Genomic DNA, 144,179 nt, shown 5'->3' with positions numbered 1-144,179 from the left:
CTCCTCCATTAAACCATACCGGAAACCAACAACATCCACTGAGGACCTAATTAAGCAAGCTAAGGGCTCTATGGCTAAAGCAAATAGGAGCGGCGACAAGGGACACCCCTGCCGTGTGCCCCTACACAACTCAAACGGTTCAGAGAGCCGTCCATTGACCCTAAGACATTCCTTGGGGGCCCGATAAAGCATCTTAACATATGATAGGAATCTAGGGCCAAAACCCATACGCTCCATAATCCGCCACAAATAATCCCACTCAACGCTGTCAAAAGCCTTTGCAGCGTCGAGGGAAAAAATGGACCTGGCTCCTGCACCCTCCTGCGCCATCTGTAAATTAAGAAACACCTTACGGATGTTGTCCACCGTGGACTTCCCTGCCATAAATCCAGTTTGGTCCCCGTGAACTAGCGACAGAATAACATAATCCAATCTATTTGCGAGCGCCCGAGCCAGCAGTTTGACATCCGAACACAGCAGTGAGATTGGCCTGTAAGACCCAGCGAGTAGCGGATCCTTCCCAGGTTTCGGTAGGAGCACCACCGTAGCTTCCATCATGGAGCCCTGGAGAGAGCACTCCATCTCCGCTGACTGGAGCACCCGCAACAGTTGTGGCAATAAAATACCTTGAAATTTTTTATAATCCTCACTAGGGAGGCCATCAGGGCCCGGGGATTTTTCATTAGCAGAGTCTTTCAGCGCTGCCTCCAATTCTGCCAGAGTGAAAGGCGAGTCAAGACAGAGACTGGAGCGAAACACCCATCAAATAATCATCTAGTTCAGAGGAGGTAGACACAGTCTTTGAGGAGTAAGTATCTTTATAAAATTCCAGCATCACCCTTAGAATCCCTCCATGATCAGTCACCTCCCGTCCCGCAGAATCTAGCAGACATCCAACATAAGCCACCCCCTGCTGGGCCCTAGCTATGGAAGCAAGTAACTTGCCCGTGCCCTCCCTAACGAAGAAGCGCTTATGTTCAACAGCCTCCTTGAGAAAATGCTTATATACTGATTGAGCTTGAACCCATTCGCTTTGCAAGGGATCAGTAGGAGTCTGAACATACGTACTTTCCGCCAAAACCACTGCTTGCCTCAACCGCTCTCCCTTATCTCTGGTCATGGTCTTATGAATTTTAATGTCCCTAATAAAGAGACCACGAAGGAACGCTTTAAGGGAGTCCCACACCACAGAGGCCGAAGCCGATCCAGCATTTATAGAGATAAAGTCTCTCAGTTCAGCAGTCACTATTTCTGAAGTAGATAGTAATTGTAGCCAGAACGGGTTAACCTCCACGGCAAGCGACCCCCCCCCCCCGGACCAATCCACCACCTGAATCTTTAGAAGGATCGGAGAGTGGTCTGACAAACCCCTAGCCATGTACTCCACCTCACGTACCATACTTGCCATATCTGAGTCCCCGATAGCCAGATCAATTCTAGAGAGTGTCCTGTAAGAAGCAGAAAAACAAGAGTACTGTCTCCCAGATGGATTGCGATGGTGCCACAGATCTACCAAGCCCACCTCCCCCATGATCCGTGCCAGGCCCGTGGGCCTGGACGGTGGAGAAGCCTGCACCCCCCAGAATTTATCTAAAGAAGCATCCAGAAATTGATTGAAATCCCCACACATCAGTACCGGAGAAGCCGGGAGCCCAGAGATAATGGACAATATTTGTTGTATAATAGACCCATGGTACGGGGGGGGGGGACATAGACACCCACTATAATTAACATTCGGCGAGACATCTCACATAGTAAACAAACAAAGCGGCCTTCTGGGTCAATTGATGTAGACAATGCTTTAAAGTGGATCGCTCTATGAATTAGAATACTCACTCCTCTAGCATGAGAAGAGAATTTAGAGTGAAACGAGTGACCCACCCACGCCCACACAGAGGTGGTCTCGTCAGTTAAATGAGTCTCCATAAGACAGAGTATTGCAGGTTGTAGATGTCTTGCTGCATATCTTTTAGAGGAATCACCAAGGCCCCGCACATTCCAACTCAATACATTAAAACTTGCCATACCAAGCAATGATCCAGAGGAAACAGTCGCAATCTAGTGGGCATCCATAAACAGTGGAACACGTAGCCAGACATGTTGAGGATGGCCTAGGAAAAGAAGCACAAACAGAGTACAATCTGGTTGACAACTCGCATACCAAACAAGAAACAAAACACCAACTCTCACGCCACAATCGCCACGTCATACGGCACTCAGGGGCACTGAAGCACACATGCCAGAGAATGCTTAGGAGGACATGCATAAAGAGAAATGAAAAAGTAGAATACATTGCATGTGAGAGCAGCAGACACCCAAACAACTCAGAGAGAAAGACGTACACTATAGCGAGAGCACTCCCGCAATTGGCATCGTATAAACCTATCCCACCTCAGGAACATACAAAATAATGAAAAACATATCAGTTATGACATATAAACCCACACAGCATGAAAATGAACAAATCCAACAAACCCTTGATAACGCCCCAACCCCCCCCCCCCCCCCCCCCCCCCTATGGAACAGCATAGTCAGGACCAATACTCAATTCAATCAGCAACTGAGCAAATAAACAAAATATTAGGAAGTAACAAGAGCAAAAAGTCCAGCATAGGAACTAAACCAGCTCAGTCCGGGGCCGGACGGGGAGAGCCCTGCTGAACTCTCTGACAAATCTGGGACCATCTAGCAGCAGAGTCTGCCCAATCAAAAAAGTGAGTAGTCCCCATAGCAACCACTCGGAGACGTGCAGGATATAGCATTGAGGAGGGAACATCCAGAATCTGCAGTCTCCGCTCAACTCCCATGAAGGTGGACCTACGCTTTTGAACCTCTGCAGAGTAGTCAGGGAAAAAAGACAGAGTCTGTCCATCCATAGTGAGAGGCTGGTGTTCCCGTGCTAGGCGCAGGATAATGTCCCTATCTCTGTAATGCAACAATTTCACCAACATAGGTCTTGGTGGACCCCCCTGGAGGTAGGGGCCTAGTAGGGACCCTGTGGGCCCTCTCCACTGCAAATAAGGAAGTGAGATTGGATGCTCCAAACAGTTCCTTAAGCCAGTTCTCTACAAACTCAGTAGAGTTCCGTCCCTCCACTTTTTCAGGCATTCCTATAATTCGCACATTGTTCCGGCGGAGCCTGTTTTCCAGGTCATCCGGCTTAGATGAAGAGAAACAATGGTCTGTCCATGACTTGCAGAGTCTCTAACCAAGGGGAAAACCGCATCCTCAACATCACTAATGCGGCCTTCCGCAGATTAAATACGATTAACTTTTTGTAGGTCATGCCGGATTAGAGAAACATCCGTTTGCACAGTCCCAACCTGAGTAGTCAAGTGGGAAAGAGTTAAGCTGCACCTTTGTATTTCAGCAAGCACAACCACCAGGGTGGGCTCAGCAGAGGGTCCAGGTGGCAGAGGATCAGCAGCTCCAGCTAGCTCAGGTGGAGTAGGAGGGAACAAAACTTGAGATACAGCAGCGGACGAGTGCAACACAGTCCCAGATACAGCAGCGGACGAATGCAACACAGTCCCAAATTCCGCAAGGGGATCAGGAGGAGGAAGCACAGCAGCCATTGGCAGTGGCGCCAGTCTATGGTCAGGAGAATCTGGGGAAGCGGGTCTCAGGGCAAACCTCTCCAGTCTTGCCGCCATCTCTTGTTGTATATTAGACCTAGTGCGCTGTGTAGAGGTGGGTCCAGCCCCAGACTGTGAAGGGCGCTCACCCTCCTTATTACCGTTTCTGCGGCCCATAGAACTGTGAAGATGATAAGTCCAAAGTAGCAGGTGTTAAAAGCCAGATGCACAATAGTGAACTCCTGTGCAGATGCAGTTGGAAGACAGAGATAGTACACAATCCAGTAGGGGTAAACAGCCAGATGCACAATCAAGACCCCCTGTGCAGATGCAGATGGAGGGCCGAGATATTCCACAGTCCAGTAGGGGTTAACAGCCAAATGCACAATAATGATCCTCTGTGTAGGTACAGTTGGAGGGCAGAAATATTACACAGTCCAGCAGGGGTTAACGGCCAGATACACAAAAATGAGTCCCTGTACAGGTACAGTTGGAGGGCAGAAATATTACACAGTCCAGCAGGGGTTAACGGCCAGATACACAAAAATGAGTCCCTGTACAGGTACAGTTAGAGGGCAGAAATATCCCAAAGTCCAGCAGGGGTTAACAGCCAGATGCATAATAATGATCCCCTGTGCAAATACAGTTGGAGGGCATAGACAGTTCACAGTCCAGCAGGGGTTAACAGCCAGATGCACAATCCCCTGTGTAGATACAAGCACCAGTGCAGAAGTGATAGAAATGCAAGGATACGACACAGTCCAGCACAGGGGTACAGGTGAGGAACTCAGAGGCATACAGTGTTAAATTATAGCAGAGGGGGTTGTAGACAGGGAAATGCACCCACTACTTGCCAGCTTACAGGAGACAGGGAGGTACCATCCAGAAGAAGACCACCATCTTATCCACCGCCCTCCACGTGGGCTGAAGCGCCCGGTCCTCTCCACGTGCACCACGCTCAACCCTGAGGGGAGCGCAGCATTTCAGGCCGGCACTCACAGTCCTCCCCACCACTCCGGTATGCGTTCCGGGAGGACACAGCAGAAGGAGGCGGTTGCCACAAGGCAGGCGTCACAAACAGCGGCCGCACAGTTAGTCACTCACAGGCCGGCAGCACCCGGAACCGGACCATCCAGCGGAATCCTCAGCGGGCCTCGGAGCAGGAGAAGAGCCGCACACCCCACCAGGTGACCCGCGGGGAAGCCGGAAGCAGGTAAGTCCAGTAGACAGCGCAGGCCAGGGGAGAGGCCTGCAGGGTCAGCCGCCGTGGGTCCAGGGAGGCCCGAAGACAGCTGCAGCTCAATAGATGGCCCCCTCAAATTGCACCAGCAGGTACAGAGGGCACAGTGCAGGCTCTCAGGTAGCACTAAAGTACAGGATGGCAAGGATATTTATAGGATTATTGCACGATAGCGGGAGCTCGCCAGGCACGTCCTCTCAGTCAGCCATCCAAGCCACGCCAACTTCAGGACTTTTAGACGGCACGATCAACTTTGAGGGATTGTTGATGGTCCCAGCTATGACATGCTCAGCTGCTGAGCGCACTGCGTAGCTCGGGAGTGGAGGGTGCAGGCGGCTTACCACACCTCCATGATACATGCCGGCGGGACTCCCGCCGGCAGGTATTATGGACATCCCTACAGCTCTACTGTGTACACATACAGCTCAGCTACATGTACATTACACATATACAGCTCTACTGTGTACACATACAGCTCAGCTACATGTACATTACACATATACAGCTCTACTGTGTACACATACAGCTCAGCTACATGTACATTACACATATACAGCTCTACTGTGTACACATACAGCTCAGCTACATGTACATTACAAATATACAGCTCTACTGTGTACACATACAGCTCAGCTACATGCACATTACACATATACAACTCTACTGTGTACACATACAGCTCAGCTACATGTACATTACACATATACAGCTCTACTGTGTACACATACAGCTCAGATACATGTACATTACACATATTCAGCTCTACTGTGTACACATACAGCTCAGCTACATGTACATTACAAATATACAGCTCTACTGTGTACACATACAGCTCAGCTACATGTACATTACACATATACAGCTCTACTGTGTACACATACAGCTCATCTACATGCACATTACACATATACAACTCTACTGTGTACACATACAGCTCAGCTACATGTACATTACACATATACAGCTCTACTGTGTACACATACAGCTCAGCTACATGTACATTACACATATACAGCTCTACTGTGTACACATACAGCTCAGCTACATGCACATTACACATATACAGCTCTACTGTGTACACATACAGCTCAGCTACATGTACATTACAAATATACAGCTCTACTGTGTACACATACAGCTCAGCTACATGCACATTACACATATACAACTCTACTGTGTACACATACAGCTCAGCTACATGTACATTACACATACAGCTCTACTGTGTACACATACAGCTCAGATACATGTACATTACACATATTCAGCTCTACTGTGTACACATACAGCTCAGCTACATGTACATTACAAATATACAGCTCTACTGTGTACACATACAGCTCAGCTACATGTACATTACACATATACAGCTCTACTGTGTACACATACAGCTCAGCTACATGCACATTACACATATACAACTCTACTGTGTACACATACAGCTCAGCTACATGTACATTACACATATACAGCTCTACTGTGTACACATACAGCTCAGCTACATGTACATTACACATATACAGCTCTACTGTGTACACATACAGCTCAGCTACATGCACATTACACATATACAGCTCTACTGTGTACACATACAGATCAGCTACATGTACATTACACATATACAGCTCTACTGTGTACCCATACAGCTCAGCTACATGTACATTACACATATACAGCTCTGTGCACACATACAGCTCAGCTACATGCACATTACACATATACAGCTCTACTGTGTACACATACAGCTCAGCTACATGTACATTACAAATATACAGCTCTACTGTGTACACATACAGCTCAGCTACATGTACATTACACATATACAGCTCTACTGTCTACACATACAGCTCAGCTACATGTACATTACACATATACAGCTCTACTGTGTACACATACAGCTCAGCTACATGCACATTACACATATACAACTCTACTGTGTACACATACAGCTCAGCTACATGTACATTACACATACACAGCTCTACTGTGTACACATACAGCTCAGCTACATGTACATTACACATATACAGCTCTACTGTGTACACATACAGCTCAGCTACATGTACATTACACATATACAGCTCTACTGTGTACACATACAGCTCAGCTACATGTACATTACACATATACAGCTCTACTGTGTACACATACAGCTCAGCTAAATGCAGATTACATATATACAGCTCTAATGTGTACACATACAGCTCAGCTACATGTACATTACACATATACAGCTCTACTGTGTACACATACAGCTCAGCTACATGCACATTACACATATACAGCTCTACTGTGTACACATACAGCTCAGCTGCATGTACATTACACATATACAGCTCTACTGTGCACACATACAGCTCAGCTACATGCACATTACACATATACAGCTCTACTGTGTACACATACAGCTCAGCTACATGTACATTACACATATACAGCTCTACTGTGTACACATACAGCTCGGCTACATGTACATTACACATATACAGCTCTACTGTGTACACATACAGCTCGGCTACATGTACATGACACATATACAGCTCTACTGTGTACACATACAGTTTGGCTACATGCACATTACACATATACAGCTCTACTGTGTGCACATACAGCTCAGCTACATGTACATTACACATATACAGCTCTACTGTGTACACATACAGCTCGACTACATGTACATTACACATATACAGCTCTACTGTGTACACATACAGCTCAGCTACATGTACATTACACACATACAGCTCTACTGTGTACACATACAGCTCAGCTACATGTACATTACGCATATACAGCTCTACTGTGTACACATACAGCTCAGCTACATGTACATTACACATATACAGCTCTACTGTGTACACATACAGCTCAGCTACATGTACATTACACATATACAGCTCTACTGTGTACACATACAGCTCAGCTACATGTACATTACACATATACAGCTCTACTGTGTACACATACAGCTCAGCTAAATGCAGATTACATATATACAGCTCTAATGTGTACACATACAGCTCAGCTACATGTACATTACACATATACAGCTCTACTGTGTACACATACAGCTCAGCTACATGCACATTACACATATACAGCTCTACTGTGTACACATACAGCTCAGCTGCATGTACATTACACATATACAGCTCTACTGTGCACACATACAGCTCAGCTACATGCACATTACACATATACAACTCTACTGTGTACACATACAGCTCAGCTACATGTACATTACACATACACAGCTCTACTGTGTACACATACAGCTCAGCTACATGTACATTACACATATACAGCTCTACTGTGTACACATACAGCTCAGCTACATGTACATTACACATATACAGCTCTACTGTGTACACATACAGCTCAGCTACATGTACATTACACATATACAGCTCTACTGTGTACACATACAGCTCAGCTAAATGCAGATTACATATATACAGCTCTAATGTGTACACATACAGCTCAGCTACATGTACATTACACATATACAGCTCTACTGTGTACACATACAGCTCAGCTACATGCACATTACACATATACAGCTCTACTGTGTACACATACAGCTCAGCTGCATGTACATTACACATATACAGCTCTACTGTGCACACATACAGCTCAGCTACATGCACATTACACATATACAGCTCTACTGTGTACACATACAGCTCAGCTACATGTACATTACACATATACAGCTCTACTGTGTACACATACAGCTCGGCTACATGTACATTACACATATACAGCTCTACTGTGTACACATACAGCTCGGCTACATGTACATGACACATATACAGCTCTACTGTGTACACATACAGTTTGGCTACATGCACATTACACATATACAGCTCTACTGTGTGCACATACAGCTCAGCTACATGTACATTACACATATACAGCTCTACTGTGTACACATACAGCTCGACTACATGTACATTACACATATACAGCTCTACTGTGTACACATACAGCTCAGCTACATGTACATTACACACATACAGCTCTACTGTGTACACATACAGCTCAGCTACATGTACATTACGCATATACAGCTCTACTGTGTACACATACAGCTCAGCTACATGTACATTACACATATACAGCTCTACTGTGTACACATACAGCTCAGCTACATGTACATTACACATATACAGCTCTACTGTGTACACATACAGCTCAGCTACATGTACATTACACATATACAGCTCTACTGTGTACACATACAGCTCAGCTAAATGCAGATTACATATATACAGCTCTAATGTGTACACATACAGCTCAGCTACATGTACATTACACATATACAGCTCTACTGTGTACACATACAGCTCAGCTACATGCACATTACACATATACAGCTCTACTGTGTACACATACAGCTCAGCTGCATGTACATTACACATATACAGCTCTACTGTGCACACATACAGCTCAGCTACATGCACATTACACATATACAGCTCTACTGTGTACACATACAGCTCAGCTACATGTACATTACACATATACAGCTCTACTGTGTACACATACAGCTCGGCTACATGTACATTACACATATACAGCTCTACTGTGTACACATACAGCTCGGCTACATGTACATGACACATATACAGCTCTACTGTGTACACATACAGTTTGGCTACATGCACATTACACATATACAGCTCTACTGTGTGCACATACAGCTCAGCTACATGTACATTACACATATACAGCTCTACTGTGTACACATACAGCTCGACTACATGTACATTACACATATACAGCTCTACTGTGTACACATACAGCTCAGCTACATGTACATTACACACATACAGCTCTACTGTGTACACATACAGCTCAGCTACATGTACATTACGCATATACAGCTCTACTGTGTACACATACAGCTCAGCTACATGTACATTACACATATGTTGAAGTTGATTATAATGATTCTGATTATTGATTAATATATCAATACTTATATGCTATTGCTAATGCTGCAGAAAGACATTGTTACCCTTAACCTATATATCAGCTTATGCTAAGTAACAAAGATTGAGCCTGTTTCAACGGCCGGACCAGCAAAGCAAGAAGGAAAACCCCTTTTATGTGGCACCAACCAACCTTTTATGTGGCACCGTATGAAATGCTGTTACGCCTAGCGCTCCGGGTCCCCGCTCCTCCCCGGAGCGCTTACGGCGTCTCTCTCTCCGCAGCGCCCCGTTCGGTCCCGCTGACCGGGAGCGCTGCACTGTCATGGCCGTCGGGGATGCGATTCGCACAGCGGGACGCGCCCGCTCGCGAATCGCATCCCAGGTCACTTACCCGTCCCGGTCCCCTGCTGTCATGTGCTGGCGCGCGCGGCTCCGCTCTCTAGGGCGCGCGCGCGCCTGCTCCCTGAGACTTAAAGGGCCAGTGCACCAATGATTGGTGCCTGGCCCAATTAGCTTAATTGGCTTCCACCTGCTCCCAGACTATATCTGTTCTCTGTCCCTGCACTTCCCTGCCGGATCTTGTTGCCTTAGAGCCTAGTGAAAGCGTTACTGTGTTTATCCATACCGTGTACTTGACCTCCTGCTATTGCCTTATTGACTACGATCCTTGCTGCCTGCCCCGACCTTCTGCTACGTCCGACCTTGCTTCTGTCTACTCCCTTGTACCGCGCCTATCTTCAGCAGTCAGAGAGGTTGAGCCGTTGCTAGTGGATACGACCTGGTCACTACCGCCGCAGCAAGACCATCCCGCTTTGCGGCGGGCTCTGGTGAACACCAGTAGTGACTTAGAACCGGTCCACTAGCACGGTCCACGCCAATCCCTCTCTGGCACAGAGGATCCACCTCCTACCAGCCGGGATCGTGACAAATGCTTTGGAAAAATCCAGATATACGACATCCAGCGATTCCCCCTGGTCCAGTCTGGAGCTCACCTCCTCAGAAAAGCTGATCAGTTGACAAGATACTCCAAAATAGCATCTCTAGAAAACCCTCAAACTATTTACATACAATGGAGGTTAAACTAACAGGTCTATAATTCCCGGGGTCACCTTTTGATCCCTTTTTAAATTTTTGGTACCACATTTGCCATGCGCCAGTCCTGAGGAACTGTCCCTGTCACTATAGAGTCCCCGAATATTAAAAATAGGGGTCTGTATTACATTACTTAATTCCTTTAGAACACGGGGGTAAATGCCATCTGGACCTGGCGTTTGTCTATTTAGATTTTTTGTAGGTGGCACTGTACTTCTTCCTGGTTAGACAGGTGACCTGTACTGGGGAGTTTACCTTAGCTCCCTGTATTTTACATTTCATTTTTCTCTATGAATTCAGTGGAGAAAAATTTGTTTAATATATTTGCTTTTTCCTGATCCCCGTTTATAATTTCTTCCTCATCATTTTTTAAAGGGCTCCCACTTTCATTTTTTACTTTTTTGCTATTTATATAGTTATAGAACATTTTGGGGTTAGTTTTACTCTCTTTGGCAATGAGTCTTTCTGTCACTATTTTTGCGGCTTTTATCAGTTTTTACATATTTTAAATTTTTCTCTATAGCTTTTTAATGCTTATTCACTGTTGTATGACTAAGTTTCTTGCTGGTAGTTTGTTTGTCAGGCTGAAGTGGTGTAAGAGGGATCGGAGTAGGCCGGTTGCTTTTGAAGTTCCTAAGTGGTATGCGTGGGTTGTGAGGTTTTTGAAGAAATGTGAGTTAATAGAAGAGGAGGTGAGTGTGTTGAAGAATAAACATCTAGAGACTTGGTCCTTTATGTAAAGAATTGACAGGTATGAATTTTTTGTCTTTTGAAATGATGATGTTTAGGATTTGTGTAAGTGGTCAGAATGAAAGAGTGTTGTGGTTATTGTTGACGTGTATTAAAGTCTTGTAGGATGTGCAGAATGTATATGTGTTTTTGAGGAAAGGAGTGTTAAAGGGGTACTCCGGTGAAAACCTTTTTTCTTTTAAATCAACTGGTGGCAGAAAGTTAAAACATATTTGTAAATTACTTCTATTAAAAAAATATTAATCCTTCCTGTACTTATTAGCTGTTGAATACTACAGAGGAAATTCTTTTCTTTTTGGAATGCTCTCTGATGACATCACGAGCACAGTTCTCTCTGCTGACATTATTATAATAATAATAACGCTTTATTTATTGTTGTCCTTAGTGGGATTTGAACCTAAGTCTCCAGCGCTGCAAGGCAGCAGTGCTAACCACTGAGCCACCATGCTGCCCTTAGCATACATCTGCTATGCACGGTTGCTAAAATGGACAGAGATGTCAGCAGAGAGCACTGTGCTCGTGATGTCATCAGTGTTCCAAAAAGAAAGGAATTTCCTCTGTAGCATTCAGCAGCTAATAAGTACTGGAAGGATTAAGATTTTTTAATAGAAGTAATTTACAAATATGTTTAACTTTCTAGCACCAGTTGATTTAAAAGAAAAAAGGTTTTCACCGGAGTACCCCTTTAATAATAGTGTGAGGGTGGTGTTAGGGAAACTGTATTTGTGTTTTTTGTGGGATTCTAGGAAGGGTGGGATTGATGCGGAGGGTATTTGGAAAACAAAAAAATGGATTCACCTTGTTGATTTATCTTGTCCTTTTTGATTGATAATACTTTTCCGATGAGAGGGTTGTGTGTTACAGAAAGTTTCTAATGCCAGTTTTGAAAGTATTATTTGGAGTACTTTCTTCCTTTATCTGAGGGGAAAAAAAAAAATCTGTTCTTATCAGTTTCATGCCAGTCTGGAGCTGGTCTGGTTGGGTGCTGCATGGTAGGGGGCAGGTGTTCCGGGGCTGCCCCAATGTGACCTGTTTCCTCTGATGTGACCATGAGGTTGAGAGGAACTAGAGCCGAGATACTTTAGTGCCTCGGGGAGTGGTGACCCCGAGGTGCCGAAAACAGACTGGGAGTATTGGCTCACTGAGTGGAAGCACAGGCACCATGAACTCTTCACCTTGTGGAGGTTCTCTTCACCACTGGAGGTTCTCCAGGCCCTGCGGGCTCAGCTTGCCACCACTAGGGCAGTAGTGTTGGGTGGTGACTTCAACTGCACCATTGAGGTGGACGGGCGCAGTTCTGGCACATCCGCCAACCTTGATGTGATGTCCAAGCTGCTGATTGAGATGGTGACAGAGGCATCCTTGCAGGACGTTGTAGGTTCCATCGGGAACGGCTCCGTAAACTATACATGGAGCTGCCCCGATGGCTCGCTCTGTTCTCGGATAGACTTCATCTTCACTTTGAGAGCAGTTAGAAAGGTGTCGTACTCTATGGTCCCCTGCTTCTTCTCTGACCACAGGGCCATTCGTTTTCGGGGAACTCTGGGCCATGGATTTCCACCTGGCCCAGGCTCCTGGAAGTTGAATTGTGCCCTGTTGGCGCAGAGGGAGGTTATGGAGGAACTTAGGGATACGTACTTTGTATGGCGTAATGATAATTTTTCTGTGTTACACACTGCGCTCCGGCCGCAAGCACCACCCAGGAGCGCGGTGTCCCCGTGTCCCCGACCGCCCGCGGGACGCGGCCGCATGCAAATTCCGGCCCATCACTCACCGCTCCTGCAGCTTCCTCTCTCTCTAAGCCCCGTCGCTTAGGGCACTCACATGCCGGAGCTTTGAAATTTAAAGGGCCAGTAAGCCCATAATTAGTAAACGCACCTGACAGCACATTATAAGTTGTTTCCCCTCCCACACCCCCTGCCAGATCTTCAGTGCTTATTGCTTAAGAGAAAGCGTTCCCATTGCCTATTTTGCCTACCCATGTTTCCTGACATTCCTGCTACGTTTTTGACTCTGAACCTTTGCTGCCTGCCTAGACCTTTTGCTACGTTGACTACGACTCTGCCTCATCCTCCGATACCTCATTTTGGTGGTCGAGTCATATTGGGGGTAGCGACCTGAGTGTCGCCTGCCGCAGCAAATCCATCCTGCTTTTCGGCGGGCTCTGGTGAAGACCAGTGGCACCTTAGACTCCGCTCCACGATACGGTCCGCGTCATCAGCCACACAGGTAGAGGATCCACATCCAGTTTCGTGACAGCCCGCATTAAGGTGCGTGACAGTCTGTTTAACCCCTTAAGGACAGAGGGAATATCCATACGCCTCCGTTTCAAAGTCCTTAAGGACTGAGGGCATATGGATACGCCTGTGGGAATTTCGGTCCCTGCCGCTAGCCGGTTGGAGACCGGACTGGGATGCCTGCTGAAATCATTTAGCAGGCATCACCGTGCAAATGCCTGGGGGGGTCCTGACCCCCCCCCCCCCATGTCGGCGATCGGCGCAAATCACCGATCAATTAAGATCGGCCATTTGCGTCAATTCCGGGCTGATCGGGTGTCTGATGACCCGATCGCCCAGAAAATAGGGATGATTGGAGCTGGCAGTGGTGCCACCCCTCCAATCCCCTGCCATTAGTCAGTAATGACTACTGACCAATGGCAGTTGAAGACAGGGGGTTACCATGGAAATCCCCCACTCTTCCCGCCCCTGGATGTCGGGCAGAGCGGAGGGAGAAGATGGCGACCGGTACCTGGGGACTTGCGGCGGGGACGGACGATCATCAGTGGCATCAGCGGAGATCAGCAGGGGAAGGTAGGGAGGCGACGGCGCGAGCAGCAATGAAGGTAGCAGTAAAGCGATCTTTACTGCTGCCTTCTAGGGGTTGCCAAATTGCAACTCCCAGCATGCCCTGACAGCCAAAGGCTGTCTGGGCATGCTGGGAGTTGTAGTTTTGCAACATCTGTAGGGCCACAGTTTGGAGACCACTATACAGTGGTGCCCAAACGGTAGCCCTCCAGATGTTGCAAAACTACAACTCCAAGCATGCCCAGACTGCCCAAGCATAATGGGAGTTGTAGTTCTGTAACATCTGTCCCTTCAGATGTTGCAGTACTACAACTCTCAGCATACCTGGAAGTCTCAGCATGCTGGGAGTTGTAGTTTTGCAACATCTGGAAGAGCACAGTTTGCAGACCATTATACACTGGTCTCTAAGCTATAGACCTCCAGATGTTGCAAAACTACAACTCCCAGCATGCAGAGACTGTCCAGGCATGCTGGGAGTTGTAGTACTGCAACATCTGAAGGGACAGATGTTACAGAACTACAACTCCCAGCATGCCTGGGAAGTCTGGGCATGCTTGGAGTTGTAGTTTTGCAACATCTGGAGCGCTACCATTAGGGCACCACTGTAAAGTGGTCTCCAAACTGTGCTCTTCCAGATGTTGCAGTCTGGGCATGCTGGGAGCTGTAGTTTTGAACAACTGGAGGGAAACCAGTGTGCCTCCAGCTGTTGCAAAACTACAACTCCCAGCATGCATTGACAGACCATGCATGCTGGGATTTGTAGTTTTGCAACAGCTGGAGGAACACTGGTTGGGAAACACTGAGTTAGGAAACAGACAATGTTTCCGAACCTAACTCAGTGTTTTGCAACCAGTGTGCCTCCAGCTGTTGCATAACCACAACCCTCAGCATGCACGGACAGCCAAGGGGCAGCATGCTGGGAGCTGTAGTTTTTCAACAGCTGGAGGTTTGCCCCCTCCCCCATGTTAATGTACAGGGCACATTCACACGGGCAGGAGTTTACAGTTAGTCTCTCGCTGCAAGTTAGAGATGCAGGAAATTTTCCACTGCAGCTCAAATTCCCAGCGGGAAACTCGCTGCAATCCCCCGGCAGTCTGAATGTACCCTAAAAACACTACACTACACTATACTTACACAAAATAAAGGGTAAAACACTACATATACACATACCTCTACACAGTTACCCCCCCCCCCCCAATAAAAATGAGAAACCTCTGGTACGGCATGGTTTAGAAAATGCAGCCTCCAGCTGTTGCAAAACAACAACTCCCAGCATTGCCGGACAGCCATTGACTGTCCAGGCATGCTGGGAGTTTTGCAACAGCTGGAGGCTGTTATGAGGTATTTACGTACTCGAGAGAAATTGGGCTACAAATTTTGGGGGGCTTTTTCTCCTTTTACCACTTTTAAAAATGAAAAAAATGGGACTATAAGAACATGTGAGTGTAAAAAAAGCAGATTTAGATTTTTCTCCTCCACTTTGCTGCAATTCTTGAGAAACACCTAAAGGGTTAACACACTTTTTTAATGTCATTTTGAAAACTTTGAGGGGTGCAGTTTCCATAATGGGGTCATTTATGGGGTATTTCTCACAGAAAGGCCCCTTAAATCCAGTTCAAATTTAAAGGGGTATTTCAGGCAAAAACTTTTTTTTATATATATATCAACTGGCTCCGGAAAGTTAAACAGATTTGTAAATTACTTCTATTAAAAAATCTTAATCCTTCCAATAGTTATTAGCTTCTGAAGTTTTCTTTCTAACTGCTCAATGTTGATGTCACGTCCCGGGAGCTGTGCATGATGGGAGAATATCCCTTGCATGATGGGAGAATATCCCTATAGGAACTGCACAGCTCCCGGGACGTGAGTCATCAGAAAGCAGATAGACAGAAAACAGCAACTCAACTTCAGAAGCTAATAACTATTGGAAGGATTAAGATTTTTTAATAGAAGTAATTTACAAATCTGTTTAACTTTCCGGAGCCAGTTGATGTATAAAAAAAAGTTTTGGCTTGGAATTCCCCTTTAACTGGTTTTTGAAAAATTCAGATTTTGAAATTTTCATGAAAATTTTGAAAATTGCTGCTATACTTTGAAGCCCTCTGAAGTCTTCAAAAAGTAAAAATAGGTAAATGTTATGATGCCAACATAAAGTAGACATATTGTATTTGTGAATCAATGTAAAATTTATTTGGAATATCAATTTTCCTTACAAGCAGAGAGTTTCAAAGTTAGAAAAATGCTACATTTTCAAAAGTTTCATGAAATTTTGTGATTTTTCACCAAGAAAGGATGCAAGTAACGAAAAAAATCTACCGCTATGTTAAAGAAGAATATGTCACGAAAAAACTGTCTCTGAATCAGAATAATCGGTAAAAGCATCCCAGAGTTATTAATGCATGAAGTGACAGTGGTCAGAATTGCAAAAAAGGGCTCAGTCCTTAAGGGTTTAAGTGCTTCAGCGATTGGTGGGAATATGTTAAAGTTGAGTTTCATAGTTTTTTTCAGGCAAAGTGCAGACAACAGGCTTGTGAGAAGAAGTGGGACTTCAGGAGGCTGCAGTGTGAGTTGCGGTCACTGCAAGGCCTGCTCCAGTGCGGCTGGGACGTCAGGGAGGAGCTGGAGGAGAGCAAAAAGAGCTTGAAAAAGCACTTTGAGGAGGAATTCAAGCGTGGAGAACCTGGAAAAGGGTGAGAAGTGTAACTCTTTCTTTTTCAGGAAGCTCCATGCCGGCCACACGCCCCTGACTGAACTGCGAGATGAGACCGGACACATGAGGAGTGGCTAAGAGGAGGTGATGGGGGTTGTCTCAGACTTCTACAGCAACCTCTACGCCCCAAAGTCATCCGACCCCAAAGCCACTGAGAGGTTCCTGTCAGGTATCACTAATATTGTTGATCCCACAGGTGCCGCGGCTGTGGACGATCCCTTGATGGTGGGGGAGCTGCTCTCTGCCACTAAATCCTTTAAGCCCGGCAGGACTCCAGGCAGTGATGGTCTCCCGGCCAAGCTCTATGTTGCACTGGGGAACCTGATCTGTCCGGACCTTTTGGAGGTGTACGAGGAGATGATGGTGGGGGGAAGAATGCCTCAGTCGTTGAGGGAAGGGATGATCACGATCTTGTATAAGCGGAAGGGGGAGAGATGTGACTTGAAAAATTGGCGTCCCATCTCTCTCCTGAACGTGGACTACAAGATCCTCACCAAGGTGCTAGCCAATAGGCTGAAATCTGTCATCGGGCATATTGTCCATCCGGACCAGACCTGTGGCATTCCTGGTCGCAGGATCACCGACAGCCTTGCCCTTGTGAGAGACACGGTCTATTACATCCAGGACCGTCGAGCCCGCACCTCCCTGGTTAGTTTGGATTAGGAGGCGTTTGACTGTGTCTCCCACGCTTTAATGGGCGGGGCTTTGCGCAGGCTAGGTCTGGGGAAGATGTTTTGTTCTTTTGTTAACGTCATGTACTTTGATATTTGCAGCACGGTGTTGGTGAACGGCTGAAAGACTGATCCCTTTCCGGGGTCAGACAAGGCTGCCCTCTTTCACCTCTTCTTTTTGTTTGTGTTATAGAGCTCCTCTCTGAGTCTATCCGGCAGAATGGAGAGATCAGAGGGATCACTGCACCAGGACCAGATCGCTATGAGGTCAAGTGCTACATGGACAACGTGACAGTCTTCTGCGCTGACCAGCGTTCGGTGACTGCACTGCTCCAAACCTGCGAGAACTTTGGCAGAGCTTCCAGGGCAAAAGTCAACTGTGGGAAGTCGGAAACTATACTCTTTGGAGAGTGGCACCTGGCTTCTTCCGCCCCCTTCCCCTTTACTGTCAAACCAGACTTCATACAAATATTGGGAGTCTGGTTCGGGAAGGAAGGAGCGGCCCTTAAGTCTTGGCAAGACCGACTGGCAAAGATGAACTCTAAAATCAGACTGTGGGGATCCAGAAAGCTCTCTTTGGAGGGCAAAACACTTGTCCTGTGGAGGGGAGTTTTTTCTGTGCTTCAATACACAGCACAGGCCTGGCCTCCCCATACCACCATTTGCAAGGTCATTACCTGGACCGTGTTTCGCTTCATCTGGGGCAAAATGGACAGGGTCAAGCGGACTGTGATGTATAAGTAGCTCTGCAAGGGTGGGAAAGGAATCCCTGACATCCCCACTCTGCTGAGGGCCTCCTTTGCATGTGTCATTGTGCAGCAAACTCTAGTTGAAAAGACTGGCTCAGCGGGCAGGTCCATGTCTCGCTTGTTCCTCATGCCCCTCTGGAGACAGCTCGGCTGGGACAAGTGGGACAGCTCCATCCCTTAGAACTGGAACACTCCCTGGTTCTATGGGGATGTTGTCCGGTTTGTGAGGGAGCACCAGCTGGAGGGACTGAAACCTGACCTGTGGGAGCCAAAGACGATCTACAAGCTCATCCGAGCTAAGAATTTGTTGGAGATTGTTCCGGGGCTCCCGCAGGCACGGCAGGGACAGTTTTGACTAATGTGGCTTCAAAGTGGCTTACCAATGGACATAAGTACTTGTCATGGATGGCCATTAAGGGAGGACTATCTCTTAGGTCGTTCATGCATGCCCATGACCTGTGCAAATCCCGGTACTGCCCCCGGCACCCCTATGTGGAGGAAACATCTTTGCACGTGTTTTGGCAGTGCCCCTTTGCACAGGATCTGTTGGATGCCCTGGAACACGAACTCAGAGACTCTGTACCCAGGAACTGCCTATCATACCATTCGGTGCTTTACGGTCTGTTCCCTGGGAACCATGAAGTGGAGGCCATCCAGGAGACCTGGCGCCTTATGAACTGTTTTAAGGACGCTGCGTGGCTTGTCAGGAACCGCCTCGTGATCAACAGGGAGAACATGTCCGTCCGGGACTGCAGCAGGTTAATCCGGAGCCTGCTGAAAGATTATTTCATATTGGACAGCCAGGGCGTCGATGAAGAAGAGGAGTGAAGACCCCTCTCCTTCCCCCATGTCCCTCTGAAGATATAGCCCAGTAGTTTGGCCCTGTGATCCACCCTCTCCCTACCCCCCATAACATAGTCACCCATTCCCCCATGCCCTCAGCCCTGCCCCATAGCCTACGCCCCTATCCTGATCACAGATTGTATTGTTTGGTTTTCGATTTTTTGTGTTTTTCTCTTACAGGATTGAGCGGAGTGTTAGAGTAGCATGCTGTGTGATGTATAGCTTAGGGAACCTTTGCTGTGTATTGTACTGTCATGCTTTGTGTGATTGTAATTCATTGTATGGCTTGTAATGACTGAACAAACAATAAATACTTTATTAACATAATAAAAATTCAACTATAATACATGTAAATACTATAGTACATGTATATTCTATAATACATGTATATGCTATAATACTATAATACATGTATATACTATAATACTATAATACATGTATATTCTATAATACTTTAATGCATGTATAATACTATAATACATGTATATACTATAATACTATAATACATGTATATACTATAATACATGTACATACTATAATACTATAATACATGTATATTCTATAATACTTTAATGCATGTATATACTATAATACATGTATATACTATAATACTATAATACATGTATATGCTATCATTCTATAATACATGTATATTCTATAATACTTTAATGCATGTATATACTATAATACATGTATATACTATAATACTATAATACATGTATATACTATAATACTATAATACATGTATATTCTATAATACTTTAATGCATGTATATACTATAATACATGTATATACTATAATACTATAATACATGTATATGCTATCATTCTATAATACATGTATATGCTATAATACTATAATGCATGTATATGCTATAATACTATAATACATGTATATACTATAATACTTTAATACATGTATATGCTATAATACTATAATACATGTATATTCTATAATACTTTAATACATGTATATACTATAATACTATAATACATGTATATGCTATAATACTATAATACATGTATATTCTATAATACTTTAATACATGTATATACTATAATACATGTATATACTATAATACATGTATATACTATAATACTATAATACATGTATATCCTATAATACTATAATACATGTATATGCTATCATTCTATAATACATGTATATGCTATAATACTATAATGCATGTATATGCTAGAATACTATAATACATGTATATACTATAATACATGTATATACTATTATACTATAATACATGTATATACTATAATACTATAATACATGTATATACTATAATACATGTATATGCTATAATACTATAATACATGTATATACTATAATACTATAATACATGTATATACTATAATACTATAATACATGTATATACTATAATACATGTATATACTATTATACTATAATACATGTATATACTATAATACTATAATACATGTATACACTATAATACTATAATACATGTATATACTATAATACATGTATATACTATAATACTATAATACATGTATATACTATAATACATGTATATGCTTGCCCCTTGTCAGTACAGAGCAGGGTGTTCTGGCTTAGCTGAGGAAGAGAGACCTGTGACTAGCTAAAGGGGTCAAGTATTTTCCTCAGGAAGAGGAACACCGCTTCCGGTGTAGAACGGAGATTCAAAAAGGCCATTAGCACTCAACAGGCTTTCTGGGTAAGGAGTATGCAAAGTAACTCATCGCACCACCTTTATAGCATATACATTTATTATAGAATTAGAGTGTATACATGTATTATAGTGTTATAGTATATACATGTATTATAGTATTATATTATATACATAAATCCCAATCAGCTTCTGAGACTTTGTAACTGGAGCCAGAGCTGATCTTAGGGCACGCTACCTGAGAAGGTGGTGTGATAAGTTACTTTGCATATTCCTTACCTATAATACATGTATATACTAAAATACTATAATACATATGTACACTGTATATAAGAAGTATAAGAAGCGGAGCGGAGCCAGACTTCTTCAGTCTTGCGGAAGTTCCTGATGAGAGCAAGACATGTTCCAGGAGTTAGTGGACTGTCTCCAGAAGATCTCCATCGGGGCCGAGTAGGCCTGCTATCAAGTCCTGCTGCCCGAGGACAATGGAGACTGGCCTGCAACCCCGGCGGAAAGTATGCCAAAGCCTTCAAGAGAGCCGTCACCGGTACCACCTACACAGAGGAGTCAGAAGTGAGTACCCCGGCCGAGGCCGCGTTTTCTACCCCTCCATCTACCCCAGTCTAGAGCCAGTGCCCCTGGTCCAGCAACCCCCAGCAACGTCCCCGGTCACCATAGCTACCCAAGTGGCTATTTGGCGATGAGCCGGCACGTATTCAGTTCATGAGGGACCATCTCCTACCCCTACCAGGGAAGTCCCATCCTTCTGTCCTACTTGCCTAAGCCGAGAAGTCTAAACGGAAGGCCGAAGTGGTTGCCATTATGGAAGAGTTAAGGGAGCAGAAGAGAAGGGAGTATGGCCCTAAAGTCATGCCTTATGAAGTCCGTCAAGTCCGGCAGCAGGACACTAAGAGTCTTGAAGCCTTGTACATAAGAAGGCTAGCACAACCCCGAGAGGGAGGAGAACGGCGGAGGGCCACAATCATCAAGTTCGACAGAGTGAGGGGGTATGGCACACTAATGGACTGTCACCATGGTGGTACTATTCTGGTCAACAGGAGAGCGGTGAAGAGAGATTACCTCCCTCCACCTTTACACTCCCTAGAGAGCGGGGACTTTGGAGAGTATACCCCGGTACAGAGCCTGCGAGGGGAATGGGCAGCAGCTGTCACTAGGCCCAAGAATCCAACACAAATTTCTTTTGCCTACTTCCCCTCTGAAGATTGGGATTCAGATCCATTTGGTCTCCTGCCACCAAGCGACAAGGGGAAAGTTGTCCAAGAAGAATGATATCCTGAGTCATCTGTCATGGACCCCAAGTGTCTGTGTCGAGGGTCGTCGACAGATGTGCCCAGGCCCACTTCTGTGGTCGAGGAGGTTTGACCTAACCAACGGGCACCAACCAAAGTGCCTCGGCCTACTCCTGAGGAGGAGGTTTGGCCGGCCCAACAGGCACCTACACTTTACCCCCCAGTGGTGCAAGATGCTGCTGTACAAGTGGTGGTCACAGTAAGCCCGACCATTAGAGATGAGCGAATTTACAGTAAATTCGATTCGTCACGAACTTCTCGGCTCGGCAGTTGATGGCTTACCCTGCATAAATGAGTTCAGCTTTCAGGTGCTCCCGTGGGCTGGAAAACGTGGATACAGTCCTAGGAGACTCTTTCCTAGGACTGTATCCACCTTTTCCAGCCCACCGGAGAACCTGAAAGCTGAACTAATTTATGCAGGATAAGTCAACAACTGCCGAGCCGAGAAGTTTGTGACGAATCAAATTTACTGTAAATTCGCTCATCTCTACCAACCATCAGTGATTCCAGTTAGTCCCATGTGTCGTGAGATACTCATGTCAGCCTCATGGAGGGGGCACAGCCTCATGGTCCTAGGTACATGTCCCAGCCTAGAAAGCAAGGTGACAGTCGAGGTTGGGATGGAAAAGCCACAGTGTTTGATGATTGCAAGATGTTTACTACTATTGAGTCATGAGACTAACTGTGTTTCATGCAAAAGCATTGTTGTTGTTTATAGGTTCCTGCAACGTTCAAGTAGTAGTGCCTGACGAATTTGTCAAAAAGTTTACTTGTAACCAAATGCGTAAGTGTTCCTGCCCAGCTTTTAGCCGTGACCATTTACTGAGGACTCAAAATGTACCTGAACTGTAGAGCGGTACAATGAAAATCTGTATATATCATCAGAGTAATATATTTTTGCCCATAATTTTCGCACGAGTAAATACTTATGTTGGTGTGCTGTAATAAAATGTGCATGATGTGTTTGTACAGAAATGGCTACAGAGATTACGCTGTAGTACCATGTATAAAAGTTATGTCACCTATAGTCCAGTATAGTCAGTATACTTATTACTAATTTAAAACATCAAAACCCAGAAAAATTTAGTCATTTACTCAAAATAGCAAAAAGTTATATATTTTATTGGTACAGCATAAAACACAAAAAAAGAGATTTCCACAAAAATGGGGGAAAGAAAGAAGAAAAAGTATTGCACTAGACCCCGGTACAAAACCTCATAGACATAAACCCTAATATTGTTAATGTGCAAAATACATGCTACAACAGTAATCAAAGTGCTTCCAGTTAGCAGCTTCCTTTTTATCAACATATTGGTACAATAATACATACTTAGATTATCGTAAACAGCGGGTACCAGGGAGTAGTGCAACACCACCCCAACGTGGCCTTTCGGGACCAACCTTTGTCGAGGGGTAGGTGTCCACCAGACTAGACAGAGTATTTATGTCCATATCCACCAATGATCTTGCCCGTATCTTAATTAAAAACTTGTCCTCACCTGCAGATGCCCGGCTTCCATTTGCGGTTATTCCGGGTCAATCGGGTCTCTGGTGACCCGGTGACCTGGAAAAAAAGAGTGAATGGGGCTGTCCGAGACAGCCCCATTCACCCTTACCCAGCAGGAGTGAGGTGGCACCAGTGCTACCTCACGATCATGTGATTGATCATTCGGAATGACCGATCAATCACAACCCTGCTGGGCGGTGATCGGGACGGCGATGATGGCGGCAGACGGGGCCGGCGGGGGTCTCCTACCTTGCCCTAGTCTGAGGTTTGCCCCCCCCCCCCCCCCTTCATGTGAATGTACAGGATAAAACGGAGCCTCCAGCTGTTGAAAGACAACAACTCACAGTATTGCCGGACAGCCACTGACTGTCAAGGCATGCTGGGAGTTTTGCAACAGCTGGAGACACCCTGTTTGGGAAACACTGCCATAGGGTATTTTTGTGGCGGATTCAAATCCCCAATTTAGGCCTCAAATGCGCATGGCGCTCTCTCGCTTTGGAGCCCTGTCGTATTTCAAGGAAACAGTTTAAGGCCACATATGGGGTATCTCCGTACTCGGGAGAAATTGCGTTACGAATTTTGGGGGGCTTTTTGTCCTTTTACCCCTTATGAAAAGGTAAAGTTGGGGTCTACACCAGCCTGTTAGTGTGAAACAAAAATTTTTTTTACACTAACATGCTGGTGTTGCCCCATACTTTTAATTTTCACAGGCGGTAAAAGGAAAAAAAGACCCCATATGTGGGCGTAAAGTGCTCTGAGGGTGCACAACAAGGCTCAGGAGTGAGAGCGCACTATGTACAGTTGAGGTCTAAATTGGTGATTTGCACAGGGCTGGCTGATTTTACAGCAGTTCTGACATAAACGCAAAATAAATACCCAGATGTGACCCCATTTTGGAAACTACACCCCTCAGGGAATGTAACAAGGGGTATAGTGAGTCTTAACACCCCACAGGTGTTTGACAAATTTTCATCAAAGTTGGATGTGAAAATTTAGGAAAAAAAATGCTGCTGTTACCCTACATTTTTCATTTTCACAAGGCAGGAGTGTAGTTCGGCCGCAGAGCACTTTACATCCACATATTGGGTATTTCCATACTCAGAAGAAATGGGGTTACAAATTTTGGGAGGCTTTTTCTCCAATTACCCCTTGTGAAAATGAAGAATTTGAGGGTAACAAATTGAAAAAAACAAAGTGAAAAAAATCTAATTTTTCATTTTCACGTCCAACTTTTGTGGAAATTTGTCAAGCACCTTGTTACATTCCTTGAGGGGTGTAGTTTCCAAAATAGTAGGCCAAATGTGACTCCATTTCTTCTGAGCATTGTAGTGCGCCCGCAGTGCACTTGACGTCCACACATGGGGTATTTCCATACTCAGAAGAGATGGGGTTACAAATTTTGGGGGGCAGTTTCTCCTATAACCCCTTGTAAAAATGTAACATTTTGGGGAAAACCAGCATTTTAGTGAAAAAAAAAATTCATTTACACATCAGACTAACGAAAAGTCGTCAAACACCTGTGGGGTGTTAAGGGTCAGCAGACCCCTTTTTACGTTCCTTGAGGGGTGTAGTTTCCAAAATAGCATGCCATGTGTTTTTTTTTTTTTTTTTTGCTGTTCTGGCACCATAGGGACTTCCTAACTGTGACATGCCCCCCAAAAGCCATTTCAGAAAAAGGCACCCCGAATCGGAGGATCCGTAGGGACATCCAGCAACAACCATGGAACCCAAACTCTCTCAAATTTTTTCAGACATTTCCTACTGACATAGAGAGCGTGATATAAAGGGACATATTTATTAACTAGAGCTATCCACCGAGCCAGAGGGGGTGTGGACACAACCTTCCAGGCCATCACTACAACTTTGCATGCACAAAACCAGAGGAATCGGACCAAAATACGCCTATAAGAGCCCCTCTCCAACCCATTGACAACCCCCAGTAGACACACCTCTGGCGTTAAAACAAAGGGGAATTCTAAGTGATCCGAGAAGAAACACATCACCTCCCTCCAGAAGGGCGCAACACAGGAGCAATTCCAAACTGCATGTAGAAAGGTTACTCTTTCTCTCCCACACCTAAAACAGACCTCCGACCCAGAGACCCCCATCCGATGCAGTCTAACAGGGGTATAGTACAAACGAAGGTTAAACCTGGATTGAATAAGCATATTCCGGGCAAAACCTCTGTACGGGACAAGGACATTAGAGACGATGTAGCCCAATTAACCCGCAGACCCGAGACTTACCCAAATCTCTCCAACAGGCAGAACAGAGCGCCCAGTACGTCCCCAGTGTCAGCTAAGTATACTAAGGTGTCATCTGCATATAGAGATATCTTCTCAGTCTGGGAACCCCTAGTGACCCCCCCTAATCACGGCAGAGGAGTGAACTACTGCCGCCAGGGGCTCTACAGCTAAAGCAAACATAAAGGGGGATAGGGGGCACCCCTGCCTAGTGCCCCTACCCAAGGGGAACGACTCGGAGATCTCCAAATTAGTACGTACCCGGGCCCTGGGGGAATCATACAGCAGTCAAACCCATTTCTGAAAAACAGGTCCGAAGCAAAGGCAACCATATACAAATTAAGGAGGATAGAAACATAAAATGTGTCGGCAGATAAGAACCATTTGGCCCATCTAGTCTGCCCAATAATCTGAATACTATGAATAGTCCCTGGCCCTATCTTATATGAAGGATAGCCTTATACCTATCCCTATCTTATATGAAGGATAGCCTTATGCTTATCCCATGCATGTTTAAACTCCTTCACTGTATTTGCAGCGACCACTTCTGCAGGAAGGCTATTCCATGCATCCACTACTCTCTCAGTAAAGTAATACTTCCTGATATTACTTTTAAACCTTTGCCCCTCTAATTTAAAACTATGTCCTCTTGTGGTAGTTTTTCTTCTTTAAACCCCTTAAGGACCAAGGACGTACCGGTACGTCCTTGGTCCTGCTCTCCTGATATAACGCGGGGTTACACAGTAACCCCACGTCATATTACGGCGGGCCCGGCGTCACAGTGAAGCCGGGACCCGCCTTTAATAGCACGCAGCGCCGCGCGCTATTAACCCTTTAGCCGCTTGCTCAGAGCTGAGCCGCGCGGCTAAAACGAAACCGAAAGTGGCCGGCTAGCTCAGTCGGGCTGTTCGGGATAGCCGCAGCTAATCGCGGCATCCCGAACAGCTGACAGGACAGCGGGAGGGCCCCTACCTGCCTCCTCGCTGTCCGATCGCTGAATGACTGCTCAGTGCCTGAGATCCAGGCATGAGCAGTCATGCGGCAGAATCGTTGATCACTGGTTTCTTATGAGAAACCAGTGATCAATGATGAAGATCAGTGTGTGCAGTGTTATAGGTCCCTATGGGATAACAATGATCAGTATAAGAGATCAGTGTGTGCAGTGTTATAGGTCCCTATGGGATAACAATGATCAGTATAAGAGATCAGTGTGTGCAGTGTTATAGGTCCCTATGGGAGCTATAACACTGCAAAAAAAAGTGAAAAAAAAAAAAGTGAATAAAGATCATTTAACTCCTCCCCTATTAAAAGTTTGAATCACCCCCCTTTTCCAATAAAAAAAAAAACACAGTGTAAATAAAAATAAAAATATATGGTATCACCGCATGCGGAAATGTCCGAATTATAAAAATATATCATTAATTAAACCGCTCGGTCAATGGCGTGCGCGCAAAAAAATTCCAAAGTCCAAAATAGTGCATTTTTGGTCACTTTTTATATCATTTAAAAATGAATAAAAAGCGATCAATAAGTCCTATCAATGCAAAAATGGTACCGTTAAAAACTACAGATCACCGCGCAAAAAATGAGCCCTCATACCGCCCCATACACGGAAAAATAAAAAAGTTATAGGGGTCAGAATATGACAATTTTAAACGTATTAATTTTCCTGCATGTAGTTATGATTTTTTCCAGAAGTCCGACAAAATCAAACCTATATAAGTAGGGGATCATTTTAATCGTATGGACCTACAGAATAAATATCAGGTGTCATTTTTACCAAATAGCCCCCAAAAGTTACAAAACGGCGTTTTTTTTTTCAATTTTGTCGCACAATGATTTTTTTTTCCGTTTCACCGTACATTTTTGGGCTAAATTACTGACGTCATTACAAAGTAGAATTGGTGGCGCAAAAAATAAGCCATCATATGGATTTTTAGGTGCAAAATTGAAAGAGTTATGATTTTTTAAAGGCAAGGAGCAAAAAACGAAAATGCAAAAACGGAAAAAACCCCGGTCCTTAAGGGGTTAAATATGCTCTCCTCCTTTACCACTTTGATTCCCTTTATGTATTTAAAAGTCTCTATCATATCCCCTCTGTCTCTTCTTTCTTCTAAGCTATACATGTTAAGGTCCTTTAACCTTTCCTGGTAAGTTTTATCCTGCAATCCATGTACTAGTTTAGTATCTTCTTTGAACTCTCTCTAGAGTATCTATATCCTTCTGGAGATACGGCCTCCAGTACTGTGCAGAATACTCCAATTGAGGTCTCACCAGTGTTCTGTACAGCGGCATGAGCACTTCTCTCTTTCTACTGCTTATACCTCTCCCTATACATCCAAGCATTCTGCTAGCGTTTCCTGCTGCTCTATTACATTGTCTTCCTACCTTTAAGTCTTCTGAAATAAATACTCCTAAATCCCTCTCCTCAGATACTGAGGTCAGGACTGTGTCAAATATTCTATATTCTGCCCGAGGATTTTTATGCCCCAGGTGCATTATCTTGCACTTATCCACATTATGCGGGGAGTGTCTCTTAACAAAATCCAGGCATAGCGCTCTCTTAAACTTGGAATTGAGACCACGGACATTCCAGCTTAATACCTTAAAGGACCCCATCATGAAACAAAGGAGGAAAGTTAACAGGGCCTACTCCATTGCACCAGTATCTCACACTTACAGGAGCTCCCATGCACACCACAGATAAACGGACAAGACAGACAAGACGGACAGATAACCAGGACAGAACAACACCAAACAGCAGAAACAGATAGGATCAGTAAAACATCCCCCAAAACATCCCTGTCTCACACTAACAAAGCCAGAAGTGAAGACCTATACCCCAAACTAGAAATTCGTATCAGGTGAGTGCAGGAGCTACTTACAACCACAAACCACCGCCTCCCAACCCCCAAGTAAACTAAAAGTCTATTCCCCCTAACCCACAAACCCGGGAATCCCTAAGGAACTCGAACCTCGGACAACTAACACTACCGCCTATCTACTAGCTAACAAAGAGAGCAGGCAGTCCATCAGGAGAATCAGTCCGGCAGGTGAGCCACCCGGGGGCGGCCTCCGCCCACCGCAATGCATCCACAGGTGAGGTGAAGAATTTGTGTGCCTTGAAAATGAATATGTTCCAGCTCTGTACGGTAATATACTGTGCATGCTTGCTGTGATCCTGCTAACTAACTAAGAATGGAGCAGGCAGTCCAGCAGGGATATCAATCTGGCAGCTGAGCCGCGTTAGGGGCAGCCTCCGCCCACTGCATCGCTTCGGCAGGTGAAGTGAAGAATTTGGTGGTGCGTCCATCCACCACCCGCAGACAAGCTGGGTACAGCATGGCATAGCTATATCCCTTGGAGCGAAGTTTGTCTCTAACATCCGTAAACTGAGTGCGCTGTCTCCTCAACTCCACGGAGAAGTCAGGGTAAAATGAAACTTGGCTGTCACCAAAGAGCACCTCGCCTTTAATCCTCACTGCCCTTTGGATAGCATCTCTGTCTTTAAAGTGAAGAATCTTCGCCAGGAACGGTCTTGGAGGCCCCCCAGGAACAGGAGGTCTGGCAGGAACCCGATGTGCCCGCTCCACCGAGAAGAAAGGAGAGAAGGTATCTGCAGGCAAAAGCTCCTTCAGCCAGGATTCCAGGAACACCACAGGATCAGCACCCTCAGCTTTTTCAGGAAGGGCCACCAGCCTAACGTTATTGCGCCGTAGGCAATTTTCAAAGTCGTCAGCTCGGTCCTACATGCCCCGAATCTGTCTCTGGAGATCCGCAATTTGCTGAGGGATAGGGCGAAGAGTGTCCTCCACCGTAGAAACTCTGTTCTCCACCTCGGTGGTGCGTTCTCTCAGCTTTTGGGTCTCGTGCCGTAGAATAACAAATTCCTGTCTAAGCTCATCCACCTTAGAAATCATAGAGGTATGACAGGAGGTTATAGTAGACAGTATTTCCGTAAAGCGAAGGTCCATGAGAGCCCCGTCATATGGCAGCTGATCAGGAGAAGGAAGAGGTGACGGATCAGCAGGACGGTCCACCAAGAGCACAGAAGGGGTAGTCGAGGCGCTGCCCGCCAGATCCCCAGACCTGGAAAACTGACTCAGCGTTTTGGCAGCATTGGCCGACACCTTAGTAGAAAGAGGCGTCTGGGCTACAGAGTCCCTCTGAGAGTGGCCCCCAGCCTCAGAAAGTCCATCATCTGAAGAAACATCATCCTCCAAGGAAGGGCGAGCCATGCCAACCCCTGACTTATTATGTTTGGATTTGTTCCTCGGGCCTCCCATGATAGCACACAGACCCGATTCCGGAGGAAGATGAGCAAAGCAAGGCACCAGAAGACAGAATCACCACCACTCGGAGCTCGCAGAGCAAGTGCCTCCTATCAATATAGCAGAAAGTCCCGCAGTAAAAAGGGCCTCAATGGAGGACGGACACCAGAGTCTATCAGGGCACCACACCAGCACAGCTGATCTCAAAGATTTCAGCACTCCCAGCAAAGGCAATAGCAGGATAGTCCAGCACACATAGGGTTAAAGAAACTGGAGCAAGGAGATCCCAGGAAGCCCTGTCAGTGCAGGGAAATCCACAAGTTCAAGGACTAGGAAGACAGTGCAGGGACAGGTGTACTCACAGCTCCTGGACTGCAGATAGAGAGCATCCCCTTAATTCCCAGCAGGCAGCTCCGCACGAGTCCTCCACTCTGCAGCCTGAGTGGGGTTGCCGTGGAGACCGAGCCGAGACAGGGCCCCACCCACGAAGGTCAGCAATGACGGGCCGCAAGAACAGCAATCCCGGAGCCTTCAGGGTGCGTAGGAGACACAGTTCCCCTCGGGGCACTTCCGATCACAGCGCAGCTCCACCGGACACCGTCAGAGGCCAGCTGTCGCCCGAGTACCTCCACCAGCCTCCCGCTCACCACCGCCAGCCCGGAATGAGGCCGCAAACTTCTCCGGCACTGGAATTGAGCCGCAGATGACACCGCCCCGGCACCAGGGGGTCCCGAAGTCTTCAGGCACCCTGCGGTAGGGAACACCATGGGTCAGGGGGGAATATAACAGGGTAATATAACCAGGGAAGTGGGAGCTCGGCAGAGAAACGTCCACTCAGCTCCCCATGCAGGCCACACCCCCATATGTTACTATCCTAAAATACAAGAGCATGTACGGACATTCACCATGCCACATGACCCATTATTACCTTGTTTTGTAATCCAGACCTGAGAAGCACAGTGTGCATAAATGCCCCAGGAACTGTCACTAGGCCTCAGTGGTGACTTTAATTAAGAGGGGGAGTTTGTGGTGGCCCAGTACGAGAGGTTTTACCCCGTACCTTCATTGCCCTGTCAGCCAGCATCCTTCAGTGTCCCCAGGGCCCCCTGCATTAGTTTCCCCATTGTAAATATGTTGTACTGTATAAAATGTGTTATCACTTTAACCCCTTAAGGACGCAAGGTTTTTCTGTTTTTGCATTTTCATTTTTTCCTCATCACCTTCTAAAAATCATAACGCTTTCAATTTTGCAAATAAAATTCCATATCATGGCTTATTTTTTGCGCCACCAATTCTACTTTGAAGTGACATTAGTCATTTTACCAAAACATCCACAGCGAAACGGAAAAAAAATTCATTGTGTGACAAAATTGAAGAAAAACATTAATTTTGTAACTCTTGGGGGCTTCCGTTTCTACGCAGTGCATTTTTCGGTAAAAATTATACCTTATCTTTATTCTGTAGGTCCATATGGTTAAAATGATACCCTACTTATATAGGTATGATTTTGTCGTACTTCTGAAAAAAATCATAACTACATGCAGGAAAATGTACCGTATTTATCGGGGTATACCACGCACCGGCCTATAACACGCACCCTCATTTTACCAAGGATATTTGGGTAAAAAAAGTTTTTTACCCAAATATCCATGGTAAAATGAGGGTGCGTGTGTGCGCGTGTATACCCCGATATACCCCCTGGAAAGGCAGGGGGAGAGAGGCCGTCGCTGCCCGCTTCTCTCCCCTGCCTTTCCTGGGGTCTAGAGCGCTGCTGCCGGCCCTTTTCTCCCCCTGGCTATCGGCGCCGCTGCCCGTTCTGTCCCCCTGACTATCGGTGCCGGCGCCGATAGCCAGGGGGAGAGAAGCGGCGCCGACAGCCAGGGGTAGAGAAGGGGCAGCGGCACCCATTGCCGGCGCCGCTGCCCCGTTGCCTCCCCCCATCCCCGGTGGCATAATTACCTGGGTCGGGTCCGCGCTGCTGCAGGCCTCCGGCGCGCGTCCCCTGCGTCGTTGCTATGCACGGCGCGGCGCACTGATGTCATGCGCAGCGCCGTGCAGCGCATAGCAATGACGCCGGGGACGCACGCCGGAGGCCTGCAGCAGCGTGGACCCGACCCAGGTAATTATGCCACCGGGGATGGGGGGAGGCAACGGGGCAGCGGCGCCGGCAATGGGTGCCGCTGCCCTTTCTCTCCCCCTGGCTGTCGGCGCCGCTTCTCTCCCCCTGGCTATCGGCGCCGGCAATGGGGCGCCGGCACCGATAGTCAGGGGGACAGAACTGGCAGCGGCGCCGATAGCTAGGGGGAGAGAAGGGCCGGCAGCAGCGCTCTAGACCCCAGGAAAGGCAGGGGGAGAGAAGCGGGCAGCGACGGCCTCTCTCCCTCTGCCTTTCCTGGGGGTGTATCGGCGTATAACACGCACATAGACTTTAGGCTAAAAATTTTAGCCTAAAAAGTGCGTGTTATACGCCGATAAATACAGTATATGTTAAAAATTCTCATCTTCTAACCCTTATAACTTTTTTACTTTTCCACGTACGGGCCGGTATGAAGGCTCATTTTTTGCACCGTATTTTGAAGTATTTATCGGTACCATTTTTGTATTGATCAGGCTTTTTGATCGCTTTTTATAAATTTTTTCATGATATAAAAAGTGACCAAAAATACGCTATGTTGGACTTTGGAATTTTTTTGCGCATACGACATTGACCGTGCGGTTTAATTAATGATATATTTTTGTAGTTTGGACATTTAAGCACACGGCGATACCACATATATTTATTTTTATTTACACACAGTTTTTTTTTATGGGAAAAGGGGGTGATTCAAACTTTTATTGACGAAGGGGTTAAATGGTCTTTATTAACTTTTTTTTTTTTTACCCTGATCCCTGCAAAGCCATAGCTTTGCATGGATCAGTGTTCTAGGGCCTCGATTGCTCAAGCCTGTAGCTCAGGCTTGGAGCAATCAAACGATGATCGGACGTGATGGAGCAAGGTAATGGGACCTCCGCTCGCGTCCTAGCTGATCGGGACATCGCGATTTTATCCCGAAAGTCCCGATCAGCCCGACTGAACTGCCGGAAAGCTTTTACTTTCATTTTAGACGGGGCGATCAACTTTGATCGCAGCGTCTAAAGGGCTAATAGCGCGCGGCACAATGATCGCTATTAGCCCAGGGTCCTGGCTATGCTTAGCTGTGGGAACGACCAGGTGTGATGCGGGGTCACGTTGTGACCCAGTACAGGTACGCCCTACGTCCTTAAGGAGTTAAGAGTTATACCATGTGATATGTCATGTGATTGTTACCCAGGAGGTACCAGTAATTAGCTCATCCCAGAAGTGACCTATGGGCTCCCTGCTAGTCTCCCCCATACAAGCCTGGGTGGTGCTAGCTTCTCTCTCTTGGTGTCCAGAGTATTGGAGGCCTCAAGTCAAGCCCTGCAGCCACAGTCAAGTGCAGGTAAAATAAACCTGCAGCATTGTCCGTCATCAGTCAAGTCAACTCAGTATCTGTCAAATTGTCAAGCAACGTGGCCTGCACCAAATTGTCTAGTCCTACTACAAGTCCCAACAAGCCCTTAAGGTGTCTGAGTCACTGGTCACCTCCTTGGGCCCTGGCTGAACTGTATAGATTTTAACAACTGTCTATCCTCAGTAAAGCTACCGTTGTCCGTAACTTGTTGTCGGAGTCTTTATTGGCCCCGTGCCTAGCCCAGGATCCAGTGATATACCTTCAGGTGGTTATAGGCTAAACCATGCCTTGGTGTCACGAATACAAGGGGTTAATGCCATCTGCCCCTAGGGTAACAAAATCTGCCCTGCACCACACACCCCGCCACCACACTATAATACATGTAGATACTATAATACATGTATATACTATAATACATGTATATACTATAATACTATAATACATGTATATACTATAATACATGTATATACTATAATACTATAATACATGTATATGATATAATACTATAATACATGTATATACTATAATACATGTATATACTATAATACTATAATACATGTATATACTATAATACTATAATACATGTATATACTATAATACTATAATACATGTATATACTATAATACTATAATACATGTATATACTATAATACTATAATACATGTATACACTATAATACTATAATACATGTATATACTATAATACTATAATACATGTATATACTATAATACTATAATACATGTATATACTATAATACTATAATACATGTATATACTATAATACTATAATACATGTATATACTATAATACTATAATACATGTATATACTATAATACTATAATACATGTATATGCTATAATACTATAATACATGTATACACTATAATACTATAATACATGTATATACTATAATACTATAATACATGTATATACTATAATACATGTATACACTATAATACTATAATACATGTATATACTATAATACTATAATACATGTATATACTATAATACATGTATATACTATAATACTATAATACATGTATATACTATAATACTATAATACATGTATATACTATAATACTATAATACATGTATATACTATAATACTATAATACAGGTATATACTATAATACTATAATACATGTATATACTATAATACTATAATACAGGTATATACTATAATACTATAATACATGTATATACTATAATACTATAATACATGTATATACTATAATACTATAATACATGTATATACTATAATACTATAATACATGTATATACTATAATACAGACATTTAGTGTATTTTGTCCTGTTATTGTCGGTGTCCATACATCTTCTTATCCACATAGACACCTACAGTCACCGTCCTCTGACATATACACTATAATACATGTATATACTATAATACTATAATACATGTATATACTATAATACTATAATACATGTATATACTATAATACTATAATACATGTATATACTATAATACTATAATACATGTATATACTATAATACTATAATACATGTATATACTATAATACTATAATACATGTATATACTATAATACTATAATACATGTATATACTATAATACTATAATACATGTATATGCTATAATACTATAATACATGTATACACTATAATACTATAATACATGTATATACTATAATACTATAATACATGTATATACTATAATACTATAATACATGTATATACTATAATACATGTATACACTATAATACTATAATACATGTATATACTATAATACTATAATACATGTATATACTATAATACATGTATATACTATAATACTATAATACATGTATATACTATAATACTATAATACATGTATATACTATAATACTATAATACATGTATATACTATAATACTATAATACAGGTATATACTATAATACTATAATACATGTATATACTATAATACTATAATACAGGTATATACTATAATACTATAATACATGTATATACTATAATACTATAATACATGTATATACTATAATACTATAATACATGTATATACTATAATACTATAATACATGTATATACTATAATACTATAATACAGGTATATACTATAATACTATAATACATGTATATACTATAATACTATAATACAGGTATATACTATAATACTATAATACATGTATATACTATAATACTATAATACATGTATATACTATAATACTATAATACATGTATATACTATAATACTATAATACATGTATATACTATAATACAGACATTTAGTGTATTTTGTCCTGTTATTGTCGGTGTCCATACATCTTCTTATCCACATAGACACCTACAGTCACCGTCCTCTGACATATACACTATAATACATGTATATACTATAATACTATAATACATGTATATACTATAATACTATAATACATGTATATACTATAATACTATAATACATGTATATACTATAATACTATAATACATGTCTATACTATAATACTATAATACATGTATATACTATAATACTATAATACATGTATATACTATAATACTATAATACATGTATATACTATAATACAGACATTTAGTGTATTTTGTCCTGTTATTGTCGGTGTCCATACATCTTCTTATCCACATAGACACCTACAGTCACCGTCCTCTGACATATGATTAATCGCTACGCTGATCATGTGACTCCTTGACCCCTCCCTCCTCCATGTGACTGATCACCTGACTGTGACATCATCACAGGTCCTGTTAGTACACTTACTGTACAACTCTGAGGAAGGAGGTATGTAGATATATATATATATATATATATATATATATATATATTTATTTCTTTATTTTGTGTGTGTGTGTAAATATATGTCTGTGTGTATATATATATATATGTATGTGTACAGGGCCATTTGAAGGAATTTGGTGGCCCCAAGCAAAATGGACATGGAGGCCCCCCCCCCTTTGATGTTCACGCACGTCACGCTCTAGGGCGTCAGGCGTCAGGACATAGTAACGCCGGCCCTTGAATTCTGGGAGCGCAACGTGAGCGAACGTCGATACCATGCACATTAGGTGCAGCATAGTTCTCCCCACATTAGGCCGGTGCATTGCCGTGGAATGAGATTTGCCATAGAATGAGATGGTCCGCCTCCATCACATCCTATTGGCTCTCTCTTGTCACGTGACATATTTAAACGTCACGCATCCATGCGCACAGTAGTGTCAGTTTGGCTATCACAGGGAGAGGATCTCCTCACCCTGTGATAGCTGAAGCTGTACGGAGCTCTCATGGCCTCTGTGGCCCGAAGTTCACACATGTTCGCAGCTCATACGGCTGCCTCATATACATTTACTCTATTATTACATGTACTGTTGATCCACAGCGCTATGGGGATCCCTATGCCCGATGGCGCTATCATCAGTGTGCGTCCCCGCGAGCGCCCCACGCCCGCAGCTCCCCTCCCCGTCCCCGCAGCTCTACTCCCCGTCCCCCGCAGCTGTACTCCCCGTCCCCCGCAGCTGTACTCCCCGTCGCCCGTAGCTCTACTCCCCGTCCCCCGCAGCTGTACTCCCCGTCCCCCGTAGGTCTACTCCCCGTCCCCTGTTAACGCTCAGGGAGCGATCCACAGCGCTAAGGGGATTCCTATGCCCGATGCCGCTGTCATCAGTGTGCGTCCCCGCGAGCGCCCCACGCCCGCAGCTGTACTCCCCGTCCCGTTAACGCTCAGGGAGCGGGGAACAGAAAGTAGAGCATCGGGCGCAGGTAAAGTAGTACTGCGCATGCGCAGCACTACGCGAATAACTTACAAGTGACTACAGCTCTGATGGGACAGTCAGGAGAATACACAATGATATCAGTGACCTGAGTGACATCTTCTGCCTTGAGTGACATCTTCTCTGTTATCTTTTCTTCTTCATCTGGTCCAGAGACCAGGTCTTCCTCCAGCTCCATCTTCTCTGCAGAGTCTGACATCCAGGCATCATTGGCTCCTCATCCTCTGCATGAAGACAGTAATCATTATAACCTTGCCAGAAAGTGTACCCTAAATAAAATACTGCCCCACACTGTACCCTGAATATAATACTGCTATACACTGTACCCTGAATATAATACTGCCCCACACTGTACCCTCTGAATATAATACTGCTATACACTGTACCCACTAAATATAATCCTGCCCCACACTGTACCCTGAATATAATACTGCTATACACTGTACCCTGAATATAATACTGCCATACACTGTACCCTCTGAATATAATACTGCTATACACTGTACCCACTAAATATAATCCTGCCACAAAATGTACCCTGAACATAATACTGCTATACACTGTACCCTGAATATAATACTGCCACACACTGTACCCCTGAATACAATACTGCCATACACTGTACCCACTGAATATAATCCTGCCACAAACTGTACCCTGAATATAATACTGCTCTACACTGTACCCTGAATATAATACTGCCATACACTGTACCCTCTGAATATAATACTGCTATACACTGTACCCACTAAATATAATCCTGCCACACAATGTACCCTGAACATAATACTGCTATACACTGTACCCTGAATATAATACTGCCACACACTGTACCCCTGAATACAATACTGCCATACACTGTACCCACTAAATATAATCCTGCCACAAACTGTACCCTGAACATAATACTGCCCCACACTGTACCCTGAATATAATACTGCTATACACTGTACCCTGAATATAATACTGCCATACACTGTACCCTCTGAATATAATACTGCTATACACTGTACCCACTAAATATAATCCTGCCACAAACTGTACCCTGAACATAATACTGCCCCACAATGTACCCTGAATATAATACTGCCACACACTGTACCAACTAAAATTAATACTGCCACACACTGTACCCTTAATATAATACTGCCACACACTGTACCCTGAATATAATACTGCCCCACACTGTACCCTGAATATAATACTGTCCCACACTATACCCTGAATATAATACTGCCACACACTGTACCCTGAATATAATACTGCCCCACACTGTACCCTAAATAAAATACTGCCCCACACTGTACCCTGAATATAATACTGCTATACACTTAACCCACTAAATAAAATACTGCCACACACTGTACCCTGAACATAATACTGCCACACACTGTACCCTGAATATAAAACTGCTATACACTGTACCCTGAATATAATACTGCTACACATTGTACCCACTAAATATAATCCTGCCCCACACTGTACCCTGAATATAATACTGCCACACACTGTACCCTGAATATAATACTGCCCCACACTGTACCCTGAATATAATACTGCCATACACTGTACCCTGAATATAATAATGCCACACACTGTACCCTGAATATAATACTGCCATACACTGTACCCTGAATATAATACTGCCATACACTGTACCCTGAATATAATACTGCCATACACTGTACCCTGAATATGATACTGCTATACACTATACCCAATAAATATAATACTGCCCCACACTGTACCCTGAATATAATACTGCTATTCACTGTACCCACTAAATATAATACTGCCCCACACTGTACCCTAAATAAAATACTGCCCCACACTGTACCCTGAATATAATACTGCCATACACTGTACCCTGAATAAAATACTACTATAACCAGGGGTTATGGGGGGGTGATGAGGAGAGGTGCAGGGGGGGCACCTCTCATCACCCCCATAACACCCCTCCCTGCATCTCTTATCACCCCCATAACACCCCCTGCACCTCTCATGACCCCCATAACACCCCTGCACCTCTCATGAACCCCATACCACCCCCATAACATTCCCCATAACACCCCTGCACCTCCTATCACCCCCATAACACCCCTGCTCCTCTTATCACCCCCATGACACCTCTGCACCTCTCATCACCCCCATAACACCCCCCTTAACACCCCTGCACCTCTTATCACCCCCATAACACCCCTGCTCCTCTTATCACCCCCATGACACCCCTGCACCTCTCATCACCCCCATAACACCCCCCATAACATTCCCCATAACACCCCTGCGCCTCTTATCACCCCCATAACACCCCTGCTCCTCTTATCACCCCCATGACACCCCTGCACCTCTTATCACCCCAACACCCCTGCACCTCTTATCTTGTTGAGGTTGGTAAAGTTGAAGTGCACCATGGTGGGATTTGTTGTTTGGGGTCAATTGCAGAGCCATGAGCAATATCAGAGCCATGAGCAAAGTCGTAGGCTGTGTCAGGGCATACTGGGAGTTGCAGTTATTAACTCCAACTCCCAGAATGCTTTGATACAGCCTATGGCTCTGCAGCTGTCTCAAACCAAAACTACAACTCCCAGCATGTTGCATTATATGGTAGTATAGTATGTTATAGTGCAACATGCTGAGAGTTGTAATTTTGGGTTGGGTCAGCTGCAAGAGCCATAGGCTGTATCAGGGCATTCTGGGAGTTGGAGTTAATAACAAGTTTGAAGAAGGGCGGGGTCTCCGCATGTTACCCACAGCAGATTTTCGCCAGTGGAATCTTAGCTGTTGAAAATCTGCCACAGACCTATAGGGTCTGTGGCGGATTTTTAATAGTGGAGATTCTGCTGCGGGTAGCATGCGGGGATCCCGCTAAAAATTAGCAGCTGAAAATCTGCAGCAAAATACGCACAAAAATCCGCTCGTGTGAGTGAGCCCTTGGGGTATGTTCACGTGTGTATTTTCTGCTGCAGATTTGCTGTAGCAGATTTGGCTACCCCCTTGAAGTCATGGGGAAGTAAATGTGCAGCAGATCTGCATCAAAAATACGCACTTGTGAATGCACCCTTAGGGTGCATTCACACGGGCGTATTTGTCAGCGGATCCGCAGCTGTATGGTATACAGATCCTGTGTGCAGCTGATATCTACCATTATATGGTCCTGTATATAATCACTTATATGGCTTACAGATCCTGGTATCTACCTCTATATGGTCCTGTATATAATCACTTATATGGTATACAGATCCTGTGTGCAGCTGATATCTACCGTTATATGGTCCTGTATATAATCACTTATATGGTATACAGATCCTGTGTGCAGCTGATATCTACCGTTATATGGTCCTGTATATAATCACTTATATGGCTTACAGATCCTGGTATCTACCTCCATATGGTCACTGTATGAAGGAATAATAGTCTGTGTACAGATTTTATTCAGTAACAGTAGGGTCACTGTGTGATGTATAGTGTGTTCCTAATGCATCTGTATTATTTGGCCCTTGTATTATGTTTATACTGGTATTATTGGTATTGTTAGTCTGTGTATAGTGGTTTTTACTCAGTATGGTGTTATTATCCAGTCTTTCAGTCTATTGGTAATGTTGGTCCTGATACTCTGGATTTGATCAGTAACAGTACGATGGTAATATGTATGGTGATAATATTCCTCCTTGTATACTGGTATTATTGGTAATGCTGGTCTTAGTATACAGGATTTGCTCAGTAACAGTATGAAAGTAATATGTATGGTAATAATATTCCTCCTAGTATACTGGTGTTATTGGTAATATTGGTCTCAGAATACAGGATTTGGTCAGTAACAGTATGATGGTAATATGTATGGTGATAATATTCCTCCTTATATACTGGTATTATTATTACTGGTATTATTGGGCTCAGTATACACAATTTGGTCAGTAACAGTATGAAGGTAATATGTATGGTAATAATATTCCTCCTAGTATACTGGTGTTATTGGTAATATTTGGCTCAGAATACAGGATTATTTTTTTTTATAATTTATCTTTATTTACTTGTAGAAAATGACATATTTCTATGTACAATATTGATACTATAGTAGGATAAAACACAAGACAGAGCTTCTCATTGGGCAGTATGTTTTGTATGGTTGGCACTACAGGTGAGTCGCATAGGCGGATCACTCACCTTGTAAGGTTGTGTTTGGCACACAGCAACCTTGAGAGCCTTTTGATGTATTCAGAGTTAGCAGGGTGGCGGTGCAGCCGTCCGGGTATTTCGAGTGTATCCTCACTCGATAGTAGATTCAGTAAGTAGTAGATAAAAATTTCCGGGTGATCGGCGCAATCCACATGACGTACAAAATACAAAGTATGCTGGTAAAAAATCCAAAGGTTCTTTTATTTGCTTGCGTCAGATGCGTTTCAAGGTTTCATACCTCTTTTTCAATGACTACAGCAGTGATCTGATGATCTGTGATCACTGCTGTAGTCATTGAAAAAGAGGTATGAAACCTCGAAACGCGTCTGACGCAAGCAAATAAAAGAACCTTTGGATTTTTTACCAGCATACTTTGTATTTTGTACGTCATGCGGATTGCGCCAATCACCCGGAAATTTTTATCTACTACTTACTGTATGTACAATATTGATGAAAAGAAAAATCCCCCCCCCCCCTTTACATTCATCTTCCGGAGGAATAGGAAGCAGGAGGACACCCGTCCCTTCCCATAGCTCTTTCCTTATACAATCTTACTTTTAGCTTTCCCTTTATTAACCAATACTATTTATTTTTCCATTGGGTATGTGTCCCCCTGGGTTCCCACCCCTCTAACAATCAAATACCTTATTATTACCCCAAAAAAGAAAAAAAAAAGTTTAAATGAATTCCTCCTCCCCTCTCCCCCTCCTATCCTTTTCCATCCTTTCAGTATCCCCGTCAATCAACCACTTCCATTCTTCTACCCCTGGTACATTTGGTGCCAACCATCTTCTATCTATCAGTAGTCTAGCATAGAAAAGCATCTCTAATAATCTTCTTTCTTTTCCTTTTTGTTATTTTACTGTCGTCCCCTAGTATCATCAATGCTAAGTTATCTTTTATTTTGAATCCTATCTTCTCTTTTATGCCTTTTTATTATTTTCCTCCAATACTCTTGAATTTCCTCACATTCCTGTATTATGTGCATAAACCCCGCGTCTTCTTTTTTGCATCTTGGGCCGTTACTACGCTCCCTCTTCCCGATCCTAAATAAAAACTTTGGTGTGCAATAAATTCTATATACAATATTCCATTGTATTCATTGGTGATCTAGACTCTGGGATGTACCGTATTTACCGGCGTATAAAACACACTTTTAAAACTTAAATTCAAGGCAAAAGTCTGTTATACGCCGATAAATCTTTTTGTCACTGATTTAAAGCGGCCGCAGCAGCGTCTGCTTGTTAAGGATTAGCAGCCTGGCCGCGGCCACTTTAAATCAGTGACCAGCACGCGGCTACCGCTTTGTTTTGTTTTTATTTTCTTCCCCTTCCCCCCTGCTTTTTATTGTATTGTTTTTTGTTTTTTTTTTTATCTTCCTTACCTAGCTGCGCTCGGCAGGCCGGGTCCGGTGTCGGGTCTTGCGGGCTGCGGTCAGTGAAGCAGGATGAGTGACGCTGCACAGCGTCAGGGACGTCACTCATCATTTGCTGCAGCCGCCGCTGGTCAGTGTGGTCGCAGCAACTGCAGCCATTAGAATAGTCACAGCGGCAGCACCATTGAATGAGTGACGTCCCCGATTGTGCAGCTCCGCTGCACAATCAGGGACGTCACTCATTCAATGGTGCTGCCGCTGTGACTATTCTAATGGCTGCGGCCACACTGACCAGCGGCGGCTGCAGCGAATGATGAGTGACGTCCCTGACGCTGTGCAGCGTTACTCATCCTGCTTCACTGACCGCAGCCCGCAAGACCCGACACCGGACCCGGCCTGCTGAGCGCAGCTAGGTAAGGAAGATGGGGGAAAAATATATATATCAAAAACAGGGGGGGAAAGGGCATGATGAGACAGTGGGGGCATGATGAGACAGTGGGGGCATGATGAGACAGTGGGGGAATGATGAGACAGTGGGGGAATGATGAGACAGTGGGGGAATGATGAGACAGTGGGGGAATGATGAGACAGTGGGGGCATGATGAGACAGTGGGGGCATGATGAGACAGTGGGGGAATGATGAGACAGTGGGGGAATGATGAGACAGTGGGGGAATGATGAGACAGTGGGGGAATGATGAGACAGTGGGGGCATGATGAGACAGTGGGGGCATGATGAGACAGTGGGGGAATGATGAGACAGTGGGGGCATGATGAGACAGTGGGGGCATGATGAGACAGTGGGGGAATGATGAGACAGTGGGGGCATGATGAGACAGTGGGGGCATAATGAGACAGTGGGGGCATGATGAGACAGTGGGGGCATGATGAGACAGTGGGGGAATGATGAGAGGGTAAGGGGTGGGGATGGGTGTAAATGTGGCACAGGGGCTGATAAAAGGGGAGGAATGATGTGGCACTGGAAGGTGGGACCAAACTGAAGTTCAGGCAAAATCAAAGTTAGAGGGATGATGTGGCATTTAGTCTGTCATTTATCTTATATGTAGTTTGTTTTTTTTGCTTAAATTTCTCTATTAAAACGGGGGTGCGTGTTATACACCAGTGCGTGTTATACACGATAAATATGGTAATTTTTACATTCCTAAATATTTTCATCCAGTTGCACTTATTTGTCTCCCCCATCTCCTGTTGCCATTGTTGAAAACATTTATGTTTTAGGTTACTCTTTTTATTTATCCTTATGGCCTGATATATTTTTGCTATCACTTTTCTCCCAATTTTTTCTTCCTCTATACTACTTATTTCCATTCCTTTTGTGATCTGTATTTTCCCCTCTCTCAGTGATCTAATAAGGGCCTTCTTTAGAAACTCAAATTCGAGCCATACACCAATACCCAATTTAAACTCTTCCCTCACCTCACTCCAAATTCTTATTTTACCATTTTTCCATACATCTCTAATTTGTTTACATCCTCCCTTATATAAATTATTCATTCCCATTTTAGCCACCTCCCTCAAATGTATTAAGCCAAATTGGTGCTGTTTCTAATATTCCTTCTACTCTTATCTCCTTTTTAAAATTTTCCCATGTCTTACTTATCCCTCTAATCATTCTATTTTTTTTCCATTCTCCCTCATTTAATTGCCCTGACTCGAGTACCTGAACTATGTTTTTGTAGTTTCCTTTAGTGTTCTCTACTATATTTTTAAATAATCCAAATCTTCTCCATTCCACCAAATAATACATTTGACTTGCTAGATAATATCCTTGTATATCTGGGAATTTTAATCCCCCTTTTCTCTTTCTTGACACAGGTAATCTAACTTTATCCGGGTTCTTTTCCTTCCCCATATTAGGGCGTTAAACATAGCTATTATCTTACTAAAAATACCTTTTTCACTCCAAATAGGAGCCATACCAAATATATACAAAAGCATTGGTAAAACTATAGATTTAATAATAAATCTAGATTTTCCTAGCTAATGTGACGGAAAATATTAGTTATATGAAGACAGGAGGCGAGTATCTTGCATTAATCTTTCTTCTTTAATGCCCATAGCAGAATTTTTATACAATTTTAAAACGTATATTAAAGAAAAAATCTTCAAAACTACAACTCCCAGCAGCCCTTTGGACTCTCTTCACCCCTCCCAGCTCGACTGGCTCCTATATAAAGGGCTGTCTGGGACATCTCCTCCTCTTTCTTTATGCGGCATCCAGCACAGCAGACTCCATATGAAGAACAGGAACTGCCACCTGATGATGCTTCTTGACAACGTGGTCAACAGGACCGTCGTGACCTGAACGAACTGGAACAAAAACCCGATGAACAACGGATCAGGAACATATCAGCCTCCTTGCAGAAGGTGAAAGACTTTCTCTTCAATAACCTGGAAAGACAAAAAAGAACACCATGATAGGGTTGGGTCGGGAGGGAAGATACTCGCCTCCTGTCTTCATATAACTAATATTTTCCGTCACATTAGCTAGGAAAATCTAGATTTATATATCAGACAGGAGGCTCATATCTTGCAAGTTCAAAGCTTACCAAGATAAGTAGGAATCAGAATCATAAAACAGACATAGATACATGTTCTTCGGGTCGAAAATAAAACTGACGGAAAGTGGTCTGGGACGACCAGTCGGCGGCCAGTAAGAGATCCGACAGAGAACCTCCTGATATAACAACCTTAGTGGCCATAGCCCCTCTAGAGGAGTGGGCGCCAAATAAGGATACATCAATCCCCGCCATCTCCATGGCTAGACGAACCCACCGAGCCAATGTAGCCGAGGAGACCGGGAGATGAGGTTGGACATAAGAGATGAGTAATTGAGTATGACTAGTAGATCGGAGAGGTGCTGTTCGCGTCTCATACTCCTGAAGACATCGAACCACACATAGTTTGGGATGAGCCGGAAAAAACGGATAAAAGACGGATTGAAGACCCGTCTTAGTCCTGCGGACAACCGAAAACTGAACACCTCCAGGCGAGAATTGACGCCGAGAGACATCTAAAGCTCGAACATCCGATACCCTTTTGATAGAGACCAGACATAAGAGAACGGTCAGTTTTACTGAAAGAAGCTTCAAAGAAAGATCCTTGTTATCTTCCCATGAAGAAAACATATCTAGCACGCGGGAAACATCCCACGTAGCTTGATATTTAGGGCGAGGAGGACGCTTAAATTTGATTCCCCGTAAGAGTCTGCAAACTAAAGGATGTTTGCCCACCGGTAAGGAATCCACCGGATAGTGGTATGCAGAAATAGCTGATCTATAAACATTTATAGAACTATAAGATTTGCCTGAATCGAATGCGTTGGCTAGGTAGTTGACTACCGCCTGCACAGGTGCCTGAACGGGACTAATCTCCCGTTGATCACACCAACGCACCCAGAGTCCCCATGCAGATCGATACGCCGATCTAGTCCCTGGGGCCCAGGCCAGGGCGAGGAGATTTCTAGCTGATTCAGAAAGATCATTACCTGATGTCGGCACCCCGAAACCAACCAAGCAAGGAGAGGTAGGCTTCCGTCCAGAACTAGAGGGTGAAGACCCTTGTTCGGGTTCGAGAGTAGATGAGGCAGAGGGGGTAACAACCTGGGGAAATCTATCATCATCCCCAACAGAAGGGGGAACCACGGCTGAGTCGGCCACCATGGGGTGATCAACGCTACTGTTGCTTTCTGAGACAGGATCTGGAGAAGAACCTTGGTGATCATCGGAAAGGGGGGAAATGCATAATGTGTCCCTTCCGGCCACCGTTGGTAGAAAGCGTCCACAGCTGACGCCTCTGGATCTGGCCTCCAACTGTAAAACCGAGGTAATTGTCGATTGAGTTGCGAGGCAAAAAGATCCATATAGAATGGACCCCAAAGGTCCTGAAGTGACAGGAAGACTGACCGGTCCAGCGTCCAGTCGCTGGAGTCGATCAAGTAACGGGAATTCCAGTCTGCCACGGAATTGGAGACTCCTGGAATATATTCCGCAATAGGAATAAGGTCGCGAGACAGACAAAAATGCCAGAAGTCGGACGCTATGTCCGCTAACACCCTGGACCTCGAGCCCCCAAGGCGGTTGATGTATTGAACCGCTGCTATGTTGTCCATGCGTAAAAGTACGCAACAATTGGACCTCTGTGATAGAAAGCTCTTGACCGCAAAGAATGCTGCCAAAAGTTCTAGAGCATTGATGTGGAGAAGAGATTCCTCTTCTGACCAAATCCCGCCTGTTGTGTCCTGACCACAGCGGGCTCCCCAGCCTTGCCGACTCGCGTCGGATTCTATGATCACGTCTGGACAAGAGTTGAAAATGGTCTTGCCATTCCACTCCACAGCGTGACGGAGCCACCAACGTAGTTCCTCGACCGACTCCGGACAAAGAGTCACTTCGTCTGCATAACGTAAACCTTGTCGAAGATGAAGGGTCTTGAGGCGCTGTAGTGCCCGATAATGCAGCGGGGCCGGAAAGATCGCCTGAACGGAAGCCGCCAACAAGCCGACCATGCGAGCGATTACCCTCAAGGATACTTGACCCTTGCGTAGGATTGCTCTTATTTCTTTGCGAATGAGGGCCAGTTTTGTTTTGGGTAAACAAAGGACAGCTCTTCTGGTGTCCACCAAAAATCCCAAAAACTCCATCTCTCGTGTTGGGGACAGAACCGATTTTTTGAGGTTTATGAGAAAACCTAGTTCTTCTAACAGAGATACCGTCCAATGACAGTGTAATCTGGCCAGTTCTCTGGAGCCGGCCATGATGAGCAGGTCGTCCAGATAAATTATCAGACGTACCCCTCTGCTCCGGAGAGCTGCCACAACGGGTTTCATCAACTTTGTGAAACACCAAGGGGCGGACGACAGGCCAAATGGAAGGCAAGTAAACTGCCACAGGCGATCGCCCCACCAAAACCTTAGTAATGGTTGTGAGGTCAGATGCATAGGGACTGTGAGGTAAGCATCTTTCAGATCTATTTTCACTAGCCAGTCTCCTATGCATAGAAGGTCGCGTAACAGATGGATGCCCTCCATCTTGAAGTGACGGTAAGTCACATGTTGGTTTAGGTTCCTCAAGTTTATTACGGGGCGGTACCCGCCATCCTTCTTCTTGACTAAGAAGAAGTTGCTTATGAACCCCGGTGACAAGGGGTTTACTTCCCGTACCGCTTGTTTGTCTAGGAGCTCCTGAAGCTCCTCGTCTATAAGGGATTTGTTTATGTCCGAGAAATGAATAGGTTGGGGTGTAAACCTCATGTCTGGCAGGGATTGGAGTTCTATTTGGTAACCTGCCACTGTGTTCAGTATCCACGCGTCTGCTGTAATCATGGACCAGACGTGGATAAAATGTTTCAGCCTGCCCCCCACATAGGTGTGTGGAAGATGTGGAGAATCTGTACTCACCAGATGATGGTCTGGAACGAGGGTAGCCTCTACCGCCCCGTCCTCTCCAGGGTCGACCTCGGGGTGGAAAGAAAGGTGCAGGTTGTGCCATCGGCATGGTATATTGTTGTGGAGGTGGCACATAGGGCTGAGCGGGAGGTCTAGCATAGGGTCTATAATAGTTGCCTCGGCCGGCAGAACGACCTCTTCCTCTGCCGGCCTTGTTAAAAACCTTGCCACTGGATTTTTTAAGCGAATTTTGCGCTTTGTCCAGTCCTGTAAATAGGCCTACAAATTTATTAATATTCTTGAGAAGGTCCTCCCCAAAAAGAAGGCCTTCTGCCGATGGGCCGGGTTCATTTTCCGCCAAATGTGAAAGCTGGGGTTCTAGCTTCATGAGGATGGATCTCCTGCGTTCAATGGAACAGGTGGTATTCGCCGTTCCCAACATGCACATTGCACGTTGCGCCCATCCTCTGAGTTGCGTGATATCCACAGGGTCACCAGAGGAAGCTGCTTGCTCCGAAAGATTAAGGATTTTTGTCAGTGGACCCAATAGGTCCAAAATTCTGTCTTGGATGGCCTTGAACGACCTTTCAATGCCCTTTTTCGAGTATTTTCCGGATTTTGTTAAGTACTTCATAAGGACAGGATCTATTTCCGGAGTTGTGGCCACTTTCTTGGAGAGGAAAGGCCGTGGGCATTCTGCCCTCAGTTTATTACGGTTGACCCGATCAAGGGTTCGCCGGGTCCAGTATTCTATATATGCAGCCACCTGGGGCAAGGGGGCCCAATCCCCTGAGCGGGGGTGTATGATGGCCTCTGGATGGAAAAAGGGTTGCCCCAAAGTATCCAGGATAGTCTCTACTTGGACACCCGGATCGGTGGATGGGAAATCCGCCTGTAAACCCGCCTCATTTTCAGACCCAGAATCTGTGCCTTCTGGTTCACCAGATTCTTCCTCCGCCGAGTCCTCCTCCGACGTATCGAAGGAGTTAGGCTTGGAACGCCTGACGGACTTATGCCTCTTAGTACACTCCCCGAGGCCCGGGGGTCGAATGGGGTCGTTTGTCATTGCGGGGTGACAGGCCATGGTGGGCTCTGTCTGTTGCATATATGTTTCTTCCCCTGCCGGGGAGTCGTATGCGACAGTATGTTTGCGCTTATAAAGCGCTTTGCCTTTCTTGGCAGAGTCAGCAGTAACTGGCATATGAGATACCGATGGTGCAGCAACTGTCGCCAGAGCTGCCTTAACTGATTTATTAATAAGCTCTTGTATTTGTGCTGCAGATAGGGGAGCTTCTGAGAGCATATCCTGCCCCAAGCCTGACTGGGAAGATTCTCCGGCCATTATAGATTAGAATAATAAGTAACACAATTCAGGTTGTGACCTCTTATGTCAGAGAGAATGATCTATATAAATTTATCAGAGAGCCCAGTCTCCTACCAGACAAGCTAACAAGCTGACAGGTAAGGTACAATGAGTTAATATATACAGCGATACCTGAGGCTCTATCTAATACCAGACAGTGACTGCTCCGATGCTAAACCCTCCACCGCTCGCCACGGAATGGCGAGAGGGGAAGGAGGGGTTGTTAGTATACAGCGCTCGGGCCGTAATCACATGCGATTACGGCCGTGAGCGCCGCAATTGGTCAGACGCGCGGTAAGCCGCGCTATGATTGGCTGCAAGGAGGAGCGGCAGGCCGCCTATGGGACTATGCGACTCCGCCCCTAAAGGTTCCCGCGCGCGGTTTAGCAGCGAGAAGAAGGGGAAGGGGAAGAAAGCCACAGAGGACCTAAGATGGCGTCTGTGAGTAAAACAGGGATGGGAAAATCTGTGGAAATAGAGAACGAAGCCTCTTACCCTTCCGACCGCAACCAGGGGTCTGCGGTCTATAAAGGACTCGTCACAGGACTAAATAAAAGAAAAATATAAGAAATCTAGACAGAGAAAATATATACATATACAGTTACAGAAAAATAGAAATATACAGATAAATCTGATAGCTACAGTAAATATAGAGTAGAGAATGATAAAACGAAATATACAAGAAAAGGAATCCAAAGGATATTAAAACAACATGAATCACTTAACTGATGTCTGCCATGAGCAGAAAGAAAGAGGAGGAGATGTCCCAGACAGCCCTTTATATAGGAGCCAGTCGAGCTGGGAGGGGTGAAGAGAGTCCAAAGGGCTGCTGGGAGTTGTAGTTTTGAAGATTTTTTCTTTAATATACGTTTTAAAATTGTATAAAAATTCTGCTATGGGCATTAAAGAAGAAAGATTAATGCAAGATATGAGCCTCCTGTCTGATATATAACTATAGTTATAGTTTAATAATAACATCTCGTTCCATACTCTTACAAGGATGTGTCTGTATTCCGTTTCCCTCACCTCCGATATTAAATCCTGTTCCTTTTTCCTGAATTCCTTTCTTTTTTTGGATATAGCCCACATCACCTCTCCTCTCAAAAAGGACTTCGCTTTATCCTAGACCATCTGATCTGTTGATGTGTCCCAATTAAATCAAAAGAATTCTTCCATGTGTTCCTCTATACTCTTTATATATATTATATACTGGTATTATTGGTAATATTTGTCTCAGTATACAGGATTTGGTCAGTAACAGTATGATGGTAATGTGTATGAAGATAATATTCCTCCTTGTGCACTGGTATAATTACTGTATTTATCGGTGTATAACACCCATTTTTTAGACTAAAATTTTTAGCCTAAAGTCTATCTGCGTGTTATATGCCGATAAGCCGCTGCAGTTCAATGATTTAAAGCGGGCGCTTTAAATCAATGAACTGAAGCGGCTTTTGCAGGTGCAGAGATCTGCCCTCGCTGACGGCTTCTCTGCCCCTGCCTGTCCTGGGGTCTAGAGCCCTGCTGCCGCCGTGACATCACTCTTCATTGCGCCGCGCCGTGCAGCGCATAGCAACGACGCAGGGGATGCCACACCAGAGGCCAGAAGCAGCGCGGACCCGACCCCGGCAACAGGTAATTATACAACCGGGGATGGGGGAGGCAACGGGGCAGCGGCCCTGGCAGTGGGTGCCGCTGCCCCTTTGCCGGCGCCGCTTCTCTCCCCCTGGCTATCGGCGCCGGCAATGGGGCAGCAGTACCGATAGCCAGGGGGAGAGAAGGGGCAGCAGCACCGATAGCCAGGGGGAGAGAAGTGGCGGCAGCAGGGCTCTAGACCCCAGGAAAGGCAGGGGGAGAGAAGCGGGCAGCGACGGCCTCTCTCCCCCTGCCTTTTCTGGGGGCTTCTGCGGGGTCAGAAACAGTGTATCGGGGTATACACATGCACACTTACGCACCCTCATTTTACCAAGGATATTTGGGTAAAAAACTTTTTTTACCCAAATATCCTTGGTAAAATGAGGGTGCGTGTTATATGCCGGTGCATGGTATACCCCGATAAATACGGTGGTCATGGAAAATTATTTTAAAGGAGAAGTATCATGTTGAAAAAACTTGTCTCCTACCCAAAGGACCCCCAACAATCTAAAATCCCGATCAGCTAGGACGCGAGTGAAGGTCCCCTTACCTTGCTCCGTCGCGTTCAATCGGAGTTTGATTGCTCCAAGCCTGAGCTACAGGCTTGAACAATCGAGCCCCTATCTCGCTGATCCATGCAAAGCTATGGGTTTCCAGGGATCAGTATAAGAGATCAGTGTGTGCATTGTTCTAGCCCCCTATGGGAGCTATAACACTGCAAAAAAAAAAGTGAAAAAAAGTTAACAAAGGTCATTTAACCCCTTCCCTAATAAAAGTTTGAATCACCCCCCTTTTCCCATAAAAAAAACTGTGAAAAAAAAAATAAACATATGTGGTATCGCCGCATGCGTAAATGTCCGAACTATAAAAAATATATCGTTAATTAAACCGTATGATCTATGATGTACACGCTAATAAATTCAAAATTCCAAAATAGCGTATTTTTGGTCACTTTCTATATAATAAAAAATGAATAAAAAGCGATCAAAAAGTCCGATCAATGCAAAAATGGTACCGATAAAAACTTCAGAACATGGCACAAAAAATAAGCCCTCATACCGTACTCGGAAAAAAGAAAAAAGTTATAGGGGTCATAAGAGGACAATTTTAAACGTATACATTTTCCTGCATGTAGTTATGATTTTTTCCCGAAGTACGACAATATCCAACCTATATAAGTAGGGGATCATTTTAATCGTATGGACCTACAGAATAAAGAGAAGATGTTATTTTTACCGAAAAATGCACTGCGTAGAAACAGAAGCCCCCAAAAGTTACAAAATGAAATTTTTTCTTCAATTTTGTTGCACAATGAATTTGCATTCCGATTCGGCGTGGACTTTTTGGTAAAATGTCTAATGTCACTGCAAAGTAGAATTGGTGGTGCAAACAATAAGCCATCATATGGAATTTTATGTGCAAAATTAAATTTTTAGAAGGTGATGAGGAAAAATGAAAATTCAAAAACGGAAAAACGCTGAGTCCTTAAGGGGTTAACTACCCCCATTGTGAGGGTCAGGGTTTTTGTTTAAAGTCCCATGCAAATCAATGGGAAATTTATTTTTCCGCATAACTTCCGTACGGCTGGAGATATTTTAATAATACTTGGTCACATGTTACTTATATGTCCACTTAAAAAATAGGATAGTTAATTTAACCCTTAACTACCCCCATTGTGAGGGTCGGGGTTTTTGTTTAACCCCTTGGGGACGGAGCCCATTATAACCCTAAGGACGGGAGCATTTTTTGCAAATCTGACCACTGTCACTTTAAGCATTAATAACTCTGGGATGCTTTTACTTATAAATTTGATTCCGAGATTGTTTTTTTCGTGACATATTCTACATTATGGTAGTGGTAAATTTTTGTCGATACTTGCATCATTTCTTGGTGAAAAATTCCAAAATTTGATGAAAAATTTGAAAATTTTGCATTTTTCTAACTTTGAAGCTCTCTGCTTGTAAGGAAAATAGACATTCCAAATAAATTATATATTGATTCACAAATACAATATGTCTACTTTATATTTGCATCATAAAGTTGACATGTTTTTACACCAGAGGGCTTCAAAGTTCAGCAGCAATTTTCCAATTTTTCACAAAATTTTCAAAATCTGAATTTTTCAAGGACTAGTTCAGGTTTGAAGTGGATTTGAAGGGCCTTCCTATTAGAAATACCCCACAAATGACCCAATTATAAAAACTGCACCCCTCAAAGTATCCAAAATGACATTCAGTAAGTTTGTTAACCCTTTAGGTGTTTCACAGGAATAGCAGCAATGTGAAGGAGAGAATTCAAAATCTTCATTTTTTACACTCGCATGTTCTTGTAGACCCAGTTTTTGAATTTTTACAAGTGGTAATAGGAGAAAAAGCCTCCAAAAATTTGTAACCCAATTTCTCTCGAGTAACGAAATACCTCATATGTGTATGTCAAGTGTTCGGCGGGCGCAGTAGAGGGCTCAGAAGGGAAGGAGGAACAATGGGACTTTGGAGAGTGAATTTTGCTGAAATGGTTTTTGGGGGGCATGTCACATTTAGGAAGCCCCTATGGTGCCAGAACAGCAGAAAACCCCACATGGCATACCATTTTGGAAACTACTCCCCTCAAGGCACGTAACAAGGGGTCCAGTGAGCCTTAACACCACGCAGGTGTTTGACAACTTTTCGTTAAAATCGGATGTGTAAATGAAAAAAAATAATTTCACTAAAGTGCAGTTTCTTCCCCAAATTTACAATTTTTACAAAGGGTTATGGGAGAGAATGCCCCCCAAAATTTGTAACCCCATCTCTTCTAAGTATGGAAATACCCCATGTTAGGACGTAAAATGCTCTGCGGGCGAAATACAATGCAAACAAGAAGAGGAGGAGCGCCATTGAGCTTTTGGAAAGAGAATTAGTTTGGAATGGTTGTCAGGGGCCATGTGCGTTTACAAAGCCCCCTGTGGTGCCAGAACAGTGGACCCCCCCCACATGTGACCCCATTTTGGAAACTACACCCCTCACAGAATTTAATAAGGGGTGATGTGAGCATTTACACCCCACTGGCATTTGACAGATCTTTGGAACAGTGGACTGTGCAAATGAAAAATACATTTTTTCATTTTCACGGACCACTGTTCCAAAAATCTGTCAGACACATGTGGGGCTTAAATGCTCACTGTACCCCTCATTACATTACACGAGGGGTGTAGTTTCCAAAATGGGGTCACATGTGGGGGGGTCCATTGTTCTGGCACTATGGGGGCTTTGTAAACTCATGTGACGTTCAATTCCGGACACATCTTCAAAATCCCAATGGCGCTCCTTCTCTTGTAGTGCGCCCGCTGAGCACTTTACATCCACATTTGGGGTATTTTCTTATTCAGAAGAAATGGGGTTACAAATTTTGGGGGACTTTTTTTCCTATTTTCCCTTGTGAAAATGAAAAATTTAGGTTAACACCAGCATTTTAGTGTAAACATTTTTTTTTTTCATTTTCCCATCCAACTTTAATGAAAATTTGTCAGACACCTGTGGAGTGCTCAGGCTCACTATACCCCTTGTTACGTTCCATGAGGGGTGTAGTTTCCAAAATGGGGTCACATGTGGGTATTTATGCTTTTGTGTTTATGTCAGAACCGCTGTAAAATCAGCCACCCCTGTGCAAATCACCAATTTAGGCCTCAAATGTGCATAGTGCGCTCTCACTCCTGAGCCTTGTTGTGAGCCCGCAGAGCGTTTTACGCCCACATATGGGGTATTTCCGTACTCAGGAGAAATTGCGTTACAAATTTTGGGGGCTTTTTTTCCTTTTACTGCTTGTGAAAATAAAAAGTATGGGGCAACACCAGCATGTTAGTGTAAAAAAAATTTTTTTTTACACTAACATGCTGGTGTAACCCCGAACTTTTCCTTTTCTTAAGGGGTAAAAGGAGAAAAAGCCCCCCAAAATTTGTAGTGCAATTTCTCCCGATTATGGAAATACCCCATAAGTGGCCCTAAACTGTTTCCTTGAAATACGACAGGGCTCTGAAGTGAGAGAGCGCCATGTGCATTTGAGGACTAAATTAGGAATTGCATAGGGATGGACATAGGGGTATTCTACGCCAGTGATTCCCAAACAGGGTGCCTCCAGCTGTTGCTTAACTCCTAGCATGCCTGGACAGTCAGTGGCTGTCCAGAAATGCTGGGAATTGTTGTTTTGGAAACACTGCCGTACAATACGTTTTTCATTTTTATTGGGGGGGACAGTGTAAGGGGGTGTGTATGTAGTGTTTTACTCTTTATTATGTGTTAGTGTAGTGTTTTTAGGGTACATTCGCACTGGCGTGTTACGGTGAGTTTCCCGCTAGGAGTTTGCGCTGTGGCGAAAAATTTGACGCAGACCAAACTTGAAGCAGGAAACTTACTGTAAACCTGCCCGTGTGAATGTACCCTGTACGTTCACATGGGGGGACAAATCTCCAGCTGTTTCAAAACCACAACTCCCAGCATGCACTGACAGTGCATGCTGGGAGTGGTACTTTTGCAACAGCTGGAGGTACACTGGTTGGAAAACCTTCAGTTAGGTTCTGTTACCTAACAGTATTTTCCAACCAGTGTGCCTCCAGCTGTTGCAAAACTACAACTCCCAGCATGTCCAGACAGCAAAGAGCTGTTTGAGCATGCTAGGAGTTGTAGTTTTGCAAGATCTGGAGGGATACAGTTTAGAGACCACTATATAGTGGTCTCAAACTGCAGCCCTCCAGCTGTTGCAAAACTACATATTCCAGCATGCCCAAACAGCAAACAGCTGTCTGGGCATGCTGGGAGTTGTAGTTTTGCAACATCTGGAGGGCTACAGTCTCAGACTGTAGCCCTCCAGTTGTTGCTAGGCAACTTACCGGCTTCCGTAGGATCCAGGGAGCCATCTTCTTCTGCCGCACGCCGCCTGCCCCAATCTCCGTCGCCGCCCACCGATCACCGTCGCCTGCAGCCTCCGGAGGAGTAAGTGGACCTTTGGCGTTCGGTCCCCATCGTTTCCCCGTCTCCGCCTATTGTGGTTGGGCAGGACGGGGAAAACGAAAGTAAACCCCTCCACCCCCGATCTGCTATTGGTGGTCGCGTCTAGACCACCAATAGCAGAGATAGGAGGGGTGGCACCCCTGCCACCTCACTCCTATCGCTTTAGGGGGATCGTAGTTGTCTTAGACAACCGCGATCCCCCTTCTATTCCGGGTCACCGGGTCACCATAAACCCGTAACTGCTGCTGAATCAGCTGAATTGCTTATACCACAGCGTTCCACAGCCAACTGCTATTTACATCAGCGTTGTGGACAGAGAGAGGTGCAGTGCTTTGCTTGTTCTGACTGAGAAGGATTTTTAGGCCATAAATCTCCCGGTCACGTTATTCAGCATTTTATCAGAGGGGCAGATAGCTTTTCGTTGCCTCATACATATTAACAAGCTTCCTGAACTCACGTTATCACAGGAGGCAGGAAAGATTTTTCAGCGCAATTCTCTGGATTTTTTCCACAAGAAATCATCTGCTGCTTACACTAATTTGTAGACTGTATAAAAACCAGTTAACACCATTCTTAACACTCTGTGACAGAGTGCAATTTAGGGTTTAATCCCCGTTTTTTTTTTTGTGATGCTGCACTGTTTTGTCCTGCTGCTGTGCAAAAATACGTTTTTTCAGTGGACTGTAGTGCATTTGTCTGCCCTCATACGTGCATACCACATACCTACATCACAGCAGTCTACTATTTTGTATCTGGAACAAGTCTAGATACTGGGAAAGTCCTGGCAAAAGTAATCACCGGCTGGTGTTTTACAAAAATACAGATTTTTTTTGGGTATTGTTGCGCATTTTTTTGCCCTCTTCAGTGCATACCACATACGTACATCTAATAAGTGTACCATTTTGTACCTGTTAATCTGTGAAAGGCAACAGTACTCACCGGCTGGTGTTTTACAAAAATACTGAGTTTTTAGGCTCATTGCAGCGCATTTTTCTGCCCTCATCAGTGCTTACCACATACCAACAGTCTACTATTTTGTATCTGTAAATCTGTAACAAGTCTAGATACTGGGAAAGTCCAGGCAAAAGTAATCACCGGCTGGTGTTTTACAAAAATACGTTTTCCAGGTGTACTGTAGCGCATTTTTTCCCTTATACGTGCATACCACATACCTATATCTAAATAGTGTACCATTTTGTACCTGTTAATCTGCCAAGGGCCTACATACTGTGAAAGTCCAAACAATAGTACTCACTGGCTGGTGTTTTACAAAACTTACAGAGATTTTAGACTCATTGTAGCGCATTTTTCTACCCTCCTAAGTACATAACGCATACGTACATCTAAGTAGTGTACTATTTTGTACCTGTTAATCTGTCAAGGGCCTACATACTGGGAAAGTCCCAGCAAAATTACTCACCGGCTGGTGTTTTTAAAAAATACTGAGTTTTTAGGCGTATTGTAGCGCATTTTTCTGCCCTCATCAGTGCATACCGCATACGTACATCTAATTAGTGTACCATTTTTTACCTGTTAATCTGTCAAGGGCCTTCATACTGTGAAAGTCCAAGCAAAATTACTCACTGGCTGGTGTTTTACAAAAAGACAGAGTATTTTGGCGTATTGTAGCACATTTTTTTTCCCTCATACGTGCATACCACATACGTACATCTAAGTAGTGTACCATTTTGTACCTGTTAATCTGTCAAGGACCTACATACTGTGAAAGGACAGCCAAAAGTAATCACCTGCTGCTGTTCTAGACAAATACTGTTTAAAGAGTAGTGAAGCGTATTGTAATACCCTCATATACGCACTAAGTATGGCAGGCAGAGAAGTGCCAGGACGTGCACAGAGGAGTGGCAGAGGCCTAAATAGTTCAAGCAGAGGTCGCAGCAGACTAGGGGCGAGTGGCAGCAGGAATCGCAGCGGGAGGCCTGAGCTCCCGTTATCAGCTAGCGGTAGTGTCTCGACCAGCAACCCATCTGCCGTCGTCGATTGGTTAACACGGTCATCCACTTCATCACAAGTGACATCTGACACCCCCAGTCAACAGTCGGTGGGTTCCCCAGACACGACCCTCAGTTGGCATGGCCCGCGAGCAGTCCCAGTCCTCCCATTGCCTGTGTCCTATGCTGTTCCCTCCCCTACAGAAGTATCTTTTGCTGTGGGTTCATCTCCACTATTCACTGAGGACGATCTAATAGAGGACAGTCAGCAGCTACTGCCCAGCCAAGAAGGGGAGGAGATATGCGCCGCTTGCTCCACTAGGCGGCCAAGTAGTGATAAGGAGTGACGTGGGAGGTGGTGTTGCCAGGGTTCAGGGTCCTGAAGCAGACACTGTTGAGGAACCTGAGGAGGACATCAGTGAAGTGCAGACACTTATTGATGATGATGAAGTCAATCGCAATTGGGAGCCGGGTGCAGAAGGGGCTTCATCATCATCAGGAGAGTTGCAGGTTGCCCTTGAGGTAGCAGCTGAGTCAGCAAGGCGGTAGCATGGTTGGCAGTCAGCATGGTGGCAGAAGTGGAAATTCTTTAGCCAAATGTGCCCAGGGGAGACAACCTGCTTCGCGGCAGCCTACCTTTCCGGGGGGTAGTGGAACAGGAGTTTCTGGAGACGGTGCCAGTAGCAGTCAATTAGTGCGGACTGTAAGTGGGAAAATCAGCTACTCAGCGGTGTGGCAGTTTTTCATCAGGCATCTGGAGGAGGTTCACGTAGCCACATGCAAGATATGTCGGCAGAAGGTGAAGCGTGGCCAGGGTCCCATTGTTGGCACCACGGCCCTACGTCAACACATGCTTCGCCAGCCACCATGAAGCGGCCTGGGAGAACCGTGACTCCGATGTAGTGGTCCAGCCTGCTGCATCACCCAGTGGCCAGCCGCTACCTCCTTCAGCCTGCCAAGGCTCCACCACCTCAGCCAACGGGAGCTGTGTGTCATACCCTCCTTCTGTCACTCCAGATACTCCTGCTTCTCCCACTTTAAAGGGGTACTCCACCCCTAGACATCTTATCCCCTATCCAAAGGATAGGGGATAAGATGTCAGATCGCAGGGGTCCCACCGCTGGGGACCCCCGGGATCTCGGCTGCAGGACCCACCTGTTGCGGCTTCAGGAAACGCTAAAGGCTTCGGCTCCCAACCACGGTGATGTGAGACCGTGACGTCATGATTCCGCCCCGTGTGACATCACGCCCTGCCCCTCAATGCAAGTCTATGGAAGGGGGCGTATAGGCTTGCATTGAGGGGGCGGAGTGTGACGTCACACAGGGTGGGGCCGTGACGTCACAATGCTCCGGCCCCGTGATCGACAGTAATCAGACCCGGAGCAAACACGCACCGGGGACTGATTTTAACGGGGGGCGGCGTGCAAGATCACAGGGGTCCCCAGTGGCGGGACCCCTGCGATCAGGCATCAAGGATAGGGGATATGATGTCTAAGCGCCAGAGTACAAGTGGTGGACTCTGCACCTTTCAGAGTATTGATGGCTTGTGCCGAGCCGAGGTGGAGAATCCCAAGCCGTCATTTCTTTGCGAAGAAGGCAGTACCAGCCCTGCATAATTTTGTACAAGAGAAGGTGGGCCAGTCCTTGAGCCTGTCGGTGTGTTCAAAAGTGCACGGCAGCGCCGATGTTTGGAGCTGTAACTACGGGCGCGGACAATACAGGTCTTTTACGGCCCACTGGGTAAATGTGGTTCCTGCACAACCACAAATGCAACTTGGAAAGGTCACACCGCTTCCTCCTCCACGCTCTTGCTCTCAGGCAGTTGGTCCTGTGACAGGGTGCAACTCCGCCTCCTCATCCTCCACCGTGTCCTCTGCCTCCACTGCACGTACAAATCTCAGTGGTCCTTCATCGCACCATGTGTGTAGGGCATGGCGGTGTCACGCTGTTCTTCACATGGTTTGCCTTGGCGAACGGAGTCACACAGGGGAGGAACTGCTCAAATTCATTCATCAAGAAATCGGAGTATGGCTTACTCCACGAAATCTGGAAATGGGAACCATGATGACCGACAACGGGAAGAACATTGTGTCCGCGCTGCAACAAGGAAGTGTGAAACATGGGCCCTGCATGGCACACGTGTTGAATCTGGTTGTCAAGCACTTCCTGAAAGTCTTCACCCCATTTGCAAGACATCCTAACAATGGGAAGGAAACTGTGCATGCACTTCAGCCACTTGTACATCGCAAAGCACACCCTTCTTGAGCTTCAGCGTCAGAACGGTATCGCACAACATAGTCTTATTTGTGACGTTGCTACACGTTGGAATTCCACCCTCCATATGTTGGACAGACTATACGAACAAAGAAAAGCCATCACCGATTTCTTGATGATCCAAGCAGATAGGAGTACTCCCCTGTGTAACTTCAATGTGAACCAGTGGCAGATCATATGTGACACCTGCCGTTTGGTGAGGCCCTTTGAGGAAGCCACATTATTTGTAAGTCGCCTGGATTACGGGATGAACAACGTAATTCCACTCCTACGTTGCCTACAACAAATGGTTGAAACGATGGCTGGTCACTGCAATGGAGACGTTGCGCCTACATTTCAAGGCTACATGAGCCCTGTGGGGGCTGAACTGGAGGAGGAGAATGAGGGCAGAGTGGAGCACAGTTTAGGTTGGATGAGATGGCCGGTGTTTCTAGTCATCGGACTGGAGAGGAGGAGCATGATCAGCTAGAGGGTTATTATGAGGAATGCGAGACAGAGGACCCAGACACACAGTGGCAGTATGCAGTGGAGATAGAGGCAGGGAGTCCCTCCAAGGCATTGGCGCAAATGGCACGATGCATGCTCAGTTGCTTGTGTAGTGATCCCCGAATTGTCAAAATTAGTCAGCGGGATGACTTCTGGCTCTCCACCTTATTGGACCCTCGCTACCGTCACAGAATGGGGGCCTTTTTTACACTCACTGAGAGGGAGGACAAACTGACCTACTACAGAGAGATCCTACGTAGTCAGTTGGCCGATGCCTATCTGCGACATGGTCCATCCACTCGCAGGTCTGACTCGGGGGCCCTCTGCGCTCACCTTCCACTGCCATGGCTGCTGGGGAGGGGAGGGGTGGCAGGAGAATTACTAGCTCCATTATCAACAGCCCAAGTCTACAGTCGTTGATGAGTAGCTTTCTTCACCCGCATAGTGAAGCAACTCATCAGCAGCTGGTAGACATGGAGCAGGACCTGAACCAGCAGGTGGTGGCATACCTTTACATGGCCATGCCAACAAACCTTGAAGATCCGCTGGACTTCTGGGCAGCCAAACTTGATTTATGGCCGCAACTAGCAGAGTTTGCCCTGGAAAAGCTGTCCTGCCTGGCCAGTAGTGTGCCATCAGAGCGGGTGTTTAGTGCGGCCGGGGCCATGGTCACCCCAAGGTGAACTCGTCTGTCCATGAAAAATGTGGAGATACTGACCTTTGTGAAGATGAATCAGGCATGGATCAGCCAGGATTTCCACCCACCAATGTCAGATGCCTCAGAGTAGATTGACCATGCTGCCACACCAACACTTCACAATTATGGTTATGAAACCCTCTTGGGTTATCAATTAGGGTTATGAAACCCTCTTGGGTACTGTGAATGCCTGCTCCTGACTGATCCTGTGTCTTTCAGGAACTACTTGCCTCATTGATGCTTATGGCCTTGGGCCTTTATCTTTGGGTGTTTAGCAGTAGCTAAATACATGCTTAATGCGAATTTCAACATTGATATTTAAATGTAAGGGGTTATGAAACCCTCTTGGGTACTGCGAATGCCTGCTCCTGACTCATCCTATGTCTTTCAAGAACTACTTGCCTCACTGATGCTTCTGGCCTTGGGCCTTTAAATTTTTGGATGTTTAGCAGTAGCTAAATACATGCTTAATGCAAATTTCAACATTGATCTTTAAATGTAAGGGTTATGAAACCCTCTTGGGTGCTGCGAATGCCTGCTCCTGACTCATCCTGTGTCTTTCAGGAACTACTTGCTACTACTCACTGATGCTTCTGGCCTTGGGCCTTTAACTTTTGAATGTTTGCACTAGCTACATACATGCTTAATTGAAATTTCAAAATTGATCGTGCAATGTAAGGGGTTATGAAAGCCTCTTGGGTACTGCTGATGCCTACTCCTGACTGCTCCTGTGTCTTCCAGGAACTACTTGCCTTCATGATGCTTCTGGGCTTGGGCCTTATAATTTTTGGAATAGATACATACATGCTTAATTTAAATTTCTAAATTTATGGTGCAATGTATGGGGTTATTAACCCTCTTGGGTACGGTTTTCAAATTTTCTGATAATTTCCTCAAAAATAAACTTGAATTATCCAGAGTACTAACCATTACACCATGGAACGCTTGTTGTGTGTGATTTTTTTAATAAAAAATTTCCAAAATAATATGGTGAGGGATGAACTCTGCTTCTTTATTTCAGAAAACATTACTTTAGAGAAGAATGTCTTTTTGTGGTCCACCGTCCAGCATTAGAGTCTTCTGGACACTTGGATATGCGCTTGCTCTTATTTCGTCAGACAACATACCTAAAACAACTTTAATATTTTCTTCTGACTGAGCGAACTATTGAATTCTTCTAGTACACCTTTTAATAAGCACTGAACTTACCCTTTTTTTATTCAGTCTATTCTTTATTGTGGGAATCTCAATTTTGTGCAAGGCTTTATTTGATGGAACTGGGCTACAGGTGACTGCTGTGTCATGTGACTCAACACTATTCTCCACATTTATTGAGAGTGTCTCAAGGTCGTCATTTTTTACTTTCTATTAAAATTGGAGTGTCTGTCTGAATTTCTGAGATAGAATCTGCTATCTGGTGATCTTTAGTTAAATCATTAAAATCCTCGAATGAATTACTTGTTGCTTCTTTGGATGGACGAATTTCCTATGTGTGCGATTCATAGTGGCTTCCCATTGCTTCAGCCGCCTCAAGGATGTGGCATTCAGACACCATATAGTCTTGAATCTGCTATCAGGTGATCTTGAGTTAAATCATTAAAAATCCTCAAATGCATTACATGCTGCTTCTTTGGATGGACCAATTTCCTATTTGTGTGATCCATATTGGCTTCACATTGCTTCTGCCACCTCCAGACTGTGCCTTTCAGACATCATATAGTCTCCTCATACTGATGCCACCTCCAGGCTCTTTTATTGTGCCACCATGTGACATGTGGCTCCTTGTTCGATTTGGTCCTTCATAGCCACACGCTGGGTCCCTGGACACTTAAACTTGATATTTTTAAATTAAAGCCCTCTTATGTACGCATCCTCCTACTAGATCCAGGCTGTGTCTTTCAGCAACTAGACTGTTTTGGGATGCAGCTGGGCCTGTGCCTAATATGTTTGGATGTTAGCACTACCTAATGTGAGTGCTTAATAGAAATTTCAATCTTATTGCTTATTAAATCCCCCGGTGTACTGCAGATGCCTTTTCCTGACTGTTTGTTTCAGGAACTAATTTACTTAATGCTGCTTCTGGCCTTGGCCCTCAAATTTTGGGATATTTAGCACTAGCTAAATACATGCTTAATTGAAAATTCAACATTGATCTTGCAATGTAAAGGGGTTATGAAACCCTTGGGTGTACTGCTGATGCCTGCTCCTGTGTCTTTCGGGAATTACTTGGCTTACCGATGCTTCTGGGCTTGGGCCTTAAATTTTTGGATGTTTAGCATGAGCTAAATACATGCTTAATAGAAATTTCAACATTCATCTTTCAATGTAAGGGGTTATGAAACCCTCTTGTGTACTGCTGATGCCTGCTCCTGACTGTGTGTTTCAGGAACTACCGTACTTGGCTTACTGATGCTTCTGGGATTGGGCCTTAAATTTTTGGATTGTAGTACTACCTAACATGCAACTTCAATAGAGATTTCAACATTCATCTTTCATTCATCAATTTTAGGGGTTGTGTACCCCTCTTTTGAACTCATGCTGCTTCCTGCTCCACTCTGTCAGCCTGTTGGTCCTGTGACAGTGTGCGACTCCGCCTACACATCCACCATTGTGTCCTCAGCCTCCACTGCCCGGACAAATCTCAGTGGTCCTTCTGGATACCATGTGTGCAGGGCACAGTGGTGTCACGCTGTTCTTTACATGGTTTGTCTTGGCAAAAAGTCTTGGAAACAATAGCTGGTCAGGGCAATGGAGATGTTGCACCTACGTCTCACGGCCACATGAGCCCTGTGGGGGCTAGTTAAATGAGGTCCTTTGTACCCACACGCCTGGGTCCGGGACACTAAAACTTGGGAGTTAAAAGTTCAATTTCAAAATAATTGATTTAAATTTCAAATAAAAAAATTTCACTATATGGTCTCCTCATGCTGCCAACACCTCCACGCTGTGTCATTCAGCCACTATATGGTCTGCCACCTCCAGGCTCTGTCATTGTACCGCTCTGCGGCAGTGATTCGAAAAGCGATGCCGGCAATCTGCATGTTATTCTGAATAACAGTATTATTTCACTACCCCAGCACACTCCATATGCGTGTTAGAACACAGCAAAGTGTTCAATACCCCTATTGAGGCTCTCTGTAGGCTAGAAATTGCCTTTTTTTAATATAGATTCGTCGCAAATAAATTCGGGTCGAAACTAACTTTTTCGGAAAATTCGGTGAATCGGCCAAATCAAATTTCTGAAAAGTTTGCTCATCTCTTATGACAGTCCATCCCTTCTTCTGATCCTCTTCAGGCAGATACTCAATAAGGTATTGTCTGGTTTCCCCCAAAATTTTATGGTGCATGGAGGCAATGGCTCGTAGAGTTTTAGTCTCACCAGGCTTCACAAATACAGGTTATTTTCCTGAATAGTGGCATAACCTTGGTTTTGTTTCTAGGGCTAGTCGATGGCACTCTTTTTCTAGAGCAGATTTGACCTCCATCAGCAGAAGTAACAATACATCTCCCACTTCTGTCAAGTAGGATGGTGTTTAGCTGGGGAATGGTTATAGTCGTTCTTATTCATCCTCCACAGGTTAAGCTTGAGATCCCATTCCCCATAACTGAAGCTCTCCTGCAGGTTTCTTGGGAATGTGTTTCAAATGACGATTAGAGAAATCTTTATAAATGATGGTGACTTGGGATCCTGTTTCTAGCACAGCTGAAGCATGAATTCCTTCCACTTGCAAGTGTATCAAGGTTTTGGGGTCAATCTGGGCCCCTACAGATAATCTGTGTGTAGGTCTGTTTTTTTTCTTCCCTTGTAAGGGTACATTCACACCACCTTTTTGCAATACAATTCCTGTATACGTTTACAATGTGAAAACCGTATGGAACTGTATTGAAAACCGTATGCATTGACTCTCCATTGTAAACCGTATGCCAAATGATGCATCCAGTTGCATCCGTTTTGCATCCTGTACGATTTTGTCCGTTTTTTTCCAGTACCCAAAACCGTAGCCTACCACAGTTTTTGGTCCGGATGAAAAACTGTATTAAACCTTATACATATTTTTTTTTTTACATGGGAGTCAATGGGAACCGTACAGAACCGTATGTGCGTACAGTTCCATCCGGTTTTCACCATACGATTTTTGACTTTGCACAGTTTTTTGTTTTCTTGGAGTTTCAATCAAACATGTGAAACTTTATTCATAATGGAGTGAAAACTTAAAAACGTATGTTTTTTTTCCTAAAAAACTGATGCAACCGGACATCAATTTTCAAACCGTACAAGTTTTTTAACAGTATACGGGTTAAAATTTGTACACACATTTTGATACAGTTTAGTCAGGTTTTGAGGAATCCGTTTTTAATCAAAAACCTGATACGGGAACTGTATTGCAAAAACGTGGTGTGAATGCACCCTAAGACCTGGTCATTTGGTCTCCTCAAGTTTGGTAGCCAGCACCTCCGCATCTACTGCCAATGTATTTGTGGGGCAACCCCAAAAATGCCCTGATTTTCTGCATTTAAAGCAGTCCCCTCAAGTAGATGAATCCTCCTGAACAACTTCCTCGGGGCCTTTCTGCGTTGTCCCCCACTTCCAGGAGAAGGATCGGCCTTCATCAATGGTTTGCACAAGAGTGGTAACTCAGCCACCTTCTTCCTAAGGCCTGAATTTTTCAGATCCTCTTTCTCTTCCCATGGAGAAGGTGGACACAAAAGGGCAGAACTTTATCAGCCAACTTGGCTCTGCTCTTAGCAGAATCATGACTGGATCCTTGGTTAAACCACCTCTCTGAATTTGCTTAGATAGCCGGGGGGATGGCACTGGTCTTTAAGTATCAAATAGATCATCTCCAGGGGGATTTCCCTGACATGGAAGTTAGAAACTGGGAATAATTTACTGCGCCATAGTCTCCTAATACTAACCTGAAGAATTGTTGCGGTGTTGCCCCTTTTTCCTCATCAGGACTAGCGTACACAAGAGGCATCCTCCAGGTGGAGCTCCAAACAGGTGAAGATTTGTGGCCTCCCATGGTCTATGTAATCCCTTATGGCTCCATTTCTATTTCCAATCAGATTTCTAAATTTTGGGCGATCTTTTCTACGTACAATGTTTAGTGGAATTCCTTAAGCTCTGTGTTCTGTCTGTCTTTTCTGCTGCATGTTCCTCCTTCAGCCAAACCGGTGATCGTTCAGTTATGGAAGATAACAGAATTATAATATAGATGCACAATACAGGTGTAATATGGGCAGGAAATATACCTATGTGCAGGAATGTAAGGATCGCTGTAGAAAGGGGATGTGACTGTGACCTGGCCCGCAAGTCCCTGATCCCTGAATGAGCGTGGCTTTTGATTGTGTATTCGTCACACTGGCCGCTCCATCCTTAATGTAATCTCCCCTGTTTGTAAACATGGGGGAACATTGTATTAATGGGGCTCAGATAACTCCTTTTGTTATTTTTGGTCTGTGTGATAATTAATGATCTCTTATAAAACCTTCAATATGACTTTTACTGTCTAATGACTTTTAAAATATTTCTTCCACATCTTATCATTCAGGGAGAAGATATGAACAATATTAAGGTTCCAAAGACAGATTGGAGCGGTGATGAGCAGTATAAGGACATCATTCCTACAGGGAAAGATCTGATCTATATTAATGCTAAAGATATGAAGGAAGAAGAAAATACAGATGTGAGCAGTGATGAGCAGTATAAGGAGGACATCCCTACAGGAAAAGATCCAATCTATATTAACTCTGCAGACATAAAGGAAGAAGAAGAAGAGGAGACAGATGTGAGCGGTGATGAGCAGTATAAGGAAGACATTCCTACAGGAAAATATCCAATCTATATTAACTCTGCAGACATAAAGGAAGAAGAAGAAAAGGAGACAGATGTGAGCGGTGATGAGCAGTATAAGGAGGACATTCCTACAGGAAAAGATCCAATCTATATTAACGCTGCAGACATAAAGAAAGAAGAAGAGGAGACAAATGTGAGCGTTGATGAGCAGTATAAGGAGGACATTCCTACAGGTAACCATCCAGGTGAGTACTAACCACTAAATGCAGGGAACAGATTCTACTCAGTCAGCGGCAGCAACAATGTTTTGTGTTCTTTAAGCTTTGTGTCCTGTCTCTTTTCTGCTATATGTTCCTCCATTCAGCCAAACCTGTGACTCAGTTATAGAAGATAACACATTTATAATATGGATGCAGAATACAGCTGGAATATAGACATGAAATATACCTATGTGCAGGACTTAAGGATCGCAGTGGAAAGCGGGTGTGACTGTGACCTGGTCTGCAGGGGACACATGTCCCTGATCCCCCAACAAACGTGACTATCGATTGTGTATGTGTTACACTGGCGGCTCCGTCCTGTCGCTGTAGCCATGACTACCGGTGTGGGCAGCATCTCTGTATGGCGCTGTCTGTATAGGAAGCTCAGAGAGTTGGAGCTGCGGGGAGCAGAGCGCCGGTAGCTGCAGAAAAATGATTAGAGAAAAGTATTAGTTTTTTTCATTGGGCTACTACTATATGGGAGCCAACTACTTTATGGGGGCACCGAGGGGGCCTAAGTACTATATGTGGCAGTATTGAGGCGTAATACTGGGGGCAGTATGGGGGCACAGAAGGGACCTAACTACTATATTGGTGCTCAAAGTGGGAACTATTACTGTGTGGTGCAATACAGATATGTAAAGTGGTAGGGATTGTGCTGGATAAAGGAACACAACATTTTTGTCAGCAGATTCTGCAGAGACAAGTTTTGACCAGGAAAAGTCTTCATGGCTGTCTGGGCCAGATAGAAAAGAGTCACTGGATGTATCTGTAATCACTTATATGGTCTGCAGAGCCCTAGTGTACAGCTAGTATGCCACCAAGACCAACATCTACAAGAAGTTTGTATGTTCTCCTCTTGTTTACTAGTGTTGCTCGCGAATATTCGCAATACGAATTTTATTCGCGAATATCGCATATTCACGAATATAGCACTATATATTCGTAATTACGAATATTCATTTTTTTTTTTTTTCCACAGTACACATCACAGTGATCACCCCTCTCTGCTTCCAGCTCGTGTGGTGTAAAGAAGGCTCTAATACTACTGTGTGAGACTGGCGTGCGAATTTGCATATGTTAATTTTCGCATATGCAAATTTTCGCTTATGCTAGTTTTTTATATGCTAATTTTTGCATATGCTAATTTTTCCACACGCAAATTTTCGCATCTGCGAAAATAAAACGCGAATATTACGAATTTAGCGAATATATGACGAATATTCGTCCATATATTCGCGAAATATCGCAAATTTGAATATGGCCTATGCCGCTCAACACTATTGTTTACGTGGATTTCCTCCCACACTCCAAAAACATACCGATAGGTGAATTAGAAATTTAGATTGTGATCCCCAATAGGGACAGGGAGCAACCTGAGTGATAAACTGTGGACAGCACAGCAGAATATGTGGGCGTTATATAAATAAAGGCATTTTTATTCTGTGCCCCCACACTGATGATACCCTTCCTGTGCCCCCACACTGACTCCATGTTGACAATGCTATCCAGTGTACATCTTGGTCAGTGTATACAATCCTTGAACAGCAGTTGGAGGGTGCATATTGTTGTGCGGGTTGTTCATTTGGAAGCCCAGATCCTGGATCTAGAGGAGCATCTGGCAAGACTGAGATGTATTGACAACATGGAGAGGAGTCTGCTGGGTACTGAGCGGGCACTCTGTGGGGTGGAGGAGGATAGTGGGATGGAGGTGCAGGACAGTCAGGCAGCTAGCTGGGTTATAGTTAGAAAACCAAGTGGAAGGAAAAGTGTCAGGGAGGCTAGTCCTGATCTTACACCCCAACAAGTTTGTCCAGTTGGCAGATGAGGGGATGTTAGTTCAGAGATAGCGATGCTGCAGAAAGTCAATGCCTCTGACCACCAGGGGGTGTCTGCTCCAGTAAAGAGGGAGAGAGGAGTGCAGGGCAGGCCAGACAGGTGTTGGTAGTGGGGGACTCTATTATTAGGGGGACAGACAGGGCGATCTGTCACAAAGACCAGGATCACCGAACAGTGTATTGTCTACCTGGCTCTCGAGTTCGGCACAACGCAAATCGGGTTGACCGGTTGCTGGGAGGGGCTGGAGAAGACCATGGTACACATTGGCATTCATGACAAAGTAAGAGGTAGGTGGAGTGTCCTTAAAAATGATTTCAGGGACTTAGGCCGCAAGCTGAAGGAGAGGACCTCCAAGGTAATAATTCTCTGAAATATTACCTGTCCCACGAGCCTCACCAGAGAGGCAGCGGGAGATTAGGGAGGTAAACAAGTGGCTCAGAAGCTGGTGTAGAAAGGAGGGGTTTGGGTTCATAGAGAACTGGGCCGACTTCTCTGTCGTATACAGGCTCTACCATAGGGACAGGCTGCACCTCAATGGGAAGGGGGCGCTGTGCTCGGGGAGAAGATTCCCAGAAGGGTGGAGGAGCGTAGCACTCTAGGTTTTGTTTAGTTTTTTCCTCATGTTGTGCACACTCACCATTACTAGCCCTACAGCACAATTTGTTTAATTCCAGCACAGCTATATTCATGTGTTTCATTACTGTAACTGAGTCATGTAATCACCAGCCTGACCCACAGAAAATTACATTAATATGTCAGAGGTAGTGGTCAGCACTAGATCAGCTAACTTCCAGTAAACTACAGGATGACCTCATCACATAGCAGATCTCTCCTGCTAGCTCCCAGAACCCTCCCCTCCTAGCTCTATCTGTATACTGCTACCTCTATGGGATCAAGATATATAAGAGTTATACAGCTCCCCTCCAGCTCTATCTGTATACTGCTGCTGCAACTATAGGATCAGAATGTATAGAAGTTATACACCTCCCCTCCCTGCTCCTGTCTGCTGCTGCTATGTCTGTGGGATCAGGGTATATAGTTGTTATACACCTCCCTAAAGTTGTGTTCACATATCATTTAGCATTTTTTCAGTTTTTGCCATTTTTTTTTATCTTAGCAAAAATGTTGCTATTTACTTGTAACTTTTTTACCACGATTTTATAAAATTACGGTCAAAAGGCAGAAAAAAAATTGTGTAGAAAATGCAAATGAAATGTGAACAAAAACACCTCAATTGTGATTATAGGTCAAACCACTTTCTCCTTATGGTAATATTTCTTTAAAAATCCACTTTGAAAAAGAAAATGCATCAAAACTGCACATAATGTGAACTGAGCTCAACCCCTATAGGAGTCTAATCAGTTCACCTGGCTTAACTCCAGCACCAACAACCTAATTAGACGACCAGGTGCAGTGCTAAGACCCCACCCTCTCTCTCTCTGCAAACCCAGAGGATTCATGGGAAATGTATCAGAAAACCATTTCTGTTCTAAAATAGGAATAATGTACAGCTGAGAACCCATGCCTGCCACATCAGCTAAAACAGGTAAGCACAAGGCATACACAAGAACATCTTCAATGTTCTCTAATAATAGCCTCCGCTGCACTATTTAAGTATAAAATAAATCCCATAGCGCTTTTTTTAAAAGGGATATTCCAGGATTTCTTTTCTTCGGCCTTTGAACCCATGACGTCTAGTTATAATTCTGTGTTATTTGCTTTTATTTCCTCCCTGCGTCACTTTGTCCCATTTTCATGCACAGGACCCCCACCCAGAAGTGCTGTAGTGCAAGTCTTTTGTATTTTACTGTTGTCTCTGACCTTTCCCAGCATTCCATGCGGCCAGAGACAATAGGTCAGGAGTCACATGGTCTCCAGGGGGCGTGGTTATGCCGAAGTGGGTGGGTGGATAGCATTACTTCAGTAAATCCCATCCACCCTGCTATCCACCCACCCACTGTAGCATAGCCACGCCCCCTTGTGACCATGTGACTTATGACATTTAGGGTAGGGTCACGTGTAACGGATCTGCAGCGTAATTTAAAACCTTCAAAAGAAAGGTGTCATTACAAAGTACAATTGGTTTGCAAATGACAAGTCCTCATATTAGTCTGTAGATGAAAAAAGCCGGTAATTACTCACCGGTAATTCTGTTTTCACGAGCCATGACAGCACCACCTTTCATAGAGGGACTCCGCCCCTAGGGACAGGAAACCTTGGAGAATAAAAGGAAGTCATCTCCTCTCCATCCTCAGTGAGTTACAGAGACCTAGAAGAGCCTTCCTACTTAGTTAGTAATAACAGTCACGAAAACAACAATAACTGAACAAGCAAATATATAAATTTTTATTTTTTTTGCTACACCCAAGTGATCTAAACACCCGTGATACAATATTTAGAAAAGACAAAAGGGTGGGAATGCAGCGGTGCTGTCATGGCTCGTGAAAACAGAATGACTGGTGAGTAATTATCGGCTTTTCTCATCGCCATGACAGCACCACCTGAGAGACCAATATTAGGGTGGGATAACAGTTTTGAGAACCTTATGACCAAAGGATAAATCAGAATAGCTCCCCATGTCCAATCTATAGTGGTGAAAAAAAGTGTGGGGAAACGACCAGGTGGCCCGCCTTACAGATTTGATCTATTGAGGCCCCTCTCCTCTCGGCCCAAGAGGATGCAACTGCACCTGTAGAGTCAGTACTCAGGTAGAAAACAGACATGGTGCGCATCTACAATCTTGCACAATGATCCAATTGCTTCTCAGCATAATTTCAAAAACGAACAGGTTGTTAGTATATACGTTTTGATCAAAAAGTACAAAGCCCACTCGCCACGTAAAGGCCACCTATCTAGAGTGGGTCCCTAACGCACCTGTAGAGTGAGCCTTGAGACCAACAGGAGGAGAAAGGCCAGAGGAGACATGACAAACAAATAGCCTCCCTAATCCAGCTAGCTATGATGTCACTTCTAACACTATTACCCTTATTCTGGCCACAGAATTGTACCAACAGTCTATTTGATTTCCTAAACTCTTTAGTTCTTTCAAGATAAGAAAGAACGCACCTCCTTACATCCAGCATATGAAAAGACTTTTCCCTATCATCTGCTGGATTGCTACAAAATGAGGGTAAGACTATCTCCTGAGACAAATGAAAATTAGATACCACTTTTGGCAAAAAAGCTGGGTCATTCCTAAGAACTATTCTGTCATCTAGGATACGAGTATATGGTTCAAGGCAGGAAAAATTAGCTATTTCCCCCACTCTACGAGCAGAGGTAACAGCTACCAGGAGAGCAGTCTTCAGAGTCAGGTGTCTGATAGAGATAGAGGAAACTGTCTCGAAGGGTTCACCACATAACGTATTGAGAACTAAGGTTAAATCCCAAGAAGGAGTTTTGGAACCTGGATCCTTTTGGTTGCCTTAAAAAAATCTCTCACAATCCATGGATGACTGGCTATAGATTGAGAGAACAAGGATCCTAGGGCTGATACTTGTACCTTGAGAGTGGCTAACTTAAGACCTTTTTCTAAACCTTTCTGAAGAAAGTCCAGGATTGATGCAATATTGGGTTTGTTAAAGTCCACCAAGGATGGGTCTATAAAATTAAAGTAAGCCTTCCAGATCTTGAAGTATATTGCTGAGGTAACAGGCTTTCTACTTGACTGCAATGTAGAGAGGACTGAATCAGATAAACCTTTGCTCCTCAGAATTACCCTTTCAAATTCCATGCAGTCAGGTGCAGACTGTGAGTATCTGGATGGAATATAGGACCCTGAAACAAAAGATCCGGTTGTTCCGGTAAGACCCAAGGGTCTGTTAATGACATCTCCCGGAGGCCGGAAAACCAGGCCCTGCGGGGCCAAAATGGAGCTATGAGAATGACCCTCGCCCTGTCCTCCCAAATCTTTATTAGAACTCGTGGTATTAATGCTAGTGGAGGGAAGGCAGAGCCCAGACTCCACTTCCAGTACTGGGACAGTGCGTCCACTGCTGTAGGGTTCTCTGAGGGAGACAAACAGTTTTACTTGGCGATTCTCTCTGGTGGCAAACAGTTCTGAGGATAGCCCCACAGTACACAATTTTTCCTGAATATGTCCTTGTTTAGGCGCCATTCTCCCTGATGGAGACAATGTCTGCTCAGATAGTCTGCCCTGGTGTTGAGGGAGCCCTTTAGATGAACTGCTGATATTGATACTAGATGTTTTTCTGTAAAGAAGATTCCCAGAGCACCTGAAAATCTTGGTCACCCACATGAGCTCCCCAACCCCAAGGACTAGCATCAGTTGTAACAATAGTGGGGTGCATAATCCTCCAATCTAACCCCCTTGATAAGTTTTCTCTATCCTGCCACCAAAGGAGAAACATCAGAGTCTCTGAAGACAAAATAAAACTTCTATCAAGATCTTCAGGTGACCCATTCCAGACTTTTAGAAGTTCAACCTGAAGGCAGCGGGAATGAAACTGATCCCAGGGCACAGCTGGAAATGAGGCTGGAAATAAACCTAATAAAGACATTCCTTTCCTAATGGTAATTTTAGGGGAACTCCTAACTTCTTCCACAAAATTAATAATTTTATCAAACTTTATTCTGGGGAAGGAAGGATTTTTTCCCTGTATAGATCCAAAATAATACCCAAAAAAACTTTTTGCTGGGTTGGGGATGGAGCCTACTTCTCCCAATTCACTATACAGCCTAGTTTTTCTATAATCTGTAAGGTGCGAGCAACAAGAGACTGTACCTTTTGAAGCTGAGTCCGCCACCAGGAGAAAGTCATCCAGGTATGGGATGAATACTCCTTCCTCCTCCCTTATGTATGCTGCCATCTCTGATACCACTTTCGTGAAGATCCTTGGAGCTACTGAGATACCAGAGGGAAGGGCACAAAACTGAAGATGCATTAGGTTGGGGCACAGCAATTCTTAGGTATTTTTGAAAATCCAGATGTATGGAAACATGGAAATAGGCATCCTTTAAGTCCAGTGAGGCCATTTTTTGTAAGTAGGTTTACAGTTGATGTTAATGTTTCCATTTTGAATCTTTGGTATTTTATAAATTTGTTTTAGAGGTTTTAAATTTATGATTACCGGAATGGTGTTGTTGGGTTTTTTCACTAGGAACAGTGTGGAATAAAATCCCTGTCCCTCCTGACCTGATGGTACCTGTACTAGAACCCCTTTTTCCATCACTTCTTGTTTTAATGAGATTTGACCTATTGACCCCACAGGATTTTTGGTTGTGACAAAGCGAGTGGGTGGGAGGCTGCAAAATTCCCAGCGCAGACCATTCTGATGTCCAGAACCTGGGAACTGCCTGCAATTTTTTGTCACGCTGGAAATAAACCCTGAAGTCTGCCACCAACTCGCAGGACCCTGTCATTGAGACCCTGTTTTTTTTAGGAGGTCTGGGGCTGGTTGAACATGAGGCCACTATTCTTTTTGGAGAATTTCCATCGCCCTGACTGACCTCTTCCTCTCCTCTGACCTCCACCTCTCCCCCTGGAAGGAAAGGACTGGTTATGTCTGCCAGACTCAAAGGGAAAACCTTTCTTCCTATCATTTGCTTTCTCAAGTATATCAGAAAGGACAGACCCAAACAAATGCTCTCCTTCACAGGGGATGGCACATAATTTATTCTTTGAAGATATTTCACCTGCCCAGTTTTTTAACCATAATGCCCTTTTAGCTGAATTTGATAGTACCCCAGCACGGGCAGATGACCTTAGAGCATCTGAGGTGGAGTCAGAAAAGAAGGCTACTCCTAGAGATGAGCGAACTTACAGTAAATTCGATTCGTCACGAACTTCTCGGCTCGGCAGTTGATGGCTTTTCCTGCATAAATTAGTTCAGCTTTCCGGTGCTCCCGTGGGCTGGTAAAGGTGGATACAGTCCTAGGAGACTCTTTCCTAGGACTCTATCCACCTTTTCCAGCCCACCGGAAAGCTGAACTAATTTATGCAGGAAAAGTCAGCAACCGCCGAGCCGAGAAGTTCGTGACAAATCGAATTTACTGTAAGTTCGCTCATCTCTAGCTACTCCCTTACGGATAGTGGGGATGGAAGACAAGAGCTGTTATCTTGGTACTTTATTTTGTATGTTAGAGGCTAACTGATCTAACCAAATTAGTACAGATCTGGCCACAGAAGTCCCTGCTACATTAGGTTTCAAGGCTGCCCCTGAGGCTTCCCATGTTGGTTTAAGAAACATGTCCATTCTTTTATCCATTGGATCCTTAAGGGTCTCAAAGGTCTTCAAAAGGGAAGCGACCCCTTCCTAGAGATTTTAGAAATAGACATATCAAGTTTTGGGGGGGTGATCCAAGGTTTTAGTTTCAGTGTCAGAAAACGGATACTTTCTCTTTAGGGCTTTAGGCAAAAACGTCATTTTATCAGGGTTCTCCCATTCCTTAAGAATAACTTTAGAGATAATCTTGTGAATAGGGAATATGCTAGGTTTCTTGGAATCAAGACCCTCAAACATGATATCTTGAATTGATCTCGGTTCCCTGGGCTCTTCCATATTTAGAGCGGAACATACAGCCTTCACTAACTGATCAGTGTCCTCAAAGGAAAAAATTGCTTTCCCTGAGGAGTCTTCCTCTGACTCCTCTCCTGAGTCCGACCCGTCAGGCACAATAATACCCTCTTCATCAGAATCAGACTGATTTAGCACCACTGGAGCAGTAACAACATTTGAAGCAGTGGGAAGAGGTGCAGAATCAGTGACTACAGGATTAGCAGCTGATAAATTGTGAATGGATGACTGGATCTCTTTTCTAATAAGATCCTGCATTTGTGCCAGAAGAGACGGAACTAAGGCTGGAACCTCCGATGTAATCAGCTTATTAATGCAAGATTGACATGAAGCTTTTCCATATTCAGGAGGTAGTAATTCTTTACGCATATTACATTCACGATTTTTTGTCTTTTTGGAAGATTTTCTAGGTGCAACATCACCTTGCTGAAAATAACCAAAAAGACCACATTTTAGAAAATACATTCTTTTTTAAAACATAGAAAGAATACTCACTCAGAAATCGCCGGTACCGAAGATGGCATCTTTGCAGATGAGTTAGATGGAGTAAACTTTGGGTGGTCACTGCTGGTACTCATGCTGGAAGCACAGGAAAAATCCCCCACTCCAATGCTGGACAGGTATGGAATGACTGGCCAGCTCACAAGAGGAGGCAGAATGGCAGAAGACGACATCCTTTTAAATCTGCCGCCTCCTGCACGCCGGAGGCCCGGCGTGTGACGTCACATCTGCCCCCTTTGACCTCCAGCTTCCTCCGCAGCAGCACTACCCTAAGTGATGCCACTAATCTCCACCCCTTACAAGGCTGCAGCCGCCCGCAGCTATCCGCCTTGAGGATCCTCCGCTAGCAGCCCGCAATACACAGCCGACCGTCCAGCCGCAACCCGCCCAAATACCAGCGGCGGCGGGTATAATGTTCCGTAAGTCAGTGAGGACCGCCAGCGGAGGAGAGATAGGGAAGGGCGGGAGATTTGAACGTGAGGAGAGTTTAGTGAGCCTCACTGAGATCCCAAACCAGGGCTCATATAGGGATCCTGTACCTCCTACACCGAGGGGCCCAGCATAAGAGATCCCACAGCCATTTAAATAATAGAGGCCCACTTGACAGGGCTCCTCCAGGCTTCCCATAGGAGAGGACTTCCTTTTATTCTCCAAGGTTTCCTGTCCCGGAGTCCCTCTCTCAGGTGGTACTGTCATGGCGATGGGGAAATAAGAGTTATGGAGGAAGAGTGGTGCAGTTGCCTATAGCAACCAATAACATTGCTTCTTTCACTTTTCTCTTTAAAAATAAAAGAAGATGGTTGCTATGGGCAACTGCACCACTTTCCCTCTACTCAGGTTTTGATAAATCTCCCCATATGTCTCCTAAAAGCAAAAATTTTAATGTCCTGGGTCATTAAGGGGTTAAGATTATTGCTTAAAAATAACTGTATTTTTCACAGATAACTTTACCAGGAGATCAGAGGAGAATCTTATATCTTCATATTATAAAGCAGATGATGATATCACACAAGATACATATGAAGAACATTCCATTATCCCAGATACACCCTCAGCCCTTCACAGCCAAGATCTGTCATCTCATCCTGTTATACAAGTCCGACCTAAAGATTCATCTCAGTCTGTTAAACAAAATAAGGAAAAACGATTTTCATGTCCAGAATGTGGGAAATGTTTTCTTAGGAAATCAAGTATTCTTAGCCATCAGAGAACTCACACAGGAGAGAAGCCATTTTCATGTTCAGAATGTGGAAAATGTTTTACTCACAAATCACATTTTGTTACACATCAAAGAATTCACACAGGAGAGAAGCCATTTTCCTGTTCAGAATGTGGAAAATGTTTTAGTCAGTATTCAGGTCTCCTTAAACATCAAAGAATTCACACAGGAGAGAAGCCATTTTCCTGTTCAGAATGTGGAAAATGTTTTAGTCAGTATTCAAGTCTTCTTAAACATCAAAGAATTCACACAGGAGAAAAGCCATTTTCATGTTCAGAATGTGGGAAATGTTTTAGTCAGAATGGAAATCTTGTTGAACATCAAAGAATTCACACAGGTGAGAAGCCATTTTCATGTTCAGAATGTGGGAAATGTTTTAGTCAGAACGGAAATCTTGTTGAACATCAAAGAATTCACACTGGTGAGAAGCCATTCTCATGTTCAGAATGTGGGAAGTGTTTTACTCTGAAAACAGACCTTGTCAAACATCAAAGAATTCACACAGGTGAGAAGCCATTTTCATGTTCAGAATGTGGGAAGTGTTTTACTCAGAAAACAGATCTTGTTAAACATCAAAGAATTCACACAGGTGAGAAGCCATTTCCTTGTTCAGAATGTGGGAAATGTTTTTCTGTGAAATCACATCTTATCAGACATCTAAGAACTCACAGAGGAGAGAAGACAATTCAGAGTAATAAATGAAACAGATAACACATCTATATATTAACCATGTACATAGGATATCTGACATTTATACATATATCATATACTGTATCTCCAAACTTGTTCCCAATTGTTAATAAAAGTTTTCTTTTAGAACGTAGTCACCGATCCAGCGATGTCATCACTATAGTTTACATGGTAGGAAAAGAGTGTGATATATGGTTGTGATATTCCCTGCTCCTCATGGAGAAGACCCAACAGGCATAATCCATGGGGAGCTGCTACTGGAGACCCAAACACCTCAGAGAGAAGGGACTTATTCCGTTTCAATAATTTTTTATTAAGGTTTTATCGAACATACAAGTATCAAACCAAAAGAAAGGTTACAAACAGTTTCAAAAGAATATTGAACATTAAACAGTCAGCCTGTGGAACTCAGGCACATTATCTCGTTGCTGAGATGGTTATATATGCAAAGCATATACGATATATATGACATAGATGACATAATTGACACATGTAACTCCCATGTCTCCCAGAACTTCTCTTTAACATAGAGATAGCATTAGATCAGTCCATAGGACATTAGATAGATGTCAAAGAACGTAGCGACCACAATTTCCATATATCTATAGTACGTGTATCTAAATCACCTCCATGTTGTACAAGTAGTGTTTCGTACCTACACGCCAAGTCCACTGCTGCCACCATCTCTTTTATATCTGGAGGTTCTATCTCCTTCCAATGTCTTGTAATTATCAATTTAGCTATTGTTAGGACCTTGCAAGTTAACGCTCGCATCTCCAGCTGTATCTTATGTACTCCTATCAGGAGCAAGGCTAATTTGGGAGAGAGATTAGGAAACAATGGATATACGTTTTTAAGGATCAACTCAACATTATTCCAATATGTATGTATCTTCGGGCAGAACCACAAAATATGTGACAATGTCCCCCTCTGTCCACAATTCCTCCACACAGTGGTGATGCATCATGGTACATGGCGTGCAGGCGTACAGGGGGAAAATACCAACATAATCGCGTTTTAGTCACTGCTTCAATTTGTGATACGCTTTTTAACGACTTATAGATCCAATTGGATGACTGTTCCCAGTCTACGTGTGAAATATCGCATGCAAGTTCTCTAGACCACCTAAGGTATGGCTTATCTTGAAACGGTTCAATAACAGAATCTAATAATTTGTAGATTGGTTTAAGTCCTTTATAGTGTAATTGGAACAGTCTAAATAAGTCAGTGGAGTATTTCCAACCAGATTTGTTGTGTGATTGAAGCAAATGTCTGACCTGTAAATATTTATAGAAGTCCGATTTGGGCAAATTATATGTGGAGCTTAGGTATCTAAATTGATGTAAGTGATCATCTTGGAGTATAGAGGATATAGCTACTAAACCATTATCTACCCAATTTAGGAGATATAGGTCAGGTATGACATAAGAAACAATATGAATTGGGGAATGTGGGGGTGGGGAGGTGTGCGTTTGGGACGACCTCTTATGAGCCATCTGCCAGCATTCTAGCCCTGCGAACGTTAACGGAGATGCCCCCTGGGTCAGTTTTTGGTCCCATATGTGTAGATAAAGGAGAGTTTTCACCTCCACCAGGCCACTGAGGATCAATTCTATGTTGACCCAAGGTGTTTCCACAGCTCCCGCCCAGTAAAATTTTAATTGAGATATAAGTGTAGCCACATAGTATCTGTGTAGGTCAGGAAGGTCCAGTCCTCCCCTCTGTCTATCCCTCATTAATAGTTTATTAGAAATTCTAGGTTTCTTATGTTTCCAGATGTAAGTGGAAAGTGAAGATTGTGCTTGTTGAAAAAATGATCTTGGAAGTTGTATGGGCAATGTTCTATATAAGTACAACAGTTTCGGAAGTAAGAGCATCTTAAATGCTGCAATTCGTCCCATCCAAGATGCTTCATATCTCCCTATTTTCTCTAGCTCATTTTTCAGGGAATGTAAAAATGGCGCATAGTTACAAGAATATAGCTTTGAAAAGGAGGTAGGTATTTTAAGTCCTAGGTACGTAATATTGTCTGTTTGCCAGTCAAGGGGGTGTGTTCTAGCTAGATGGTCTCGCAATTGTTGGGTCATGTAAATAGGCAACACCTGTGATTTTTGTACATTCAGTTTATAATATGAAAGTGATCCAAACTGCTGAATTAAGTATAAAATTCTTGGTAAAGAGGTCTCTGGGTCTGTTATGGTGAGGATTACATCATCCGCATATAAAGAAATCAAGTGTTCACTATTTCCAATTTTAATACCTCTAATCTCTCCATCTTCCCTCAAGGCCTGTGCTAGGGGCTCCATACATAGAACAAAAATTAGCGGGGACAGCGGACATCCCTGACGGGTGCCGTTGGTTATTAAGAATTCCCGAGAAAGAGACCCATTAGTGAATACTCTCGCATTCGGGAGAGTGTACAATGCTTTAATAGCCTGAAATATCGTCCCCACCACACCCACTCTCTCCAGTACCGAGAAGGCGAACGACCAGTTAATTCGGTCGAACGCCTTCTCGGCATCAAGCGACAGAAAGAGCGCTGGCTCCCCCCTGTTTTCGGTTATATGAAGAAGGTTTAATACTCTCCGAGTGTTGTCGCATGCCTGACGTTTTTGCACAAAACCTACTTGGTCTACATTCACTATTGAGGGCAAAATAGGGGCCAGTCTAGAGGCCAATAGTTTGGCGTATAGCTTTACATCCACGTTTAATAGAGAGATAGGTCTAAAATTTTTAGGGGAGTCTGGGTTTTTTCCAGGTTTAGGCAACGTGACTATTATAGCCGCTTGGTTCTCTTTAGGAAGGCAGCCAGTTAGGAAAACCTCCTTTATAAAGTTATGTAAGTGTGGTAGTAGAATATGGGAAAAGCGTTTGTAATAAGAAGTCGACAGGCCATCTGGTCCCGGGGATTTACCCAACGGGAGGGAGGTAATAAGCTTTTTAATTTCTAGAGGGGTTACTTCAGCATTTAGTAAGGATAAGTGAGAGTCTGAGATTTTTGGTAAATTTATGTGTTGAAGAAATCTATTTATATCTATATCTGTGGGCGGAGAAATCTCTGGGTCTTGATCTAGATTATATAAAGATTCATAATACTGCATAAATTGATTTGCAATATCATATGGGTTATACAGCTTAGAGTGTTCAGAGTCCCCCAAGAGGAATGGAATTCTGGATTTAATATGTTTATCTTTCATTTTTGCAGCTAATAATTTACCTGATTTATTATCAAAGGCATAGTATTTAGCTTTAGATTTAACTGACATTTTGAGATACGAATCTAGCATTAGGTCCCTGATCTGCGTTTTAATCAGTTTTAATTCTTGCGCCAGTTGAGGTGTTTTGCCTATTTTATTTTCTGTATCTAGTTGTTTTTGTCTAAGTAGGAGATTATTTAGACGTTCTTCCCTTTTCTTTTTATATGTATGCCCTACTCTAATAAAGGATCCCCTAATGTATGCTTTATGAGCATTCCAAATCGTGGTAGCGGACACATCATCCGTTACATTGCTAGCAAAGTATTCCTCCAGATCCCTCTCCAGTACTCCCCCATATTGAACATGCTGCATAAGAAAGTTGTTGCATCTCCATAGGTAATTCGGAGGGGGAGAGTTGCGTTCCTCCAGTTCTATCAGTATGGGAGAGTGGTCTGACCATGACGGTTCTAAAATGGAAGACGACTTTAATATGTCTAAGGTACTGCGATCTATACCAAAAATGTCAATACGTGAATATGTGTTATGCGTCGGAGAATAACAGGTATAATCACGTTCAGAAGAGTGTAAAATTCTCCATGCATCAAAAATATCTTCCCTATGAAAGAGAGAGGAGAGGGACACTGGAGCATGTCTACTGGTGGAGGAAGAATCTATGTCTGGGTCTAATACCGCATTCCAATCACCGCACATGACCAAGTGACCTTGTTTATGTTTGTTAACCAATTTAAATAATCTGTTAAAGAATCTAAGCTGTCTTGTGTTAGGTGCGTACACCGAAACAATTGTATAAAGCACGTTATTGCAAGAACAGACCAAAATGATATATCTACCATTAGCATCAGTTATTATATTAATTTGTTGGAAGGCTACTGTACTATTTATCGCCATCATCACTCCTCTAGATTTAGTGACATAGTGAGCTTGATATATGTTGGGAAAGGCAGAATTATAAACTCTAAATGCATCTTTCTGTAGAAGATGTGTTTCCTGCACACATAAGATGTCGCACCCAGCTTTCTTAGCCTCTGACCACAAGTAAGTACGTTTCTGGGGCACATTCAATCCATTAGTATTCAAAGACAAAACCTTTAAGACCATTCCAAAAGTCTGTATGTATGGAAGTCGCAATCCATTTTCTTCATCTTAGCAGCGGAGATGGGATGCCATAGGACAGCAGCTGTTGGGAGCGAGATAAGATGTACCTGAAAGAGAACAGAAACAAACAAGAACAAACAAACACAGAACAGATAAGCTGGCATCGTCAGCAGTAGGTTTCCTCGCAACACCAGGTGTTGGAAAGAGAAAATGACGTCTTTGATAGACGCCGCAGTTGGAGGGGGGTTCAACAGTTCCTTGTAAGCCAATCGTATGAAACGGGGTTTAATGGACAGTCACAGAGTATAGAGCCTCGTACACTGTGGGTCAACGGCGACTTTTAGAGACAGAGTCCACCCTCCGCCAATCCGGGGGAACATGAGATGTGGACGTGCGAAGTTTTGGAGCCGGGGTCACAATTTGTATTCCCCATTTATGAAGTAAAGTAGTCCCATCTTTGAAGGTGCGAATAACATGGGTTCCTTCTCGGTAAGAGATGAGCAGGCGGGTCGGATAACCCCACTTGTACATAATCTGTTTTTCTCTAAGAGCTTGGGTAATAGGGTTTAGCTCTCTACGTAGTTGAAGCGTAACTGCTGACAGGTCCGCATAGATAGCAACCCCAGAAAACTTTGCGGGCAACGTATCCTTGTTCCTGGAGCGTATCATCAAAGCATCCTTTATATGATAAAAGTGAATGCGGGCGAGTACATCACGGGGTATATTGTCTGCAAGAAATTGAGGCTTCGGGATTCTATGTGCTCTGTCAATTAGTAAGTCCCGGGGAGAGCAGTCAGGGATCACTGATTTAATGAGATCTTGAATAAATGGGACTAGGTCTTTCGTGGCGATTTCCTCAGGTACCCCTCGTAGTTTTATGTTATTGCGCCTAGATCGGTCTTCAATATCTGCAATTTTAGATCTCAGTGTGCACACCTCACTTTCCAAGTCATAGTGTTCATCAATAAGAGAGTTATGAGAGCCCACCATTTCTGCCATTTTTTCCTCTATATGACCAACTCTATTTTCTAATGCTATCACTGAGGACTGTAGTGGCTTCAGGGCCATTGAGAAGTTACTCTGTATGGATGAGTTTAGTAACTGCAGCATTTGCTTAAGAGTGTTTTCAGTCACTGTAGCTTCAGAGGTGGATAGCGAAGCGAAAATATCGGGGTGGTCCTGAATTATACCAGCGTCTGCTGGCTTGGATAGAGCCTCTCCAGATAAGGACATGCGAGGCCTTTGTTTTGCTGGACTGCCCGCTGTGGAGGAGGCCGGTGACACCGGAGCCGAAGTAAAGACAGGCTGTTCCCCTTCTATATCCAGGGCCCCTTCCGCCACCCCATCCGGACCCTCTGGTAAGGTTGCTGCATACCTCAGTCCCGGTGAAGGTAGTGAGCTGCTCCGGGCTCGAGGTTCCTCATGTTCCGCCTCCCGTGGTGACTGTGATGTCCGTTGCTGCGCCTGGCGCGAAGCGAAGCCCTGCTGTGTAGTGGCGGCAGCGCCATCTTGGAACGCCGCGGTCTGGGGGGAGCTGTAGAAGTCTGTTAACTTCTTTGTTCTGCCGTAGTTTCTGCCCCTTCTTCTGGATGCCATCTCGTGCCCGAGAGTTTCCCCCCGCTTATGGGTGGAAGTTCAGAGGGTTAGCTGGTCTCTGTGCGCCGTCTGTCGCTTATAGAATATCGCTGGCTCTGGAGCTGTGCAGCTATGCGTCCATACCAGTCGGCTGCCAAGCCACGCCCCCAGAAGGGACTTATTCCAGTGATGAAGAATTCCAGGACATGACCAGATTAGAGACACACAATCACTTCTATCTTCTGGCTTCTAGGACATTATTCTGATGGAAGAACTTTACACATTATATAAAGTCCTATAGGTGTTGGGGAACATTTATAGACAATTATCCCAAGTAATAGAAGTAATACAGTAACTCACCACTAGGGATGAGGGAGCTGAGCGCCAGAACCCGGATTTAACCCCAATTTCCCGGTTGCAGTGACTCCCAGAATTTCTGAACATTTCCAGGTTCAGATTGCGCGTCCCGAGTAATGTGTGCGATAACATGAGGGATGAAGAACACATGGTGTTTTGGCGCCCAGAGGAAGCAGGAAGTACAGGGGCAGGGAAATGGCGTCAGGTTGACCAGCATTCCTTACAACTATCACATGATCACCCCAGGTTTACAATGATTTGCTGGTTTGTGTGTCAATCAGCTCCCAGGCCAATAGGAGACAGCCTTCATCTGTGGGTTCATCTCAGGGACCCCTTCCGTCCATTCCTGCAGAAGCCTCATCGTGCACTACAAATACCAGCCAGCCTTTTTCCAGGCACAATATAACTGAATAAAGCTGTGGGATTACCTGTATGATAGCAATGCGTATTTAAATTACTTTAAATACAGCACAGACATCTAAAACACCTTACTTACATTTATGGGGTTTAAGCACACACAGTATATCTACCGGTTATAAGCTAACAGCACAAGAAAAGTGTACAAAAATAACATGCATTAGCCCTCCAAAGCTCCTGTACATCCATATTCTTGATTTAATCAAACACATGCTGTATTCCCCTGGTTGTACAGTAAAAAATACGTCCCTCCATTTTGCAGGGCTTACCCCTTGCTCACCTCGTATAATGCATTGTGGAGGTATTGTGAATATTGTTCAGTATGTATAAAGTTATGTACAAAAATGTATAAATGTTTAGGACCTTCCTGGGACATGTGATCCTGTCATGTGATGTACCCAGAGTTCTCTGGGTTCAGGACCTACAGGCTTTGCAGCCAATGGGATTAGTCTAGCCTCCTTAGTATATAAGGGGCTGTTGTCACTAAATTCATTCTCCTAGGACCTGAACATTAACCTGTTCAGGACCCAAGAAGGATGCATACGTCTTGGGACCCTGGTACTTAAGGACCAAGGACGTATGCATACGTCCTGAGTCATTCCGGTCTCCGCCGCTCGCCGGGCGGAGATTGGAAGTGGATGCCTGCTGAAATCGTTCAGCAGGCATCCAGGGCAAACGCCGAGGGGGGCCATGTTTGCCCCCCATGTCGGCGATCGCCGCAAATCGCGAGGGAAAGCGCCCCTGTGATCTGCGGCGATACCGGGCTGATCGGATCTCCTGGACCCGACCGCCCGGTAATTTTGCATGATCCCGGTTGTCACAGACAGCCAGGACCATGCTAAAGTATAGGAGTGAGATGGCAAGCCTGCCACCTCCTCCTATCCCCTGTGATTCCTCGGTTAGCTAACCGACCAATCGCAGGGGGGGGGCGCGGTTATTTCCTCCCGCCCTGCCCGGCCCATGGAAGACCGGAGGACGCGGCGGGGGACGGGGGAGTGCTGGGGCCTGGCCCCGGTACTTACCTCGTCCCTGAAGACCCGGATCCCGGCGGGGGAGACGGCGGCGGTGGCGACAGGTGAATGGATCTTCGGCAGCGGCGCGGGACCTTTGCAGCAGTCCAGACCGCCGTAAAGCGATCTGGACTGCTCCATCTGGTCCCCTTACACTACAACTCCCAGCATGCCCAAACATCCCTTGGCGTCCGGGCATGCTGGGAGTTGCAGTTTTGCAACATCTGGATGTCCACAGGTTGGAGACCACTGTGCCCTTCCAGATGTTGCAAAACTACACATCCTCAGCATGCCCTTACTGTCCAGGCATGCTGGGAGTTGTAGTTCTGTAACATCTGGCCCTTCAGATGTTGCAGAACTACAACTCCCAGCATGCCTGGACAGTTTTGGCATACTGGGAGTTGTCGTTTTGCAACACCTGGAAGGGCACAGATTGGGAACCACTGTATTAGTGGTCTGCAAACTGTAGTCCTCCAGATGTTGCAAAACTACAACCCCAAGCATGCTGGGAGTTGTAGTTCGGCAACATCTGGCTCTAAAGATGTTGCCGAACTACTACTTCCAGCATGCCTGAGAATGTTTGGGAGTAGTGGTTTTGCAACGACTGGAGGCACACTGGTTGGGAAACATTGTCTGTTTCCTAACTCAGTGTTTCCCAACCCCTGTGCCTCCAGCTGTTGCAAAACTATAACTACCAGCATGCACTGATAGACTGTGCATGCTGGGAGTTGTAGTTTTGCAACAGCTGGAGCCCCCCCCTGTGAATGTACAGGGTACATTCACATGGGCAGGGGGCTTACAGTGAGTATCAGGCTGCAAGTTTGCGGGAAACTCGCAGTAATCCCCTGCCCGTGTGACTGTACCCTAAAAACACTACACTAACACAACATAAAATAAAAAGTAAAAAACACTACATATACACATACCCCTACACAGCCCCCCTCCCCTCCCCAATAAAAATGAAAAACGTATTGTACGCCACTGTTTCCAAAATGGAGCCTCCAGCTGTTGCAAAACAACAACTCCCAGTATTGCCGGACAGCCGTTGACTGTCCAAGCATGCTGGGAGTTTTGCAACAGCTGAAGGCACCCCTGGTTTTCTACTCCAGTGATTCCCAATGTCCACCCCTATGCAAATCCCTAATTCAGGCCTCAAATGCACATGGCGCTCTCTCACTTCGGAGTCCTGTCGTATTTCAAGGCAACAGTTTAGGGCCACATATGGGGTATCGCAGTACTCGGGAGAAATTTCCTAACAAATTTTGGGGGGTATTTTCTCCTTTCACCCCTTATGAAAAGGTGAAGTTAGGGTCTTCACCAGCATGTTAGTGTAAAAAAAAAAATTATTTTACACTAAGATGCTGGTGTTGCCCTATACTTTTCATTTTGACAAGAGGTAAAAGGGAAAAAATGCCCCCCCAAAATTTGTAATGCAGTTTCTCCCGACTACGGAGATACCCCATATGTGGGCGCAAAGTGCTCTGGGGGCGCCCAACAAGGCCCAGAAGGGAGAGCGCACCATGTACATTTGAGGCGATTTGCACAGGGGAGGCTGATTGTTACAGCGGTTTTGACAAACGCAAAAAAAAAAAAACCCCACATGTGACCCCATTTCGGAAACTACACCCCTCACGGAATGTAATGAGGGGTGCAGTGAGAATTTACCCCCCACTGGTGTCTGACAGATCTTTGGAACAGTGGGCTGTGCAAATAAAAAATTTTGTACAGCCCACTGTTCCAAAGATCTGACAGACACCAGTGGGGGGGTAAATGCTCACTGTACCCCTTGTTACGTTCTTCAAGGGGTCTAGTTTTCAAAATGGTATGCCATGTGGGGGTTATTTTGCTGTCCTGGCACCATAGGGGCTTCCTAAATTTGACATGCCCCCCGAGCAAAATTTGCTTTCAAAAAGCCAAATATGACTCCTCCGTAGTGCACTTCAGGTCAACTTATAGGGTACCTCCATACTCAGAAGAGATGGGGTTACAAATTTTGAGGGGGATTTTCTGCTATTAACCCTTGCAAAAATGTGAAACTTGGGTGGAAACACATTTTAGTGAAAAAAAAAATTTTTTTTTACATATGCAAAAGTCGTGAAACCCCTATAGGGTATTAAGGCTCACTTAATTCCTTGTTACGTTCCCCAAGGGGTCTAGTTTCCAAAATGGTATGCCATGTGTTTTTTTTTTTTTTTTTGCTGTTCTGGCACCAAAGGGGCTTCCTAAATGCAACATGCCCCCCAAAAAACATTTCAGAAAAACGTACTCTCCAAAATCCCCTTTTCGCTTCTGAGCCCTCTACTGCGCCCGCTGAACACTTTACATAGACATATGAGGTATGTGAGATAAATTACTTGAGATAAATTGGACTACAAATATAAGTATACATTTCCTCCTTTTACCCCTTGTAAAAATTCAAAAATTGGGTCTACAAGAACATGCGAGTGTAAAAAATGAAGATTGTGAATTTTCTCCTTCACTTTGCTGCTATTCCTGTGAAACACCTAAAGGGTTAAAATGCTGACTGAATGTCATTTTGAATACTTTGGGGGGTGTAGTTTTTATAATGGGGTCATTTGTGGGGGTATTTCTAATATGAAGACCCTTCAAATCCACTTCAAACCTGAACTGGTCCCTGAAAAATAGTGAGTTTGAAAATTTTGTGAAAAATTTGAAAATTGCTGCTGAACTTTGAAGCCCTCTGGTGTCTTCCAAAAGTAAAAACTCGTCAATTTTATGATGCTAACATAAAGTAGACATATTGGAAATGTGAATAAAATTTTTTTATTTGGAATATCCATTTTCCTTACAAGCAGAGAGCTTCAAAGTTAGAAAAATGCAAAATTTTCAAAATTTTCCTCAAATTTTGGGATTTTTCACCAAGAAAGGATGCAAGTTACCATAAAATTTTACCACTATGTTAAAGTAGAATATGTCACGGAAATAAATTTACGGAATCAGAATGATAACTAAAAGCATTCCAGAGTTATTAATGTTTAAAGCGACAGTGGTCAGATGTGCAAAAAACGCTCTGGTCCTAAGGTGTAAAATGGCCTGGTCCTTAAGGGGTTAAAGGGGTATTCCAGGAAAAAACTTGATATATATATATATACATATATATATATATATATATATATATATGTATCTCAACTGGCTACAGAAAGTTAAACAGATTTGTAAATTACTTCTATAAAAAAATCTTAATCCTTTCAGTACTTATGAGCTTCTGAAGTTAAGGTTGTTCTTTTCTGTCTAAATCCTCTCTGATGACACCTGTCTCGGGAAACGCCCAGTTTAGAAGAGGTTTGCTATGGGGATTTGCTTCTAAACTGGGCGTTTCCCGAGACAGGTGTCATCAGAGAGGATTTAGACAGAAAAGAACAACCTTAACTTCAGAAGCTCATAAGTACTGAAAGGATTAAGATTTTTTTATAGAAGTATTTTACAAATATGGCCGGTAAGTAGACAGCTCTCACCTCCCACTGGACACAGGTGTGCACGGACTGGCGGAAGCGCAACCGCCCAATACAGCAAACAGAAGAGAACGTCCAGCACTCGATGTCCGTAGCAATAGTGTTTATTGGCATAAAAACAGATACGTGAACAGGACAGAGCGTTGTCCTGTTCACGTATCTGTTTTTATGCCAATAAACACTATTGCTACGGACATCGAGTGCTGGACGTTCTCTTCTGTTTAATTTACAAATATGTTTTACTTTCTGGAGCCAGTTGATATATAAAATAAAAGTTTTTTCCTGGAATACCCCTTTAAAGCAAGCACAATCAGCACCAATCTCAATTCATCTCAACTAGGCCATAGCCTACAGAACCAGCAGCCACTAAAACCGTGAGTTATAAAGCTCTATCTACAAATCCTTTGTGACTACTATTCAACTCAAATCCTATAATTAGTAGCACAGTGGCCTGCTTAAAAGCTAAAGACTACTAGCCCCAGCAAAGCCTGTGAGGAACCTGCATCCCGGTTCCCTAGAGAGAAACTGTATATTTATAAAGACTGTTTGCATAAGAGGTTCAGTAAAAGTTCCAGTTATCTCATGAATTCTGCTGTGGACATTCCGTTTACAACCGCACCCTGGCGTTAAGACAAATCAAGGGTTAATACCACCAGACCCTGCTACACCATTGCCTCACCCAGCTCACCACATAGCTTTTGGCATCCTACGAACAGGATACGGGTGTGTGCTTTTAAAACTTTGCTTCCCTGACCACCCGCAACGAAAAACGGGTGTATACTATAATTGCAAGTGCCATAGTCCTCCCCCCTATTCAGAACTGTGCGGACAGAACTGTCCAGAATTATCGCACGTTGCGATTGAAATTGCTCCCAGAAGTGTACGGACTTTATTGCTGAAATTGTGCTTAGCCGGGGCACAAGAAAAATTAAAGGGGGAGGTGAAGAATTCTGTGTGTTTGCTGTCATACCTGAAGGGGTTAAAGTCAGTGCCAGGCCTTCCCGCGCGTGCGAAAAGCTGCGGCTCCTCCCCGCTGATCCTCCTCCGTCACGCCTCCAGTGCCGGCCGGAAGGAACGAAAAGTTCCCCCCTATGTTGTAGAGGGGAAGGATTTCTTGCCCGGACCAAACCGGAAGTCCTCCAGGCGCAGCAAAATTCAAAAGCGCCGGCAGCTGCGCCCGCATCACTATAGTGCACCTCCGCTGCAGAGACTCTGCAGACATCGGGACAAGAGTCCGGACAGCACAGCGGTCAATAGAAACCGCAAAAGCAGGACGCACAGATCGCCGCAGCACGCCGCGGTCCAGCTGAAAGGGCCAGCGTACCCTAATTGCCCAGCAGTGACAGCGCACTCAAGCTTCAAGTCAGCGCACACAAGCTTCAAGACAGCGCACTCAAGCTTCAGATCAGCGCAGTCAAACTTCTCTTAAAGGGCCTGTATACCCAATCAAGTCTATAAGATGTCAGCAGGTACACCACCACCACCTGACCCAAAGGATGGTGGTGCTCCTGCAACCCCGCCAGAGGGGTCACCACAGTCTGCCAGGAGAATGTTGCCCTCTTCACCTCCAGTTCAACGTTACAACCTGGGAGCTCCTGTAGCCGCACCTGTCTTCTTGGGGAATCCAGTGCTCCCTACCTATAATGGGGATCCTTTCACCCTGCGAGACTTCAAGGTACAGAGTCTTTTTGTTTTCTATTCTTTTCCCCCTAACCAGCAGGTGCAGTTACTCAAGGGACAGCTACAGGGATCTGCATTGGAAGAGGTCCGCACCTGACCAGCTGCTGACAAGGCCACAGTGGAGCAGATTTTCGAGGGACTATACCAAGTGTTTGAGTCTCACTCCCCATCTGAGGTACGTCAGACGTCAGAAACCAGGTGAGACCCTTCAGGCCTATGCTGTAGCGTTGCAAAATGCATTAGAAACTGTACAGAAGTTAGATGGCATTACTCCTGAGCAGGGTAACAAGGTGCTCATGGACAGATTAATAGACGGGGCACAGAATAAATGGGACAAGGCCCAACTTAGAATGCTTGCGGTGCAGAATTCTGACATATCTTTCCCTGCCTTTAAGAAATTGGCCATAAAAGTTATTGAGTCAGGGTCAGAGGCAGAAGAAGTTAGTGCCCCTTCCACTGAAACGATAGGAGCCTCTGCTTGGCCAGCATAACCCTCACCGCCTGTTCTTGCACCAATACCTGCCCCTACAAGTCCAGTGCCCGCGGACTTAGAGTGTACGACAGGACATTAGTCAACTAAAGCCGTTAAAGAACTAACGAGCAGGTCTAGTCCACCTAGTCAAGAGACACTTCCACCCAGAAAACCTGCTCCCCGTCGTGCCAATCCACCTCATTACCCCCCTGTAAGGCCTCCAGGGACTCAGAGACCCTTCTGCAATCATTGCAATAAGGCAGACATTGGAAAAGTCAGTGTTGGGCTTTAAACGGGAATCCCCTGAGGTCGAGGACCGCCCCTCAGGAGCATCCTCACTAGGTCCAGATGCAACATGCACCAAGTCAGGACTTTCCCTGTACATCGCATCATGCCCTTACGTGAAGGTTATTGTGGAGGGGTGCAGTTAGAGGCCCTCATTGATACGGGTTCCCAGGTATCCACTATTCCTAAAGATGTGTTTTATAGATATTGGGGGCCTGAATTATCGTGTGAACCAGATGATGTGGACTTTAAAGTCATGACGGGGAACAGGAAACCAGGACCCAGCCCACCATATAAGTGGGAGAGTATGTCCTCCAAGGACAAGGTGTCATTATAACAAATGTAATTGATAAAGGGGCAGCAGAGTTCATCCAAGGAATGAACATTATGAGGCATTGTTTTGAGGAGATCGTAGGGTCCTTGCATGCATCTCTCCCTCACATATCACCCTTAGGGTGGCGAGCTGCGCAACACCATCTGAAGACTCTACAAGCCAAACAGAAATTCGTCAACCGTCAAGGGGAGATCTGCCAAGTGAGGATTCAGGATATATGGTCTGTGACCCTCCAGCCTCAGACAGAGACAATTATCTGGTGCCATGCCAGACCAGGGGTGAAGAACCAGGATTATCAGGCCTTGCTGGAACTGATTCAGCTGGAAGACTATCCCTTGGTCCATGCAGCGAGGAGTCTAGTTACAGTATCTAACGGAAGGGTCCCGGTTTGAGTGGGTAACTTGTCGGATGTCGCCACCAGACTAATGAAGTATACTCCTGTTGCTCAGCTATACCATCTTGGGCCCAAGGATGTACTGACTAAGCCGCAAGTAGCCCGACAGCTGACCGCCCAGACTACTCAAGGAGCCGATAACAACTGTCCAGAACCATGGTGGACCCAGCTGCAGATAGGGGATGAGAATACCCCCTGAGATCAGGTTGGACAGAGTAATCCAAGTGGCCAAACAATATCAGGATGCCTTCAGCAATCACCCCACCGATTTTGGCCGGACCACCATGATCCAACATCGGATCCTAACAGGTGATAATCCTCCATTCAAGGAAAGACATCGCCCAGTGGCCCCTGGTATGTACCAGACAGTGAAAAAAAATGTTGACCGAGATGAAGGAGGTTGATGTCATCTGGGAGAGCCAAAGTCCTTGGCCCGCTCCCTTGGTCCTCGTCAAGAAAAAAGATGGGACCATCCGCTTCTGTGTGGATTATCGGAAGCTGAATAACGTCACCCACAAAGATGCCTACCCTCTACCTCGGATTGAGGAATCCCTGACTGCCCTGGGATCAGCTGCCTACTTCTCTACTCTAGACTTGGCCAGTGGATATTGGCAAGTGCCGATGGCAGAAGATCATGAGAAAACAGCGTTTGTGACACCGATGGGGCTTTTCGAATTCAAAAGTATTCCCTTTGGGCTATGCAACGCCCCTGCAAGCTTCTAACGCCTAATGGAATGATGCCTAGGACATCTCAACTTTCAGAGTATGTTACTATATTTGGACGAAGTCATTTTCTACTCCAAGACTTATCAAGAACATCTGGACCATTTGAAGGAGGTGTTTCAACTGATTCCTAGAAGAGATGCTGTAATGGTCCTAAATGCCTATCATGATCAGTCGGGACACTTTGGGATCCACAAAACCAAAGCCACCATCAGACAGAGGTTCTACTGGATAGGGATGCGAGGAGACATTGAAAAGTGGTGCGGTGAATGTACTGTCTGCAACGTCACCAAGAATCTCCGCAAGGATGCGAGAGCACCCCTTCATCCCATCCAAACTGAAAGGCCCAACCACCTGGTCGCCTTGGATCATGTGAAGTTGTCCTCTACATGGTTTAGATACACCTACGCCCTTACCATGGTAGACCACTACTCCAAGGGGGTAGTGGTAGTGCCTGTCAAGGACCTCACGGCGAAGACTGCTGCGCAGATGTTCTATTCCAACTGGGTCCAGACCCTGGGATGTCCGGAGTCGGTACTCACGGACTGGGGAACAGCCTTTGAAGCCCAACTTTTCTAAGAATTGTGCCAGTTTCACGACTGTAAGAAGCTCCGGACTACAGCCTACCATCCCCAGGGGAATGGATTGTGTGAATGCATCAACCAGATCTTCATACACATGCTGCGAGCAGCGTCAGTATCCAAGCACGAAGAGTGGCCCCAGCTATTGTCAGAACTGTTGGAGATAAACAACAATACCATCCACAGCTCCACAGGGTACGCTCCCTTCTTCCTAATGATGGGACGACATGGGCAACTTCCCAAGGACAGATCATTTGGGTTACAAGCACCCTTCAACAATTTTTCACAAGACTGGGTCTCTGATCATCAAAAGAGAATTCAGGAAGCTAAGGAGATTGTTGGAAAGAAAATGGGCGAGGCCCAAGAACGTCAGCAGAGAGACTACAACCGCCACGCATCTGCTAAACCGTTACAACTGGAAGACAGAGTTTGGCAAAGGAAGTTCCCCAGAACACACAAGTTAGATTCCATCTTGGAGACAGAACCTTATACTATAACCGCTGTGCCATACCCAGACTGAGACGTCTACGAAGTCCAGAAGACTGGATTTGAGCTGCAGGTGGTTCATCGGAACCAGATCAAATTGTGCCTCAGAGAGGATCTACCGAAACCTCCTCCTACTTCTATCGCTGCTAGACCCGTGAGGGAATATGTCCCAGGAGAAGGGATCCATCCGTCGATGGACATTCCGATGTTCTCATCCAACCAGCCTGCAGTGTTCTGTGCAATGCCCTATCCAGCTCCAGCACAGCCGTCTCTGGTTACCTTGCCTGCTGTGATCCTGTCTCCCGTGGCACCTCCTATAAGACAAGTTCTGACCTCACCGATCCCCATGGATGCCCTCAGTCCAGGATCAAGTTCCACTCCTGCCTCCAGACCTCAAGCTGGTCCCTCTGGGACTGAAGCAACAAGAGTTCCAGCAGAGGAAGGCACTCCGGAAACCCAAGAGGTGGCGTTGCATCGGTCTCAAAGGTCGACACAAGGAAACATAACAATCAGGTATCAATACTGACTTCATTCACATTCAATGTATATATATAATTCAGAACTTAATTCATTAGTGTACATTCAAAGTTCAGTACACATAACTTGTAACCTATACTCACAAAAAGGAAAAAAAATAGGTACATAACTATCTCACAATCAAATACAAAAATAAGTCTTAGGGACTGTGACAATGTTTTATCTCAGTCCATACCACTGTTATGCACAAATGTCATGCACTAATATGTTCTTTTGTCTTTACGTGTTCTGGATGCTCTTCCTGGCCAGAAGGTATTTCTGTAGCTAACTAAAAAATACACATATCCAGTAAGGTAACAGTATGCTTAATTGTTATCTAGATCCAGACTTCAAGGGGTAAGTGTGTAGTACTGATAGACCCGAGCAGCTAAGGCATTGGGCAGAAAGCCTCAGGCAACCCAATCTGCAACCAGTGTATAACAAATGGAAATAATGTGTGGTATTATATCAAGTATGTGTTAATAAAAAGGTAATAGTGAGATTAATTACAATGTTATGTAGAAGCATTACAGTCATTATACATACTTCAAGTCAAGTAACAGTCAAAAATTTTACAGTCAAAAGTCTATATGTCAGTCAAAGATCAAATGTCATATGTCAATCAAATTTTCAGCTATAGGCGGATGTTATAGCTAGGATATTATTTAATTTCATGCATAGTCAGTAAATGCATAGTCTCATAAACTAAAGTAAAATGGAGATACCAAAGGTATAAAATTATACTCATTTTATCCAGTTATCCTGTTTGTGAATAGGGACTAAGACAAACCTGTTCGTAAGTACTAGTATCATCTTGTTCTTAGATCACATTATATCCTGTTCTAATGCTATCCTGTTCGTGAATCAACTCCCAACAAATCTTGTTTGTATATCAGTTTTAGAGCATGTATGGACATTGGACACTAAATTAACTCTCTTAGGACCTGGACAAAAAAAGCACAATCAGCACCAATCTCAATTCATCTCAACTAGGCCAAAGCCTAAAGAACCAGCAGCCACTAAAAAAGAGATTTTTTAACACTTACCGTAAAATCTCTTTCTCGAAGGATCCATTGGGGGACACAGACTGTGGGTGTATCTTGCTGTTTCTAGGAGGTGGGACACTATGGTAATAAAAAAAGTCAGCTCCTCCCAGCAGGATATACCCACCTTCAGGCTCTGAGCTATTCAGTTTAAGTTCCAGAGCAATAGGAGGAGACCAATAGGTCAAAGAAAAACCCCAAACTGTCCGAGAACCAGAAGAAAAAACACAACTGAACACACCCTCGGACAGAGAACCAAAGTAAAAACCCAAAAAGGGCGGGAGCTGTGTCCCCCAATGGATCCGTCGAGAAAGAGATTTTACGGTAAGTGTTAAAAAATCTCCTTTTCTCTATCGGCTCCATTGGGGGACACAGACCGTGGGACGTACCAAAGCCGTCCCTTGGGAGGGCAGATAAGTAATAAGGCAGACGGCCGATCCACTGCCGCCTGCAACACTTTACGACCCAGACTAGCATCAGCCGATGCGAAAGTATGAACTCGGAAAACCTCGAGAGAGTGTGCAAAGACTACCAGGTAGCCGCCTTGCAAATCTGCAAGGCCGAGGCTCTATTCTGGAGAGCCCAGGAAGCCCAACAGAACGTGTGGAAAGGGCCACAACCCTGAAAGGAGGAATCTTCCCCTTACAGCGATAGGCTTCCGAAATGGCGGACCGAATCCACCGAGAAATGGTGGCCTAGGAAGCAGGTTGTCTCTTGCGACGACCTTCCGTAAGGACGACAAAGGAATCACACTGACGAAACGAAGAAGTGATTGAGAGATAAGACCAAACAGCCCAAAACTACATCCAGCTTTTGTAGTAAGCGCTCCTTAGGATGAGAAGGAGCCGGACAAAAGGACGGGAGGACAATGTCCTCATTGAGATGAAAAGCCAAGACCACCCTAGGCAAAAATGAAGGAACTGGCCGGAAAATGACCTGTCCTGGTGGATCACCAGAAACGGAGAACGGCAGGAAAGAACTGCCAGTTCAGACACCCTCCGGATGGAGGTGATAGCAACAAGAAACACCACTTTCCAAGAAAGGAGGCGGAGAGGCACCTCTCTAAGGGGCTCAAAGGGTTCACCCTGGAGGGCACTCAGAACCAAGTTCAAGTCCCAAGGGGGGAGAAGGTGACCGATAAGGAGGAACAGCGTGCGCCACTCCTTGCATGAAGGTCCGGACATGAGAAATAATTACCAGGGGCCGAAACCTAACCTTTATGGGAACTGAGAGACAACCCCAGTTCCAACCCCGACTGCAAAAAAAGGAGAGAAGACGGGGAACCGAGAAGGTCACCGGGGAGAAGTCCTGAGCTTCACACCAACAAAAATAAAACCGCCAAGTACAGTGGTAAATTCGTGCGGAGGAGGGCTTACGAGCCCAGAGCATGGTGTGAATGACTTGGGAAGAGAACCCGCAGGCCCTCAAAACCGCAGTCTCAACCGCCATGCCAACAAATGCAGCGACTTTAAATTGGGATGGCAAGAGGACCCTGAGAGAGTAGGTCCGGGCGGAGCGGAAGGCGCAGAGGAGCGTCATCCAGGAGCCTGACTACGTCGGCGTACTACGACCTTCGGGGCCAAACTGGAGCTACCAGAAAGGCGAGGATGTCCTCTGCCTTGAGCTTCCTCTGCACCCTAGGAAGGAGCGGAAAAGAACGGAACAGATAAGGTAGGGAGAACCACGCCCAAGGAATCACTAGGGCGAAGGTCCCGGAACTTGGACACAAACGGGAGGATCTTCCTATTGTGCCAGAACGCAAAGAGGTCCACGTCCGGAAGCCCCAGAGGTCGCAGAGGAGTGAGGAAGACCTCCGGATGAAGAGACCACTTGCCGGGGTCGGGTGAGGACCAACTGAGGAAGTCCGCTTCCCAGTTGAGCACTCCCGGAATGTGAAACGCTGAAATGTCCGGAACTTTACACTCCGCCCAGGTGAGAAGCTTGGTCACCTCGGCCATGGCTGCCGAGCTGCGATCGCCGCCCTGTCGATTATGTACGCCACGGCAGTGGCGTTGTCCGACTGAACGCGGACAGGTCGAGATTGAAGATGGGACTCCCAATGAAGAAGACAAAGAAGAATCGCCCGTAATTCCAATATGTTTATCGGAAAAAGGATCTCCAGGGGGGACCAGAGTCCCTGGACCATCCAATCTCTGAACACGCCGCCCCAGCCCGACAGGCTGGCAACCGTTGTAACAACCTGCCAGAGAAGGGGAAGAAATGACCGCCCTTGGAGAAGAAGGGGGGAGCGGAGCCACCAGAGCAGAGACTGACGGACCATGCGAGGGAGAACAAAACCTGTTCCATCGAGAGAGAATTGCCAGTTGAAGGGGGGGGTAATGAAACTGGGCAAAGGGTAAGGCCTCCACAGTTGCCACCACCCGACCCAGGACGTCCATACTGTGCAGATGGAGACTGATACCTGGGTCCGAAAGGAGCGGACCCTCGACCAGAGCGCCAGGCGTTTGTCCTGCGGAAGAAAAATGCGGGCAGAGGCCGTTGAATCGAAGTCCCAGGAAGGTTAGAGACTGGGTAGGACAGAAGACTGACCTGTCCTGGTTGACCATCCACCCGAAGCGAGTCAGAGAGTGGAGAGTGACGTCCAGATTCTCCAGAGTCTGGGCTCTGGTTGGAGCCTTGATGAGAGGGTCGTCCAGATAGGATATCACCGAGATTCCCCTCGACCAAACAGGACCCACACTGGCGTAAGGATCTTTGTAAGGACCCGAGGAGCCGTGGCCAAACCAAAAGAGAGGGCTACGAATTGAAAGTGCCCCTCCGGAACCGCAAGCGGAGGTACCGATGATGGCCCGGAAATATTGGCACATGGAGGTAGGCATCCTTGATGTCCACCGATGAAGGGAACTCCCCTTGTTCAAGGGACGCCACCACCGCACGGAGAGATTCCATTCCGAAGTGGTGGATGAGAAGTTGACGGTTGGATTGGTCGCACAGAACCGTCCATCTTGGGGACTACAAAAAAATTTGAATAGAAACCCCGAAAACGTTCCCCTGGAGAAAGGGGGACAAAAACCCCCTGGAGAAGCAGAGACTGGAGAGTCACTCTAAATTGCTTCGCCAGAGGAGGAGACCGGGGGGCCAGGGATCAAAAAACGTGATCCCTCGGAAGGGAGGCGAATTCGATTCAGTAACCGTTGGACACCACATCCCTGACCCCAGAGTCCTGAATGTGTGAAGTCCAGATGTCACGGAAAACAAGAGAAAACCTCCCACCCGAAGAAACCGCGGGTGGGGGCCTCACTTCCGGTTGCCCGATTTGGGCGCAAAACAGCTGGACCGGTTGGAGTCCGACTTCCAAGCCGAGCGTGCCCAGCACGAGGGAGCCTTCTTGTACCGCGAGGGCACCTGCCTGGACCCTAAGCTGGAACCAGAGGTCCGGGAAATAGGGCGAGCCTTATTTTGAGGTAAGAAGGAACTCTTACCTCCCGTTGCCTTGGAGATAATCTCATCGAGGCGTTCAGCAAAAAGACGTAAAGGGAAGTTCAATGAGAGACCTTTTGGAAGCGGCATCCGCATTCCAAGCTTTAAGCCACATAAAGCGGCGGAGAGCCGCTAGGTGACCCACAGCAAAGGCAGAACAACCGTCTGACTACGTGGGAGCTGCGCACAGAAAGTCCCCAGCTTTAGAGCATTGGAGAGCCAGAGCAGATAGAACCTCTGGGGGGGATCCCGCTAAGAAATCCTGATGGAGCTTTTGGCACCACTCCGACAGGGCCTTGGACACCCATGTCGAGGCGAAGAAGAGAAGAGCCAGCTGCTTCAGAAGCAAACTTCGCTAAGGATTCTACCTTCTTGTCCGTGGGATCCTTGAAGGCAGCGGCATCTGCCAGAGGCAGTGTAGTCGCCCTAGAGATTCGGGAGATTGGTGGATCCACTGAGGGAGGGGAAACCACCTTAGTGACAAAGTCCTTGACAAATGGATAACGTTCTTGGATTGTCTTGATTCCCGGGAACCTCTTGTCTGGATGTTGCCATGCAGATTCCAGAATGTAGTCAAAGTCAGCGTGAGAGCTGAACCTTTGAGGTGCTGGCTTAGCACGATGAAAGGATACTTCTGGATAGACATCTGAAGATCCTGGGTCCTCTAGGTGAAAGGTGTCTCTTATGGCTGTCACCAATGAGTTCACCGTTGCAATTGAGTCCGAGCGGTCCTCTGAGTCAAATGCCGTTTCGGACGCCTCGTCCACCAGTTCACCAGGGGAAGTGAATGAGTAGAGGTAGTCCTGGAGGGGGGCGACCCTGACCGGGTACGCAGCTCTGCCCAGATGACAGGGGGGCAGGACCCATGAAGGGAACGCCCACGTCCATCTGAAGACTCAATGGAAGAGTCAGACGAGGCACCCCTAGTACGGTTGTGAGAGCGTGAAGCATGAGGAGACTAGGAGCAGGCCCTCTCAGAGGTCCTGCACAGGGAAGACCCCTTCAGGGCGGACACCACTACCCGGGAGGCCTCAGCCACCAATCGGGAGACTTGGGTCAAGTCAGCCATATACTGGGTCAGGGAGAAACCCAGGGTGGTGGAGCGGCTGAACCCACCGGGACCGAAAGGGCATCAGGGGGTACAAGGGTGTCTGGGGGAGCAGTGGAGCAGGCAGGGCTAGTGGGCTCAACAGAGCTGGACATCTTGGTGTCACAGTGCTTACAAAAATAATAAGTCACTGATGTTCCATGTTTCTGACTAGAGGGAGGAACAGCTCTGGGAGCGGACATTATGGTGGAAAAAGAGATAGATAGAGACTAGCCTTCTCACCCTGGTCTGTGTCCTGTCAGCTGCAGTGAGCAGATAAAAAAGACCAGCCAATAGAAAGGGAGGAGCGTGCCCGAAGTAAGGCACCCAGTAACAGGCCCCACATAGTGAAAATCACGCCCACGGCGCTTATTGGAGGCTGCCTCGGGCCCCTGGAAGTTCCAAGCCCTGTGGGCGGAGTTAAGACCTACCGAGAAGGACTGTCATGGCGCCCGCTCCTTGTCCCGAGCGCCACGTCCAGTCCGCATAGCGCTCGGGGGAATGGAGCGGGCGGCCTAAACGCCGGCCGACGAAAGTGTAAGTAAGCCGGCGCAGAAGCGCCCGGCTCGAAGCGGCGCCGCAGCTGTAAGCCGCGGATTAGGTGCTGAAGTAAAGCGAAAGTAAGCCGGGGCTGGAAGCGCCCGGCCCGAACAGCGCCGCGGCAGACAGCCGCATATAAGGCGCTGAAGTAGTTGCACCAAGCACACACACATAATAAAATAAAGTGCCCCCAAAAGTAAAGTGCCCTATATTATATGCCCCCTTAGGTGCCACTGCTCCCCCAATAACAAGATGCAGCCCCTGTAAAATGCAGCCCCATAAAACTGAGGGTGGGCCAAAACCTATGTCCGTACCTATGGAAAAATAAGGGGGGGAAGGAACTTACCTCAGTCAGAATAACTTATCTAATGGAGTCTTCAGTGAAGTCTTCAGCCAGCTTATGGTCCCTGCATCACACCTAGCTGCTATGCGCAAGCGAGGCGAGCAGAGACATAGGGGGACCCGGACCCGTGAGGTACCACCCAGGCGCTGACCGTAGGCGAGGGGGGGTTAACAGTGCATATACGCAATGTCTGTGCCCCCTTACTCGCAATGGGGAAACAGTGAACCGCAGTTCCTGAGTCCCCACCTAAAAACGGAAAAGAAAGGGAATAAAAAACTAACACGTCCCTATACTAGGAAAATAAAAAACAGAAGACCTGGACTGGAGAATCCAGTCCATGTCCACCTCCTTCAGACACTAAGCTTAAACTGACTAGCTCAGGACCTGAAGGCGGGTATATCTGCTGGGAGGAGCTGACTTTTTTATTACCATAGTGTCACACCTAGAAACAGCAGCATACACCCACGGTCTGTGTCCCCCAATGGAGCCGATAGAGAAACTGTAAGTTATAAAGCTCTATCTACAAATCCTTTGTGACTACTATTCAACTCAAATCCTATAATTAGTAGCACAGTGGCCTGCTTAAAAGCTAAAGACTACTAGTCCCAGCAAAGACTGTGAGAAACCTGTATTCCGGTTACCTAGAGAGAAACTGTATATTTATAAAGACTGTTTGCATAAGAAGTTCAGTAAACGTTCCAGTTATCTCATAAATTCTGCTGTGGATATTCCGTTTATTATCCTGCCGTTTGTGGAATGGTTGTCGACAGGGCCTTCTATACAAAACAACCGCACCCTGGTGTCACGACAAATCAAGCCTTAATACCACCAGACCCTGCTACACCATTGCCTCACCCAGCTCACCACACATACAGCTCAGCTATATGTACATTACACATATACAGCTCTACTGTGTACACATACAGCTCAGCTACATGTACATTACACCTATACAGCACTACTGTGTACACATACAGCCCAGCTACATGCACATTACACATATACAGCTCTACTGTGTACACATACAGCTCAGCTACATTACACATATACAGCTCTACTGTGTACACATACAGCTCAGCTACATGTACATTACACATATACAGCTCTACTGTGTACACATACAGCTCAGCTACATGTACATTACACAAATACAGCTCTACTGTGTACACATACAGCTCAGCTACATGTACATTACACATATACAGCTCTACTGTGTACACATACAGCTCAGCTACATGTACATTACACATATACAGCTCTACTGTGTACACATACAGCTCAGCTACATGTACATTACACATATACAGCTCTACTGTGTACACATACAGCTCAGCTACATGTACATTACACACATACAGCTCAGCTACATGTACATTACACATATACAGCTCTACTGTGTACACATACAGCTCAGCTACATGTACATTACACATATACAGCTCTACTGTGTACACATACAGCTCAGCTACATGTACATTACACATATACAGCTCTACTGTGTACACATACAGCTCAGCTACATGCACATTACACATATACAGCTCTGTGTACACATACAGCTCAGCTACATGTACATTACACATATACAGCTCTACTGTGTACACATACAGCCCAGCTACATGCACATTACACATATACAGCCCTACTGTGTACACATACAGCTCAGCTACATTACACATATACAGCTCTACTGTGTACACATACAGCTCAGCTACATGTACATTACACATATACAGCTCTACTGTGTACACATACAGCTCAGCTACATGTACATTACACAAATACAGCTCTACTGTGTACACATACAGCTCAGCTACATGTACATTACACACATACAGCTCAGCTACATGTACATTACACATATACAGCTCTACTGTGTACACATACAGCTCAGCTACATGTACATTACACATATACAGCTCTACTGTGTACACATACAGCTCAGCTACATGTAAATTACACATATACAGCTCTACTGTGTACACATACAGCTCAGCTACATGTACATTACACACATACAGCTCAGCTACATGTACATTATACATATACAGCTCTACTGTGTACACATACAGCTCAGCTACATGTACATTACACATATACAGCTCTACTGTGTACACATACAGCTCAGCTACATGCACATTACACATATACAGCTCTGTGTACACATACAGCTCAGCTACATGTACATTACACATATACAGCTCTACTGTGTACACATACAGCCCAGCTACATGCACATTACACATATACAGCTCTACTGTGTACACATACAGCTCAGCTACATGTACATTACACATATACAGCTCTACTGTGTACACATACAGCTCAGCTACATGCACATTACACATATACAGCTCTGTGTACACATACAGCTCAGCTACATGTACATTACACATATACAGCTCTACTGTGTACACATACAGCCCAGCTACATGCACATTACACATATACAGCTCTACTGTGTACACATACAGCTCAGCTACATGTACATTACACATATACAGCTCTACTGTGTACACATACAGCTCAGCTACATGTACATTACACATATACAGCTCTACTGTGTACACATACAGCTCAGCTACATGCACATTACACATATACAGCTCTACTGTGTACACATACAGCTCAGCTACATGTACATTACACATATACAGCTCTACTGTGTACACATACAGCTCAGCTACATGCACATTACACATATACAGCTCTACTGTGTACACATACAGCTCAGCTACATGTACATTACACATATACAGCTCTACTGTGTACACATACAGCTCAGCTACATGTACATTACACATATACAGCTCTACTGTGTACACATACAGCTCAGCTACATGCACATTACACATATACAGCTCTACCAGGGGCGGATCCAGAGTCGAGTCTCGGGAGGGGCACTATTAGAGTATTTTGTGTTGGCAGACAGAAAATAAGGTGTTGCTTACGGAACTTACAATATTAAATGTATCATACAGTCCTAACCTTGTTTAAGACTCTTAGGCCGTGTTCACATGTCAGAATAATTATCAAATATACCAATTGCCACAGAATGGGAAAGTGCTAAAGAAGTTTTTACCATTTAAAACTACAGCTTCCAGTATGACCTAAGCAGTGATAAGGGGATGCTGGGAGTTGTTGTTTCACCCATCATTACTGCAGAACTTACAAGTGACTCCAGCTCTGATGGGACACACACAGGAGGATACAGAATGATATCAGTGACTACAGGTGACGTCTTCTCTATAGTGAGGAGAATACACAATGATATCAGTGACTACAGGTGACGTCTTCTCTATAGTGAGGAGAATACACAATGATATCAGTGACTACAGGTGACGTCTTCTCTATAGTGAGGAGAATACACAATGATATCAGTGACTACAGGTGACGTCTTCTCTATAGTGAGGAGAATACACAATGATATCAGTGACTACAGATGACCTCTTCTCTATAGTCTTTCCTTATCTAATTCAGATGTACATACCACCGGGACTTGTTTCAGCTAAATGTTCTCCCTGCAGAACTTGATGCCCAGACGTCTCCTCACTATGTCAGCGGATTCTGATCCTCTATATGAAAACAATAATTATTATAATACTGCCAAACACTGTATTCTTCGAATATAATACTGGCACATACCTTCTGAATATAATTCTGACACACTGTACCTCCTGAATATACAACACACTGTACCCTCTGAATATAATACCGCGACACACCGTACCCTCTGAATATAATACTACCACACACTGCGCCATCTAAATATAATACTACCACACACTGTGCCCTCTGAATATAACACTACCACACACTGGGCCCTCTAAATGTAATACTAACAAACACTGCACTCTCTGAATATAATACTACCACACACTGCACTCTCTGAATATAATACTACCACACTGTGCCCTCTAAATTTAATACTACCACACACTGCACTCTCTGAATAGAATACTACCACACACTGCACTCTCTGAATATAATACTACCACACACTGTGCCCTCTAAATTTAATACTACCACACACTGCACTCTCTGAATAGAATACTACCACACACTGTACCCTCTGTATATAATACTACCAAACACTGCACTCTCTGAATATAATACTACCACACACTGCACTCTCTGAATATACTACCACACACTGTACCCTCTAAATTTAATACTACCACACACTGCACTCTCTGAATAGAATACTACCACACACTGTACCCTCTGTATATAATACTAACACACACTGCACTCTCTGAATATACCACCACACACTGTACCCTCTAAATTTAATACTACCACACACTGCACTCTCTGAATATAACTTGCTGTGCAGTGCACCCTCTGAATAAAATACCCAAATGTATTGTGGCCCATAAAAAAATGTACCACCCCAGAAATTCCTCATAATCTACAATATACTTCTGAAATGCAGAACACTCTGTGCCTTCACATATAGGAATAATGCCCCATCTTGTGCCCCTACATGTAATAATTATGACCCGTCCTGTTCCCCCACATAATAATGCCCTGTGCCCCTAACATATATTGCCCCCTGTGCTGTGCCCTTCACATATAATTCCCCGTTCTTTGCCCCTCACATATAATGCCCCATCATGCGTCCCTCACATATAATGCCCCCTGTGCTGTGCCCCTCACATATAATGCCCCCCGTGCTGTGCCCCTCACATATAATGTCCCCTGTGCTGTTCCCCTCACATATAATGCCCCCTGTGCTGTGCCCCTCACATATAATGCCCCCCATGCTGTGCCCCTCACATATAATGCTACTGTCATATGCCCCACACATATAATGCCCCCTGTGCTGTGCCCTTCACATATAATGCCCCCGTTCTTTGCCCCTCACATATAATGCCCCCATCATGCACCCCTCCCATATAATGCCCCGTGCTGTGCCCTTCACATATAATGCCCCCGTTCTTTGCCCCTCACATATAATGCCCTCATCATGCGCCCCTCACATATAATGCCCCCTGTCCTGTCCAGTCAGGGTGCATTATATGTGAGGGGCACAGCACAGGGGGCATTATATGTTTGGGGCACATGACAAAAGCATTATATGTGAGGGGCACAGGACAGGGGGCATTATATGTGAGGGGCGCATGATGGCGCATTATATATGAGGGGCACAGGATGGGGGCATTATATATGAGGGGCGCATGATGGGGGCATTATTTGTGAGGGGCACAGCACAGGGGGCATTATATGTGTGGGGCACAGCACAGGGGGCATTATATGTGATGGGCACAGAACAAGGGGCATTATATGTGTGGGGCACCGCACGGGCAGTATATATGAGGGGCACAGCACAGGGGGCATTATATGTGTGGGGCACAGCACAGGGGGCATTATGTGTGTGGGGCACAGCACAGGGGGCATTATATGTGTGGGGCACAGCACAGGGGGCATTATATGATATAATGCCCCCTGTGCTGTGCCCCACACATAATGCCCCCTGTGCTGTGCCCCTCACATATAATGCCCCCCCCCCTGTGCTGTGCCCACACATATAAATTATATGTGTGGGGGGCACAGCACAGGGGGCATATGTGTGGGGCACAGCACAGGGGGTATTATATGTGTGGGGCACAGCACAGGGGGCAATATATGTGAGGGGCACAGCACAGGGGGCATTATATGTGTGGGCACAGCACAGGGGACATTATATGTGAGGGGCACAGCACAGGGGGCATTATATGTGAGGGGCACAGCACAGGGGGCATTATATGTGAGGAGCACAGCACAGGGGGCCACCCTGTCATGTGCTCTTAACATATAGTGCCCCCAGTGCTTTGCCCTGCAGCACCTCACATTAAAAATTCCCCTTTCTCTCCCCCCCCCCCCCCTAAATTTTTAAATCCCCCTCCCCCTCCGATACAGTGCCCTTAACAGTGGCACATATTCCAAATCCCAAATCCCCTGGGCCCTGAGCATACTCTTCTTACTTACTGTATGCTGGCCGCGGGGACGGGACTTCCGGGCGCCGGCGCGATGATGTGACGTCATCGCGCCGGCCTGCAGAGGATCGCGTCCCCGCAGCTCACACGCTGTGTACTCACAGCGTGTGAGACTGCCTAGGTTAGTGAATGGTGGAGCGGAAGCTTACAGCTTCGGCTCCACCATTCTAGAGGGCGGGGGACAGCAATCTCGGGGGGGGGAGGGGGGGGGGGGAATTGCCCCGTTGCCCCCCCCCTGGATCCGCTACTGAGCTCTACTGTGTACAGATACAGCTCAGCTACATGTACATTACACATATACAGCTCTACTGTGTACACATACAGCTCAGCTACATGTACATTACACATACAGCTCTACTGTGTACACATACAGCTCAGCTACATGTACATTACACATATACAGCTCTACTGTGTACACATACAGCTCAGCTACATGTATATTACACATATACAGCTCTACTGTGTACACATACAGCTCAGCTACATGCACATTACACATATACAGCTCTACTGTGTACACATACAGCTCAGCTACATGTACATTACACATATACAGCTCTACTGTGTACACATACAGCTCAGCTACATGTACATTACACATATACAGCTCTACTGTGTACACATACAGCTCAGCTACATGCACATTACACACAGCTCTACTGTGTACACATACAGCTCAGCTACATGTACATTACACATATACAGCTCTACTGTGTACACATACAGCTCCGCTACATGTACATTACACATATACAGCTCTACTGTGTACACATACAGCTCCGCTACATGTACATTACACATATACAGCTCTACTGTGTACACATACAGCTCCGCTACATGTACATTACACATATATAGCTCTACTGTGTACACATACAGCTCAGCTACATGCACATTACACATATACAGCTCTACTGTGTACACATACAGCTCAGCTACATGTACATTACACATATACAGCTCTACTGTGTACACATACAGCTCAGCTACATGCACATTACACATATACAGCTCTACTGTGTACACATACAGCTCAGCTACATGTACATTACACATATACAGCTCTACTGTGTACACATACAGCTCAGCTACATGTACATTACACATATACAGCTCTACTGTGTACACATACAGCTCAGCTACATGTACATTACACATATACAGCTCTACTGTGTACACATACAGCTCAGCTACATGTACATTACACATACAGCTCTACTGTGTACACATACAGCTCAGCTACATGTACATTACACATATACAGCTCTACTGTGTACACATACAGCTCAGCTACATGTACATTACACATATACAGCTCTACTGTGTACACATACAGCTCAGCTACATGTACATTACACATATACAGCTCTACTGTGTACACATACAGCTCAGCTACATGCACATTACACATATACAGCTCTACTGTGTACACATACAGCTCAGCTACATGCACATTACACATATACAGCTCTACTGTGTACACATACAGCTCAGCTACATGTACATTACACATATACAGCTCTACTGTGTACACATACAGCTCAGCTACATGTACATTACACATATACAGCTCTACTGTGTACACATACAGCTCAGCTACATGCACATTACACACAGCTCTACTGTGTACACATACAGCTCAGCTACATGTACATTACACATATACAGCTCTACTGTGTACACATACAGCTCCGCTACATGTACATTACACATATACAGCTCTACTGTGTACACATACAGCTCAGCTACATGCACATTACACATATACAGCTCTACTGTGTACACATACAGCTCAGCTACATGTACATTACACATATACAGCTCTACTGTGTACACATACAGCTCAGCTACATGCACATTACACATATACAGCTCTACTGTGTACACATACAGCTCAGCTACATGTACATTACACATATACAGCTCTACTGTGTACACATACAGCTCAGCTACATGTACATTACACATATACAGCTCTACTGTGTACACATACAGCTCAGCTACATGCACATTACACATATACAGCTCTACTGTGTACACATACAGCTCAGCTACATGCACATTACACACAGCTCTGCTGCAGACATATATAACACACACATACACAGCTCTGCACCACGCACATCACACATACACAGCTCTGCACCACGCACATCACACACACACATAGCTCTGCTGCATACACATAACTTCAGCTCATCCAGCAGCGATCACAACCAGCACAGCAGAGTCCTGCATACACTGAGCAGATGAGCCTAGAGCAGCAGCCCCTGATCATGTGACTCCTCCTCCTCCATGTGACTGATCACATGACGGTGACATCATCGCAGGTCCTGTAAGGACACGGCTCCTGTACAGGTATGTTCACAGCTGTCTATTTGTATGTGTGTATATAGTTATATGAGAGGAATGGTTATATGAGAGGAATGGTTATATGAGAGGAATGGTTATATGAGAGGAATGGTTATATGAGAGGAATGGTTATATGAGGAGGAATGGTTATATGAGAGGAATGGTTATATGAGGAGGAATGGTTATATGAGGAGGAATGGTTATATGAGGGGAATGGTTATATGAGGAGGAATGGTTATATGAGGAGGAATGGTTATATGAGGGGAATGGTTATATGAGGAGGAATGGTTATATGAGGGGAATGGTTATATGAGGAGGAATGGTTATATGAGGAGGAATGGTTATATGAGAGGAATGGTTATATGAGAGGAATGGTTATATGAGGGGAATGGTTATATGAGGAGGAATGGTTATATGAGGGGAATGGTTATATGAGGAGGAATGGTTATATGAGGGGAATGGTTATATGAGGGGAATGGTTATATGAGGGGAATGGTTATATGAGGAGGAATGGTTATATGAGGGGAATGGTTATATGAGGAGGAATGGTTATATGAGGGGAATGGTTATATGAGGGGAATGGTTATATGAGGAGGAATGGTTATATGAGGAGGAATGGTTATATGAGGAGGAATGGTTATATGAGGGGAATGGTTATATGAGGGGAATGGTTATATGAGGAGGAATGGTTATATGAGGGGAATGGTTATATGAGGAGGAATGGTTATATGAGGAGGAATGGTTATATGAGGAGGAATGGTTATATGAGGGGAATGGTTATATGGGGGGAATGGTTATATGAGGGGAATGGTTATATGAGGGGAATGGTTATATGAGGGGAATGGTTATATGAGGAGGAATGGTTATATGAGGGGAATGGTTATATGAGGAGAATGGTTATATGAGGAGGAATGGTTATATGAGGAGGAATGGTTATATGAGGAGGAATGGTTATATGAGGAGGAATGGTTATATGAGGAGGAATGGTTATATGAGGAGGAATGGTTATATGAGGAGGAATGGTTATATGAGGAGGAATGGTTATATGAGGGGAATGGTTATATGAGGGGAATGGTTATATGAGGGGGAATGGTTATATGAGGGGGAATGGTTATATGAGGGGGAATGGTTATATGAGGAGGAATGGTTATATGAGGGGGAATGGTTATATGAGGGGGAATGGTTATATGAGGGGGAATGGTTATATGAGGAGGAATGGTTATATGAGGAGGAATGGTTATATGAGGGGAATGGTTATATGAGGAGGAATGGTTATATGAGGGGAATGGTTATATGAGGGGAATGGTTATATGAGGGGAATGGTTATATGAGGGGAATGGTTATATGAGGGGAATGGTTATATGAGGGGGAATGGTTATATGAGGGGAATGGTTATATGAGGGGAATGGTTATATGAGGGGAATGGTTATATGAGGAGGAATGGTTATATGAGGGGAATGGTTATATGAGGAGGAATGGTTATATGAGGAGGAATGGTTATATGAGGGGAATGGTTATATGAGGGGAATGGTTATATGAGGGGAATGGTTATATGAGGAGGAATGGTTATATGAGGAGGAATGGTTATATGAGGAGGAATGGTTATATGAGGAGGAATGGTTATATGAGGGGAATGGTTATATGAGGGGAATGGTTATATGAGGAGAATGGTTATATGAGGAGGAATGGTTATATGAGGAGGAATGGTTATATGAGGAGGAATGGTTATATGAGGAGGAATGGTTATATGAGGGGAATGGTTATATGAGGGGAATGGTTATATGAGGAGGAATGGTTATATGAGGAGGAATGGTTATATGAGGAGGAATGGTTATATGAGGAGGAATGGTTATATGAGGAGGAATGGTTATATGAGGAGGAATGGTTATATGAGGAGGAATGGTTATATGAGGAGGAATGGTTATATGAGGAGGAATGGTTATATGAGGAGGAATGGTTATATGAGGAGGAATGGTTATATGAGAGGAATGGTTATATGAGGAGGAATGGTTATATGAGGAGGAATGGTTATATGAGGGGAATGGTTATATGAGAGGAATGGTTATATGAGAGGGAATGGTTATATGAGGAGGAATGGTTATATGAGTTAGACGTTATACTGCTCCTGTACAGGTATGTTGATATATTTGTATGTGTGTTTATATATACAAAGAACCATTGAACCGGCGATGATCAGTGCTGGGACATCATACAGTAATGGAGGGATCTGGTGATGACTGGAGAGGTGACACTGCTGGGACATTATACAGTAATGGAGGGGTCTGGTGATGACTGGAGAGGTGACACTGCTGGGACATTATACAGTAATGGAGGGGTCTGGTGATGACTGGAGAGGTGACACTGCTGGGACATTATACAGTAATGGAGGGGTCTGGTGATGACTGGAGAGGTGACACTGCTGGGAATGCTGGGACATTATACAGTAATGGAGGGGTCTGGTGATGACTGGAGAGGTGACACTGCTGGGACATTATACAGTTCAGCTACATGTACATTACACATATACAGCTCTACTGTGTACACATACAGCTCAGCTACATGTACATTACACATATACAGCTCTACTGTGTACACATACAGCTCAGCTACATGTACATTACACATATACAGCTCTACTGTGTACACATACAGCACAGCTACATGTACATTACACATATACAGCTCTACTGTGTACACATACAGCTCAGCTACATGTACATTACACATATACAGCTCTACTGTGTACACATACAGCTCAGCTACATGTACATTACACATATACAGCTCTACTGTGTACACATACAGCTCAGCTACATGTACATTACACATATACAGCTCTACTATAGCAATTCCCTATACAGTGCCGATATCACTCCCTTAGTGGAAACCTGGGTGAACAAATTGTTCACCACCACAGATGAGCCGACAGTCAAGTCACAGGCCCGAGACTGCGCATCCAGAGCATGTCATAACTGCTGGTAACGGTAGAAAAAGGAATGTGGTAAATTAAAGTCCTCCTGCAGTTGAGCAAATGACCCATTTTAAAAACACAGGCCCCATGCGCCACATCACACTACAAAGAAAATTCCACTCCACACTGTCAGAGGCTGTGAAAGCACGGCCCTACAAGCAGCATTCTCAGGCTGCAACTGCAAATTTAAATAGAGCCTCCTAATATTGTCAGCTGTTGATTTCCCGGCCATAAATCCCATCTGGTCCCCATGGATTAAGGTAGTAATAAACCCCCAAGAGACGGTTGGCTAAGACCTTTTCTAACAGTTTCACATCAGAACACAACAGGGAAATTGGTCTGTAAGAGCCCGCAGAGTGCGGGTCCTTACCGGGCTTCAACAGCAGCACTATAAAACTTCTAACATAGACCCCGGCAGGCCCCAACTCCACCGCCGCCCGCATAACCTCTAGCAACCTGGTCAGTAAACCTTCCTGAAATTGTTTAAGATATTCATTAGAGATTTCGTCAACTCCCGGTGATTTCTCAGAGGGTAAGACCCCCAATGCACCTTCCAATTATTCTAAAATTTCTCTTTGAGTCTGTGACAATGCCGGAAGTGGGATGCCAGAAACAAATTGGCAGAATCATGCGTCAATTTAGAAGAATATGTCTGCTCGTAAAAGGACACCAAAACATCCAGAATAGCCTCCCGGAACCGTCGCAGAGACAAGGAAAACAGGTGGAACCCTACTGAGCCCTAACAGTACGAGCCAATTGGTGGCCAGTGCTCTCACCCCTCTCAAAGTAGCACTGCTGTTGAAAGAACAAATGGGAGTCCAATAATGCCTGCAAGTACTTCCTACTACTTCTATTCAGATCAGAAGGGCCCCCAAGGAACTGGCCTTCTGCCAAGAGCACCTGTTGCTGCAATGAGATTTGAATCGCCCTATTCTTGGATTTGCAGGTAGTAATATCCCTAATAAGAATGCCCCGTACATATGCTTTTAAAGAGTCCCAAACAGTACCCAACTAGGCAGTCCCCGCATTGATCTCAAGAATTTCTTAAGAAATGGCAATATCGGATGGAAGCGTACGGCCCACTGAGGAGACCTGAAGCCAAAAGGGATTCAGACTCCACAGGGAACCCCGCATCCCAGGGTGTGAGGCAAATGTAAGACGTACAAGTAAAGGTGAATGGTCAGAAAGATTACAGGGGAGATACTCCACCGACCCAATCGGTAAAAATTAAATCATTGCCTAACGCAAGTGTCAGGATTCGGCAGGCATGAGGTGGATCCTCTGTGTCAGAGAGGGATTGGCGTGGACCGTGTCGGTGGACCGGTTCTAAGTTGCTACTGGTTTTCACCAGAGCCCGCCGCAAAGCGGGATGGTCTAGCAGCGGCGGTAGCAACCAGGTCGTATCCACTGGCAACGGCTCAACCTCTCTGACTGCTGAGATAGGCGCGGTACAAGGGATTAGACAAGAGCAAGGTCGGACGTAGCAGAAGGTCAGGGCAGGCAGCAAGTATCGTAGTCAGGGGCAACGGCAAGAGGTCTGGAATACTGGCTTGGGATACACAAGGAACGCTTTCACAGGCACAATGGCAACAAGATCCGGCAAGGAAGTGAAGGGGAAGTGATGTAATATAGGGAAGTGCACAGGTGAACACACTAATTAAAACCATGCGGCAATCAGTGGCGCACTGGCCCTTTAAATCGCAAAGAGCCGGCGCGCGCACCCTAGGGAGCGGGGCCGCACGCGCCGGGACAGCACAGGCGGGGAACGAGTCTGGTAAGTGGGTCGGGATGCGCACCGTGAGCGGGTGCGTCCCGCATCGCGAATCGCATCCCGGCTGGGGACATTATCGCAGCGCACCCGGTCAGCGGGTCTGACCGGGGCGCTGTGAACAGGAGAACGCTGTGAGCGCTCCGGGGAGGAGCGGGGACCCGGAGCGCTCGGCGTAACAGTACCCCCCCCCCCCCCTTGGGTCTCCCCCTCTTTTTAGAACCTGAAAATTTGTAGATAAGGTCCTTGTCAAGGATGTTATCCTTGGGTTCCCATGACCTCTCCTCCGGACCGCAATTCTCCCAATCTACAAGAATTTTTTTTTTACCTCTGACCGTCTTGGATGCAAGAATTTCTTTAACCGAGAAGACATCTGAGGACCCGGAGACAGGAGTAGGAGCAACAACCTTAGGAGAGAAGCGGTTAAGAATAAGCGGTTTAAGTAGAGAGACATGAAAAGCATTGGCAATACGGAGAGAAGGGGGAAGAAGGAGTTTGTAGGAGACGGGGTTGATTTGGCACTTGATTTTAAAGGGTCCAAGATAACGTGGTCCCAGTTTATAACTGGGGACACGGAAGCGGATATACTTGGGGGAGAGCCACACTTTGTCTCCAGGAGAAAAGACAGGAGGAGTTCTTCTTTTTTTGTCGGCATGTTTCTTCATCCGGGATGAGGCCTGTATGAGAGATTTTTGAGTCTCTTTCCAGATGGTGGAGAAGTCCCGGGTCACCTCATCAACAGCGGGCAAACCAGAAGGAGTGGGGAGTGGGGAGGGGGGGAAGAGGGTGACGGCCGTACACCACAAAGAATGGGGATTTAGCGGAGGACTCAGAGACTTTGAAATTGTATGAGAATTCGCCCCATGGTAGAAGATCGGCCCAGTCATCCTGGCGGGAGGAAACAAAATGTCGCAAATAGTCACCAAGAACCTGATTAACTCTCTCCACTTGCCCATTGGATTGGGGATGATAGGAAGACGAGAAATTTAATTTGATTTTAAGCTGATTTACAGATGGCCCTCCAGAATTTCGACACAAATTGAACGCCTCTATCCGAGACTATATGCGTAGGAAGCCCGTGAAGGCGAAAAATGTGCACAAAAAATTGTTTCGCCAACTGTGGCGCAGAAGGAAGACCTGGAAGTGGAATAAAATGTGCCATCTTGGAGAAACGATCAACGACCACCCAAATAACTGTGTTGCCATGGGATAAAGGCAGGTCTGTAATAAAGTCCATAGCAATCTGAGACCATGGTAGCTCAGGAACAGGCAGAGGATGAAGGAGACCGGCAGGCTTCTGACGAGGAGTTTTGTCCCGGGCACAGACTGTACAAGCCCGAACAAAATCAGTAACATCTGCTTCCAGGGTAGGCCACCAATAAAAACGAGAGATGAGCTGGATGGACTTTTTGATGCCAGCATGGCCGGCGAGGTGTGAGGAGTGTCCCCACCTGAGAATCCTGAGGCGCTGGCGTGGAGGGACGAAGGTCTTTCCAGGAGAAGTTTGTCTGATGGAAGCTGGGGAAGCAGAGATCAGACAGTCAGGAGGAATAATGTGTTGCAGGGAGGCTTCCATTTCAGAGGCATCCGAGGAACGAGAGAGGGCGTCAGCCCTGATGTTCTTGTCAGAGGGGCGAAAATGAATCTCAAAGTTAAAACGGGCAAAAAACAACGACCACCTAGCCTGGCGAGGGTTCAGCCGTTTTATGGCCAGTAGTTCTCGATCACCAATGGAGTAATTTTTCTCCGCCGGAGAGAAGGTCCTAGAAAAGAAACCACTAGTAACGCCATGTCCGGAAGAGTTTTTCTGTAGGAGTACAGCTCCGGCTCCTACCGAGGAGGCGTCTACCTCCAGTGAGAAGGGTTTAGATGGATCAGGTCTGGAGAGTACGGGAGCAGAAGAAAAGGCAGTTTTGAGACGGTTGAACGCCTCGTCCGCTTGAGGAGACCAGGACTTGGGGTTGGCGTTTTTCTTGGTTAGGGCCACAATTGGGGCCACAATGGTGGAAAAATGTGGAATAAATTGTCTGTAGTAATTGGCAAACCCCAAGAAACGTTGGATAGCTCGGAGTCCGGAGGGGCGTGGCCAATCCAACACGACTGACAGTTTGTCCGGGTCCATTTGAAGTCCCTGGCCAGAGACTAAATATCCTAGGAAGGGAAGAGATTGGCATTCAAAGAGACATTTCTCCATCTTGGCATATAACTGATTGTCCCGGGGTCTCTGAAGAACCATGCGGACATGACGGCGGTGTTCTTCTAGGTTAGAAGAGAAAATCTAAATATCGTCCAAGTAGACCACAACACAGGTATATAATAAATCACAAAAAATTTCATTTACAAAGTCCTGGAAGACGGCAGGGTCGTTGCAAAGCCCAAAGGGCATAACCAGATATTCAAAGTGTCCGTCTCTGGTGTTAAACGCGGTCTTCCACTTGTCCCCTTCCCTGATGCGGATGAGATTATATGCACCTCTTAAATCCAATTTGGTAAAGATGTTGGCGCCATGTAGGCGGTCAAAGAGTTCCGAGATAAGAGGCAGGGGATAGCGTTTTTTTTATAGTGATTTTATTAAGACCGCGGTAATCAACGCATGGTCGTAAAGAACCGTCCTTTTTGGAGACAAAGAAGAACCCTGCTCCGGCAGGGGAGGAAGACTTGCGGATAAATCCCCTTTTTATATTTTCTTGGATGTACTCCGTCATGGCTTGTGTTTCCGGAGCAGACAGAGGATAGATTCTACCCCGGGGTGGAGTAGAACCAGGGAGGAGATCAATAGGACAGTCATAAGGCCTGTGAGGAGGCAAAGTCTCTGCTTGTTTTTTGCAAAAAAACATCAGCATAGTCCAGATAGGCCTTGGGGAGACCTGGTATCGGAGGAGCTATAGGGGTTTGACTGGCAGGACTGGGAGCCGACATAAAGCATTTTTTGTAGCAAGAAGTACCCCAATTCTTGATTTCCCCGGTAGTCCAGTCAAGGGTAGGGGAATGGCGTTGAAACCAAGGTAGTCCGAGAAGAATTTCAGAGGTGCAGTTAGAAAGTACCAGAAATTCAATCTTTTCGTGATGGGGTCCAATGCACATTAAGAGGGGTTCTGTGCGGTAACGCACAGTACAATCCAATCTTTCACCATTAACTGATGCGATGTAGAGAGGTCTGGCGAGACTGGTCACTGGGATGTTGAACCTGTTAACGAAAGAAGCCAAAATAAAATTTCCTGCAGATCCGGAATCCAAGAAGGCCACAGCTGAGAAGGAGAAGTTAGAAGAAGAAATCCGCACAGGCACAGTAAGACGTGGAGAAGCAGAGTTCACACCTAGAGCTGTCTCACCTTTGTGCGGAATCGTTGTGCGTCTTTCCTGACGTGGAGGTCGGATAGGACAATCCTTCAAGAAATGTTCGGTACTGGACCAGTACAGGCATAGGTTCTCATTGCAGCGGCGTGTCCTCTCTTGAGGTGTCAGACGAGACCGGTCTACTTGCATAGCCTCCACGGCGGAAGGCACAGAAACAGATTGCAGCGGACCAGAGAAGAGAGGAGCCGGGGAGAGAAACCGCCTAGTGCGAACAAAGTCCATATCCTGGCGGAGCTCTTGTCGTCTTTCGGAAAAACGCTTGTCAATGCGGGTGGCCAAATGAATAAGTTCATGCAGGTTGACAGGAATTTCTCGTGCGGCCAGCACATCTTTGATGTTACTGGATAGGCCTTTTTTGTAGGTCGCGCAGAGGGCCTCGTTATTCCAGGATAATTCGGAGGCGAGAGTACGGAATTGGATGGCGTACTCGCCTACTGAGGAATTACCCTAGACCAGGTTCAGCAGGGCAGTCTCGGCAGAAGAGGCTCGGGCTGGTTCCTCGAAGACACTTCGAATCTCCGCGAAGAAAGAGTGTACGGAGGCAGTGACAGGATCATTGCGGTCCCAGAGCGGTGTGGCCCATGACAGGGCCTTCCCAGACAGGAGGCTGACCACGAAAGCCACCTTTGACCTTTCAGTTGGAAATTGGTCCGACATCATCTCCAAATGCAGGGAACATTGCGAGAGAAAACCACGGCACAGTTTAGAGTCCCCATCAAACTTGTCCGGCAATGATAAACGGAGGCTGGATGTGGCCACTCGCTGCGGAGGAGGTGCAGGAGCTGGCAGAGGAGATGGTTGCTGAAGCTGTGGTAGAAGCTGCTGTAGCATCACAGTCAGTTGAGACAGCTGATGGCCTTGTTGCGCTATCTATTGCGACTGCTGGGCGACCACCGTGGTAAGGTCAGCGACAACTGGCAGCGGGACCTCAGCGGGATCCATGGCCGGATCTACTGTCAGGATTCGGCAGGCTGGAGGTGGATCCTCTGTGTCAGAGAGGGATTGGCGTGGACCGTGTCGGTGGACCGGTTCTAAGTTGCTACTGGTTTTCACCAGAGCCCGCCGCAAAGCGGGATGGTCTAGCAGCGGTGGTAGCAACCAGGTCGTATCCACTGGCAACGGCTCAACCTCTCTGACTGCTGAGATAGGCGCGGTACAAGGGATTAGACAAGAGCAAGGTCGGACGTAGCAGAAGGTCAGGGCAGGCAGCAAGGAACATAGTCAGGGGCAACGGCAAGAGGTCTGGAACACTGGCTTGGGATACACAAGGAACGCTTTCACAGGCATAATGGCAACAAGATCCGGCAAGGAAGTGAAGGGGAAGTGAGGTAATATAGGGAAGTGCACAGGTGAACACACTAATTAAAACCATGCGCCAATCAGTGGCGCACTGGCCCTTTAAATCGCAAAGAGCCGGCGCGCGCGCGCCCTAGGGAGCGGGGCCGCGCGCGCCGGGACAGCACAGACGGGGAACGAGTCTGGTAAGCGAGTCGGGATGTGCACCGCGAGCGGGCGCGTTCCGCATCGCGAATCGCATCCCGGCTGGGGACATTATCGCAGCGCACCCGGTCAGCGGGTCTGACCGGGGCGCTGCGAACAGGAGAACGCTGTGAGCGCTCCGGGGAGGAGCGGGGACCCGGAGCGCTCGGCGTAACAGCAAGATCAATGCGGGAGAGTGTGCCATGAGAACTAGAATAACAGGAATATTGTAACTCCGTAGGGTGATGTATCCTCCACAAATTTGCCCATCCCACCTCCTGCACAAACCGAGCCAGACCCGTGGGTCCCGAAGCTCCAGACTGTCCCCTAACAGGAAACTTATCAAGGGTTGGGCTCAGTAGGTTATTGAGGTCCCCGATCACCAGGAGCAGTGCTTCGGGCAGAGAGGAAAGGAAAGATACCACTCTGCACAAAGCATCGCCCGAGTATAGGGGAGTAATATATAGCGCCACTAACATACATAAAGCACGGTTAAAAGTGCTATAGCGGCACACAAATCTACCCTCTGGATCAATAAGGCTAGAAATACAAGAAAACAAAATACTTCTATGAATGAGTACACTGACACCCCTAGCATGTGAAGAAAAGGTGGTGTGGAAGTGTGGCCAAACCACGGTTTGGTTCAGCACATGTTTAGTATCATTAGTCATGTGCATTTCAGAAAGACACAGTATAGCAGGTTGATAGGGCTTGAGCTCCTGAAAAACAGCTAGATGCTCAGTGGGATCATTGAGGCCTCATACATTCCACAGTCATATCATTAGTCATAGTGCAAACCGGGGAACATAAATGGCAACATGGAAAGGCAGACGCCAACAACAGCCACCAAGCGAATATCAGAACAACAAAATATAACACTTTGACAGGGTACAAGTACTTGGAAAGCAGTAGGACGCTTAGTGGAATCAGTAAAGCCCCTGACACCTCATGCCATCACACGTAAGTCGCCAGCTATAGTACAGAGGGACTGGCACAAAGGACAACATGGAAGGGCAGACTCAGAAACCGGGCATAGACACACAAGACACAGTACTGTATGAAAAAATGGAAGGGAAGACAAGGAACAATACAAACACCCCAGACAAACAAGAAACCAAACAGTCGCAACTTGCGACACTGGAGGCAAGTGAACAGCCCAGGTAGGGTGAGCAGGTAACATATGTAACAAAAAGGTCAAAGTACCAACATACCGAACTCAGAGCTGAGCCAATAAACATAAGAGTATATAAAGGACATTTGGCCAGAAGAAGGAGTACCTAGAAAATAACAACCCAGTGAAGTTGACAAAATAATGCATAGATCAAGTAACAGTAAAGGCCGAGCATTGGTATAAATACACTTATGACAGCGCCCGGTAAGCGCATAAATGTACAGGCCCTGAGAGACCCAGACATGTCATCGTGGCCTGCAGACACATAAATAGTCCATAAGAAAACCCTCAAGGTCTAGCGTGTCTAATCTGCGCCTCGTGCATATCCAGCCAATTCGCAACCGCCACAGAGGTATCAAATATATGAGTAGATCCTAAGGCAACCACACGGAGGCTTGCAGTGTATAGCATAGAGTACATCACATTCAGGGCACGTAGACAGCGTTTAACATTTGTAAATTTAGCACGTCTCTTTTTGACTTCAGATGGTGAGGGAGTCCATGTCCCTAGCTTTGCGGAGAATAATGTCCTTGTCTTTGTAATGAAGAATCCGGATAAGGACAGCTTTGGGTGGGGCTCCAGGTGGAAGGGGACGGGTGGGCACCCTATAGATGCGCTAAACTGCAAACAGCGGTGTCAAAGTCTCTTCCAAAAGTAGTAAGGAGCCAGTTATTAAAACATTCCCCGGGGTCAAGACCCTCAGCCTTTTCGGGGACATCCACCAGGTGTACATTATTCCGCCACAAGTGGTTTTCCATATCATCTGATTTAGCGGCAAGAGCAGTCAGATGGTTTATCACACGGTACATGTCCCTCTTAAGTGGAGGGACCTGATCCTCCAAATCACCCACTCTTTCCTCAACAGCGCTAACTCGCTCGGACACCTTTTGCATATCATGGCGAATAAGGTTAATGTCCTTACGTAATCCGCCCAGCAGCAGCTTAACATCAGTGTTGCCCTTGGATATGGCCAGGAAAACATCTTTCAAGGTGGGTCCAGTTGGTGGAGAAGAGGATGGAGGGACAGCTGCGGATACATCCCCCAGACCAGCACTGTGTCAGGAAAGACCCAGCAGGGCTAGTGGACAGCTGGGCAGGCAAGGTAGAGGAGTCCACATAGCAAGCAGAATGCGCTTCAGCACAGAGGGGGTTAAACGAAGACTGCCCCGTAGCAGCATGGTCCTCAGACCCGTTACTCACAGGAGAAGGGTCTGCAGCAGCAGAGGAGCCTGCGGTATTGGCCGTCCAGTCAGCTCTCTCCGGGTCCTCTTCACTCCACGCTGGCACCGGAGCCTGGCCGCAGGGTCAGTAACAGCTCCTAGGAGACCTGCAGCTATGTTCCTCAGATAACTCCTCCTGTCATTTCTGGTCCTCATGGTAATTAACCTCTTAAGGACGTAGAGCGTACCTGTATGCCCGGTCCCGGTATATAAAACGGGGTCCTGTCGTGACCCCACTTCATACCGGGTCGGTCTAATGATAGCCGGGACCCGGGGCTAATAGCGTGCGGCACCGATCGTTGTGCTGCGCGTTAATAACCCTTTAGACGCGGCGTTCAAAGTTGATTGACGTGTCTAAAATGAAAGTGAAAGCTTCCCGGCAGCTCAGTCGGGCTGATTGGGACCATTGCGATAAAATCGTGATGTCCCGATCAGCTTGGACACGAGCGGAGGCCCCCTTACCTTGCTCCGTCGTGTCCGATCGGCGATTGATTGCTCCAAGCCTGAGCTACAGGCTTGAGCAATCGACCGCCTATAACACTGACCCATGCAAAGCTATGGCTTTGCAGGGATCAGTGTAAAAGGTCAGTGTGTGCAGTGTTATAGCCCCCTATGGGAGCTATAACACTGAAAAAAAAAGTTTATAAAGGTCATTTAACCCCTAGTAAAAGTTTGAATCACCCCCTATTTCCCATGACAAAAAGTGTAAATAAAAATATTAGTATCGCCGCGTGCAGAAATGTCCAAACTATAAAAATATATCATTACTTAAACCGCACAGCCAAAGGCGTACGTGCAAAAAAATTCCAGTCAAAAATATTTTTGGTCACTTTTTATATCATGAAAAAATTTATAAAATGCGATCAAAAAGATCAATACAAAAATGGTTACGATACCAATATACGCAAAAAACGAGCCCTCATACCGGCCCGTACACGGAAAAATAAAAAAGTTATAGGGGTCAGAAGATGAGAATTTTTTACGTATAAATTTTCCGTCATGTAGTTAGGATTTTTTCAGAAGTACGACAAAATCCAACCTATATAAGTAGGGTATCATTTTAACCGTATGGACCTACAGAATAAAGAGAATGTGTCATTTATACCAAAAAATGTACTGTGTAGAAACGGAAGCCCCCAAAAGTTACAAAATTAAATTTTTCCTTCAATTTTGTCGCACAATTATTTTTTTTTTTTCGTTTTGCCGTGGATTTTTTGGTAAAATTACTAATGTCACTGCAAAGTAGAATTGGTGGCACAAAAAATAAGCCATCATATGGTATTTTATGTGCAAAATTGAAAGCGTTATGATTTTTAGAAGTGATGAGGAAAAAATGAAAATGCAAAAACAGAAAAACTTTTCAGACACTTATCCGCTATCCACCTGATAAGGGATAAGTGTCTTTATAGCATGGGATCAGACTTCTGGGACCCCCCGCGATGTCCTGTATGTGGCCCAGGCTACCTACTTGTCTTTGGCGCCCTCTGGTCCTCCCCTTCCAGATCTGATGCAAGTGACGGCCCACTCAGCCAATCACTGGCAGTTTTCCCACCTCAACTGGTGATTTGCTGAGTGGGCCGTCACTTGTATCCTTATAGGAGGGTGGGAGCCGGAGCTTGCCAAAAATGTATAAGTAGCCAGGACCCCCTGCGATCAGACATTCATTCCCTATTCTATGGATAGAGGATAACTGTTTGATCAGTTTAGTTCACTAGAGTTCCCCTTTAATGATCTTTTTCTGCTCATATATAACATTGTACATAACTTCATACTGTCTGATGACTTTTACAATATTTCTTTGACATCTTATGATTCAGGGTGAAGATTCGAACAATATTAATGCTACAGAGACAGACATGAGCGGTGATGAACAGTATAAGGAAGACTTTCCTACAGGGAAAGATCTGATCTATATTAATGCTACAGACATAAAGGAAGAAGAAGAGACAGATGTGAGCAGTGATGAGCAGTATAACAAGGACATTCCTACAGGGAAAGATCTGATCTATATTAATGCTACAGACATAAAGGAAGAAGAAGAGACAGATGTGAGTGGTGATGAGCAGTATATGGGGGACATTCCTAAAGGGAAAGATCTGATCTATATTAATTCTACAAACATAAAGGAAGAAGAGACAGATGTGAACGGTGATGAGCAGTATAAGGAGGACATTTCTACAGGTAAAGATCTGATCTATATGAATGCCACTGACATAAAGGAAGAAGAAGAGACAGATGTGAATGGTGATGAGCAGTTTAAGGAGCACATTCCTAAAGGTAACCGCCCAAGTGAGTAAGTAACCACTAAATGCAGAGAAGTCACAGAGTCTTCTTATTTGTGTGGGGACCATAGTCCACATCAGTTACGTTATTTTTGGAAGCAGGTTAACAAAATACTTTTTTTTTTTTTTCATAGTCTTCACCATATTAGATAGATAATGTTATATATTTGTAGTTTAGGTCCTTACAGATGTGGTGATACCAAATATGTTTAGGTAAAATTATGTTTCTCTATCGGCTCCATTGGGGGACACAGACCGTGGGTGTATCGTGCTGTCTCTAGGAGGTGTGACACTATGGTAATAAAAAAAAGTCGGCTCCTCCCAGCAGGATATACCCGCCTCCAGGCCCTGAGCTAATCAGTTTTTGCAGGAAGTTGACATGGTCTGGAATTCTCCAGACCAGGTCTTCTGATTTATTGTTTTCCTAGTATAGGGACGTGTTAGTTTTTTATTCCTTTTTCTTTCATGTTTTCAGGTGGGGACTCAGGGACTGTGGTTCCCTGTTTCCCCATTGCGAGTAAGGGGGCACAGACATTGCGTATATGCGCTGTTCACCCCCCCTCGCCAACGGTCAGCGCCTGGGTTGGTACCTCATGAGTCCGGGTCACCCTATTCCCCTGCTCGCCTCGCTCGTGCATAGCAGCTAGGCGTGATGCAGGCGACAAAAAGCTGACTGAAGACTCCACGGAAGACTCCATTAGGTAAGTTCTTCTGACTGAATTAGCGGCTCTCTCCTGCCGTTCTCCGTTTCTGGTGGTCCACCAGGACAAGGTTGTTTTCCGGCCAGATCCTTCCTTTTTGTCTAAGGTGGTTTCGGCTTTTCATCTCAATGAGGACATTGTCCTCCCGTCTTTTTGTCCTGCTCCTTCTCATCCTAAGGAGCATTTACTCCACAAACTGGATGTGGTTCGGGCTGTTAGGTCCTATCTCTCTATTACTTCTTCGTTTCGTCAATGTGATTCCTTTTTCGTCCTCACGGAAGGTCGTCGTAAGGGACAACCTGCTTCCAAGGCCACCATTTCTCGGTGGATTCGGTCTGCCATTTCGGAAGCCTATCGCTGTAAAGGGAAGATTCCTCCCTTCAGGGTTGTGGCTCATTCTACCCGTTCTGTTGGGGCATCCTGGGCTCTCCAGAACAGAGCCTCGGCCTTGCAGATTTGCAAGGCGGCTACCTGGTCGTCTTTGCACACTTTTTCGAGGTTCTACCGGGTTCATACCTTCGCGTCGGCTGATGCTAGTCTGGGCCGTAAAGTGTTGCAGGCGGCAGTGGAACCACCGTCTGCCTGACTGCTTATCTGCCCACCCAAGGGACAGCTTTGGTACGTCCCACGGTCTGTGTCCCCCAATGGAGCCGATAGAGAAAAGGAGATTTTTTATTTACTTACCGTAAAATCTCTTTCTCGGAGGATCCATTGGCGGACACAGCTCCCACCCTTTTTTGGGGTTTTCTTCGGTTCTCTGTCCGAGGGTGTGTTCAGTTGTATTTTTTCTTCTGGTTTTCGGACAGTTTGGGTCTTCTTTGACCTGTTGGTCCTCTCCTATTGCTCTGGAACTAAAACTGATGAGCTCAGGGCCTGGAGGCGAGTATATCCTGCTGGGAGGAGCCGACTTTTTTTTATTACCATAGTGTCACACCTCCTAGAGACAGCAGCATACACCCACGGTCTGTGTCCCCCAATGGATCCTCCGAGAGAGATTTTACGGTAAGTAAATAAAAAGTCTCCTTTTTATACAAAACATAACCCAGATCAATGCAGTACAATAGGATTGCTTTAAAGGGGTACTCCGGTGGAAAACTTATTTTTCTTAAATCAACTGGTGCCAGAAAGTTAAACAGATTTGGAAATTACTTCTATGAAAAAATCTTAATCCTTCCATTACTTATTAGCGGCTGTATACTTCAGAGGAAGTTCTTTTCTTTTTGGATTTCTTTTCTGTCACAACCACAGTGCTCTCTGCTGACACCTCTGTCCATTTTAGGAACTGTCCAGAGCAGCATATTTTTGCTATGGGGATTTTCTCCTGCTTTGGACAGTTCCTAAAATGGACAGAGGTGTCAGCAGAGAGCACTGTAGTCGTGACAGAAAAGAAAATAATTTCCTCTGTATTATTCAGCCGCTAATACGTACTAGAAGGATTAAGAATTTTATGAGAAGTAATTTACAAATCTGTTTAACTTTCTGGCATCAGTTGATTTAAAAAAAAAAAAAAAAAAAAAAAGTGTTCCACCGGAGTACCCCTTTAACCCCTTAAGGACCAAGGACGTACCGGTACGTCCTTGGTCCTGCTCTTCTGATATAACGCGGGGTTACACAGTAACCCCGCGTCATATCATGGGGGGCCCGGTGTCATAGTGAAGCCGGGACCCGCCTCTAATAGCGCGCAGCGCCGATCGCGGCTAAAAGTGAAAGTGAAAGTTCCCGGCTAGCTCAGTCGGGCTGTTCGGGATAGCCGCGGCTAATCGCGGCATCCCGAACAGCTTACAGGACAGCGGGAGGGCCCCTTCCTGCCTCCTCGCTGTCCGATCGCCGAATGACTGCTCAGTGCCTGAGATCCAGGCATGAGCAGTCATCCGGCAGAATCGTTGATCACTGGTTTCTTATGAGAAACCAGTGATCAACATAGAAGATCAGTGTGTGCAGTGTTATAGGTCACTATGGGACCTATAACACTGCAAAAAAAAAGTGAAAAAAAAAAGTGAATAAAGATCATTTAACTCCTCCCCTATTAAAAGTTTGAATCACCCCCCTTTTCCAATAAAAAAAAAAACAGTGTAAATAAAAATAAAAATAAACATATGTGGTATCACCGCGTGCGGAAATGTCCGAATTATAAAAATATATAATTAATTAAACCGCTCGGTCAATGGCGTGCGCGCAAAAAAATTCCAAAGTCCAAAATAGTGCATTTTTGGTCACTTTTTATATCATTTAAAAATGAATAAAAAGTGATCAATAAGACCTATCAATGCAAAAATGGTACCGTTAAAAACTTCAGATCACGGCGCAAAAAATGAGCGCTCACACCGCCCCATACACGGAAAAATAAAAAAGTTATAGGGGTCAGAAGATGACAATTTTAAACGTATTAATTTTCCTGCATGTAGTTATGATTTTTTCCAGAAGTCCGACAAAATCAAACCTATATAAGTAGGGTATCATTTTAATCGTATGGACCTACAGAATACATATCAGGTGTCATTTTTACCGAAAAATGTACTACGTAGAAACGGAAGCCCCCAAAAGTTACAAAACAGCGTTTTTTTTTTCAATTTTGTCGCACAATGATTTTTTTTCCCGCTTCACCATAGATTTTTGGGCAAAATGACTGACGTCATTACAAAGTAGAATTGGTGGCGCAAAAAATAAGCCATCATATGGATTTTTAGGTGTAAATTTGAAAGAGTTATGATTTTTTAAAGGCAAGGAGCAAAAAACGAAAATGCAAAAACGGAAAAACCTCCGGTCCTTAAGGGGTTAATGTGTATGAGCAATCTAATGATTCCTCCTAAAAGTCCCCTAAGGGGACTTATACAGTAAAGTGGAAAAAAGCTAAATAAAGGTTTAAAAAACATACATTAACCCCTTCCACATTAAAAGTAATAAAAAGAAAACAAACCCCAGTATTTCCTCCATCCTATACAACTGGTCGACTCTATCAGTCTATTGGGAAATAGTATGCCCCCTAGAGGCACTAGTGGTATCGGCCCGTAATCTGCTTTATCAGAGATAGGAGACCAGAAGATACTAATAAGTGGACAGAACCACCATATGTGCGAAAGAGGGCATTTATTTATTCATTTATTTATTTTTAACTAGTCCCATAAAAGACTTTCGCTCGGTATCAGGTGATCATGTCCGAGCCCCACAGATTCCTGATATGTTGTGGTCATGATTTAACTGCAGTGTGTAAAGAGTTAAACTGCCAGGATCTGAGGTTTTCCCCAATCCTGGCAGTTAACATAGGGCCCGGCTGTCACAAGGGGTTAAAGGGGTTGTGCGTTGCCCTGCAGTTCGGAGCTCCGCTCACAGCGTCCGGAAGTTCATTACTCCGAACGCTGTGTGCGGGCTTCCGGGTTCGCGGCTGCCCGGCCCCTTCGTGACGTCTCGCTCGCCCCCTCGTGACGTCACACCCGCCCCCTCTACCAAAGTCTATGTGAAGGGGGCGTGACAGCGGTCGCGCCCCCTTCCCATAGACTTTCGTTGAGGGGGCGGGCGAGACGTCACGAAGGGGCCGGGCGTGACGTCACGCCCGCTGACCGCGAACACGGAAGCCCGCACACAGCGTTCGGAATAATGAACTTCCGGACGCTGTGAGCGGAGCTTCGAACTGCAGGGCAGCGCACAACTCCTTTTAATTGTGGGTCCAAAAAATGGTGTTTGTCATTGAGTGCGATGCTTGTAATAAACGTATGTGGCTGCAGAAGTTGCCTAAAAAAGGAACCAGTCATGTGATTTTACTTTATATAACACACGGCTACTTGTTATATATAGTAAAATCTTCATCCTCCCCATCCCCGGAGGACGTTTCTGCCCACAAGGATGGTGAGAATATAAGGTAGGGAGCTATACTTACCTAGTCCTGGTCTTCTCAGCTGTAATCCCGCCCCCTCGGCATGATTGATAGTCCGTGTCTAAGCAGATGGAGCAGAGCAATGACGCGGGCCATGCCCATGCTGACAATTAATACCATGCATTATATATAGTAAAATTGCATGATTGTTCCCTTTAACCACTTAAATACTAAGGATGTACAGGTACACCCCTGAGTACTGGTGCTTAAGGACCAAGGTCCAGTTACCAGGGTTTAAAGCTCACGAGCTGCATGCTTAACCCCTTAAGGACCCTGGCTTTTTCCGTTTTTTGATTTTCAATTTTTCCTCCTTAACTTTAAAAAATCATAACTCTTAAAAATTTTCACCTAAAATTCTATATGATGGCTTATTTTTTGCGTCACTAATTCTACTTTGTAATGACATTAGTCATTTTACCCAAAAATCTACGGTGAAACGGGAAAAAAAATCAATGTGCGACAAAATTGATGAAAAAACACTATTAGTAAGTTTTGGGGGCTTCCATTTTTACGCAGTACATTTTTCAGCAAAAATGATACCTTATCTTTATTCTGTAGGTCCATACGGTTAAAATGATACCCTACTTGTATAGGTTTGAATTTGTATCACTTGAGAAAAAAATCATGAATACATGCAGGAAAATTTATACGTTTAAAATGGTAATCTTTTGACCCCTATAACTTTACTTTATTTTTCTGTGTTCAGGGTGCTACAAGGGCTCATTTTTTGCGCCGTCATCTGAAGTTTATAGCGGTACCATTTTTGTTCTGATCAGACTTTTTGATCACTTTTTATTCACTTTTTTGTGGTATAAAAAGTGATCAAAAATGCGCTGTTTTGGACTTTGGAATTTTTTTGCGCGTACGCCATTGAACGAGCGGTTTAAAAAGCAGTATATTTTTATAATTCGGACATTTCCCTACGCGGCGATACCACATATGTTTATTTTTATTATTATTTACATAATGTTTTTTTTATTCTTGGAAATGCCGGGTGATTCAAACTTTTATTAGGGGAAGGGATAATTGAAAGGGTTAATGATTTTTTTACACTTTTCTTATGCAATATTATAGCTCCTATAGGGGGGGCTATATCATTGCATTAACTGATCTTTTACACTGATTGATCCATCTCCATAGGAATGGATCAATCAGGGTTTTCGGCGATTGAATGCTCAAGTCTGGATCTCAGGCTTGAAGCATTCATTCGGCGATCGGACAGCACAGGAGAAGGTAAGAAGACCCCCTCCTGTGCTACAGCTGTTCGGGATGCCGCGATTATACCGCGGCGATCCCGAACAGCTCCCTGAGCTAACCGGCAACTTTCACTTTCGTTTTTAGCCGCGCTGCTCAGCTTTGAGCGCGCGGCTAAAGGGTTAATAGCGCGCGGCACAGCGATCAGTGCCGCACGCTATTAGAGACGGGTCCCGGCTTCACTATGACGCCGGGCCCGCCGCGATATGATGCGGGGTCACCATGTGACCCCGCGTTATATCGCAGGACCCAGGACGTACCCATACGTCCTGGGTCCTTAAGAGGTTAATACTCAGTGGGTCCTGGTTTCTATCAGCAGCCAGGACCTACAGTTAATGCCAGACATCGCCAATTGAGCCGAATCCCGGCATTAACCCTTTAGACGGCGTGATAAAAAATGTATTGCGGTGTCTAAAATGCGGATTAACGGACAGCGGAAGTTCCCTTACCTGCCTCCTCGCTGTCTGATTGGTGCTCTGAAGCTCTGGCCAGGCTTTGCAGGCTAGAGCAGCAGAGCACCGATAACACTGATCAATGCTGAGCCAAAGCTCAGTGAATGCAATCAAAAGATTACAAGGTATAGCTATAGGGACAAAAAAAAGTGTAAAAAAAAAAAAGTTAATGGAAGTGAAGTAACTCCTCCTAATAAAAGTTTGAATCCCCCCCCCCCTTTCAGATTTTTTTAAATAAAATAACATAATCAAAAATAAACATAACCATGGGGGGTATCGCTGCCTGTGTAAATGTCCAAACTATTAAAATGTAAGGTTAGTTAAACTGCATGATCGATGGCGTACACGTCAAAAAATATCAAAAGTCCAAAATTGCTAATTTTTTGTCACTTCATATTCCATAAATTTTTTTATAAAAAGCAATAAAAAAAAAACTACAGACCATGGTGCAAAAACTGAGCCCTCAAATAGCCCCGTATGCGGAAAGAAAAAAAAAGTTATAGGGGTCAGAAGATGACAATTTTATGCATATTAATTTTGGTGCATGTAGTTATAATTTTTTAAGTAGTAGTTAAGTAGTAAAATAAAATACTACATAAATTGGGTATCCCTGTAACCGAATGGACCTACAGAATTAAGATAAGGTGTCATTTTTACCAAAAAGTGCACTACATAGAAATGGAAGCCCCCAAAATTTACAAAATGGCGTTTATTTTTATTTGTTTCAATTTCTTCACACAAGAAATTGTTTTTTTTGTTTCGCCATAGATTTTGTTATGAAACGACTGATGTAATTACAAAATACAATTGATGACGCCAAAAAACACCCTGTAGGTACAAAGTTAAAAGCGTTATGATTTTTAGAAGGGGAGGAGGAAAGAATGTGCAAAAAACGAAAATTGGCCTGGTCCTTAAAGGGGTACTCCGCCCCCAGACATCTTATCCCATATCCAAAGGACAGGGGATAAGATGTCAGATCGCCGCAGTCCCGCTGCTGGGGAGCCCCGGGATCCCCGCTGCGGCACCCCGCTATCATTACAGCACAGAGCGAGTTTGCTCTGTGCGCAATGACGGGCGATACAGGGGACGGAGCAGCGTGACGTCATGGCTCCGCCCCTCGTGACATCACGGCCGTCCCCTTAATGCAAGTCTATGGCAGGGGGCGTGACAACCACCACGCCCCCTCCCATAGACTTGTATTGAAAGGGGCGGACCGTGACCTCACGAGGGGTGGAGCCGTGACGTAACGATGCTCCGGACCCTGTATTGCCCGTCTTTACGTGCAGAGCGAACTCGCTCTGCACTGTAATGATAGTGCGGTGCCGCAGCGGGGATCCCGGGGCTCCCCAGCAGTGGGACCGCGGCGATCTGACATCTTATCCCCTATCCTTTGGATAGGGGATAAGATGTCTAGGGGCGGAGTACCCCTTTAAGGGGTTAAGAACAAGAATTGTTGAACACCTCAATGACAAAAGTAGAGATGAGCGAGCCGAATCCGGCGAACCCAGATTCAAGCCGAACTCCTTAGCTTTTACCAGTTCGGCTTGAGAAAGCCTGTAAATAGTGCGAATACCGGTGAAAGCATGGATTTTGGCTGACGGAAGAAACAGGGCGGGCAGGGTTGGTGACATGATGTAGAAAAAACAGATCACATAATGACCCAGGTCTCTCATGTGATTGGCTGCTTTCATGTGTCAATCAGCACAAAGTCCAATAGGACACAGATAACAGGCCAGTGACGTCGCCCACAGTGTTTAGAGTGCTCGGAACTTGTGCAGAGAGGCAGACATAGGGACAGATAGTGGTTAGAAAGAGAGATACAGATTAGAAAGAGAGAGCTTGCGTGTGTGAACAGGATTCATTCTCCGTACAACAAAAATCCTATAGGGTCTCCTATACACCAAAACAGCATATAAGGGGACATCCTATTCACAGCCTCTGAAGGGCTCATCTTTTGCTACCACAAATCTACAGCTTTTTTCAGGCTCGTACCTGCATATGCCTGAATTGATGCCTAATATATGCCTATTGGGATTTGTGACTATAATAGTGTTCCTGAATCAGCTACAGTAGCCAGTGAGGTGCAGTGATCTGTTCTACCCACAAAGCCAATTCAAGTGGCACCTATATATGCCTAAAGGGCCTGTAAAGACAGTAGTGTATATAATAGATTTCCACAAACACCTTCAGTATTCATTGGGTTGTCATTTCTGCCACCCAAAAAGCGTGTTGATTAGTTACACATATCTAGCCTGTAGTGTTCATACAGGTCTGTTGCATATCATATTGTTCCGCAAGCACCTTCAGTATTCATTGTGCTGTCATCTCTGGCACGCAAAAGCGCGTTCCTCTGACATGTATCTGGCCTGTTAACACAGTTTTGTTGAATTTCATATTTTTCTGCAATTACATTTTTAATCTTTCTAGCTGTGTACACGCAAACTCGCATTATACTAAAAAGCCTGTGCATTCCAAACACATTAGGCTTTTAAAGCGACTGTATTTGTTTTTACTAAACTTGCCTTATATGTTGTTGTTGTAAGATAAAATCAGTTCAAAGCATAAGCATTGAAACTTAAAGTTTACAAGTAGGTTGATGAAAAATCACCCAAAAAAGATAAAACAATCCTTAAAAAAATGTCTGGTAAAGGAACTATCCATCCTAGAGGGTCTGTTTCCTCATCTGTCTTTGCTCCCCCCCCACCACCACGACCAATGCTACGCAGAAGGATAGCATTAACCACGAGTAGGAGTTTGGTCATGGTCAGCCTTTGGAGCGTGTTGCTGAGGTGGGGGAAGGGGCTGCAGTGGCCGAGCATAGCACTAGTGGGGACGGGTGGTAGTCGTGGCGAGGATTCTGGAAGGCATCATGGTGGATGGTCTGAACAGCTCAGCAGCAAGTGATGGTGATGCTTGTGCTGGGCCTGAAGGCTTGAGAAAAAAAATATTCTGGAAAAGGGGCACAGTCGGGTGTTGATGTACCTAGCTATTTACTGTATCCTGCCATGTGGAAATTCTTTATTATGTTACCAGATGCAGGAAAGCTGGCACGGTGCCATTTCTGCGGAGAGAAAGTGAGGCACACGCAGGGTCCAAATTTAGGAACGCTGGATACTACAAGTAACACCATTGCCCCATGACCCTACTTCCAGCCAGGCCTACACATACACAACCCATTATCCACAATAAAAGGGATTTTTGGCACCCTTGTAAAATTCCATGCCATCTTTTTCACTTGCTAGTCTAAGAACCTCTTGCTACACCAAAAAAAGGGATAATTTTTGGCACGCTGGGATAAAGCCAGAAATTTTCAAAAGTTCGCTCAACTCTACTGCAAACTAACAGGCCTGGCCTCTTCCATAGGCTGCACAATTTTGGGATTTTCCTCATCAGTCTTGTCTACTCATCTACGATCCTGTCAGTTATCTCATTGACTCCATGGCCTTCAGGCAACTAATGAGGTGTGCCCAGCCAAGGTGGCACATGCCTATTTTGCTCAGGGGCAGTAAGTGACCAAATAAAAGTTTAGCTCCATTTCTGTTGTCTCAGTGGGATTTTCCAGCAAGGCCTGGGCCGCCTGGGGCAAAATTCTAATCTATCGTCTCTGCTTTTGCAACCACCTGGTGGCCAGCCATTACTGCTGGCCAAAATCCAATTTGTTGCTTTTGCAACCACCCTGCGGCCAGCCAGGGCTGCTGGCCAAATTCAAATTTATAGCGGTGGCTTTTACAACAATCCTGCAGCCAGCCAGGGCTGCTGGCCAAAATGAGTACCTTGTTGCCATTATTTTGCTGAGACAACCGTACCCTGCATGCCACGGTTGATACGTGGAGTTGTTCTTACAGCCAAGGGCAATACATGTCCAAAGAATAGTTTTTCTCCTTTCATTGCTGCTACTTCAAGCCAGGCCTGTGCCGTCTGGCTGGGAGCAATTCTACAAATTTAGAGCGGTAGCTTTTGCAACCACCCTGCAGCCAGCCAGGGCTGCTAGCCAAAATGAAATCGACTTTTTGGCAAACCTGCTACTTCCAGCCAGACCCAATGGACTTTTGGCTCACCAGATTAGACCATTGGCCAGAACTTGCCCAGTTTGCCATGAGTATTCTGTCTTGTCCACCCTCTAGTGTTGCTTCGGGGAGAGTGTCCAGCGCAGCAGGCAGTGTGGTCACCCCTAACAAGATTGTCAGCCTGCAGCGTGGTAAAACTGACTTTTACTAAAATGCATCCGGCATGGATCAGTGAGGAGTTTAAACCTCCTGTGCCAGATGCCACTTATTAGGCAGTACTACCACCATCCCTGCTGGATGCTAGTGACATCAGTCCACCATCTCATACTGTACTCTAGTGACATCAGTCCGCCATCTCATGCTGTATGCTAGTGACATCAGTCCGCCATCTCGTGTTGTACTCTAGTGACATCAGTCTGCCACCTCGTGCTGTACACTATAAACATCTATCTTTCATCTCATGCTGTACGCTGTTAAGATCACTCAGCCACCACCTGCTGTATGAAGGATACTACTAGTAACACCAATCCACCATCACCCTACTTTCAGCCAGGTGTACACATACACAACCCATCATCCCCAGAAAAGGGATTATTTCTTTGGCTTTTCATACAAGAGCTATTTCTTCTTCAGTATTTACTATTTAAAAAAAACAATTCTGTTACTACTCCAAAAAAAGGGATAATTTTTGGCACACTGGGATAAAGCCACGGCATCTTCACATGCCTCCATGTGCATATTAACACTGGCAGGCATCTACCAACAACCATAGATACTTTATGTCGCTTTATTTTGGTGTGAATAAGCCTAAAAAAATGAGCGAGCTGGAATAATTACCATTGGTTACCGCATGTCAGTATAACTGATCCTTAAAAACATTTTAAAACTACTTGAATACATTCCTAACAGTGTTAGGATTAAGAGGTGTTGGGCAGTGTTATAAAAGTTTAGGGGCTTATTTCATTGCCGGTTTGAGTCGAACTGAACCAAACCAAACTCACGATTTCCGAGATGTTTGGCGAGTCCGGCGAACCAAACTTTCAAAAGTTCGCTCAACTCTAGACATAAGGAACAAACATAATGGAGAAATTTATCAAAACCTGTGCAGAGGAAAAGTTGCCCATAGCAACCAATCAGATCTCTTCTTTAATTTTTAACAAGGCCTCTGCAAAAGGAAAGGAGCAATCTGATTGGTTTCTATGGTGTCCTGATGTCACATTCTGGGATCATTCTAGATGGAACTTTCTGATGTTTTACAAATAAAGATATGAAAGATTTTTAGGTTATTACTTAGAAATAATCCAATCTGTTTTCTTCTTGGCAGATGACTGTACCAGAAGATCAGAGGAGAATCTTATATCTTCAGATTATAAAGCAGATGATGATATCACACAAGATACATATGAAGAACATTCCATTATCCCAGATACACCCTCAGCCCTTCACAGCCAAGATCTCTCATCTCATCCTGTTATACAAGTCCAACCTAAAGATTCATCTCAGTCTGTTAAACAAAATAAAAGCCACAGAAGGGTTGGACATCAAAAAGCTAATACAGAGACAAAACAATTTTTATGTACAGAATGTGGGAAATGTTTTCCTTATAAATCACATCTTGTTAGACATCAAATTACACACACAGGGGAAAAGCCATTCCCATGTTCCGAATGTGGAAAATGTTTTACTTTAAAATCAAACCTTATTGCCCATCAAAAAGTTCACATAGGAGAAAAGCCATTTTTGTGTTCAGAATGTGGGAAATGTTTTACTTATAAATCAGAACTCGTTTTACATCAAAGAATTCACACAGGGGAGAAGCCATTTTCATGCTCAGAATGTGGAAAAAGTTTTACTTTAAAATTTATACTTATTACACATCAAAAGCTTCACATAGGAGAAAAGCCATTTTCATGTTCAGAATGTGGAAAATGTTTTACTCACAAATCAGATCTTGTTAAACATCAAAGAATTCACACAGGCGAGAAGCCGTTTTCATGTTCAGAATGTGGTAAATGTTTTACACAGAAAACACAACTCATTAAAACATCAAAGAACTCACACAGGAAAAAAACCATTTTCATGCCCAGAATGTGGGAAAAGTTTTACTGAAAAGGCTAATCTTGTTGATCATCTACGAATTCACACAGGGGAGAAGCCATTTTTATGCCAAGAATGTGGAAAATGTTTTACTAAGAAATCAGGTCTTATTACACATCTAAAAGTTCACACAGGAGTGAAGCAATTTTCGTGTTCAGAATGTGGGAAATGTTTTGCTCATAAATCATATCTTGTTCAACATCAAAGAATTCACACAGGAGAGAAGCCATTTTCATGCTCAGAATGTGGGAAATGTTTTACTGGGAAGACTAGTCTTGTTGATCATCAACAAATTCACACAACTCTTGTTTCACATTAAGGAATTCAGACATGAGGGAAGCCATTTTCATGTTTAGAATGTGGGAAATGTTTTACTCAGAAATCCAAGTTTGTTCTACATCAAAAAGCTCACCTATTGGACATCAAAAAGTTCCAACAAGAGAGAAGCCATTTTCATGATCATAATATGAAATTTTTTATACCCGGAAACCAAGTCTTGTTGTACATAAGAGAAATCACAGAGGAGAGAAGCAATTTTTATTCCTAAATTGTGGGAAATTGGAAAGAAAAACTTATTAAAAAGTTCACACAGGAGAGAAGCCAATTTAGAGCACTAAGTGATGTTTGAAAAATACAGGTGAAACTTGAAAAATTTGAATATTGTGCAAAAGTTCATTTCTTTCATTAATGCAACTTAAAAGATGAAACTAATATATGAGAGACTCATTACATGCAAAGCAAGATAGTTCAAGCAGTGATTTGTCATAATTGTGATGATTATGGCTTACAGCTCATGAAAACCCCAAATCCCCAATATATGATTTGGGGAGCCATGTCATCTGCTGGTGTTGGTCCACTGTGCTTCATTAAAGGGGTATTCCGGCACTTAGACATCTTATCCCCTATCCAAAGGATAGGGGATAAGATGCCTGATCGCAGGGGTCCCGCCGCTGGGGACCCCCGTGATCTTGCACACCGCACCACGTTTAAAATCAGTCCCCGGAGCATGTTCACTCTGGGTCTGATTACTGTCGATCACAGAGCCGGAGCGTTGTGACGTCAAGGCTCCGCCCCATGTGATGTTACGCTCCTTCCCCCTCAAGCTGTCACGCCCCCACCCATAGGCTTGCATTCAGGGGGCGGAGCGTGACGTCACAACGCTCCGGCCCTGTGATCGACAGTAATCAGACCCGGAGCTAACACGCTCCGGGTTCTGATTTTAAACGGGGTGCGGCGTGCAAGATCACGGGGTTCCCAGTGGCGGGACCCCCGCGATCAGGCATCTTACCCCCTATCCTTTGGATAGGGGATAAGATGTCTAAGCGCTGGAGTACCCCTTTAAAGGGGTACTCCGGCCCTAGACATCTTATCCCCTATCCAAAGGGTGGGGGATAAGAGGTCTGATTGTGGGGATCCCGCCGCTAAGGTCCCCGCAATCTCCGTGCTGCACCTGGGGTTCTTTTAGAGCATCGGGTTCAGCGCCAGAGGCTCGTGATGTAACGGCCACGCCCTGCTTGTGACATCATGGCCATGCCCCCTCAATGCAAGTCTATGGGAGGGAGCATGATGGCCGTCATGCCCCCTCCCATAGATTTGCATTGAGGGGGAGTGGCCGTGATTTCACGAGCGGGGCATGACCGTGACATCACAAGCCTCCGCCCCGCATCGCCAGTCATCCGGCACAGAGCGAAGTTCACCGTGCACCAGATGTATAGGGTGCTGCAGCTGAGATTGGGACCCCCGCGATCAGACAGCTTATACCCTATCCTTTGGATAGGGATAAGATGTTTAGGGGAGCAGTACCCCTTTAAGTCCAGGGTCAACACATCCCTCTACCAGGAGATTTTGGAGCACTTCATGCTTCCTTCCGCAGACGAGTTGCATTACTGAAATAAATTAACTTTTGCACGATATTCAAATTTTTTTAGTTACTCCTGTATCTGCAATTACTACCGAATGGTATCTAAAAAGCAAATAAAATCCAGATAACATATTTATGTATTATTTATGTGCATAGAATATTTGGTGTGTGTGTGTATAAATATATATATATATATCAGCTTGAGAACGGCGGCATGAGGCCGTGGAAACATTGCTTCTGTTTTTCTGGTGATGTAAATAAAACAACCACTGAATTTTTCACCACTTCGTGTGCTGCTGAACTCTGATTTTTTATCACAAGCGGGACCCCTCACCAAGGTCTTTTTTCAGCGTGCACCTTTCTACTTTTTGACTTTGACTAGTTGTGCTGCTCCTCTATCTTTTTTATTTTTTGATTTTTTTTAATCTTTTATATATGACTAAATTTAGAAAGTTAATTTGTTTTCCCTTAGTCTCCTCAGCAGCAATGTGGGGTGTCTCAGCCCCTGTGAGCAAAGTAGGACAAGGGATTTTTTAATGAATAAATGAAAAAACTCCTAAGGACCTCCCCCCTCAGCCGGTATAAATCACCAGGCACACCAGGACAGTGAGTAGATTATAAAGTAAATGTAAAAATGGGAGGGAAGCTTGTGCTGCTGAGGAGACTAAGGGAAAACAAATTAACTTTCAAAATTTAGTCTTCCCTACCGTCCCTCAGCAGCACAATGTGGGGATCTAGCAAGAATCACCCCTAGGGAGGGCTCTCCTGTGTTGCAGAATTAATAATGGTCTTACCGAAGGCAGTTTCGCTAGACAAAAATCTACCCTTTAGTGTCTTAGGAAAGTTAACGGAGAGCTCCAGGTCACAGCCTGACAGATGTGTTCCAGAGGAACAGAATTACTGTCACGGATCGGCAGGCTGGAGGTGGATCCTCTGTGTCAGAGAGGGTTTGGCGTGGACCGTGTCGGTGGACCGGTTCTAAGTAGCTACTGGTTTTCACCAGAGCCCGCCGCAAAGCGGGATGGTCTTGCAGCGGCGGTAGCAACCAGGTCGTATCCACCGGCAACGGCTCAACCTCTCTGACTGCTGAGATAGGCATGGTACAAGGGATAAGACAAGAGCAAGGTCGGACGTAGCAGAAGGTCAGGGCAGGCAGCAAGGATCGTAGTCAGGGGCAACAGCAGGAGGTCTGGAACACAGGCTAGGAACACACAAGGAAAGGCTTTCTCTGGCACAAGGGCAACAAGATCCGGCAAGGGAGTGCAGGGGAAGTGAGGTATAAGTAGGGAGTGCACAGGTGGAAACTAATCAGGCTAATTGGGCCAGGCACCAATCATTGGTGCACTGGCCCTTTAAGTCTCAGAGAGCTGGCGCGCGCGCGCCCTAGAGAGCGGAGCCGCGCGCGCCAGCACATGACAGCAGGGGACCGGGAAGGGTAAGTGACTTGGGATGCGATTCGCGAGCGGGCGCGTCCCGCTGTGCGAATCGCATCCCCGACGGCCATGTCAGTGCAGCGCTCCCGGTCAGCGGGACTGACCGGGGCGCTGCAGGGAGAGAGATGCCGTGAGCGCTCCGGGGAGGAGCGGGGACCCGGAGCGCTCGGCGTAACAATTACGTTCTGCCCAAGAGGCAGACACAGATCTTGTGGAGTGTGCTTTCGTGAACTCAGGTGCAGTAAGCCCCCTAGAGGTGTAACATAGGTTTATATATTCACATATCCATCTAGAAATGGAGGGTTTAGATGCCTTTGTACCCTTCTTTATACCCTGATGCAAGATGAGAAGATTATCAGCCTTTCTAAAGGGTTTAGTTCTCTCAATATAGATTCTTAAACACCTTACCAGATCTAGCGAAGCAAGATCTTTCTGAGAAGATCCAGACTCAGGAAAATACTCTGGAAGAGAAATAATTTGGTTAATATTTGTAAAAGAGGCAACCTTAGGCAAAAAGTTGGAGGAATCTCAGAAGGACCTTTCTGGGTAAGAACACTGTGTAAGGTTCTACCGGGCTAAAGCTTGTAGTTCACCAACCCTCTTAGCAGTGGTGACAGCTAAAAGTAGCACCACCTTAAGAGTGAGAAACCTAAGTTCCACTTCCTCCAAGGGTTCAAAGGGTTGAGCACACAGTTGTTGCAAGACCAATGCCAGATCCCAGGGAGCAACCGGTTTCACAGACATAGGACGAATTCTAGTAATAGCCTTGATGAATGACTTTACTATTGGTTCTCGAAAAAGACGTCTCTGTAAAGATGCAGACAGAGCTGCTAGCTGTACCCTAATGGAATTAGGAGAAAGTCCTTTATCAAACCCGTACTGGAGAAATTCCAGAATTGATGGAATAGATCGGGAAGAAGCATCAATCTTCTTAGCGATACACCAGGAAATAAAGATCTTCCTGATTCTAGCATAGATCTTGTTAGTTGGCTCACTCCTAGAGTGAGATAGCGTCTCAAGTATGCAGTCCGAAAACCCTCTGGCTTTTAGTAAGGACCTATCAACCTCCATGCTGTCAGACTGAGTGTCTTGAGATTGTGGCAGAACTGAGTGCCCTGAGACACAAGGTTCTGCTTGGGAGGAAGTTTCCAATACATTCCCTTACTCGTTTGGATGAGCTGGGAGCACCAGGATCTCTTCGGCCAAAAGGGAATGATGGCGATTACAGAGGCCTGATCCTGTCTGATCTTCATTAATACCCTGGGTATCATTGAAATTGGAGGAAATGTGTAGGCCAGCTTGAAATTCCACGGAATCGTCACGGCATCCACATAAAGAGGTTTATCTGCAGGATAAAGGGAGCAGAACTTGTCTAGCTTGCAATTGGATTTTGTGGCCATCAGATCTATCTCCGGGAGACCCCAGTGGTCTACTAGCTGAAGGAATATATCCTGGTTCAGAGCCCATTGTCCCAGTACTGTAAGCCCTCTGCTTAGACAGTCTGCTATGACATGGTGGACTCCCTTTATGTGGACTGCAGACAGTCTGAGGATTCGAGTTTTGGCCCACCGAAAGAGCCTTGCCACCTCCTGAAGTAGTGGAACTGATTTTGTTCCTCCTTGTTTGTTTATGTTATAAATAGCCGACATGTTGTCCGTTCTTACTTTGACGTCTTGTCCCAGCAGGAAGGGAACGAAGTGAAGAAGGGCATAGTAAATTGCCCTTAGTTCCTTTATATTGGTCGAAAGAGGAAGTTCTTCTGTACTCCAATGCCCATTCACCTTTCTTCCCAGCAGGTGGGCTCTCCATCCTGACCCTGACGCGTCTGGCATCCTGACCCTGAAGCGTTAGATGATTGTCTAGGGAGGAGATCCTCCTGTCCCAACTCTGAAGGATTTCTGCCTGAAGTGGCCTCATGTGCCAGAGTGCCCACGGGACAGCCTCTGCTGAGGAGGATAGGAGACCTAAGAATCTCATAAGGGTCCTCAGGGTTATCCTGCGAGGGACTCAAAGGAATTGATATCCCCTGGATATCCTGTCCTTCCTTGCTGGAGATAGATGGAGAACTCCTGTGATGAAGACTGCGATCCGCAGGAATCTTCTGTGCCTCTGAAAGAAGGGTATGTGTAAATAGGTGTCCTTTAGATCTAGTGACACCATATAATCGTCCTTCAGAATGAGGGACTTCACTGACTTTATGGTTTCCATCCGAAACCTTTTCTTTATTATGTACTGATTGAGATTTCATAGGTCTATTATAAGTCTCCACTTTCCCCCTGGCTTGGGTACTAGAAACACTGGGGAATAAACCCCCCTGCCCCTCTCTTCCAGGGGAACTGTTTGTACTGCAGCATTTGTAATCAGCTCCAGAATAGCCTCTTCCAAAACCTCTTGTTTTGGAGGACTTAGAGGAGGGGAGGATAGGTACCTCTCTGGAGGGTGAGACCGCAAAGGAAGGAAATAACCACTCTTAACCACATTTATAACCCAAGCATCCTTTATTAGTGCTTGCCAAGCTGGGAGGAAGAACAGAAGATGACCGCCTACTGGTGTACATATAGAGTCAATTCTGTCTTTTTTGAGCCTCTGGCTCTAGATGACCCTCTTCTAGAAGATCCATATCCTCTACCATGTCCAGAACTTCTGTATTGTTTGGTTCTCTGCGGAGATCGGTCTCGTCTTGCTTGATTGTATCGCCCACGAAAGGACTTCTCTGATAGCGGAAGGTTCTTCCCCTTCTTGTCGGAGATCTCCTCCATAATGGTGTCTAGTTCTGGACCAAATAATTTGGTCGGGTTAAACTCTAGATTCCCTAGGATATATTTGTATTGACTATCTCCTGGCCATGGCCTTAACCAAACTGCCTTCCTCCTATTACATGATGCCAGTTTAATCTGTTGACAATTTGCATCGTAAAGATAGTCTATACCTAGGATAATATATTTGAATCTAAGAATATCGTGTCTACTGACACCCGAATCTATGTCATCTTGTATCCTAGAGAGCCAAGTTTTCATTGCTCTAATCTCTTCAAAGGATGCATTCCCTACAGCACACTGGCTGGAAGATGCTGTATAAGACCTCCTAAGGGTGACCTCTATCCGACGGTCCATAGTGTCTTTAAGGCTTGATCCGTCGTCTGACGGAATAATAGTTCTCTTGGAGAGCTTTGCTATGGCCTAATCCACTTTAGGTGGGTTGACCCATACCTTGGAGTTCAACTGATCCAAGGGGTAAAGGGTCTTAAACCTCCTATCAAGGACTGGTGCCTTCTCCAGGTTGACCCACTCTGTCTTCATTAGATCTAGGATCGTGTCCTCCATAGAAAACACCCTGGGCCCCTTTGATGTAGAGGGAGCTTCTTCCCGGACAGCCGGTGTATTTTCTGTCTGTACGGCTCTAATAAATTTAGGGAACTTTTCTACAGGGAAATAGGTCTTTCCCTGTACCTTCTTCTGAGCTAGATGATCTTGTCTCATCTAATACTCTAAACTCTTCATCAGAGTGCATGATGACAGAAGAATCACCACGTCTGGGCTTTTGTTTGGAGAAGGAGCAACTGCTAGTGTGTCCTTCAACTCCTTGATAGAGGAAAATACGAAATCCTTAACCCAGACGAACATATCCTGCATGGATGGCTCGCTATCTGGTGATAATCTAGGGTGACATGATGAACAAGTGGGGTAATCATATCCATCTGGCAGTGGAATCTTGCATGTATTACACTCAAAGTGTTTTCGTTTGTGAGAGGATTTTCCATAATCCTCTCTCCGCCCTCCAGATCCTCCAGACTCCATTGAGGACATCTCAAACTAAAAATTTAAATATATAGAAAAAAAAATTCAATATCAAGTATAAACATATCCACCCTCAGAGGGAAATACCTAGGCTTCAGATCTTTACAACTGAAAGAAATCACAAACAGCAATATGTAAATCTGAAAGGGCCCCCCCCCCCTTTCAGATTTACATATTGCTGTTTGTGATTAAATAGCTGGCAAAATCATGCCAGGGAGAAGCCCCGCCCACTTCCCGGTCACGAACCCGACAGTAAAGGAAAAAATACTTTAAATAAACTATCTTAAA

At 45.1% G+C, this 144,179-nt stretch overlaps 1 protein-coding gene across 1 annotated transcript; it reads left to right on the top strand.

Moving 5' to 3' along the window:
* The first annotated feature begins 36,551 nt into the window (after nt 1-36,551).
* Nucleotides 36,552-137,701, top strand: LOC130300286 (uncharacterized). Its single transcript, XM_056551534.1, is given in 14 exon segments — nt 36,552-36,596; nt 67,481-67,970; nt 77,803-78,778; nt 91,636-92,019; nt 92,557-92,657; nt 92,807-93,051; nt 93,537-93,731; nt 93,843-94,337; nt 94,395-94,811; nt 94,923-95,383; nt 95,728-95,743; nt 123,954-124,425; nt 136,028-136,740; nt 136,742-137,701. Coding segments are annotated over 13 exon segments (5,334 nt in total). The 5' UTR covers nt 36,552-36,596; nt 67,481-67,489; the 3' UTR covers nt 137,120-137,701.
* The last annotated feature ends 6,478 nt before the right edge of the window (nt 137,702-144,179 follow it).

This window comes from Hyla sarda, chromosome 1, assembly GCF_029499605.1.
Source record: "Hyla sarda isolate aHylSar1 chromosome 1, aHylSar1.hap1, whole genome shotgun sequence".
Classification (NCBI taxonomy): domain Eukaryota; kingdom Metazoa; phylum Chordata; class Amphibia; order Anura; family Hylidae; genus Hyla; species Hyla sarda.
This window is presented reverse-complemented; position numbering and strand designations above follow the sequence as displayed.